Raw genomic sequence first — 140,090 nt, forward strand, 5'->3', positions numbered from 1 at the left:
CCGTGGTAAACCAACTGGGAATCCCCACAACTCCTCTCTCTGCTCCAATCAGGGCCTCGTCACCGGATGGAAACCCATTAGCCTCCATCACACACCAGACAGTACCCGTCAAACTACAGGTTTCTGGTAACCATCATGAAGTCGTATCATTCTTTGTGTTTCCCTCTCCTCAATCACCTGTCGTTCTTGGTTATGACTGGTTAGCCACACACAACCCCCACATTGACTGGAAAACTAGTCAGGTACCAGCCTGGAGCCCACATTGTTTGTCCCATTGCCTCCTGTCTGCTAACCTCTCCACCCAGGGTCCGGTTTCCAGTTACCCGATTCCTTCCAACCTGTTCCTGATTCCGACCGAGTACCATGATCTAAAAGCCGTGTTTTGCAAGGACCGAGCCGCCTTTCTACCACCCCATCGTCCATATGACTGCAGCATAGATCTACTCCAGGGAGCCACCCTACCTTCCAGCAGGTTATACAATTTATCTACTCCTGAATGTGAGAGCATGGCCACCTACATCTCATTAGAAGCAGGTATAATCCGTCCATCCACCTCTCCACTGGATGCTGGATTTTTCTTTGTTTTCAAGAAAGACGGCTCCCTGCACCCCTGCATTGATTATAGAGGATTAAATCAAATAACGGTCAAAAATAAGTACCCTCTGCCTCTGCTGTCATCTAAATTTGATCCAGTTAAAAATGCTACCATCTTCACCAAGTTGGACCTCCGAAATACCTACCACCTTGTTAGGATCCGGGAAGGCGACGAGTGGAAGATGGCCTTCAAGACCCCCCTGGGCCACTACGAATATCTCGTCATGCCCTTTGGCCTCACCAGCGCCCCCGCCATGTTCCAGTCATTGGTAAACTCCATACTCAACGATTACATAAATAAGTTTGTTCCCATTTACCTCGATGACATCTTAATATTCTCCAGTACCCTCTCTGAACACCACCATCACGTCCGTGCAGTTCTACAGCATCTTCTGGAAAACCGCCTCTTCGTAGAGGCAGAGAAATGCGAATTCCACGCTTCATCTGTGAAGTTCCTTGGATTCGTCTTGGAGAGCGGGCAGTTGAAGACAGATCCCGATAAAGTAGACGCAGTCCGTGACTGGCCTACCCCAACTACTCGCAAGCAGTTACAATGGTTCCTAGATTTTGCCAACTTTTATAGACGTTTCATTCATAATTACAGTCAGGTGGCTTCTCCTCTCACACAGTTAACCTCCACAAAGAGACCTTTTGTTTGGACCAACGCCGCCGACCAGGCATTTTCGGAATTAAAATCCAGTTTTTCCCAGGCCCCAGTCCTGTCTCGCCCCAAGCACTCCCTCCAATTTACTGCCGAAGTAGATGCCTCGGATTCCGGGGTAGGTGCTGTGCTTTCCCAAATGTCCTCCTCTGATAACCTGCCCCCCCCCCCCCCCCCCCCCCCCCCCGCCTTCTTCTCCAGGAAACTCTCACCTGCCGAAAAGAACTACGACGTGGGAGCCCGGGAGTTGCTGACAGTTCAATTAGCTCTGGAGGAATGGCACCATTGGCTGGAGGGAGCTGAGCACCCCATCATAATCTGGACTGATCAAAAGAATCTCGCCTACCTAAAGGAGGCCAAGAGACTCAACTCCAGGCAGTCCCATTGGTCTTTATTCTTCACTCGCTTCAACTTCATCATCTCTTTCAGACCTGGAACCATAAATATCAGACCTGACACCCTGTCTCGCCAGCATGCATCCGACAAAGTCCAGGAACCAGCCACTATCCTCCCTCCATCCTGTCTGTTGGGGTCCATTACCTGGGACATCTTGCAAAAGGTTCTAGATGCACAACAGACGGACCCCGACCCAGGTAACGGTCCTCCCTGTAAGCCATATCTTCCTCAACAGGTCAGAGGGGCAGTCATACACTGGGCACATATGGCTAAGTTCTCCATCCATCCAGGAGTTGGTCGCACCCTCGCCCATGTTTAAGGACGTCAAGGAATACATAGGTACTTGTCAGGTCTGTGCTCGCAACAAAACCACAAATCAACCTCCGGCTGGACTCCTAAGAACCCTTTCCATTCCCTCTCACCCATGGTCCCACGTTGCACTTGATTTTGTCACTGACCTGCCTCCCTCAAAAAGTGTTCTCAGTTATCCTCACTGTCATCGACAGGTTCTCCAAGGCCTGCCATTTCATTCCCTTGAAGTCCCTTCTGTCCTCCGCTGTCACTGCTGACCTACTGTTGAAACACGTTTGCAGACTCTGTGGCATCCCCACTGAGGTACTGTCTGATCGAGGCCCCCAGTTCCTGTCTAAAGTGTGGAAGGAGTTTGCTACCTCAGTGGGGGCCAACGTCTCCCTAAGCTCTGGTTATCACCCTCAAACTAACAGCCAGTGTGAGCGGCTCAACCAGGAGTTGGAGGCCATGCTTTGTTGTGTGTGCTCCTCCAATCCTACCAGTTGGAGCACCCAACTTCCCTGGATTGAGTACACTCACAATTCCCATGTCTTATCTGCTACAGGTCAGTGCCTGTTAGAGTCATCTCTGGGTTATCAACCTCCGCTTTTCTTGTCAGATCTCCCTACCTCAGTCTCAGTCCCACAATTCATCCGCAGGGCCAAGAGGACTTGGATCTAGACCCGGGCAGCTCTACAACGCACTGCTGAGTGCAACCGATGGTTGGTTGACCGCCACTGCCACTCTGCCCTCCTTATACCTGAGGGCAACAGGTCTGGCGTTCCACCAGGGACATACAACTAAAGGATACCAGCAAGAAACTCACCCCTCGGTTCATTGGACCATACACTATCAGTGACGTCATCAGCCCCTGGTCTGTCCGACTTTCAATGCTCGCATCCCTGAAGGTCCACCCTGTATTTCATGTCTCCCTCATCAAGCCCATTTCGTCCAGTCCGCTGTGTCCTGCCCCTGCTGCTGCTCCTCCTTCTCCTCCTGTTCGTCTTGCCAATGGTAGCCTGGAATATCGAGTGCTGCGTCTACTGGATGCCAGGCCCCGCGGCCGGGGTCGCCAGTTTCTGGTGAACTGGGTAAGTTACGGCCTGGAACATCGTCAGTGGATCCCCGGGTCCTGGATTGATGACCCATCCCTCATCAGGGATTTTGATGCTGCATGTGCCGTTTCTGCCTCCTCCTCCACCTCCTCTTCTGCCTTGCCGCCGAGTGGTGGCCTTTCACGGTCTGTGCTGAGTTAACCTTTGTTTGGAGCTGAGTATTTCTGTCTGCAGGTGGGCGTGCCCCGGAGAGCAGCTGCTGCTAATCTCCTCATCTGCGTCAGGGGATTTAAGGAGTGGCGTGACAACTCACCATTGCCGGATGATTACTCAGTATTGGGTAGTATCTAACCTGTGCTCTGCCTGTTTCAGTCTGGTTTGTCTCTGGAGTTTCCTGCAACCCTGGTACTCACCTGCTTGTCCTCCGGCTCCCTCAGGTACCTCTCATCCACTAAACTACTCTACCTCTCATGGAAGAGACTCCCCGGATCAGCCCCGCCTGCCAGCCACGCCGCTCGCCCCGACCGCCTGCTCTCCAACGCCCACCTGTCAGTCCGGACACCTTTGGACTCCTGTGCTCAGCTCCCAGCCATCATCGTCATCTCAAGGACGCCTCACTCAGCCAGACCTGACTCACCCTCATCTCCAGCTCCAAGACCATCAGGAAACCGTAAGCCCCCCTCTCTGCGCATTATCCTCATTTATCTGCAAACTACTCATCCTTGTTTCTGCTGCAGAACTCTATTGGACCCTTCTGATTTCAGACCTTCAACCACACCTCAACAAGTCAAAATAAATCATTTTTTACTTACCCTTTGCCTCGAGTGGTGATTCTTCATGTCATGGGTCAAACAATTACAGCCCAACATGACACTAGCGACGTCAAGACCTCACCGACCCCCCAGCAAAACTCAGAGCTGGAGGAGATTTAGGTTGTCAACATTTCTCCAGCATCTGTCCTTGGCGCTGCGAGGTGATGGGACACCGGCTCAAAGGACCAAATAATGTCATGGATTTTATCAATATCTTTATCAATGACCCATTTCCTGTAGTCGAAAAGAAAAAGGAGACAGTGAACAGACAAGTCAAACAGTTATAGCTGTGGCACAATGCATGAGGCAAAATGCCCCGAACATCTGGTCACAGAGTTTATTTATACCAAGAGATAAGAAAGGAATGAAAGTGAGTGAGAGAGGGGGGGGGGTAGAGAGAGAGAGAGAGTGTGTGTGGGTAGTCAGAGGGGGAGGGGGAGAGAGAGAGAGAGAGAGAGAGAGAGAGAGAGTGTGTGTGTGTGGGAAGTCAAGAATGTGTGTGGGTGTGTGGCTAGTGTGGGTGTGTCTGATACGTGGGCATGCAAAGAAGCATAGAGCAATACATATTACTTTCAGTTGATTGAATCAATGGTCAAGAATTAATAAACATTAACATTTCCACAACAGTTATAAAGAATGCTGTTTTGCAAGCAAATTGGTTGTTTTCTAAGCTTGAACACTGAGAAGGATTGAATCTTTGTGAAATCATGAAACAAAGGAGAAATGACAAAACCACACAATGCTGTCTTCAAGTAAGAATACACTCCTGACAAAAAGAAAGAGGAAGGAATGAAGAACAAAAATACCCTTCTTTAATGTATGATTTTAATATTAATGTTTGAAATTTAAAGTTTTGGTTTATTCTTATGTAACTACAGAGCCAGCTGACCTTAAACAACACACACAAATCTATAACTCACGTGGGTTTTCAGATGTCAAGGTCAGTTTTGATGTGCTATGTTTTAGTTGGGAGTGTTTCAAATGATAAATGCTGAGTGCTGTTGTGCAAACTTTTCAATTATTGTCTTTTTGATGTGCAGCTGAACTTCTACCAACAAAACAAAAAGAAAAACAGACCCATAATGGTTGAGTTTTATCAATAAGTATTAACTGGGTTTCTATTTGTCACAAGAAGATCAAAAGGTATCGCGGAAGCAGATGGATTGAAGGGAAATTCCACTCATTTTAAAGACCAAGTTAACACGCTTATTCCACACATTTGCAATGGTCTCTATTATGAATGAATGACTTGCAAGTCAATCTCTGTGGAAAAAAAGCTCCGGTGCTCCAGCGTCAGGAACCAGAAGTGAGCCAGAGCAGAGGGGAGCAGGAGACAGCAAGATTTGGAGTCTTATTTCCTGATATTCAGGCAGCTTGCTTCTGATTGGCTAACAGCAACACTACTCTACCACTGACTCTGTTTGCTCTGCAATGCTGATGCGTGCTAACGCTAATGGTTAGAATACTACCCGAGATACACCCTGCTCTCTTCTGGACACCAAATGAACAGTCTTCTCTGTCACGAGCCAATATGGGTCCATGAATGCTAATTTTCAATGTGTGGTGCGATTAATTAGCTTTTCTAATCAGAGCTTTTCCTTGTCTATGCTGGACATGGGGGTAAAAGACCATTTTCACTTTTAAAGGTGCAGCATATAAGAATATAGTGATAATTTTACAGTGAGAAAATCCCTAAAGAGTCTTAATGTTTCAGTCATTTTGGAAGGACGGTCATACTGAAACATATTTCATATCCAGCTGGCTGCTGAGGATTGTCAGCTTTTCTCCTTTCAAAATAAAGGAAGAAGGGACGTAATTACTGTTGACCATCACTGAGTGTGAGGTTGCTGTGTCTCCTATGGGCTATTACTGCAGCGTCGACATTTGTAATTTGACATTGGCAAAAAGCTCCAGAGTTGTTTAAAGTAGTTGCAGTAACCAAATTTTACCACAGGATGTCATTTTTACTTAATTTCTTCATAATGCACCTCTAACCTGAATTCTAAATGAATGACTGATCTTACTTAAAACATAACAAGTAAAAAAAAAAATTTCAGTGAACTTGGTCTATCAGAAGTTTGCTGTGCCATCCCTCTCTGCACAGTAAAATAAAGAGGTCACTACTGGTCATGACAGGGTGCTGACTCAAGGAGCCCATGAGCAGACACATTGAGGGTTTTACTAAAAACGTAGCAACAAAAACTACAATCTAGGTTAAAACTAATCAGAAAATCCTCAAAATGTAAAACCAATACACTAAAGAGTTTCATCTTGGATAGTTTTCATCTACCGTAATCTGAACCCTGACTCAGCTGTTTGCTAATTTCTAATGTAAAATAATAAGTTGTATCTTTTTGGACCAATTTATGTCACAATGATTGCATTTCCTGTGAGTCTCATGGAAGCAGATTTTAACCTAACAATGGCATTTCTGTAAAGTTTCATTAATTCCTTTCAAGTCCTTGTAATCACTGCTCCACTTAGTCAAAAGCTCCTTACAAAATGAATGCTCAGTCACCCACATGCCAGGCATTCATGAAAGCCACACACACACACACACACACACACACACACACACACACACACACACACACACACACACACACACAAAGGATCAAATCGTCTTAGTATAACCAGAGCCACAGTGTGTTTGCCTTATTTTATCCTCAATGAGATCGACTGACGTCTCTCAGCCAATCAGGAGCTGCAGGAAGTCAGACCATTCTGGATCCACAAGGACATTCATTTTAATCCTAATATTTCAGCCAAAAACTTTATCAACAATCACTCTGAACAGTGCTGCACTATCTCTGATCAAAATACAGAAGCTGTTTAATTGGCCAAGATTGTTACACAAACATGGAATTTGGCTTTGGTTCCAAACGCTCACATCCCACAATTAGTTTGGGAAATAGGGAAAAATGTTTACAAGAAAAACACATAAAAATAAGAACATGTAATGTTTTCAAATGTTTGAGTTTAATTAGGTAAATATAGCACAAAAACAGCAGACTGAGATAGTGCAGGGTTCTTATTGTCCACAAAACTATAAGGAATTGTTTGTGTAACACCGACCTGATGGTAAAAGATTAAAAGGATTGTTTGCAGGGTGTGTGGGGTCTGCAGAGATGTTACCTGACCTGTGGATGGAGGGAAAGTTGACCCTGATGATCCTCTCTTCAGACCAGACTATTCTTTGCAACCTGGACAGATCCTGTTTAGTGGTGGAGCCAAATCATACATTGATGGATGCAGGCAGGGCAAATTGGTTAACATAGATGTAGGTCTTGAGGGAGGCTGTACTTCTGTAGCTAATGCAGGAAGTACAATCTCTGCATGTCTTCCTGACAGTGGGTATGTGTGAGGATCACCTCAGGTTAGGTGGAATGGGTGTTCATTGGAACTGAAGATTTTCCACGGCTGACACGGTGCTGTAGCCTGGCAAGCCATCCAGCTGTCTCTGCACACAACTGGACAACACTGGGACCAATCAGAGCAACGAACAATGTGAAATGAAAATCAGTCAACAAGGCAGTCTGCTAAATACCGTCGAAGAGAAAGAAGAAAAAGAAGCAAACACGTCCTTTTACGAAATAAGCTTTTATTTGTTATTATTGTGACGATTATGGCTTTCAGCTTATGAAAACCCCACAGTCAGAATATCAGACAATTTGAATATTGTAAAAAGGTTCAATGTTCTAGACTCAAAGTGTCACACTCTAATCAGCTAATGAATCCTAGACCCCTGCAAAGGGCTCCCGAGCCTTTGGATGGTCTCTCAGAATTATTGAAATAAATGAATGTTTGCACCACATTCTAATTTCTCTAGTCTCACCTGTATCTGCTAATGTCGCAAAGAAATACTCAAGTCTAAATTGTCCAAAGTCGATGCCAAAGCCATTTTAAACAAGTAGGAGCTTCACAGACTGGTCGGCTGAGATGCAATTGTTAGTGTAAAGTGAGAACACACACATTTTCTATCAAATATATAATTTAGTCAGCGTTGCACTCTTAGTTGTACTTATGTGATGCATTCATACTTTTCACACCAATCTGAGAGTAAATAAACTTTTGTTGTTGGTTAATTATGCATTTGAAATATGGCACAATCTTATAGGTGAAGAAAGACACCTCATGACTGCAGTCGCTCTCTGCAAGTGTGCTGACTCATTTGTGCTGAGTTTTTTTTTACATACATATTCATGTAGTTTTACTGTATTTCCTCCGTTTGCTGTGTTGTTCCAGTGTTTTCCACTGAACCAGCTAAAACAAAGCCATCCGCTTGTCTTTTAGTAGTAATATTATAAACTGAGAGATTATTGTAGGGCTTAGATATGTTTAGGAGGGTGGTCTTTTATTGTCTTTGTTTGACACATTTATTTGCCTGATGAATAAATAGATTTCCAGATTTGTTTCTTTGAAAATGCTTCTGCTGATTTTTCAAGATGAGTCAGACTTTTAACAAGTAGTTCCCAAACATGATCACTATCATTTTCTGTGATTGGAGCAACTGCAGCTAAACTTTAGACGCTATTATGACTGAGATATCCAACCGAGACTCATGCTGGGCTCCTGAAATAACCCTGGAAGTGTAGAGAACAGCTAAATGCTCTCTCTGCTGCTGAATGATTCCATTCAAAGCTTGCAAATAACATTTCTGACCATTTCTCAAAAACTGTGACATGTGAATCACAACCCACTCATGTTTTTGTGAATGCATCACTGTTCTGAGAGAGCAGGACGTTCTCTGCAGGGTCAGTGTCGAATGGGGCGCTTGCATGCTTTAATATGAAAGAATTGTTGTGTACATTGACAAAGTACAGTTAATGTTAGCTTAGTTATATAATTTAGAAATGTGGTTACATTTGAAAACAGGCAAACATCACTCCATCAGCATCAAGTGTTCACTTTTGTCTTTGAATTGTAACATTTTAAAAGAGAATCTACCAAATCTGCAATGACACTTTGAAGGAGCTGTTTCTACTACACTGTTTTCACAGGAACTGTTTTCACCAAGTTTACGAGCTCTCCATGTGGTTGCATCACCTTTAACAGGATTCCCAGCAGCACAGCAGCTTTCTGGTCTATGCAGCTGCTGTTTTATTACTTGCTTGAGGGAAAAATTCCTCCTTTAATGTGTTTCTATATTCACGGCAATCCTGCTGACTTTGTGACTGCCCTCTAATTTGCCCCTTTTCTTGTGCCGTGTTGCTTTGGATGGCTTAGTTGTTATCCTTACAAAATTTCCTACAAAGACCAGAGTGTGACGTGTGGAGAGGCTGAACTTGAAGGATTTCAGCTGTGGGTATTGCGTTATGTTTCAGCAGTAGATGAGAGTTAAATGATGATGAGAAAAGTAGAGAGTTGTTTCCTTTTTCTTTCTGAAATCCCAGCAGGATGAAGGTCTGCCTCTGGATGACCTGTGTTTGATTGGTGAACGCTGATATCTGTGTGCTGCTGGTTTGGAAGCATGTGCACCGCTGTCAGCATGGCACATTAACACCATAAACGTGGGAAAAACTGTAGATATGAATCCTCAAGGTCTTAAACAAACTCTTCTAAAAGCATTTATTCAAATCTTTATAATAAAATTGATCATTTAGATGTTTTCAATGGTGATCGTGTATCACAAAAATCTAAAAACAAAAGTATCTTGACATCAGTTTAGTGAATTACGTAAACAGATTTAGATTTATGCCATATTTTATTGTATAAAAAAGCTGCATAAAGTAGTGGCAAACATCTGTTTGTGGATTTTGGTTTAATTCTGAAAACAACATATATTATTTGTGGTATAAATTAGAGATCAACCTATGTGATGCTGATGTCTGCTGATATGTAGAGGTCATGATCAGCTGATGGCCGATTAGTGCTGTGGATTGATTGGGCAGAATTTCAGGGCTGACATCTAGACATTTTCCACCTTGTCTGCATGTTAACAGTGGATTTGCAATGTTTCTCGACCTGAATCAGTTTTTGAAAACCAAATTTAAAGAACCCGTCACTCCCTCCCTCATACACACAAACAAACATACACAAACACACCACCACCACTAGTCTTAATCCTCCCACACTTCCTGTCTGAAAAATACGCCAAAAGGAGGGATTATGGCCTTGTCAGTTGACAGTAATGTTGTAGAATATTTATTAAGCAGATGTTTTTCAGAAACGTAAATATGCTGCAGCACAGGCTGCCTGCGGATGTGCCTGACTTTAAATTGGCTCTGCTAAAACGATGTATCGACCAATGCTGGTTTATTAAAAAATGGTAAATACTGGCCTGATTTGTAAATCATTAGTACAAATGTCTTGTTTCATTTTTAAAAGAATCAGTTCAACCTTCCATTTGATCCTTATAGATGGTGGTGTCCTTTTGGATGAATTTGTGAGCAGTTTGTAATTTCACTGTCTGTGCCAAAGTATTGCAGGCTGAAGAGATGACACTCAATTCATTCAGCAAATCCTTTGTGCTCTACCATGCAACACTAGAAGGGCAGAAATAATTATTTAGACAAATACAATGCTTAATTACATTTTAAATCTATTTAATTTTGATGGATAACTATTACAGAGAGCAAATTTTTTTAGAAATAGGAAGAATGTCTAAAAAGAATCAAATGTCCAAAATAAACATTTGTGTTTAAAATGAGTTTTAAATGATAAAGCACAAATGAGAGTGTAGCAAATGATAATACAAGTATAATGTGTGGATATCAGTCATCAGTGTGCATGCTCACTTATTCCACTTCAGCTGTTTCTGTCTTAGCAATCAGCATCTTTCACCATTGTGAATAGAAAGGTGCACAGACCTGACCAGGACTCGCTGCAGAACTCTTCTGCCAGCTTCCTGTTATCAGGCTGACAGGATTTGACAGCTTGGTCGTGTTTAGCTGAAGCGGTTTTTTTCCATCTGTGAAACACGGAGTCTGAAATGAGCCTCTCTGGCAGCTCCTCTGCACATGCCCGCCCTCAGCAGTCCATGCTTGTCCTGACAGAGGTTCTTGTGTTTTTTCAGAGCTTTGGAAATCTGGACCCAGTAGTCGACTTCACTGGATGCATACTGGGGACAGAGAGATGGTCTGGCAGCATACTCGCAGCTGATGCTAATGTCTCCTTTTCTGCAGGTCACATTAAGGGTGATGAGGGTTTCCCCTGCTGCAATCCAGCTACACTCTGACGCGTCTTTAGTGACCCATTTGCCCATCATTTGAGACACAGAGACAGATTTGGTTTGACGGCCAACCTTCTGCCCTGATCGCTCCTTGTGTTGTCCTCTGTTACCACGTCCTCTTCGTCCGTGGCTCTTCTGACAGCCTCCTAATATCATCTGATGGGAAATACAAGCGAGGACCAGGAGGACAGTGAAGTTGGTGAGGAGAGCCATGAAATCCAATAATAACACCCTGCAAAGAGGATACACTCTGTTTAAGAGATTCTGCCTCTATTTCTTTTCAATTCCTTTTACAGACACTCATTAGACCTTAATTTATGCAGAAAGCAACACTGTTTTAATTTAGATTTAAAACTTTATATACATATATTTAAAAATATAGCAAGATACATAAAACCACTGGCAAAATAAATCTTACTGATTTGATTTAACAACGCCTATCATGAAAAATCAAGCGACCAGTTAAAACAAATCTCCAACATTATAATCTAATTATAATCATTATAATGCTTGACGTCACACAGGAACAAAGCATCAGATGTACTCATGATGCACAGTGAAAATAAAAGCCACCAAGCAACTCTCCTAGTTTTGAGTCGTGCACAGAATAAATAAAAAGCTAAATTTATTACAGCTCAAGCCGCTGTAGCTTAGCTTACCTGAAGTTTTCAGAGAAACGTCACTTTTCTGTTCTGACACGAGAACAATTTTTCCTCTCCCTGCAACTCCCAAGAGACGGCAGCATAATCAGCCCTCCCCTTCACACACACACACACACACACACACACACACACACACACACACACACACACACACACACACACACACACACACACACACACACACACACACACACACACACACACACACACACACACACACACACACACACACACACACACACAGCCTGTGGGGGAATTTAGATCCAGTAAACTTGTGGCAAGTTAAAAAACAACAACGTTTTTAAGATGTGTGGCTTTAAAATAAAATTTTCATTCAATGACAACAAAATCACAATTTGTTAGCAAAGCTGGCTGATTCAAAAAAATAACCTCTTTCAAAGTTGAGCAAACAACAACAAAAGAAAAGCTACCAATTAAAACTTCCCACCATTTTAAAGTAAACAAATATATATATATATATATATATATATATATATATATATATATATATATATATGTGTGTGTGTGTGTGTGTGTGTGTGTGTGTGTGTGTGTGTGTGTGTGTGTGTGTGTACATATTAGACCAGTGGTTCCCAATTAGGGAAAACATAGAAGTTAATGCAAAAGACACGCCCTCTAGTGGCTGGCTGCAGTACAAGCTGACTTGCCCCAACCATGGGACACCATCTTGACAGCTTTTTAAAATAAACCTTCTGTTGATTTACAGATGTTATCTTGCTGCTTGATGTGCAAATATTGATTTATCTAATGTGTTTAGCATTATTTAATTATTGGTGATGCTTAAAAACCCCTGATTGTGTGCATGTCGGTAGGGGGCACTTTTCAGCTCCACATCTCATCCACATTATGGAAATGCTTTAAGACTTTACATTAAGGACAATCATGAAACTATCTTCACTTATGAATTTTTGGTGTATTCTATTGTGCCAGGTCATTTTTGGCCTGTTTCAGAGGATGCTGCAGAAAATAATAGTTTTTAGCAAAGTTAAAAAAAGAAAAAGAAAATAGATTAAAAAACATGTTTATTTTTCACATTTAAAAAAATCACAGTCACTTAAACGTTCTAAAAATATTTTTTATAGACTAAAATAAAATCTGATCTCTTTTAACAATGCATTAGTTCAAGATAATGGTGCAAAAGAATAGTATAATAAAAGATAAACATAAATTAAAGTTGTGCCATTTCAGACACATTTTTAATGCAAACATCTTCCAGGCTTGTTTGGGTGTGATGCAGTGGGGGGAAAAAAATGAACTTTTAGGCACCCCACTGCAGTTCTGGTTGTTTTCCTGAAGAGGACGCTGCAGGTCAGTCTGCAGATCTGGAGTTCCTTTCCAGCGGGTCCTTTAATCAGAATTATAATCTGTGAATCAAACAGCAATAAGCAGGCCTTTTTAACCAGAAGAGAAAACATTTTCACAAAACTTTCCTTAAAAATCTTAACTCTTACATGATGCTGTCATTTCATTCTAAAACAGCAATGATCCCTTCTTCAGCTCACCTGTCTGGCTAATTCCGAAACAAACCAATCACAAAGGAGCAGATGCTGTTCAGGGACCTCCAGCAGTGCTGCCGAGCCATTCTTTTGGGAGTGCTCTCAGGTGGAGGTGTTGTTGTTTGTGGACTGGTCTTCACTCTCTCAGTTGCTCGATTTGCTTTCATTGCTTTTCTCACAAACCCAGACCTAAACGCAGGTGGAGTTTGAACTCTTGCAGACTGCTTTGAGCTTCTTGGTCCATTCCTAGAGGCCACTGGCTGTGACCCATAGGAGATGGCAGTTAAGACCATCTGAGAGTCATCACTTGCCTTCCTGCACATGTGAGGTTTGAACCGTTGTGCCCCTTGGCAAGCATTCTGCAGCTTTCTCAGGGTCCACATCATCTGGACAAAGTAGTGCAATGGGTTTTTATTGTAAGCGCTGCAGGTGTGAGGTCTCCCGGCATAATCGCACCAGTAGGGACGCCTTGTCCCCTGGCACGACACCCTCAGGTTTGTGTCCTCTCCTTGGCCGGTAATTATCATAGTGCACTTGTCCATAGCCTTGGTCTTGAACTTGATAGGATTATCCCAGATGCTTTGCCTTCTGCCACCTTCATCCTGAGCTTCAGCTGGCCAGAGAAGGCAGGCGAGCAGCAGAGTGGAGGCTTGGATCCACATGGTGTCAGATGAATGAAGAGAGGGACTGCCAGAGAGCAGGGTTCCTCTGCTATTTATTGGCTGAGCAGAAAGAGGGTGAATCCAGAAAACACAGCCAGAAAAAAAAATCAGTGGCATGGGTGGAGAATGAGAGCATCTTCTTGTTACTGCAGACACTGATGATTATCATGTGACATGTTACTACATTTAACTTCCTTAAGAACATGGATATTTTAAACATACTTCAAAGAGGAATTTTGTTGCCCCAGCTTGTCTATTCTCATTTAAGCTCCTGAGACCCCGTGCCCCCATTGGCGTTTTTCACTAAAAATTTGTTTTTCTGTCAATACGGTGTGAAAAAATTGATTTGGGTGACAGTGGCACAGGAGTTAAGTGCTCGCCCCATAATCGGAAGGTTGCAGGTACGAGCCCTGCTCAGTCTGTCACTGTCGTTGTGTCCTTGGGCAAGACACTTAACCCACGTTGCCTGCTGGTGGTGGTCAGAGGGACCGGTGGCGCCAGTGCTCGGCAGCCTCGCCTCTGTTAGTGCGCCCCAGGGCAGCTGTGGCTACATCGTAGCTCATCCCCACAGTGGGTGAATGTGTGTGTGAATGGGTGAATGACTGACTGTGTGGTAAAACGCCTTAGGGGGTTCCAGGACTCTAGAAGGCGCTATATCAAATACAGGCCATTTACCATACTGGCATACTGGGATAATGATTATTTTGTCAGGCTTTACATTCGAGAAAATAACAGAGATGGTAGATTCACTAGGACCATGTGAGATTTTAGTTTTCCATTTTTAATAAATCTGCATACTTTTTGTAGCGGAGATCCACATTTTATATTGTCAGATTAACTTTGTTTGGATTTACACGAAGGAGAACATAACTATTTTCACAAAGTTTTTCCTCTCACATTTAGCAGAAGAAAACAAAAAGGGGAATTTGAAACTGGCCCGCATTAACCTTCACAGATTGGAGGCTCACGCTGGTGAGGAGACACCATTAGTTCTAGTAACACCTGGGCTCCCAAGGCCTGTTCTGACAGGATGGACATTACGGGACCCTTAAGGATTCCAGTTGAATGATTGGAGGATTATTTAGGAGGATTGGAATGAACAAACTGATTTCAGTGGTGAAGGGTTAAATGAGTGAGTGAACCCACTACCAAGGATGAACTCTGCTAACTTTAAAAATCAGCTGCTCTAAATAAGCATGAAGGTCAGAGAGGAGCTCTAGGATGGACATGGATAAAGGAACTGTAATGTAGAGGTAAAGTAGGGCAGGGCCAACGTTAACAGCTGTCATACGGTCCATCTGAAATGTTTGACTTTCATTTAGCTTGTTATGTGACAGGTTAGAGCACAGTCTCATGTTAGAGATTTGTCATGAAAACATTGAGATACCTCACATACTGATGGCATCCAAAAAAAAAATATATATATATATATTTCAAAATAAAGAATAATTTTAATCACAGTTGAAACGTACAATCCTAGAAAAACCTCATCCAATCAATGTGCACTTCCTGTTCGCACTGATTGGATAGAGATCCTTCCATCAAGCTGTGTGTGTTTGAGTGTGTGTGTGTGTGTGTGTGTGTGTGTGTGTGTGTGTGCGCACGCACGCACACATGAGCGAATTGTGAACTGGCATTGTGATTTAGCACTACTTAGATGTAGCCATCCTCACGCTGACAAAAATGTAACTTTTACTTTTTGTACATTTTGTTTACAATACTTTTTACTTTTACTTGAGTAAAAATTTAGGCAAGTACTTTCACTTGTATTTGAGTAAAAAATTATCAAAGTATTGGTACTCGTACTTAAGTAGGACATTTTAGTACTCTTTCCACCTCTGGAAGAAAGGTCTGTGAATCATTTTCATCTGGCTGAACTTTACTGCTAAGCCCGATCAGTGAATTCAGAATGAAACTGTTATGGTGTGTGTAGTTTTCGATCCAAATTCCCGTTTAGCTCTCAAGATTTACCATCTTTTTCTGCCTCAACAAATCCTTACACACACACACACACACACACACACACACACACACACACACACACACACACACACACACACACACACACACACACACACACACACACACACACACACACACACACACACACACACACACACACACACACACCAACTCTCATTTGCATCCACACACACACATGAACACACCCCCTCCTGCACCCACACACACACACACACACACACACACACACACACACACACACACACACACACACACACACACACACACACACACACACACACACACACACACACACACACACACACACACACACATTTCACCTAAACCCACATGAACTTTTCACTTTGTCCCCCATTAGAAATAATTCCTAATAGTTACTATAATCCTGGTGTCACCGAATTTCCACTTTTATTACTGATCAGTTATTTCCTATCATTGCCATAAAGCTTTGGGTTAACAATCTTCTTAATTCCATGCATGAAACTATAAGCTGTGTTTGGTCCTTTTGTCAGTGTATTAACTGATGTTGTAATAAATTCACAAAACGTAAATAACGCCTGATCATTGCCTATTCTCGGGAATAATCGGTGCATTCTGTCAAGAATTCATCCTTTGGATTAATTTGTGGTGTTAACTCTGAGACTGATTACATTGTGAAGATATAGATATTAAATCCAATGGTCCATGTTCCGAAAACTGGTGGTGCCCCGATTAATTAATAAAAGATTATAAACCAGCTAAATCTACGCCACATTTGAAATATAGATATAAATCTATATTTGTCCCTACATATTCTAGAATTCTGTTTTTCTGTCAATACAGGGTGAAAAAATTAATTTAATTAATTTTAGCAAATTGCTGCCGTTTAACAAAAAGTGAAAAATTGACGAGTGTCTGAATACCTTACACTATATAACACCAGAGACAGAGGACTCCAAAGCACTTTACACATTCACACGCTGGTGATGATGAGCTACTGTAGCCACAGCTATAAATTTCACATTTGTGTGAAGGTTGTGCAAATCTTCTTATCCTAATTGAATTAAAAATTGTCCTAAATAAGTTTCAATTTGTTTGCAGTTTACTCAAAAATATTATTCACAATATAGTTGCACCTGTTTTGCACCAGGAGGAATATTAAATCCTTTTTGTCTTCAGTCAGTCACCACTTCTTTTAAAGTTTGCCAACACTTTCCTTTGTTGTTTGGAATTCGAGACGGGCTCCAGACACCCTCAGTTATCCTGCAACTATTTAGAAAGGAAACCATTAAAATACATTTGAAACACATTTAATTTAAGAATAATACGTATAAGAATACCTTTATTTGTCCCTCAGTGGGGAAACTGCATTACTGCAACGGCTCAGGTACAGCAGGATAGCAGCACAAGATATCATGCAAGAGTGTATAGCAATTGTAAATGAAGATAATTATTGCACATAATAAGCACATGACTCGAAAGAGGATATTTTCAATTCAATTCAATTCAAGTTTATTTATATAGCGCCAAATCACGACAAGAGTCGTCTCAAGGCACTTCACATAATAAACATTCCAATTCACAGTTCATTAAGCCAATCAGAAATAATGTTTCCTATATAAGGAACCCAGCAAATTGCATCAAGTCACTGACTAGTGTCAGTGACTTTACAGTAATCCTCATACTAAGCAAGCATAAAGCGACAGTGGAGAGGAAAACTCCCTTTTAACAGGAAGAAACCTCCAGAGGATCCTGGCTCAGTATAAGCAGCCATCCTCCACGACTCACTGGGGATCGAGAAGACAGAGCACACACACACACACACACACACACACACACACACACACACACACACACACACACACACACACACACACACACACACACACACACACACACACACACACACACACACACACACACACACACAAAGACAAGTAATGTGTCTATAGTTATATTGTGATGTCTTAGGTATTTGTAGTGTAATGTTACAGATGAGCAGTAGCTCAGGTGGTAGAGCGGGTTGCCTCATGATCAGAGGGTCATGGGTTCGATTCCAGCTCCCGCCAGGGGTATCCTGCTGTTGTGTCCTTGGGCAAGACACTTCACCCAACTTGCCTGTGTTAGCGGTGGTCAGAGGGGCCGACGGTGCCAAATGGCAGCCTCGCCTCTGTCAGACCTCCCCAGGGCGGCTGTGGCTACAAGTAGCTTACCATCACTAGCAGTGTGTGAATGTGAGAGTGTGTGAAAGCATCTTTGGGTGTCTAGAAAAGCGCTAGATAAGTTCAATGCATTATTATTATTCTCTTAGCAGTGGCTATTATAGAATCTAACAGCAGCAGGGAGGAAAGACCTGCGGTATCTCTCCTTCAGCGAGGGATCAGTCTGTTGCTGAAGCTGCTCTCCAGAGCAGACAGACAGCAGCAGACAGGGCATCCTGCAGGGTGCCCGCTCTGGCCCTTCCTGTACAGGGCATCCGTGTTGTGAGACCAGTCCAGTGTGTTGTTCAGGTGAACACCCAGGTATTTGTAGAAGTCCACTCTCTCAATGTCCGTTCCCTGGATGTTCACCGGTGAAGGAACAGCAGGCCGGCATATGAGAAGATCCACCACCATCTCCTTTGTTTTCTCTGTGTTGATCAGGAGGTGTTTTTGCTGGCACCAGTCAATGAAGTCCTGCATCAGTCCTTTGCACTCCACATCATCATCCTCGGTGATCAGTCCGACAATCGCAGAGCCTTCTTCTTCTGCATGACACAGCTGTCCGTGTTGTGTCTGAAGTCAGCGGAGTAGAGGGTGAAGAGAATATTTCCAGCGATATAAGAGCAACACACATGAAGGAACAGTTTCATGTGTTTAAGACATATTGGAAGCGTTCTTAACGCTTTATTTAGGGAGACTTGTTTTTTTAGGATTTTTCATCTAATTTGGAATATTTTAATTATTATAAAATGTATTTAATTCTTCAAATACTAACTGGTGCCCATCAGTCTTTGAGTTCAGGCAATTGTAAAACGACACTAAGCAACAACCCAGAACATCAGAGGTTCATGCATTTCTTACTTTGAAATAAGTAGCTCACAGTGCAAATTCAGATGGTGTCTGATGACTTCACTAATTAAGCAGCTAATTATAAATAGGCCCATTATTATGGAACATTTAAAAATCTCAGAGCTGTTTATAAACACATTTCAGCTAACCACACCAGATTTCTGTGGAAACACACTGAAAATCAAGACTTTTCTCTGAAAAACAGTTTGTTTTTGACCACTTTTGCATCCATCTGAGTGTATTTAAAAGCAGCAATGAGTTTGTAATGTGGTTTGTTGAGAAGATGTTTATTCACATACTGTTTGCTGCTGGAGGAAAACCTCTGAGCAAAGCTTATGGAAAAAGATAATCACCTCTTATTAAAATAGCTGACCAGTAATCCAGCCCACAGGGCGGTGGCAAGCGGTGCTGCATAATAATGTGCATTGTGTTAAAATACCAAAGAAACAATATAAAACAGTTCTAGGAACACAAGAGGTTCAATTTAACATCACATTTAGATTAGTTTAACATTTGCTTCCTTCTTTGTTGTTGATCTGAATTATGCAACTTTTCAAGTTTTGTTTAAAAAACTCTGGAGTTAGAAAATAAATGACAAAAAACGAGTTGAATTACAGACTTTATTCACAATTTATACACTTCATTCCATTGCCATATAAAAATGGTCCTGCTTACTGGCTCCAGAAGTGACTGACTTTGCATCGCATTTCAAACCCACCTTTCCATGCAGAGTTTGGGTATATAATAACAAAATTATGCACTTGCCTGTCATTTTTCTTTACTAGTAAACAGTTCATCAGACTCTAAAGCGTAAGGAGACCATGATAGTCAGAGTGGGCACACAGAATGTTCATCAAGGATGAGGAATTAAGATTCAGATCAAATGAAACAATAAAAACAGACGTTTGAAGATGGCGGAAGTCCTTTTGAGTCTTCATCAAACATGAGGTCTGCTTTATTATATTTTATCAGTCAAGAGCTTCGTAATCAAACTCCTCTGTTACTGTAGCTGTACAATTGGGCTCATAAGTAGTTAGTTAAAGTTAGTTAGCAACATCAATCTAAACCTGTTCAATGAATATGTCAGCCACTAAATTGTTAACTTTTCATTAGCCTCATTAAGGCATAATTAGTCAAATATGGTCCATAAATGTAAAAAAAAAAGAAAAAGAAAAGGTGCTAATAATTGTTGCTAACCAGCTGCAGCAGCTTGTTAATGAACTATTTTATTAGAGTGGTATTTAGCTTTATGGGTTTCGCTTTACTCAACCTCAGCTTGTTTTTACAGTAAAATATATTCAGATTAAAATAAAAAAATAGAAATAACATAGAGAATTTCTATATTTTGGACAGATTTTATGCAAAGTTGTTGATGCTAATGGTAGTTGATGAAACTGCCTATAAAATCCCTATATTTGAAAATTGCTTTTAATTTATAATTTCTTGCATACGTTATTGTAGTTACTGTGAACTAGAGTTAGGGTGTGTTCTGTTATTGTGCAACATGATGACATCACAAAACACAACTGGTGTTCGGATAGATGAGGCTTTTTTCATAATGTGCATGAATCGTATATTTGTAAACAATGGCACAATCTGACTGATAGTTCTTACTTATTATAATAAAGGATTGTCTATTTTTTTTAATTTTATCACTGCTGGAGATACCTGCACAGGTAGGAGGCTGTATGTCTGTAATGGCTAGCTTATTGTATTAGAGGTTTCAGCATAATTCTCTCTCGGCTTCCATATAAAGAAAAAACAGAATAATCAATAACAATGTGTGTGTGTGTGTGTGTGTGTGTGTGTGTGTGTGTGTTTTAAAAAACAAAAATGCATGCAACCGACAGACTGATGAAACTTAACTAGAGTATTTAGGTTACAGTTCTTATGAAAGCAAGAAACATCAAATTCCACATTGAGAAGCTAAACCTTATTTACCTTCACCAAAGTGTTTCATGTTGACGATGATCCAGATATCAAGACCAGGAACACAAAGAAAGAGCTATGAAGCTAGAATCTTAACTCAGTAATACATCATTTTGTTTTGCGACAGAAAGAAAATAAAATATAGGACAACAACACGTGTCTCGTTACATTAAACAGCGTAATTGAGTTTCTGTATAAAATACATTTCAAAGGCAGTCTGTCAGTATGTCTCAACCATTGTGAACAAACTTTCTTGTAAACATTTAAAAAAAGTCATGAAAAACATCCTTACAGAACCTCGTCACCTGAGCACAAAATCCAGGTTTTCTCCTTTTAAAAGTCATTTGAAACAAGACGAAAGATCTGGTGACATTGCCACGCTTTCTACTTTAGAGCTAAAAGTGTTACTTCCATCTTAAGTGCTGGGTTCCTGTAGTTTGCTGTGACCTTCGGGTGAGCTTTCAGCTTGTTTTCTTCAGTAAAAAATGCACATTAATATGAAGAAACGTAACAGTCCATCTTTTTTTTGTTTTCAGCTTTTCAATTTTGTACAAACAAATGTAAACAACAGACACACATGAAACATGTAGCTTGAGAGTGGCTCAGATTCCCGCTGATGGAGGAGAAGGTTCCTGCCGGGGCTAAAGGTCAGTCTGATCGAGAAGGTTCATCATAGGAAACATCTGTAGGCCCTTGAGATGCTGTCAGGTTTCCTGGAGAACTCTCTGGTGGGAAATGTTTTCAAAATGATGACCTAAGAACAAATAGTTGTACACTCTCGGGTTATGGACATTAATGCAACGTTTGATTGTAATTGTATAAAGAAAAGCTTCAATAATAAAAAAAAAAAGAAACACTTTTTTAACCTTAACCAGTTCTGACAAAACAAAAATAGGATATATTTGGATATATTATACATTGTCAAATTCAGACCTCTTGTTGTACATAAATAAGAAACAAAGACACACTCAGTACATAAACAAACTCCTAAAGCTGCAAAATCCTAGAGGCCCATGAAGTCCAACTGCAGAAAGTAACCAATAATGTTTACAACAATTTTCTTGGCAGAAAAATGAAAAACCTGCTCCAAGGACAAGGTCGTCAGGAAACATTTATGGTAGATTAAATTAAACCTTTCAAATTAAAAGGCTTATATTAGACATCTCCATGTTTCCCCTTTATACAGTATATAAAATAAAAATAAAAACTGCAGAAACCTGAGGGGAGAGGTATAGCTCATCCAAATTTGAAAAGTAATTACATTTAAAGGGTGTTTGTGGGACACTATCACATAACGTAGGAAACTCTGAACATTTTAGGCAATTTCCATGAAAATCCATCCAACCTAATTCACCGTTTTCATTGTTTGTAAACCTCTGCAGCAACATAAAATTCTAAATGTTATTCTATTATTTTAAAAGGATCATCAGTCATCAGCTGACTGTCAATGTCCACAAATACAAGCCTGGTGGAGTTCTGCTGTGTTGTGAAGTAGCTAATGCTACCCAAGATCTGCTCTACTCTCTCCCGGACCCTAAATCAACAGCATCCTTACGTGGTTGCAAAACCAGATGGCTGAATCCATGAATGCGAACGTTCCTTGTGACGTAGGTTTGTGTGGCATTTTCTGACCCAAGCTTTTTCCTGTCTATTTTCTTTCAGCGGCTAAAGACTATTTCCATGTTTAGCTTGCATGTCAAACTCAAGAGTGACCAATCGCATTTTAAACTGAAAAAGTATTATATTTTTCAAAGTGAACAAAAATCCCCCCAGTCATGAGATTTCATAATACACACACATACATAAAACATTTAATTGTGGCTCTTTTTTTTAAGATAAATGAGCTTTTCACCTTACATAGATCTAAATTAGTGGCTCAACACATGTTTAAAATCAGTGTAACTGTTGGTGTTGATGTAGTAAACTAATTTAGTTCAATTGTTGAACTAACAACAGATTAAACACATTCAACACAAAAATATACAAAAACACAAGTGTGAACTCACCATGGAGTGCTTTAGTTCCAGTTGTCAAGGGCACTGAGAAGAAAGGAGGAGAAAAGGGAATTCAGATTACTTTTAAACACTGGTACAATATCTGAGCTCACAGTGCTATTTTCTTTAAATGGTCTGTAAGGTTAATGCAGCTCTGACTGGGATGTTGAGTAAGAACCAGAAAAGATTTGTAATGTAATAATGAAGCTCAGATGAGAATTTTCAAACTCTGGGATTTTTTTTGTTTGCTTGTTTTATTATTAAGGCCTAAACACACATTAATAATGAATGTGCTTTGTGATTAATAAAATGTGGTATAGAACAAATCTACTTAAAATCATAATACTTCACAACACAAAGCCACACTGTTGCCATAGAAGACCCTATAACATCTGAAAATGTAACATTAGTGGTATATTTAAAAGAAATAATAAAAAAAATCTGAGTGAAGATTTTTAGGATTTAAGTACATGAGAGAAAATTAATTGACTTATATAGCCCTTGATGTGGCTTTTGTACCACTGGTGACATTTCTCAGTCACCAGGTTATCTCAAACCTGCCATGCTTCTCATCAGTTTCAACAGAACAGTGCAAATTCAGATCACGTTACTGCAGGTGTGAATTGCTGTCAAACTGTCTGTGGATCCAATTCAGGACTGTGCTGTAGATGTTGGACAGTTAAAATCTGAGATCTCTGCTTAATGTTGTTTTTCCTCTCTCTCTTTTAAAGGGAGACTAGGCAGTTTTGGCACACCCTAGTGTCTGTTTAGTAGAACAGAAAACAACACTGCCCACTGTGCATTTGTGTTTTAACGCCTTAATCCAACAGCTGAAATGTCTCCCCAGCCTTCCTCAGTGTATACAGGAGTGACTCGTCACTAAATTAAACAGATGAACTGTGTTCATGATCTAAAACATGCTGGAAGCAGACTGCAGGCATGTCAGCACAATTCTTTTTCAAAGTCCAACATACTGGACTGGCACTCTGAAGTTGCAAGTGTATTCTGGCCACAGAGGGCGGTGGGGGTCTGAGTGACATTTCATTAACCCTGGAAAGGCTCATTTTAGCACATACTGGCTCAAGAAAAACATTTTAAAATTTAATAATTTGCAAGAGAATCATTTTAATGAGCAGTAAGTAAGCAGACTGCAGACGGTTGATGTGAAGAGCTGGCTCTTTAGTACAGGGCACTTCTGTTGTTGTAATCGATTCAGAACTTTGGCTTCTGCCCTTTTCTGTATGTGTTCATCAAAATCTTTAGATGAAAAGTGAAAAAATAGATTAAAAATGTCTTTTTTTTATTTATACACAGGTATACAAAATATAATTGATCTAAGAGTGTTAAATGTTAAGTAAGTGTAAAAAATAACATAGAATTTCTTTTGAGTGGAAGATTGATGGATTTTTTCAGTTCTTGGAGATATAAAAGTAAAAAAAGTAAAAGTATCACCACAAGTAGAAGTATTACGTTGAATGTGTTTCAGAGAGCTGTGACCTTCAGACTAGGAACCACAGTGAAAAGTTCCAGAAGTGACTGATGTACCTGAAGCACGTTAACTACTTTATCATTGATACATTCTCATATACTGTGACATATCACCCTAATAAAATGTCTAAAACTGGTGTTCTTTCTGATTCTCTTAGTGGTTATTTTATTATTCATTGTATCTAGAAAATGATTACCTGACGTCTTCCCCCTAAGATCACTTCCTTAAGTTGGCTAACTGGAGAAGAATGAAACTCATTCCCTATATTGATAATGCTTGCAAGTTTATTTTTTTTATTCTGAGTTCAGTGGTATTTTGGACAAGCATTTTTCATGGATTAGTATAAAAGTTGAGGGTTATCATTTACCCTGGATTGATGGAAGCTGGCCAGACTTACTAAAGATGTTGATGACTGGGCTGAATACAGAAGACTGAGAAATCAATTTATCGTTAAAACAAGAGATGCAAAATCTGATAGGGGATGTTTGATTAATGATTTTAAGAACAAAACCAGTTGTGGAACAAAATGAATCAATTTCATGGTAAGTCTGACAGTAAAACAAGCTATTTTAGAATTAATGGGGTCTCACCAATGATCTTGACGAGAATGTGGAGGGCTTCAGTCTGCACTTTGCCAAAGCCCAGCAACCTGATTCAGATTGTCACTGGTCTGGATCTGGTGTTTTACCACATATCTCCTCAAGCAAGTTTTCTTTCTCACAAATTCAACCTTTCAATGCAGCAAAATTAATGTGGTCACTTTCATCCTCCAGTGCCCTTGGTCCGGATGGGATTGCAGATAAATTTATGAAGGTTGCATTTCAAGAACTCTCCCTCCCATTAGCTTTGCCCTTCAATCTTCCAAAAAGCACTTGTTCAGTCCCTGTCACATGGAAATGCACCAAGATTTTCCTCTATATAAGGGTGGAGATGCTTCTGAACTTAATAATTACAGATCCACTGCATTAATAACTTCAGTTATTAAAGTCTTTGAAAATTATAACTACACTACCAAGACACTCTCTCAGTTTGAGTCTGGGTTTAGAAAAAAACTTCTCTACTACAACTGCCCTAATCAAATTTGCCAATGACATATTTCTGGGCTTTGATCAGAGCTTATTGTCTGGTGCCATTTTTTTGGGATTTTAATAAAACATTCGATTCAATCAATCATTATTTGCTTTTGGATAAGCTTAATGAAGTCGGGCTGTCTAGAACCGCTTTATTCTGGTTCAAATTATTCCTCCATTACTGTAGTAGGTGTCTGGCCTGAGTCTTATCGTTCCTCATAAGTCATAGTCAAACGATTACTAATAAGGTTAATTATTAACTAAAAACTCTTGAAGGTATGTGCGTTTAGCTACGTATTTTGGCTTGGATGTGTTTTTGTTTTCTTTGCATATTTTAAGTGGCACAGGAGTTAATTTCTCGCCCCGTAGTCGGAAGGTTGCAGGCTCAGTCTGTCGCTGTCATTGTGTCCTTGGGCAAGCCACTTAGTCCACCTTGCCTAATGGTGGTGGTCAGAGGGACCGGTGGCGCCGGTGTACGGCAAACTCGCCTCTGTCAAGGCGCCCCAGGGCACCACCAGGGTGTGAATGGGTGAATGACTGATTGTGTGGTAAAGCACCTTGGGGGGTTCCATGACTCTAGAAGGCGCTATATCAAATACAGGCCATTTACTAACAAGACAGAATTCTGCATCTCAGTCTCCAAAAACACAGAACATGTCAAACAAACAACAGCTACTAAAATTAACTCGTGTTGTTGTAATTACAACACAAGGAAATGTTAACATGCACATGAAACACAACCAGGACTCGTCACACATTCACAGGGAACTATGGTTTAATGCTAAATTCTCACCATGATGGTTTTTCAGCAAGCAGAAAAGCATTAACACAAGCTGTAAATGTGTGTTAGAGAATTAGAAACCAAGCTTGAAAATCAGGTTAAACACAGAGTATAAAGGTGGGACTGTGGTGCCAGGAGCTGTAAGAAGGAGAGGTGGCGGTTAGACTGTCTGATACCTTTCAGGAGCCAGAACCAGGCCCGGTTCTATCACCAGTCGATGTGCCTCGGAGGAGCCGAGGCCCGCGGGAACCTGTTCATTGTATCATACGTGGGGACGCTACCAGCACAGGAGTAAAAATACACAAAGTCACAGCATTACCAGATAATTCAACAGCTTCTTCAACATGGCGTGAAACTGTTGCATCGCTTGTTTTTTAGGGGAGGTCTGAGCAGTTCACAACACAGACAGCAAAACAGCTTCATCAGCATTCTCAGTGGGTTTAACCACCTCAAGGATGAAGAAATTACCTGAACATTTAGGATTTTATACAAAAACCTACTTTTTTACTACTACTATTTTAATCAGCATCTTGGAGTTAAACCTGTTTTACTTTAAAGACCAAGTTCTCTTTTTTAATGCATGTGCAGTGGTTTCTATCATAAAATAATGCTAAGTGAGTGGATCTTTTTGGGAAAAAGCTCCGGTGCTCCTGTTTCAGGGACTAAAAGTGAGTCCGAGCAGAAAGAAGCAGAAGACAGCAGGATTTGGAGTCTTATTTTCTCAAATTGTGACTTCTTGCCTCGGATTGGATAACAGCAACATGACTCACTCCACCACTGACTCTGTTTACTCTGCAACGTATAACATAACCCTGTGTCAAGATGGGCCAGCCCATGAATGTTAAGTGACATTGTGATGTCTGGCATAAACGATCTGAGTGTTCGCCTGTATATTTTCTACCAGAAGATGAAGCAGGAAATAGGGGTATAGAAGACTATTTTCTCATTCAGCCTGGATCAAACAAGTAAAGCATGGTTTCTTGGTAAACTTGGCCTTTAAAGAGGAATTTAGTATGTGATGTAGCAGTGTTGCTCTCTGTGTCTGTTCCAGCAGGTCAGCGGTTCAAACTCATCCCCGTCCAACTTAGAATCATAAAACATGCAGTTAGATGTTGGGTTGAAAAGAAAGAAAGCCCCCCAAAAATATCAAAGCCTTTTTTAGCATCAGACTAATGCTCGACATGCTTGCCTCTCTCTGAACACAACGATCAGGTGTACATTCATCGGACTTTGGCTGAGGCTAAATGAGAAGAAAAGAGGAAAAACTGTTCATCGCAGATTAACGTTGCAGAGCATCACACAGCATGCAGGTAGTTAGTGACATGATAGAGTCCCCCAAAACCACACAGCACGACATTACAGGGACAAGAAATGGTAGCAGAAAGATGTAAAAGTCAGTTTTATGTGAGATTACTTTTGCTTTATTCATTTCATTTACACCACAGAGCATCATGTGGAATACCTGATCAGATGACAAGTGAAGTTACCTAAAACTTTAACTTCATTATTTGTTTAAGCAAACTAATTTTAAGTCTAAAATGAATTCAATTTTAATAATTTAAATGGAATTTTAACACTTTAAATCTTGAAATAAAAGATAATCTTGATTAAAAACTCGCCATGATTTATTTTATAGCAAGCTAACAGTAGTACACAAATAATTATATTATCATTTTATTTTTATTTTTTTAAGAGTTACCTGAAAATGTATTTTCCCTTTTTCATAAAAACCTTGTTTTTTTTATTTGTTTTCATTCTTGAAGCTGACTGAGGCTAATTCCTTCTTGCTTTGCCCTGTTGAGGCTAAAAACAAAGAATGCTGCCATCTTTCCTTTGCTTCCATGTGTTTAATCCTTCATTATTCTGAAAGCACTGAATTAAGCTCAATTCCAAATAGCTTTAATGAAATAATAAAACACTTGTCAGTTTGAATGTTTATTATTTTGACCTCCAAACATGCATGTGGGAATGTGTGTGTGAAATGAATCATCTCCCCCTGCAGGCATGCACGTTCATTAACTTAATAATAAAACTGATTCCCAGCCATGCCTCCACCACCACCACATGCAGTTGGTAAGATAATTATAAAATGTACCTTGTCATCATAGGATTAGGAATACCTTGCGAGCATTCACTATGATAACCATTATTACCAGTTTCCATACTGAAAACAAAGTGTCGTACACAAAAAGGTGAAAATGACATGCAGAACTTTTAAAAATGTCTTTTTTTGTGAGTAGTTAAACTTTTGAAGAATGCTAGAGGATAAGTTTGCTCTGAGTATAAACTGTAGCATTTTATTCACATCATCACTTCTTAAAAACGGGTGGACTTGTAAGGTAATGATTGCAAAAGCCCTTCATATAAGGTAAGGGACACTTAAATTTAGCACACGACAACAAGCCACACCATCCACCCACTAGAGCAATTTGAAGCTTCAAAACGTAAAACAGCACCAGTTTAGAGTTTAGTAAACAGTTCTCTATGTACATGAAACAAAAAAGACAAAAGAGTAAGAGAGGTTAAATAAAGATGGAGGTGGGGAAGATGTCTTACTTTTTCATGGGAATTGTCTCAATGCTATAAGGATACACAAAAACAGCAACATAAAGACTTTAATTCAGGACTCAGGGGAGGAAATGCATCATAAAGTCACCAGTAATCCAGCACAGATTACAGGGAAAGGGATGCAACCAAAATCTGCAAATTTACAGAAAAACTGAGACCCAAAGACTGAAAAAAAGCACATGGAGAAGCAGGAATCCATAAATGTGTGACTGCTTGTAAAGTGCTAAGTGCCAGACAGTAAGAGAATGAAAAAAAAAAAAGATATGGAAATGGAAATAGTAGAAATGGTTATCACAAAGTAAAATGCCAAGTCCCAGAAACAGAGGAGCTACAGGGAGGAGAAACCAGAACAGCTTGAGAGGTAATCACATAGGTTATATAACTAAAAACTAATTGTCTTATGAAATTTGGATGGGAACTAAAATCACTAAATTGACAAAAAATAATTAAATTTAAAAAGCAGCAAAATGATGTCCTGCAATCATTAACAAATTTAGATTTTACTGAGAAATTTAAAGTGTTAAACATTTTTATAAATTTAAATATAAAATACGCAATATGAGCAACAACTCACTCGTCGTAAACGTCCTCCGTGTCCATCCTGCGGTAGTATTTGGCTAGTTTGACTGCTAGGATTATGCTCGGGAGCAGAAACAGAGTACTGCAGCCCAGGCCCATCCAGAAAGTGTTCTGAAGGGGGAAAAAACAAACGATTCAATATATTTAATTACCAATTTACACATATGTTAAAAATTGTTAATCATCAAGATGTGCTGATGTCACTGGCTACCCACAATGCACAGCAAGAATAGCATACAAGTTCATAAGGTTGTAATAAACATAGCTTGAGGCACGTGCTGAAAGGTAGATTTTAGTAGTATTTATTTCAGTTTTAAAACAAAATAATCCTGTTTATATTGCATATATATCACATTTGCTATAAAATCTGTTTGAATCATGCTATGAGCTTGAAGGCTGGGAAACTTTAAATTAGCCCTTTGACCATTTAATCACAACTTCTTTATTGTTGTATTTGCACCTCAAACAATATGGTGTTGTCATAGTAACAGCCATATAACCCATAAAGGTAGTTTAGCTCTGATGTAACCCACCAGATAGAGGTCATGATGCTGTGGCTTACTGGTGGTCTACAGTCAACCCAAAAAGTCTGTTTATGTGGGATTAGTTTCCTCGTGTCCCCAATAGTCATACCATAGAGTCCACCAAGAAGCCGCAGGTCATGATCTCCGCCGTGTCCAAGATGTTGCTGAAGGGCTTGCAGGGAGCCACCTCCAAGGCCAGCTTCAAAAGACACAAGCAGGAAACGTCATCCCACGACAAATCAAACATATTGAGTCAATAACAACTCACAAACATTGCAAAAGACTCGCAGTGCTTTTAAACAGCAATAAAAACATGGCTATGTGAAAGAGGTTTTATAGACATTTTCACGTTTTGGGTAAAAACATTTTGTTTTCTTCTCTGTTTGGAATTCCTTGGACTTCCTACAGCTAAAACCGCTGTGCCTCAAAACAAATTCCTCTGATTTAAGGAGGCTGTAGCTGTTAGATTCGTCTTCCCTAAATTTACTCCATGAGTCCCGTGGAAAGTTTTTGTTTTCCAACTTCATGACTAAATGTCTAGCCTTTGGTTCTCCGTGACAGCGGCCAAAATACAAACATCCCATAACTGCAGCGTGTGTGGGAAACAGCTTAAAACACTTACAGATGTTTTGACCCATTCTATATATTGATGGAAGTATCCAATGATGGTTGCTGTGTATTTTCTTGTCTCCTGAAGAAATCAAAGGCATATGACAACAATGTATAAAATAATAAAAAATACAATTAAAATAATAATCATGTAGTTACCCGATGGATTAAAAATGTTGCATTTTGAGAAATGAGGTATTGAGCAGCTTCAATGGCATCAAGAACAGCTATGACTTTGTTCTGCAGAAAATGAAGAAATAATTTTGATGAAGTTATGATTAAATAAGGTCTGGACTGAAGATTCAGAGGCTGGATGACTTACCGGAAGATCGGAGGCCGTTCTCTCCAGAAACCTCATGCTCTGGTTCAATGCGGTCTTCAGAAGTTGTAAAAAATATTTTAGTGTCATTTTCATTTACATAGGCAGGTAAAAAAAATCGAAAGTAGCACAAAAACACTCACAAACGTACATTCGACTGCATGCTGAAGACATTTGTACCAAAAGTAAATACCCACAATGCAAGGAAAGAAACATCTGAAATTCCATAAAACAGAATCACACACGCACACACTCTAGGAAAGAAATAAGCGGTTTATGCTTTGTTTTGACAGAGATGATGAGTATTTCTTTTCTTTAAGCGGATATTTATGTTTACTCTTTTGGCACAAAAACTTCTGATAAAAACACCAATGAGTGTATGATAACAATTTACAACAGCATACAACCTAAAGACCATGTTCACTCATTTTTGTCAACACATCTGCAGTGGTGTCTAGTAAATAAATGTGGGGGATCATCTCTCTGGCACTCCTGTTCCAGGAACTAGAAGTAAGCCAGAGAAGAAGTGAGAAGAAGATGGCAGGATCTGAAGTATTTCCCCTATTTCATACCGGGGGCATTAGTGGCGCGGAACGGCAGTGGAACGGTTTACTTGTGAGCATCAATACGGTCCAGTACACACTAGGAGAGTCTTGGCCGTGGAACGTCTTCCTCGCTCGACTCACGAGATCACAAAATCCCTCGAGACTTCAAAGTTGATGGTTCGTTTATGTCATCCGCCATTAAACCAAAAAGAAGGAAATCACGTTCAATATCGATGCTTGATGTCATATATGATGTTGTTCCTCTCCACTGCCAGGGTTAAAGCTAAGAAAAACACACCATTGTACTTTTGGAACAATGTATGGCGTAAATGAGCCGTTGGGTCACCCATATTGAAGTAATCTACATAGATATGAAATAGCGCTGCTGTAATAATCTTTTATTTAGAAAATTACCGGTGGTTTTACATTGAAACCGTACGTGATTTCCTGTCTAGTCCTATGTTAACTGCGGAACTTGACGTGTTCCGGAAGGGACACATAGCTAAAATAGAATGATAAATAATAAATGACCCGCATTTGTATAGCGCCTCTCAGAGTAAGGACTCCTAAGTGCTTTACACTACAGTGTATCATTCATCCATTCACACAGTCATTCATACACTGGTGGTGATGAGCTACAACGTAGTCACAGCAGCCCTGGGGCGCACTGACAAAGGCGAGGCTGCCGAGCACAGGCGCCACCGGTCCCTCCGACCACCACCAGCAGGCAAGGTGGGTTAAGTGTCTTGCCCAAGGACACAACAGCAGAATTCTCTGTCGGAGCCGGGATCGAACCTGCAACCTTCCGATTCCTGGACAACCCGCTCAACCTATTGAGCTACTGCTGCCCGAACTTCTCTTCAGCAGCGCAGCGTGGCTTGCTCATTCTGGGATGTGCCTGAAAACTTCTACGTTGTGGCTGGTTTGAAACATCCCCATAGACTATAATAGATTCTATTAGAACCGGTGATGTTCTGCTGACGTTCCGTGCCTCTGATGCTTCCAGTGTGAAATAAGGGTTATTTCCTGATATTCGGATATCTCACTTCTGATTGGCTAACTCAACGCAACTGTACAGACGCTGTTTGCTCTGCAATGTTGATGTATTATCTCCACAAGTAGTTCTGCTGTTTTGTGGAGTTGCTAATGCTAATGGTTAGCTTCTACTAGACTAGACATGCTCTGTTCTCTCCTGGACACTAAATCAACAACAGCTTTCCTCATTACATTTCACAAGTCAAGATGCTAATTTGACATTATGACGTGCTAATGTCACAGGCTTTTCTAATCCGAGCATTTCTCTGTCTACTTTTTATCGGTGGCTAAGGCAAGAAATACGAGTAGAGGGCTTTTTTCACATTCAGCCCTCATGTTAAAGTCAGAGAGGCCGATAATACTTAAAAAATAACAAATACAAAATTATAACTCAGTGAACTTGGTCTTTAAATAATGGAATCATTTACTGATAAAACAGCTTTCCATCTGAAAGCCACAGTTTTTCTTTAATATCTACATAATAAAGACATTAAATGCTTAGGAGGAACACATCTTCGCTTACCCTTGCTCTAACATATTTCTTGAAGATGAATGAGGAAAAACAAAACAACAACACATTGTAAAACTTATATGTTAGAGGACAACACTTGCAGCTGTACAAGCTGGGTGATTGACTCGTGAATATTTTAATTTAAAAGCCAAAGCATTTCATCACTCACATCTAACCTAAGTTTGATATTCCCTGTGGTTTTGGGACCTGCTTTGGATTAAAGGAAACATTGGTCTCTGAGGAAATGTCCACCCAACAGTTGGTGACTAACTGTATCTTTCATTGCAGACTCATTAATGTGGTTTTTGTCTTATGGGCCTTTTCACTCAAAGGACATTCTGGCTGACAAGTGATCAATAAAACCAAAATAATGAGCTGGAAGTCTCTAAAAGGTTGAAATTAACTGAGCATGTTCTCTATAATGGTTGTTTATCATTTAATGCACAAACTTTATAGAAATAAAGATCTTTAGGGCACAGGAAAAAGCTTTTTATGGCAGCATAACATTGTAAATAAGATCCAAACCCTGTAGGACATACCTCAATAAAACTCTATAATGATTATTTACACTTTATTAGGTATTTTCTTCTCATTTTTAAACCACAATCAAATTTTTATTTATTTAATTAGAAAACAAATTTACAATAATAATGCACTTTTAAAAGATTATATATAGTTTATTATTTATAAAGTGTTGAGACTTACCATTTGTCTGCAGACAAAACACTATTGCTGTTAATATTTATTGGAAGGAATCTGCTTATTGTTTAATATAATCATTACAGTTTATTTAGTTGCAGTATTCCTAATTATTTATTTTCTAAAGTAAAAACATACTTAGATTTCTTGAAAGTTTTAGAGCCTTTCAATTTCTATTTTTGTTTCATATTCTTTTAAAATTTTTAAATGCAATATTATTTAATTTATCTCTGGTGTTTGCTCATTAACACAAGGGTATTTGCTGAATTTGAACGTTTCTTAAGGTCATCAATGTTGATTAGATTTACAGTTATTATTGCTTTAGTTTGATTTTCTCAGTGGTTGCAGATTTATTAGTTTAGTCTAGTTTTATTTGCCGTAAAGCCCTTTGTGTTACTCTCAGCTGCATGAAAAGAGCTCAGCAAATAAAGAATTTGTCATTTGATGCCACCACAGGGGAGGCAATTGGTTTGTGTTTCTTCTAATATTTATTGTGTTGCAAAATTCTAGGAGTAAACAAACTCCCTGTGCAATTATTTTGATATGATTGTTACTTCTTTTTGCATTTACAGAAAAGGGAACAAGACCATCTTAAGTGAATTAAGTAAGCAAAAAAAAAAAAAGAAGCTATTAGTCAGTCTTTGTTTCTGTGCAGTTCTGGGTGGATGACTTCAAATCTGGCTGACCCTAAAACCAATTTAAGCTGAAATCAATTTCTCTCTGGGATTAATAAAGTATTTTTTAATTGAATTTGATTTGAACTGAAATGTGAGACACACAGTGGTCTTACCATGGCCTGCTCCATCGGGACGATTTGTTGTCTGTGGATCTGCTGCAGAGTGCCGACATGGGCTTTCAGAGATGCCTGCAGAGCTCCCCTGGGCTGTAAAGCACAAACAAACAAGCAATTGTTGCCTGTCCCAAAAAATCTGGGAGAAACTAGAAACCACTCATCCGTGAGACGGCTGATATCCACAGAGATTTTTACTTCACTGTCTCATAACACAACGGCCTGTTATCGTTCTCCTGTTTATCCACCAGTGGCAACAGGAAAAGAGACACATGCTTTCACCTCAGGTGAAACTTGAAAAAGGAGAACAAGGTGCAAATGTCCATTTATGTCAATTCATCTTAGACAAAGAGACCGTCTAAAGGCTCGGGAACCCGTTGCAGGTGTTGGGTTCAATAGCTGATCAGAGTGTGACACTATGAGTCTAGAATATTGAACCTTTTCACAATATTCCAATTGTCTGAGATTGTGAATGTGGGGTTTTCAGAAGCTGTAAACCATAATCATCATAATTATAACAAATAAAGGCTGAAATATCTGTATTTGCATGTAGTGATTCTGTTTCACATTCACCTTTTAAGATGAATTACTGATAAAAAAGGAACTTTTACATGATATTCAAATGTATTTAGTTTCACCTGTAATCCGTTCTAAATGGCAGGCGTTTGTAAAAAATCACATTCAGGACTCTAATTCTTGTTTTTAGTCTGCCCTTTCCAGGCAATCCACAGGAGAGCATAACTGAGGATATACCACAAGGCCACCATCGCTATCAGTGTTGCGCAAGTTCCTTCAAAACTGTAATGCATTATTTATTACTTGTTACCCTCATTTTAAAGTAATTAATTACATTACAATATTACTGATTTTAAAAGGTAAGGCATTACACTACTTTTGCATTACTTTAAGTTACTTTCACCAAAACAACTTCAATATGAATCTGGTAATGTGACGCTCAGTGAGCTCACGACATATGTGTGGAAAGTGATGTGGTGTCTGAGCTAGGATTGCTGTTAAAAACAGTCAGATATAATAACAGTGCTTTAAAATGATTGTTTACTAAATAAAAGCAACAACAATCTGTACTCTCAGCACGCTGCCATCTTATATTAACTGAGCAGGGAGTGAGGTGGTGGGGGCTCCAAGCCTATATTTGCCTTGGTCCCCAATTGCCTTGATACGGCCCTGGATGTGGGACTGACTTCTGGGGTGATCTGATTCTATCACATGTATAAATATTAAAATGCTGATATATTATTGCTTTTCACTGGTAAAAATGTGTATTGGGGATAAATCTACCTACTTTTTTCTTTTCAAGCACTTTGTTTTGTTTTCTTGATTTTATTTGAATAACTTTCTGCCCTTTCTCTCTCTAACCTTCCTGCATGCTGCATCTTTTCTCCGTCTTCCAGAAAAACTGTTTCCTAGATTTCCTACTTTCTAACTAAACAGCCAAAGGGATCTACCGAACACAAAAAATAAAAAATAAAAAAGCTTCGCGCTGCGCTCCTGCAGTAATCAGTTGAAATCACCGGCGCACAGATTATGAACTCAGCTGAAAAGTACATGAAGTACCAGAGAATATGGGCGGATATAAACAATCGCAAACGAATTACGTTGTTTTGTGTTTGTGAATATAACAGCGGCCACGCGCAGGCCACAGCTGGAGTATTTGAGCCATTACCGCTGCGTCCTCTCTGCTCATAGAATGCCCGCAAAGCTGAGTCCATAAATGACGTAATATATGCAGATACTGGATCTTTTTTCAGGCTTCCCGCAGTTTGAATTTTTAGGAAACCCGCATCTTGATTCTGGGTTTAAAAATGCGTTGTAATTACCGCGTTACTGACACTTGTACCGAGTAAATATTACCATATTCTTTCCCTGTAATGCCTTACATTACCACATTACAGCAAAAAGCAATGCATTACAGTAGTTAATTACTTTTGTACCGCGTTACTCCCAACACTGATCGCTAGCAACATGTGTTTTAATTGAATTTCAAAAGGTAAATTAAGCTTTGAGAACATGAACATAAGTAATTAAATTAGTGAATGAGCGTTAACTAGCTACAGCAGCTAAATATGAGTTCTTACCATGAGGTCTGTCTGAGACTCCAGCTCTTTGGCAAATGAGAGCACATCAACTGCAGTAACTCCTTTATTCACCTAAAGACAGGAAGAGATCAACGAACAGGATCATGATGTTGTGTTTGAGTAGTAGATGAAACAATCACCCAGCCTGAGTTTTATTAGGTAAACGTGACATTTTAAATTTGCCTCCTAAAAGTAAAAACATCTCAGTCATGAATCAAACAATAATAGAAAATTGTTTTTCTATTGCATGACTGCGCTTGTTGAGCCTGGACGTAAAAATCCCACATCCTGACGGGAGTGGGTGTTTTGTATACTAAGGCCGACTAGAACTTTTTCTCCAGGCTTTCAGGCCTAAAACCTAAGTGGACCTGACAGTTTAGGCAGGAGAAGACAGTGAATGCCAAGTCCCAGGTCCCTTTGCCTTGGCAGGATCTGTTTTGGATAACTGAGCTTCAGTGGTCCTCAGCAGAACCCAGCGTCATTTCACAGCACACATCCATATAAACCAGACGGCCTGCCTCATGCTAAATGACGGCAGAGGAGGTGAAAAAGAGCTTTACATGTGTAGGCCATGTTTAGTGTTGTTTTTATTCCTTTATTTACCCTTAGTGTTGACTAAACTGTTCTATGGCTGTTTTTACTTCTGTGAACATGCCAACACAATGCTGTCGTGTTTTGCATCACCTCTTCCAGGTAGTCAGCGTAGTTGATCTCTGACAGGCCGGCTTCAGAGAAATCGCGGAGGTTCTGCTTCCCCTCGGCCTCTAACAGGATTATCCCTCTCAGGTCAATCTTGACATTGTCCAGTTGACCCACCACATCCTTAGTGAACTGTAAACCCAACCAGACACGTCAGCAGCTTTAATCTCTCTACGTGAACGCTAGAGCCATCCCTGGCCTCATAATTCCAAGTTTTTATTACTTGTGGTTTACGGCAACAAAAACTGGGAATTATTGAAGGCAGTTCCACAAAACAAAGACACAGAGGGTGTGGAAAAAGGACAAAACAAATGTTAACACTTGGATCTCACATTTGTGGTTTGGATGTTTCTTTCTTGATGTTTGTTTTCCCAGTTTTCTTTTTGAACTTATATTTTTATTTTCTTATTGATGTGTTTCCAAACACAACAATGTCTTGATACAAAGAAACCATTACAAATAAAAAATACAGTTTTACAGCCTATTTTGGAGGCCGTTGAACTAAATCGGGATTTGATTTTCCTTATTGCACTGCTAAGTGGTCTAACAGTAAAAGCAAGTTAGACAGTCTTCTTTTATTTCTGAAAGCAGGAAGCATACTGAAGTACTTTTTGGCAGAACATATTTTATGAAAGAAAATGGCAAAGAAAACAAAATAGAATCTAGTCATGAAACCAAAAGAAAAAAATCTAGATAAAAGAGAAAAAAACATGTAGACAATAAACTCAGATTTCTGTATGATTAAATGTTTTTGTTTTTACATAAAAACTGATGCATAATGATTTACCTTTAGAGTAAAGCAGCATCTTTTTCAAAGTTCAAATATTTATTGATAACTTTTAGGAAAATGTTAAAAACAGTAAATTAGCAATTTGATGGATTATAAATGTACATGTTTTTTTAATTTGGTAGATGAAAAAAAAGATGGAGGAACATTTTTCATAAATGTTTAACACAGACTATTATTATTATTATTATTATTATTATTACAAATTAGTGAGCATCACCTCACTCCTGCCACATGAACCTTAAGGGATAAACCATCAATCCTGCTGAATGGTAAACTTTCCTCACAGGGCCACACCCAGTAGGACAGTGGTGGTGGTGGTGGTGGTGGTGGGGGGGGTAAAATGAGAAATGTTTCATCTGGTTCGTTTCTCCCCCAGATTTGTAACTAGTAGCTTCTACAAGACATAATTATAAAAGCCCTAGGTTTCAGGAAGTTCTTATAAGATTTTCTACCAGTAATGAAGACAAATGATCAAGTTCCAGCTACATGTATGGCATGGGACCAATCAGCTGCTGGAACTTGGAGCTAAGATTGAATTGCCAGTTGGCAGGAAAGCACAGACCGTCTTGGGCAGGTGGCTAGCCCGAGGTGAGAAAGAAACAGAACAAAGGTTATTAATGTTTCAGGTGTGCTGGAGTAACGGCTAAGGCATGCTAATCTGATGAGCTGCTTGGATGGGCAGCAGGGGGAATATTAAAGTAAGCTGAGGAAGAAGTGAAACCAAATAGTAAACAATAGTAAGAACTTCCAGCAGAAGTTTTGCAATATCAGTTTGTGGTGTTGAACCATGGAACAGATTAGAGCCTGATTTAAAATGTCTGAATATTTTTCTGTTCAAATCTCTTCTTTAAAAAAAATATGCATTATGCTGTTAAGTGCAGGGTAGTATGTAGCGTGTTAGATTATGTTACACATTTGTTAAATGATCAATAAGCTGTGATATTCCATATAAATATGAATAATCAATCTGATTGGTCTTTGGATATGTAATATTACCTTAGGTTCTTTGACTATTCAGGGAACACACACTTCATATTAATTCAGACAGAGTCAAGGATGTAGTTTATAAAAAGGAATTTAATTCCATTTTTCTAAACTAATGATTGTACATGACAAAGTATGAATGAAATGATGGAATGTAAGCTAGATGTTTAGCAGCAAAACCTGATTAAGTATCTGAGAGATCCTGTGATTTCTGGGTTGTAAAATCAGTTTGACTGTATGGTTTAACAAGCTATAGATTATTCAAGAAATTGTTGAAAGTTAAATGTCCTTCTCTATTTTTGGATCCGTTTTCTTCCCTTGTTATTGCTGAAGCTGCTTCGTGACAAGTACATTTCCCAAAAAAGGATCAATAAAGTTTTAATTCAAATATGTATTTTCACATGGTGGGCACATGTAAACTTTTAAAAATTAGTTTTTCTTTTTAAATAAAACACATGTGAGGATGTTGTTGATGCTTTCATTTTTGTACATGTTTAGGATCTGACATCATCATAATCATTGTAAAGTTGTGCTCTGCTGCTGTCTGTATGTTTTACTTGAGCAGAAAGGTCACATCCTATAAAACCATGTCACCGGATGACATCTGTCCTTTTTTCATCTTTTTCCCACACACGTTACAAGTTGGTGTTGTGATGTTTAAAATTCCAGTTTATATGTATTTTAAAAAAACATGAGCGATGACAGTCACGAAGAAACTAATTTCTACTTCTGTCGTGTGTCAAGGACACTAACCACTGTTGTGTTCAGGAAAGATGAGATGTTGAAGACTTTGTCCAGACGCATGGCAGAGTAGATGCCTCTGTTCTGTTTGCAGGTACTAAAATAAAACAATACACACGGAGAGAGAGAGAGAGAGAGAGAGAGAGAGAGAGAGAGAGAGAGAGAGAGAGAGAGAGAGAGAGAGAGAGAGAGAGAGAGAGGGGGGGGGGGAGGGAGGGGGGAGAGAGAGAGAGAGAGAGAGAGAGGGGGGGGGGAGGGAGGGGGGAGAGAGAGAGAGAGAGAGAGAGAGAGAGAGAGGGAGGGAGGGGGAGAGAGAGAGAGAGAGAGAGAGAGAGAGAGAGAGAGAGAGAGAGAGAGAGAGAGAGAGATTCTGTCATAATGAAATTTTTTGCTGCCACCATGTGAGACTGACTGGAACTACATGGCTGACACCTTCCCAGATAAGAAACAATACACGCCCCCCCAAGAGCCAGAGATCTTGTCTAATACATTAAAAATAAAACATGCTGTGATAACATTTAGGCAGACATCAAACAGCCCCGCCGTGCCAGCCATGCTCCTTATTAACGAGTAAAGACTTGCTCTATTTGTAAATATGAGTTTGAGTTTGCCATCCCAACATACTGATGAACGCTCATCGTGGAGAGTGATGATGAAAGCTTGTGCAATCACAAAGAAAGAGACTGAAGAAAAGCAGCTCTGATAGAGCAGAAACGATAATTAGCTACGCCGGTTAACGGCAAACTGCTCATTTGCGTCTCCATCCGTGGAAATGAGATCTTCAGTGGGACGCTTGATGAGAGGAGCAATGACTGTGTCAAAAGGCCTGTAACAACATCACTAGAAACTCTGTTAGAAACTCTGCTGTGCCGATTTTTGGTTGTTTTTATACACTTGAATAAGTCATATCAACTTGTGTTGCTTACACACACACACACACACACACACACACACACACACACACACACACACACACACACACACACACACACACACACACACTGAGAAATTATAGAGGAGATTTGGGTTGCACATGTGAACAGCATAGACCATGAATTCGGAGTATTTGGTACCTGTATAAGCTTTCTGCAGTCAGCTCCAGGTGGGAGTCATTGTACAAGTAGCCAGGGATGAAATTCCTCCACTCAGGTTGGATCAAATAAGGGGTGTCCACAACCTGATGTACAAAGAGATGTTGGGATCAGAAACTTTAACGATTTTCTTTTTTTTCGGAGTCTGAAATGTATTATTGTTTCATTTTTTTTACAAAACAAAAACAAAGCAAAACTTCCTTCATTGTATATACTTGTTAAGATTAACATAAGTAGATTGCTTACTAAAATTCTCCATCACTGGCCTTTCCTTTTTCACACAACAAGCAGAGTAACTAAAACTTATGCCCATTTCAGCTTCTATTTTTATTCTCTACTCAAGAAAACAACAACTAAATTTTTATATAGTCTACAAATACAAATGAAGAAAATAGAAAACAAATGTATTATTGAATTCTATAGTTTTAGAAACTGGCATGTTTGGGGCTATATTTGACTTTAATGATGATTGCGGGACCACAGCAACAACCAGATCAGACACAATGAGCATTACTAAGAGAAACAACCACTCTTGTCTGTTTTCCATTAAAGAAAAAACAAACTGTAATGCAGCGGTGCAGGTTTACAAACCGAATTAATGTCTAAAGCACAAACAACAGGGGTGACCAAAGTGCTTCATGAATTAGATTAACAAACAGAAAACAGTGTCCATCCACAGCCGGATGCAGAACGTTCCACCGGTGGAGTGCCACCAGTGGACCCCGAGCCACACTTTTTACATACCTGCTCTCACATTTTCAGTTAGGGATTTTTGAATCCTTGACCTTCACTCTTTGTTGCAAGTGTTCCTTTTAAATTGACTCGCCTTAAAGAGCTCTTTGGTCTGAAATGGTTCACAGATGAGTTTCTCCATGTTTCCTCCGGCCAAGAACAAGACTGTCACCACTCCCATGAGCACCCAGGAGAAAATTAAGCTGAATCCAACGCCGCTGGAGAGAACAGACAGATGTTACAGGTAATGCTGAGATTGACCAGAACTTTTTTTGTTTTGTTTTCAAAATTGATTTAGCTTTATTATAGTTTCTTATACTCTGCAAGACTTTTAACATTCATTCAGGTGTTTTTTTAAGTATTGTAACCTGACTGGTAACAGGACAATAAACCGGAACACGAAACAACAGCTGGATTGTTTATTTGCCAAGTGGACTTACGCCATGAGCAGTGTTCCTCCTGTGTTGGAGATGCATCCTCGTGTTGTAGGTGAGGCGTGCTTGTCGTATCCCAGAGTGCCACACAGTAGACCGAGGTAGTTGAACGCCAAGACCAGGACCACCATGCAGCAAAGGGTGATGCAGCCAATCCATCTGCAAACATCCATCAAATGTCAGAAATCTTGTTCAGAGTGGCCTACCACAATGTAACCAGGAAATGAGCTCCAGCTGCAGATGACAGCTGTTTTTTAAAACTTTGCAATAAAAAAAAACTTTTCTGGAGTTTGTAAAACAAAAATAAATAAGCAATGCAGAATATTTTGGTGGGAAAAAAGATAAAGTATTATTTTTACCTATAGTGAAGCATTTTCAAAGATTAAAGTTAAAACCAAGTGAGCTTAATATGGTCTGATATCCACCCAAGTTAAAAAGTTATCAAAACATTTAAAATGCATCTAAATGTATAATCTAAAACAGACAAATATAGTTATTGTCTCATTTTTATCTGTGCTGTTCGTGAAGGAAGTGGTCCTCTTAGCTTAATCTATTATCTTCAGCTCTTGCTCTGGAGGTTTGCAGTGGTGTGTGACTCTATTTGATTAGCGATAGCTCTAAATCTGAGGTCATTGCTCTTAGAAAAGAGCAGATTGCCAACGTTTGGCCAGGAGAGAAGCCCTTCCTTAAGTGGGAGAGTCTACGTATTTTAGGATTATGTTCAAGAGTGATGGAAGAAGAGAGTGGGAAATCAACAAAGCAGATTGGAGTGGTGTTCAGCTGCTAGACTGATCTGTTGTGGTCAAGCTGTAGCTAAGCCAGAAAGCAAAGCTCTTGATTTACCTATGGTTATGAGCACACTCTGCAGGAAGGAGCCTCCCAGGTTAACCAGGAATGTGCTCAAGGGCTTAAATCTCTATGGAAATGTTTGGTCCAGGAAAGCCTTGGGATCCCATCGAGTTCCCTGGGCTCCTGCCCTAGCATCCCAAACCCGGATAAGTGGAGAAAAATGGGGTATGTGGAAGAGTCACAGTTTTTATAAAACATCATTTACAGTAAAACTGTTTAAATGAGATTTTATTTTACATAACTGATCTTATGTATCCTGATGATGCACAGTTAAAAATGCTTTATAAGTGGTGAAGATTAGCCTGGCAAGCCGTCCTATATATGTAAATATATGACTGGCTACAACACATAGACAGAGCTCGGTTGTAGGAACGGAATCTTTCAAGCTGTCTCTGCACACAATTGGTCAGAGCTAGGACCAATCAGAGGAAAGGACAACATTTTGAATTCATATCAACAGTCAAATACATCATTTCTAGAAATAAATGACCTAAGTACCTCTAACTGCATGTTGCAAACAATTGCCTAAGTCTAAATTATCCAAAGTTGGTGCCAAAGCCGTTTCAAACGAGTGCCATTCCTGAGCCGCCACCATCTTTGTTTTCTTGCTCTGTCGCAGCTCTGCTGTCATGGCAAAAAAAAAAAATTGCTCCGCCTTGCTAAGTGGGTCAAGCGTCGTTCTACAAACATATAGTCCTGTGATTGGCCCGGCCTACACTTAGCCAAGCTAATGGTAGTCCTGCTGAGGCTACAATGGAGTGTTGGATAGCTAAAACTTTTGCCATGGCTTGTCTAGATTTCTAGGCTATTAAAGGTATTTTTAAAGTCAAACACTGTATGCAAACTCATGCATATTAATTTTAGAAGGTTGGTTTACCTGTAAAAGTCCATTTTATCAATTTCAGGATAGTAATCTTCAATCTTGGCATGTGCATGGCTGATGAAGATAGTAAAGTTGGACAAACATGTCTGCACAGGAAATCCTTTGGAAAAGCTGCTGATGTTGTTGCCAATTCCGTCCATCAAGTTCTGGACATCTGAAACCAACACCAGTTATTGTAATTAGTTGTAATCTATGAATGAAGCTGAATGAAGCTGCGGGAACCATTCATGTATCTGTCAACGGTGATCCAAATTTATTCACATTTATATTTAAACATGTGGTTTCCTAATGACAAGAATAGAAATAGATAGCAAAGTATGTTTTAAATTGAATAATTTAGCAGGAGATTTGTTTCTAAAGTCTTCCTCTTCATCCTCAGACTTGCAAGACAAAAGAAGAAATGCTAAAGAATAAAAATATCCCTCAGTTTAACCAATAAATGCAGAAAATATTCAATCTGTGTTTACTGTTAGGAAAAATAAATATTAAATCAATCACTTACTGTTGACGACACTTCTGGTCTGTTCAATCACCACATGTGGTGTGTCGTTAAGTGAGGAAAACCCCTGTGAAATGAAGAGTTTTTTAGATTTAGCTGAGATTTTAAAATGCTTTAAATATGGCAAAGTACCATGTGAATATGTGTGTGTGTATGTGTGTGTGTGTGTGTGTGTGTGTGTGTGTGTGTGTGTGTGTGTGTGTGTGTGTGTGTGTGTGTGTGTGTGTGTGTGAGTGTGTGAGTGAAGCAAAAGTTTACTTTATTTTGCCTTTTGTGCTGTCCTTGTACAATAAACTCAAGCTAAGCTAAACTAACACATTGTTAAAATGACAATGATAAAAACAGAATGTGAATTTTCAATTGTAAATGAAGAGATTTACATTAAAATCTTACCTTATAGACGATTGCACCGAGATTTGTTTTCTGTAAATTGTTCATCTTTTCCATTTGGGGGTTCACATTTGGTAGCTAAACACACATAGTAAAGTAAGATCACCTTTAATGAAGAGCTGAAGTGAAAAGGTCAAAGTGGCAAAGAGTCAAGAAAAAAAAAGTTAATAAAGTTTTTAAAATAAACAACAAAATTTACAATTTGGACAGTTTTAAAAATCTTTTTACAGCCTTCTTATGTTGAAATGTTCAGAACCATTTTTAATTCATGTTTACATTTGACAGTACTTTCACTAATGGGGACATATTATGCGAAACTCACCTTTTGTATCCTGTTGTGAGGCCATGTGTGTTTCTACTGCCTCTATACACACTCCAAATGTGAAAACAACACACCTATCTATTTTCTGTCAGTGTTTTATTAGGAATGATGTGCCTAAAACAAGTTCCCATTTGGGATGTCACAAGCTGGGAAATTAGTGTAAAACCATCTCTGATGTGTGAGAGGGCTGCCGCTGCAGGAGCCCCTTCTGGATATAGGAGCTTCTTGGCTAATATCAGCTTTTGGGGGGCGGGTTGGTGTTGTAAACTCCAGCTTACAGTAGAATATAAGAAACTGAAAGTTTGAATTTAGAGCAGTTTTTAACTTTAGAGATGTTTAGCTTTCTTTCAGGCTGAACATGTTAAATCATGACCTCAGATGAAAAGAATGTCTGTGATTAAAGGGGACGTATAATGCAAAATTCAGTTTTGAATCACTGCTATGTGGGTGTACTTCCTCTAAACTTAAAAAAATGCAACCATCAATTTTCTGTATTTGGTTTTAGAAATTAAGGCCTAAAACAAGCCGTTTCAAAACAACTCCCATTTGTGACATCACCAAGAGGGCTTTACTGAAAATAGACTAGAATCACCTCTCACGTGTTAGAGAGAGCTGCTGCTAAAAGAACAGCGGCTCTACTCCGAGCCCCTCTCTGGTATAGGAGCTTCTCAGCTTATAGCAGCCTAAGTGGGGCATGGGTGGATGTGGCCAGATCTGGCTTGTTGTCTTAAAGTGACAGAGCCCTGAAACAGCTCATTCTGGAAGGTTCTGAAACTGTCAAAATAAAACTGATTGCTTTAGGTGCCATAAATGTGTTTGGTATCAACCATAAAATTATTATAACTTAAGAAAAAAAACTTAAGAAAGAAAAGAAACATTTAATAAATATTATTTAAGCAAATTGTCAGTACTTAATTCTGTCTTTTTATTTTGTTCGAACATAAACATAGCTACTAAATGCAACACACCACATGGTAGGACAGTAATAATGAAATCCCACCATCTCCAACTCAACCTCTCTAAAACTGAACTACTTGTCATCCCAGCAAAACCATCCATATAGCACAATATCTCAATCCAAAATGACTTCCTATCTCTGGCTCCTTCAAAGGCAGTTCGAAATCTGGGTGTTGTTATTGATGAACACCTGACCTTTAAAGATCATGTTACCTCTGTTGTTTGTTCATGCCGCTTTGCGCTGTATAACATACGAAAGATCAGACCATACCTAACACAAAATGCCACCCAGCTCCTGGTGCAATCTACTGTCATCTCCTGTCTCGATTACTGCAATGCCCTTCTAACTGGTCTTCCAGGCTGTACTGTGAGACCTCTTCAAATGGTCCAGAACGCAGCGGCTCGTCTGGTCTTCAATCAGCCAAAAAGAGCACATGTCACCCCTCTGTTCATTGAGCTCCACTGGCTACCGCTAGCAGCACGCATCAAATTCAAATTGCTAACACTAGCATACAAAGTCTGAGATGGTACGGCTCCCATCTACCTGAATCCTCTTGCAAAGGCGTACGTCTCGGCCCGGCCGCTCCGGTCATCACAGGATCGTCAGCTAGCAGTGCCTACACCACGCTCAGGACAATCCAGACTCTTCTCATGCATCGTTCCACAAATGTGGAATGACCTACCAAGCACTACCAGAAGAGGGGCTTCCTTTTCAATTTTCAAGAAACTCCTGAAGACCCTGCTCTTCAGAGAGCATCTTCTAAACTAGCACCCTCCCTGCACCTGTCCCCCCTCTCTACTGTCCACTCCTTGTTCCCTCCTCTCCTTGACTGATGTCAAGTTGTTTGTTGTTGTTAGCCTCAAGGGCAACATGCCGATTATCACTTGTAAGTTGCTTTGGACAAAAGCGTCTGCTAAATACATAAACATAAACATAAACATAATAGAGAGAGTGATTGTCTTGCTTTGTACCCGGGTGAAATTTGCACTAATCTGTAGTTGTGAGAGTGACAGGCGTATGTTGTTGCACAGCTGGGCCGTAGTAGCGTCTGATTCCTCATCGTGACAGCCTGGGTCATTGAGGGTTCGGTTGATCCTGTTGCGGACTTGGCTCAGGTTGAAGTTTAGTTTCCCTGCTCCTTCCTGCAAGACCACCAGAGACACACTGACATTCTCCAGGGCCTCCTTGGTTTCTCGCATGGCTGAAATCAAACAGAATACAGATGAGAGAGGGGGTGGATTTGGCTGCTGATGTGGGAAAATCATGATGGCTACATTTAATAAGAAGTAAAGTCTTTGGTTTTAAATGTTCTCTTTTTTGTGGTCAAAGGGCATCTTTTCTATTAGGTCAAGTTTGTACATCTTACTATTAGATGATCTGTAAAAATGAGGTTGCAGAGAAATGGTCAGTCTTGATTAACAAAATGAAAATGAATTCAGTAGAAAAGAGGCAATTGATAAATTTTCTTTCCTCCCTGAAATCTTGATTTTTAGCATTAAGAAATTTGTATGAAATGCATTTATTTCGGATACAAGCATCATTTGGCTCATTAGAAACCCAAAAGTCTTGAACATTCACAAACTTCACAAATCATATATAAACATTAACTACATGTTTTATGCAGGTTGTGGTTTGTTCAAGATACAATAGGGAGCCTAAGTCACTTCCGCATCACGGGTCCCCGGAAGAATGAAAAAATGAATGCAAGTCAACGGGGCTAAAAACGCTATTTTCTAATCCGCTTTGCCTTACGCCCTGGATCACACATATGTTGTACTGCAATTTAAATTAAAAGTAATGATGGGTGTTTTGACCACGACAGTCACGTACTTTAAGATTTATTAGCTTGGAGCTATAGCTGCTACTTACCAAATGACCAGATTTATGGTGGTTCTTTCCTCCTGTGGGAAGTTTGCTGAACTTACAGCCTTTTCCCTCAGTTTTCTCCGTGTCTGGTTTGATGACGTCACCTTCGTTAAGTGCATTTGCAGTCCTGGACTTATTTTCATGCAAAACCTAAAATAACATTTCCCCCGTTCGAAAATAAGTGCGTTCTTGGTATCAGAATGTGTCTTTAAAGTTCTCGAACATCGTATGTGAAATCCATGGCCCAAAACAAGCGGATTAGAAAATAGTGTTTTTAGCCCCATTGACTTGCATTCATTTTTTCATTCTTCTGGGGACCCGTGGTGAGGAAGTGACTTAAGCTCCCTATAAGCATCAATGCTTGTTTATTTGAAAGTTTTTACTGGACATTTAATATTTGAAATCAGTTAAAATACAAACACGTTTTAATGATGTTTTCACGTGGGGGTGGGGGGTGGTGGGGGTGGGGGTGGGGGTGAACAATGGCTGACAATCAGATGCAGGTGATGTCAGTTCGGGAGAGATCAGCAGATAAGTTAAAACTGCAGGAGACAAAATCTTAACGCAAAACATTATTTCTGTTCATATTAAACAGAAATAAAAATATTAATTTGGTGACACTTTACAATAAGGATCCCTTTATTAACATTACTTAGTGCATTATTAAGCATTAATAAACAAATGATCCCCTGATTTTGTTAACCATTAATTGTCCTTAAAGTTACGACATGGGGCTGGGGGAGGGGGTGTCTGCTTAGTTATGTATTATATAATATGGCTAAGCAGTTGTTAAAGGTGTGGTTTACTCATTTATTCAATACATTTGCAGTGTTCTCATTAATCAATGCCTTATGAATCAATAAATAAAAGCTATGATGCTCCTGTTATGAGATGCAGAAGAATTGCTGGGGCAGAGGTGGGTTGAAAACTGCTGGCGTACTTATTATTGATATGCACACACCTCGCTTCTGATTGGCTAACCGGACGCGTTCATCCATGTTACAATGTCACTATCACCAAGACAATCTCCGCTTTCTCTCCTCGCTACAAAAAATAGAATAAAAATGAAAATAAAAGCCCTCCTGTGGGCGGGTGCAAGCCAAGATGGCCGAGGCCCTGAATGCAAATTCACAGCAGATTTATGAAGGTTTGTGTGTGTCTTAAAGCTATTTCTTAAGTTTTCTACTGATGTTTTAATGTTTTGATCATCATTGTTGTTTTACAGTTTTCTAACTCATCTTTGAATGTTATATTTCTGTAGTTTTTACATAGCTGTTTGATTGTGTTTTTGTTGTTTTTCCATTATTTTCAGCACCTTGGGCCCCTTTGACTGGGGGTAGGAAGGGGCTTTATAAATAAACTTGAACTTGCTTTTCAATTCCAAGCATTTCACTGTCTATTTTTCATCAGAAGCTAAGTCAAAATAGGTGTAGGAGACTACCGGTATTTTCACATTCAGCCTGCATGAAAAACACTTTTTCAGTGAACCACAACTTAATCATTTTATTTAGTAGTTTATTAATGCTTAATAATGCACTAAGTAACGTTAATAAAGGGACCCTTATTGTAAAGTGTTAACAATAATTTTGCTTGCAAATCTAAATCTGGGCAGGTTGACGTTTTCGAGGAGGAAAACAAAAGGAGCACACACCAGGAGCATCAAAATTCACAAAATCAGGGATCCAAACAATTTAAATCACTTATACCTTTGATGGCTCTCTGAATTTTCACTTGGTAAAAAAGAAAAATGTAAACATTTAAGGATACTAGAGTGTAATGTTACAGGAATATATTAGAAAAGTGAGTCAACATGCTGTTAACAATTGTAAAAGGTGACTTGATCTTCATTTTTAAAACACGCATGTTCAATTCACGTAACTGCGAACTGTGAAGGTAGAGTAAATGTACCTCCAGCCATGTTCAGCACTTGGTCCAAGGCAGGGTGAACCTCCTTATCCAGGTGCTGTTGTATCCTCCCACCCAATAAGGGACCTATGTCTGAAAGGAAACACAGATCAGGATAAATAATATTCTGCTGTTATTGATAATTAAGGTTCCTCTCCTCACAGGTTTTCCACTGTTGAACCATATAATGTCTGACTTCTTGTAATAATTGCTTACTGTGACAAACAAAACATTTTCCCAGTAACAGTTACAAGTTCTACCGCTTGTTAACTTCAGGAAAGAGCTGCATACAGGAGAAAACTTTAATTCTCAGGAGGACCTTTACAGCTGTAGTGTTCCAGACCCAGTTATGTCTCTCATACGTTACCAAAACAAGTCGTGGAGCGGAAAAAAAGGAATCAACACACAACCGAGTTTAAGAGCTCAGTGAATCATTTATGCCCACTTAATTCACCCTTTCAGGCAAAGAGAAGGTTTACTTACTATCTAGGTCGTAGATGACTTTGTTCTTGGCTGTGGCGTACTGGGATATTAGGTAATCAATTTGCTGCAAACAGGAAAACAGAGCAGAGGAGTTTTAGGAATGAAAAGCAAACACAAACTAGTTCATAAGCCTCATCACAGACTCCAACTTCTAAATAACACATGCATTCTACATTATTAGTCACATATGAAAATTATTAACACGAGTAACATCAAATGGATTTAAAGCTGTTTGTGGTTCTGTTCTGAGGACTGATAAAACTCACCAAACTGAAACATCGAGCTTTAAAAATGCCATTAAGTATTTTGAGAGGTTTCTGTATGCTCTTGCGTTGCTCAAAAGTAAGACGTGTCTTTTCTCTGGTTGAAATTATTTCATAAATATAGTTTCTTTGAAGTGTTATTACTTTTTAATTCAAAAATAGTCATTTTCTTTGTTTAAAAAACTATTTGCCTAATTTTTTGCTGTTTAATACTTGTTCAACCAATAGTTGCCTATATTTACTAAAATATTTGGTTTACATTTATCATAATAACACAAACTGAACTGAGGAGTTTAAAGCTATTGTTTAAGCAGACAATCTAGTTTCAATTCCTATATTTTCTGTTCGGGTCCCACCGTTGGTGTGTCGTTAGCAAAGGTGTGCAGGTCCCTCATGTTGCTGTTGACCAACCGTCGGATGTTTTTCACCTGCGAGCTCAGGTTCTGGTTGGCAGCATATGCACACAGCACTCCAATCCTGTAAACAGTTGATAAACACAAAAATAATCACGGGACTGTCCCAGAACACGACTCTGCAGGCTGGATGAAGCAGAGCAGGAGTGGTGGCGGGTCCTGAGCAGCAGGGGTCAGTCTTCACCTTCATTATTACCTTTATGGTCAAATCACCTATAGAGTCAGCTTTATTTCATTGAAAGCCAGCTTTGCTGAAAGTTATATATGTAATATGAACCACAACATAAATGATTATTATTTAATACATTATTCTGTAACACCCTTACATGCATACAGTCTCTGCCTTACATGCATAAAAACATTAGCCAAATGTGTGGTCGAGTAAAAGAAATTAGCCCTCACCAAGCAATTGTTTTTATTTGCCAGTCAAGACATAAACTTAAAGAGGCAATTTCTCAACTTTGGCAATTAAAGCATATTTTCATTCAAATATTTTTGCACATCTACATAATCATGAGGTTTCCAGATTGTAAACAAATGAAATTAAACATTAAAACACAGAACGGCACAAGAAATAACAAAGTGTTTCTTTTATACTTCAAACAGACCTGAGTAGCACAATACAAGGCTTAATTAGCTTCAGCAGCATCAAGGGAGCGACAGCCCATAATGATAGGCTGTTTCCATGACTCACTCTGATCCCAGCTGAGTTTTGTGCTCAGCACCTCACAGCTACCCCCGGCGCTCGGCGTCTGTTTGAATGTTCTTGTGAGAGTTGGGGTGATTAACTTCAGAGGAAAAGGTCATAAACTCAGTTGTACGGTGGATTCTGAAAAAGCTGAAATTCCTGAAGCAGCCTTGTACGTTAGTCTCTTTCACAGGAACGCCTGAGCAGAATGTGCAGCTTTATGAATGATGTAAGATGACTTGCAGAGAGAAATAACAAAAGGACTGACTCAGATGCAACCGAGCTCAATAGAGATGAATCAAGTTGTTGTGACTCACCGAATAAAAAGCCATCGTTGTGCATTTGTTATTAGTACAAATACAGGGACAGCCCGTATGTTAAATGCTGGAGTGTGTAGTTTACTGTACAGTCACCACTGTTGCCTTCCATAATTCATTTCATTTAATCAGATATTAAGCTGATCTTTCCATGTTATGAATTATGTTTCTTAAAGTCTGATTTTAAAATTCTTCCTGTTTAGTTGAACGTGCTGCTTCTCTGTAAAACACAACAGGCTAGGCTCTTAACTGATCTCTGATTGTGTTTGTCAATCCAAATAATGACAATTACACATTAGCCTGGAGTCTCCTGACTAAAGTCCATACTTTAAGCGTGCATTTCTTAAATATACGTTCTGTCTGATTTCCCAAAACCAAAAACTAATTACATTTGCTCTCCCCCCTTGGTATGACCTCTGGTGGATATTACGTCTTGGCAGCTGAGAGTCCCTTTGATTGAAATTCATAGCTTGTTTAAGGGGGTGTTTAGAATCCTACAAATGGATTGATGAGTTTAACTTAATTACTTGAAATTTGTGCAGAAATTAAGTTTTCAGTTGTACTTCACTGACTAACAGCAAACACAGAAATGTTAAGTTTAGATATTAAAATTGTGTCTTCATCTGGCATTGTTTCTAATGGTGTTGCTCATCAGTGGGCATATTTAGAATAAACAGTCAAGCCATAAGTCTTATTTTACTTTAATGAAAATGCTAAATATGTAAAATGACAGCTTTGGTTTGTAGGAGCATCATGTACTCTCCTAACAATGCAACTTCTTAATGTTTTCCACGAAACAGAGCTGCACAACATCTGTAAATGGTGATGAGATTTTCAGTAACTGGGTCATCATATCATTCACAACTATACAAATTTCAATACAGTATGTGATGTTATTATATCCTATCCATCCATCCATCCATCCATCCATCCATCCATCCATCCATCCATTCATCCATCCATCCATCCATCCATCCATCCATCCATCCATCCATCCATCCATCCATCCATCCATCCATCCATCCATCCATCCATTTTCATCTGCTTATCCGGAGTCGGGTCGTGGAGGCAGTAGCCTAAGTCGAGAGGCCCAGACTTCCCTCTCCCCAGCCACTTGGGCCAGCTCCTCTGGGGAAATCCCAAGGCGTTCCCTGGCCAGGTGAGAGACATAGTCCCTCCAATGTGTCATGGGTCTACCTTTATGCCTCCTCCAGGTTGGACGTGCCTGGAAAACCTCACCAGGGAGGCGTCCAGGAGGCATCCTATTCATTTATTGAAATATAACTGATTTGTTTAATGTTTTAATACAAATAAAACAAACTCACCATGCATTTACATTCCTTAGTTTATTGTAACGACCAACAATTTATACAGGAAAACCAAGAAGAAACTGCCCAAACTCTTGCATCCCACTGTATATAAATCTGCTACATTGAATTCAAAGATACTTTATTAATCCCAGAGGGAAATTAGAGTTTCAGTACACACAATTCTGAGATCAGACATACATACATAGGCATGGACACATGACAAGAATTGGTGACTGTGGTCATTCGCAACCCGAGTTGCGCTACCTTAATAGAGATCAGAGGGTTTACATGAGGATTGGGTCATGTGGAGGAAAAAAAGGCACTTCAGAGTTACCCTCCACCGGGAGGGCAGCTTTGCTATGCAAAAAACACCTCAGACAAAAATGCAACATACTTCAGACATCACACAACATAAGTGTCCACTAGGTGGGGAGGTAGGGTAGAGGACTCTCCAAACATCAGTGAATGCAGCCACGATAAGCAGCACTCGTCACCTCCATTTGGACAGGGGTGTGAGGTTGTTGGGTTTAGAGAGCACAGTGACTCCTGGAACGATTCAACAGCCTTCACCGGTCGCAGTCCCACCCAGGCTGGGATAGGGAGACAGAGTTGCCATGGCGACGGCAGCATTCCACATTTCTTCTGAGGGGGAGTAATCGCTTCAGCCTCACAGGCTCAAGGCACCAGACTCAGATAAGAACTTGTTTTGGGGCCAGACAGAGATAGTTTCCTCTCTGCCTTAAAGTTCCGTGGGTCCTCAACCCCTCTAAATCCAATAATGGCATAATTAATCAATCCCAATCCGTGCTGACCTGTCAACTTGCTTCTTGATCAAATCCAACTTCTGTGCCAGAGCCTGAATCTCAGCCAAAGTTCCAAGCTTACGACTCATCTCGACAATTATATGAGTCTGTGCGTTCACAGCGCGGTGTAATCCATCCCAGAGCTCCGGGATTGAGCCAATATTCCTTGACAGCTCATTAATTTTCCGGTAAGCCAGATCACCACTCAGGCCAAAAAGCAGGAACCTTGACACCAACACCATGAATATCCAGACGTCTTCAGAATCCTCTACAGAAAGGTGGGAGAGGCAGATCAGGTTCCACTGTTTCCAGGAGTCACTGATATGCCCAAGTGGCTCTGTCCCAGAGGGGCAACCAGGAGCCCCTTCTCCCGTTCTCATTGTTGAAAAAAATCTTGTCAATCATGTTGAGAGACCAACTGACCAGGTCCATTTTTAATAATTTTCAGCTTCCAGAAAAAAAATGCAGAAGCACCGTACACCCAAAGGCAGACAAAGAACCTTGGGATAAGATAGGGAGGAGAGGAGGAAAAACGCGTCTGTACTTTCCAAGAGCCGGAAGAAGACTGTGAACACTGACACACTTGCTGTTGATTTGTTGGTTTGGTTTCATTTTCATTTTCTCCTTGACTGGCTTTCTTTCTTTCTTTTTCCCCCACCTCTCTCTTTTTCTTTGTCTCTTGCTCACTGTTTCTGTTGGTTGGTGTCCTAAAAGTTCACTGGAATCTGGTGCAGAAGAAACATTGCACTTTGAAACCAACTGTGCAGTTAAAGGCCAGAAATACTCACAATATCTGGTTTGGCTTATATTTATTGAAATGAAGGAATAAAAGTACAAATATAAATTCTAGACAAAACGTGTATTTATGTTCAAATGTCAAATGACTGAACAAAATGTCATTGTAAAAAGATAAAGGCAGGCCTTTACTGACTAGCAGATAAAAATGTGAATTTTACTGAGGAAACAGTTTGACTTGCAGTTAGTTTTATTGGTCTGCTGATTCTGGAACCGAGAGATTTAAGGTTTCTCTAGTCTGCAATGAAAATGTGTCTGAGTGTTTTCAGTTTCACAGTTAAGCTACAATCGTGTGAAATATGAGGCTACAAAAGACTGAATATTCATTAAACAATTCAAACTTAAAACAATTGCAAGCTTTATTTTTTACTTTTACTCGATGTCGCTTTTGAGATCGAAGGCGGTTAGTTTCTATTTTCACCACTGGAAAACTTTGTTGTTCTGTGCTGGTGCTTGCACATCTGCTGCACCCAGACCAGCTGAGTTCATCACGAGTTGAAGCTTTTACTGCTTTGCTACTTTTTGCTCACTCCTGAGAAACACTTTAGATTTCAGTGATGACACTTCTAGGTGCCTTTCCATGTTCCTGTGGAATGAAATTCTAAACAAAATGTTGGTAATCATTTTTAAAGATAAAGTTTATTAATTGTTTTAATAATTTGCAGTGGTCTCTTGTTGTAAGACATCCTCAAGGGAAAACAAGCTCAGATGTGCCTGTTTGAGGATGAAGAAATCAGCCAAAAATTTCAGTAGAATGTTTCAGTAGAATGAGCTCTACAAAAATCTGACTGTAAGCAATCATAACATCTATAATTGCTTCCAGTCAGGTTTTCATAGAGCTCATTGTACTGAAACAGCTCTTCTTAATGTCTCTAATGACCTTCTGAGTCACAGTGATGCAGGGGACTGTTCTGTTCTGGTCCTGCTGGACCTGACTGCAGCCTTTGACACTGTTGACCATCACCTGCTACTGGAGAGGCTGAGAGACTGGGTAGGCCCATCAGGATCTGCTCTCGAGTGGTTCTCCTCTTATCTCTCTGAGCGCTCCTTTTCTGTGGCCGTCTCCAAGTTTAGGTCCTCCACCACCTCCCTTACCCATGGTGTCCCACAAGGTTCTGTGCTGGGGCCTCTGCTCTTCCTCCTCTATCTGCTTTCTCTTCAGCACATCCTGAGCTCCTTCAAAGGAATGTCCTACCATCTTTATGCAGATGACATCCCACTGTACATCTCCTTTAAGCCCCATGAGATGTCTAAGCTGCAGCTGTTACACACATACTTAGCCTCTATCAAAACCTGGATGGCTGGGAGCTTTCTAAAGCTGAATGAAGATAAGACTGAGATCCTCATCTGTGCCCCAGACAAGCTGGTTCCCAAAGTCAGAGACTCTCTTGGTCAGCTAGCTTCTCACACCAAACCTTCCGTCAGGAATCTTGGCGTGACCTTTGACCCACCCCTCACCCTGGATTCTCATGTTAGTTCTCTTGTTCGCTCTTCCTTCTTCCATCTCAGGAACGTTGCTAAGCTGAGTCCCATTCTGTCCCACTCTGAACTTGAGACAGTTATCTACACCTTCATCTCCTCACGCTTAGACTACTGTAACTCTCTTTTCACGTGTCTGAGCAGAACCTCCCTGAACCGTCTACAGGTGGTTCAGAATGCCTGTGCTCGGCTTCTGACCAAGTTCTCCAAATACACCCACATCACCCCGCTTCTCCTCCAGCTTCACTGGCTGCCAGTCAACATCAGGGTTCATTTCAAGAACCTGGTTCTGGTCTACAGGGCCTTACATGGACAAGCACCATCTTACATTGGTGATCTTCTTAGTCCCTACAGCCCCAGCAGGTCCCTGAGGTCCAGTGATCAAAGCCTACTGGTCGTGCAGCGCACCAGGCTAAAGACCAAAGGTGACAGATCATTTGCTGCTGTGGCCCCCAGACTCTGGAACTCTCTCCCCCCGAGCCTGAGATCAGTGGACTCAGTGGTCTCTTTTAAAAAGCAGCTGAAGACTCACTTGTTCAAGCTGGCTTTTGTATGACCTTCTTCACCACTCTCTTTATTCTGCTCTCCCCACCAATTCCACCTTCCTCAGGATCCACTGATTTCCCTCTTTCCTATTCACTCTCTCTCTCTTTTTTTACATTTTTTATCACAATTTTCTATTTTTTTGCTCATTTTAAATATAATTTTAACCATTTTCTAAATTATTTTTTATATTTTTTCATTTTTTGTTTTTGTGAAGCGCCTCGTGATTTTTATCTTGAGAGGTGCTATAGAAATGATACTTTCTTCTTCTTCTTTTTCTTTTCTTGTTCTTCTTGTTCTTTTTCTTTTCTTGTTCTTCTTGTTCTTGTTCTTGTTCTTGTTCTTCTTCTTCTTCTTCTTCTTCAGAAGAGAAAGTAGCTTCACACAGCAGGATTTGGAGTCTTATTTCCTGATATTTGGACATCTCTCCTCTGATTGGCTAACAACAACTAGAATCTACCACTGAATCTGTTTACTTTGCAAAGTAAATGTTTTATCTCCACAAATAACAGAATCCTGGAAGAGTTCTGCCCTGTGGTGAAGTTGCTAATGCTAACAGTTAGCTTCTACTAGCGAAGGTGTTCTCTGATGCTTTCTGGACGCTAAACCAACAACAGCCTTCCCCGTTGTAAGTCGTGATAAGATGAGTGAGTCCATGAATGTTAAGTGACGGTGTGACGCAGATCTTTCAGGCTTTTCTAATCCTAGAGTTTCGCCATCTATTTTCTATCAGAAGCTAATGCAGGAGATGGGTGTAGGAGACTATTGTCACGTTCAGCCTCATTTTAAAAGATAAATAAAAAATGGTTTCTCTGTGAACTTGCTCTTTAATTAGTGGAATTGTGAGTCTGATCAGTAGGATAAGAATATGTGTAGCTTCTTTGCTCTCAGTAATGTAGAATAGCAACATGCGAACACCATTAAAGGGTAGAAAGACAAAAAAGTGTAAGCTTGAATTTCTAAAATTTTGTATTTTTCATAATATGATTTTTGCTTTGCTTTTGTTCTCTTGCAGACCTTGGATCATTTATCATAACGCTCCTCAATGTTTCATTCCAACGAGAGCACTCTGGCAGATTCCTACTGCAGCTACACGGCCTCGTCACATAACCACATTAATAAGGAACATGCCTCTACCCCAAAAGGAGAGAATGTGTTTGCCCGGTCAGTCTGATTTACCATTGAAATAACCGTTTCACTGGAATGTTTTTGAAGCTATTTAGACACCATGACATTTAAATTTTTCTAAATAAACTAATTTGTTTTCTAAATCAGGCTGCTGAGTCGTGCTGCAGCATTTTTCCTAACTGACCCGCTATATTTCTTTGGCAGCTGACTGGATGACTGTTTGACTTCCTTCTCATATTGTGCCTCTGCCTGACCAGAGGGGATAATTCCAACACAGTGGGAGGAGGATTTACCTCTAACAACACTGGAAAAGGGCTTTAATTCATGTTTGAGCCAAAGCCAAATGACACATGAAACTTTTTCCTGGAGCTGGAAGCCTCACAACAGCAGATGAAGAAGAGCATCTCTCTCTCTACTGTAGAATGTAGGCCATTACTGGGGGCTGGGAAGTGAGCGTTACATGGTCTGGTGGTTCCATAGCTTTTTACAAACTCCCAACAATGGCTGTATTCAGCGTGACTGCAGTCGCGATGCTGGGATAGTCGCCCTTCAGCCCTTTCCTTGTTTCACACTGTTACAACCTAGAATCTATTATCTGGCCTCTGTTCTTTTCTCTAAGCACCAGATTACAGCACAACTGTTCTTTTTCTGCAAAAAACAATAACTATGCTGCCAACCCAAACAACATACATCTAAAACTATCCTGTTGTGTCATGAACACTCCCTCAGATGAAGTAAATGAGCATACATCATCTCAAAAGGTCAATGTTGCCACCAATTTATTCCTTTTAGTCTTGCTTTAAAAAACACTCATTGTTCCATCCTGTGCTTTACAAACAGGTGCATTGAGTTTAGATGCAGTAGTACTGAAATACAGTAACAAAAATATTCAGTGTTTGTTATTGTCCCCTTGAGCAACCTTTGCTATGTTGCTTTTATCCATTGTTTGAGCTTTCTCCATGGAGCTTTGCAAGTCGCTTTCTGAACTCGACATCCCGCATCAGCTTTGTGTTCTATTAAAATCTAACCAGACAATGGATACTTCAGCTCTGTTGCTTTTCCTCCTCATAAGTTCTCTGTGAAGGTTTTTGCTTATTAAGCTGCAGATGTTTGTTGGAAGATAGCAGACCCATAATTCCTCTGTAAACAGTTCAATCAGTTTCAGCCTGATGACTCTAGGTCATGTCAGTCTTTATTGAGACGCCTATCCTTCCTCCTTTTTTCAATATATTTTAACACCTGTTAAAATCAGTAAATCACATCAAGATGGATTAACATTTCTGGGTTGGGAATGAGCTACTGCCCCTGGGTGGAGGACCTCAGTGAGCTTAGGGCCTTGTTCTCAAATGATGGTAGAAAAGGAGATTCATAAGTGGATTGGGCAGCTTCTACTGTGATGCGCTCGCCACACTGATCTGTTGTGAATAGAGAGCTGAGCTAAAAGGTAAAGCTGTCAGTTTACCAACTGATTTGCTCTTTGACCAGCATTTATCTATTGTTGTTAGTAATGACTGAAAAAATGAGACTGTGGCTGGACTCACCCTCAAAGATAGGGTGAAGAACACAGCTTCCTGGGGGAAGCTAAGAGTAGAGTTACTGCCTCTTCTCATCTAAAGTAGCTACTTGAGGTGGTTTGCACATCTGGTAAAGATGTGTTCTGGAACATCTTGAAGTCTCTAAAAATGAGTTTAAGAAGGTAACTGGAGAGAGGGAAATTTGGGGGGGGGGGGGGGGGGGGGGGGGTCCTTGTTGAAGCTGTTTCCCCCACAACCAAGTTCTAATTAAAAGGCAGATTATGGCTGGATAGGCAGAGGCATAAAAACACTAAACGTTGTTTGGCAGCATTGAGTAACGATGTGGTAGGCCACTTGAATGATTCGTTCCCAGGTGGCGGGATGTAGATTCTTGTGATTGTATTTGAATAAATGTTGGGTATCATTTGCCAGCTCTTGGTTTGGAGCTCAGTTAGAGGTGAGTAAACCATGCAGGTTAACCATCCTCTCTGTTGTCCTCGACTCTTCCACAATAAAAACTTTAGAATTCATAACCAACCTACTGGTAATAGAAATGGGAAAAGTGATAGAATACTGTAGGCAGCTGGTTACATCTAAAATATTCTGACACCAATATAATCTAAGACTTTAGAAACCTATTTATTCCATTAGACCATGTTCCAAAACCATACACAGCTGTGATCAAAGGCATTCAAAGTGAAAGAGAGTTTTTATTAACTTTTTAAGGCGATTTAACATCTGAGGTAAACTTGAGCCAATCTGTTCATATGTTTAAAAAATCCCAACTTGGGCTGATACACTGTCCTCCTCATTATTGTTCTGAGTAATATCATATTTATTTTACTGTATGTTTGCTCTGTGGTTTCACACTTGTATTTCCCAAAAGGCTTCATGCAAAGTTTCATTTTACTTTTTCATTCTGTTACAGTTTCCAAGTTGGCAACATTTTGAGTTCAAGTAAAAGAGACTTCCAACATAACCCGATGCTTACAGAGGGAGTGATATCTTAGAGGCTATTGTGCCTCCTTTTGTGTGTGTGTGCGTGCATGCATGTGTGTGTGTGTGTGTGTGTGCGTGCGTGCATGTGTGTGTGTGTGTGTTTTTGTGTGTGTGTGTGTGTGTGTGTGTGTGTGTGTGTGTGTGTGTGTGTGTTTAGTAGACTATTTTGGGTGTTTCTTAAAGTTTCCTACATTTGTGACTTTAGTCTGCTTGTAAACAAAAATTAAGTTTTCTCAGGTGTTGAATTCCATCACCACTGTTTTCAGACAGAAACACGGCTTGTGTTGTAAACATAAAGATAGGAAGTAAAAACTTAAAAATGAAAAAGTAAAGGAACATACCTCAATTCAAGCTTACGTTGGCAGTAATTGTACTGATAACGATTTTTAAAATTAAAAACTCGAAAACTGCTTTTGAAATTCAAAAGTCTGACCACAAACTAGAGTGTTCTGTCCCCTTTACCAGATTCACAACTTACAATAATTAAAACAGAATTTTATTTGACAATTTTAATTAGAAAATGAGATTAGTTTTAGTTCCCAATTAAGAATCTGTTTTTTGAATGTACATTTCAAGCTGTATTTCAAACATTCTGTTTTCTGTATCTGCTTCCTCCTGTTCAGGGTTGAGTCAATGATGCTTATCGAGATCAGGGTGAGAGGGGGAGTTACACCTGGACAGGTTGCATGTGCATCACAGGAACACATAGAGATAAACAACCATTCACGGTTACACTTGTGCCAGTTTTGAAGTCGCTGAATAACCTAAAAAGCATCTTTGGGGGAAACCAGAGAAAACCCAAACATGCATGAGGAAAACACAGAAATCTCCCTTTCAGAAATCAAACCCAGCCTTCCTGCTGTGAGTTGAGGACACCATGGTTTTTAGCAATGTCCTGGTCAGTTCCTACTGCTACTTGAAATTATGAGGGAGAATGTGTAGATCAGTGGTTCCCAAACTTATTTAGCCGCGCACCCCCTTCTATGTCCCGACCATGTCGACGCACCCCCTAGCCCCCACATCAGGGCATGGATATATATATATATATATATATATATATATATATATATATATATATATATATATATATATATATATATATATATATATACATATATATATATATATATATATATATATATATATATATATATATATCAGACGTCAAGCTAAACAGACAGGGTTAAAAAATATGATTGACCTTTCCCCCATCACTTTCATTTTTTAAATAGTAGTTAATAAACATTCGATACCATTACAATTTCCTTTGATTTAATTTTAAATAAATATTTAGAGTGCCCAGGTAGCACATAAGCAATGCAATTTAACGGTTTTCTTAAAGTAGGAATGTTTAACCTGTGCGGCCAGAGCGCTCTCCTTCCTTCTGCTCTGCGTAAACCTGAGCTGGTCACCTACTTGTGCGTAATCAAATGTATATAGGGGAAAAGTTGGAAAAGCCATGAGGTTCACTTTTGCCTCAGACCGACTTATTGCTGTTTTATGGTGCGGCTGAATCTGCGATCCGCTGCCACGCGGACTGGAATAACAAATGCTGCAGAAACATGAGTTGTGGTCAGGTTCATGAGGAGTCACATGGCTGAAGCGGACTCGATTTTAATACGTCATCCCAAAATAGAAGCTACTATCTTAATTTGACCTGGAATGAAAAATACTGTTATAAAACCTCTTAAAAGTTTTTATCAGAGAGGAGGCAGCGCTCATTTCTGCTTTCAGTCTGACGGCGAGCTGGAGTTTGCGCAGCGTGCCCGCTCATTGAATCTGGGTGTGTGTGTGCGCGCGCGCGCTCGTGCAGCACAGCTCCATGAGCCGCTCCAGTCACCGCGTCTCGTTATTGGCGCTATTTAAACCAATGTTGTAAAATGACTTCTGCCCAGCCCAGATGTGCTCACTTGTGCACCCATGAGCCGTGGTTCCGCTGGAACGCGTCTGACCTCTGACAGACGCACTCTGAACTTCAGATCTTCAGCACGCTGTTAGTAGCCTGAATGGGAATAATTTCTTGATTTATTTAGTTACATCCACAATGTTCTGTGTGTGAGGTTTACAATAATGATGGCTCACTTGACCGCAGTGTTTACAATGTCAGAACACCTGCATGAGACATATACCAAGTAATGTTTCCATGGTTACATTGTGATTTCTTAGTAACGGTGTTAATTACAATCTGCCAGAGTGACTCACCACCTTCAGATTCCTCCAACACCGTTAAAAATGATCAAATACGGAACATATCGGCGTGCGCAGGCCAGAGTGCTGAAGCTCGGCGCATTGTTATTATGAAGCTAGGGCACATGTGGAGGACACACACACACGCGCAAAAATATACTTGTTTTCAATTACATTTATTGTGCCTACTTATTTTTTCTTTGGCCCACCCACAAATGAGTTTCTGGCTACGCTAATGGTGACATATGACAGACTTCTCTGAGCTCCGCAGCCATTACACTTTTCACCTCGCGCACCCCCTAGCGGTAGCTCGCACACCCCTGGGGGTGCGCGCACCACACTTTGGGAATTCCTGGTGTAGATTATGTGCCAGGTCATTCCCAGATCTGCTTCAAGTCTCTACATCAGGGCTATTTAATTGTGGGCCAGTATCCAGCAAGTTGTAGTTTTAACTTTGCTTCAACACACCTGATTTCAATTAGTAGGTGATTAACAGGCTTATGCAGAGCCTAGAGCAAGGTGTTGAAACATAATCAAGATTTAGATTTGATAGTAATTGTACATGGGTGTTTGTTTGAATGTGTTGGTTATAAAGTCTCTGCACCACAGACTTCATCTGTAAATGTGTTGCATGAATTAAAGGGGCCAAATCATTCAATGTTAAACTTTAAGAGCAAATGTAGGCACATTTGATTAAATATTACCTTTGGCACTATTGAGATGTAATTTACCTTAAATATAAGGTTATTTTCATCAGTCTGATTTTATACACGGAACTGAAACAACTTGTTTTAGCAAAGCTCTGCCCACACCCGCTCAGACAAAACACGCCTACAACAGCATTTCAGGAAAGGCTACTGTTGTATTAGGCTTAGTCCAGTGGTTTAGGTGCCTCCCTTTTGTCTTGCTTTACTATGAGCGGACACAGGTTAGATTCTCAATGGTGTTGGCAGTAATTTATTTAGCCAGCTGCAGCAGATTCCATTTATTTATAATTTAGTTTCATAGATTATTTTCTGCAGAATATTTAGTGTCTCTAAAGCCTGGGGCACACCGGAGAGATGTGCTGGGGAAGTTTAATAGTCACACAGGACGCGCCATGCCGCTGAGCGCTTCTTGCAAAGGCAAGTGATAGTCACAACCTCACTTGGGACTTGAATCAAATCAAATCAAGTTTATTTATATAGCGCCAAATCACGACAAGAGTCATCTCAAGGCACTTCACACAGTAAACATTCCAATTCAGTTCAGTTCATTAAGCCGATCAAAAAAAGTTCCCTATATAAGGAACCCAGCAAATTGCATCAAGTCACTGACTAGTGTCAGTGACTTTACAGCAATCCTCATACTGAGCAAGCATTTAGCGACAGTGGAGAGGAAAACTCCCTTTTAACAGGAAGAAACCTCCAGAAGATCCTGGCTCAGTATAAGCAGCCATCCTCCACGACTCACTGGGGATCGAGAAGACAGAGCACACACACACACACACACACACACACACACACACACACACACACACACACACACACACACACACACACACACACACACACACACACACACACACACACACACACACACACACACACACACACACACACACACACACACACGCACGCACACACACAAACACACATCCACACACACACACACACACACACACACACGCACACACACAACATATATACCAAGTAATGTTTCCATGGTTACATTGTGATTTCTTAGTAAATATTCTATTTGGTGAGAGATAAACTTTATTGTATTTTTCCTAGTGAATCTATAATTAAACTGGTAAATTAGTAGTAGCACATTCAATGTCAAAGAAAGCAAATGTTATTATCAGGAGACAGAGAATGTTTAAGTGGTTAGCAACAGTGTTCAAGCTGATGGCCGATGGCCCCCGCCATGAAGCTTGAGAACAGGAAGCGGAAACTCACTCTTGTTTTTACGTGATCAGACTTGCCGTCGTGTTTTGAGAGACTCTAATTCATTTAAATGGGTAAGTAGGCTATTTATTGAATATTTTTAGGTTAAATGAACGTTATCAATACTGAGGTTGGGTATGTGTCGTAAAGCCGTTCCGCGTCGTAATGTCTGTTGTAAAGTGCACCACTCAACGCGGTGGCACTTGAATTAGAACTGGCGCCTATCTGGTGTAGCCACTCAGTAACTATAATGGCTTCTATTTAAAATGACGGCGTGGCACGGGAATGACGCGGTGCGGAGCATCTGTGTCCGTTGTGCCCCAGGCTTTAGGATCTTCCAATTTGGTCATTTCTAAGCAGCATTTTAGTTGATTTACTCTACTCACCTCACATGGACTAACACAGGCTAAATAAGCAAAGAAAGCAGTTTACCAATAAAGGATTGAAAACATCATACTGGCAAGTTTAGCTAAAAAAGAAGAAAACAATTACAGGCTTGAGTAAGAGGCAAACCTGCACCAAACTACATGCCAGCCTGGCACTCTAACCACTGGACCACTGAGTCTGTTACAAAACAATAGTTGCCTAAGACACATATCCTGAGCTGGCCATTACACACCATGCCAGCAAATCAGCGTAATCCTGCCACCACGGTGTGTCTTATGAACTGGCCGTGACAGCATGGTGTTGCAGGAGTTTTGAGGCATTCATGCCGCCACACTTGGTAGTAATATTGCGGCATCACATGACTTGTGAATGCATATTACGCCTCGCGCAACAGAGGGAGGTGCCAAGATGACGTGGGGAGTAACTGCTGAGATCTGGCCGGTAACTACATAGAAAATGAAAGTAAACACAGGCAGTACATTTTGTTTTTGTAAACAGAATCAGCTGAGATGATAAACTAGTGTGATGGACCTCCAGGAGCTTCTCTTTGCTAGAGCTAGAGGTCAGACCACCAGGGACTGCATGGAGACTGTGGAGGTCAGACGCCTTTACGGTAAGAGTGGCTTGTTCAAAAAAACGTAATGAGCCTAACCCTGACCAATAAAAAGCAAGATATTTCCAAGATAAACGGAAGTCCACGGCAGCGCAGAGACCACCCCCAAACCCCCTTTATACCGCTATCATTTAATCTTTTGTAAAAAGGACACAATTGCACCACATTACCACCACGGTCTGACCACTTATAAATGATTTAAAGCTCAACTGCCGGCTTGGGGTTGTGGCAAATTGGCATCATTGTTTTCTAAATGAGGCTTTTGTAGAAAGGACACATGGCTTTTACAGCAGTGTTTTGTCCCCAATGCAGGAGTAATTTGTCAGAATATCAACAGAATATCCAGGGGTCAGAACCGAGACCAGACCAGATTCAGGGGGAGGAGAAATACCTGGTGACACAAGTGGACTACTTTTTCCTGGATGCAGGAAAAATCTTTAGTTGGACCAAATTGAAGCTGAGGCAGGAAAATGCATGTATGCAGCCAAAAAAGGGTTTGGGAGTATTTCTCATGAGGAAATGGCAATATACCACAGTAAAAGCTCCAAAAAGTGGAGTTTCCATCAGAAGTCCCTTTTAAAGTAGAAACAAATGTAAAGTAAATGAGTGACAGGTGTTTCATAAAGATCACCAACCAGGTTGGAGTCGGGGACACCGGATACATGATCATGGATCAGACTGAAGATGCTACCTTATATGTAAGGCCAAACTCTAACAAATAGCACTGTCTTCCTTAGAGTTTAAGAGCAGGCTGCTAAATACTCTTTTCTCAGTATCTGTGTTATCTTTAATTAGACCCCATGCGATTAGCATAATAACAGTGAATTACTGAGCCCATTATTTTAAGACCTTTTCGTGTTAACACTGTTGGACGCCCAGTGACTGAAATAGACAGCTGAAGTGCATTCTGGGAAACCACATGAGGCACGGGTCTTCCACTTGGCTGCAACAAAAGGAATAATCTTGGTTTATTATAAATCCACACATGGGTCATGAGGAGTCGGTGCTGATTAGGAGAGACTCAAATAGCTCCTGCTGTTCATGTTATAATTTAGTAGTGTGGCCTTATGATGGCTGGCAGATGAAACGCAACATGTCATATTACTATAATCTACATGCATGAGAGCTTAGACGTGATGCGCTGGAGCATCTGCACTTCGGCTGCTGAAAAGATGTTGAGCTCCAAAGCAGCCCGATGATACCTTCTCATTTTTAACAATAAAATAACAGCTTGCCTTCAAAAGATGAAGCTGCTGAATTCTAATATTCATATAGCAGGTAATTTAATGTTTTCATGTTTTTGTTTTTTTTTTTTGCTTTGTTTTTTTTTTTAGATATAGAGAATATCATCTAGTGAGACCCACATTGCCAGGCACAATGTTACGGTCATAGTTCAATCAAAAACAAAGTAAATGCAGATAATATGGGAGTAGAACTGACTTTTTACCATAGATTCACCATTCAACAATAAAGCAGGTAACATGTAATCAGGGATATTCATAAATACATGATTTTTACACGAGCCTATCATTTTCTCTTAATTGTGAGTAATGCTGATTTGTTTCACAGTGGTGTTCCTCTTTTGCTCTTACGTTCCTTTCGCTCCTCCCACCATACGGACAAATCTCTAATAGGATCCAATCAGGAAGAAGGGCTTAAATTAAGTAACTGGTAATTAATTCAAGTCTAGCAATGATTGTTTTGAATTCAGATGTTTTCTAGATAACCTGATTAAAAAGTACAACAACAGCTGTGTTTGACTATGGTGTATATGCTTTTATAAATATTTAGCCAAAGTGTTCTTGTCATTTTTTGCTCAAAGCCTGGACAGATTTTCAGTCTGTCGGTTGTAAAATGTGAAGACAAATAGAAGGAATGGAGCTTTGCACCAGCTGTACGTTTGGCAGCTCTTGTTGTTATTTGTGTAGCGCAGGAAAACAAAACAGGGCATTTATGTTCTGCATGACAACTGCTCATGTGAATCAAACCTAAATCCCTGCAGCGCTTCTAGATGGACATTACTCACTCCTGTATCCAGTCTGACAGCTCTGCAGACCTTGTCACCTTTGAAAAGTGAAGCAATGATGTAGTTACAGGTAGCATTTGCATATTTTTAAGATGGTTTTTATTGCACTGGTAAAAAAGAAAGCTACACGCAGCCCTCTAGCATCGCAACAAAGTGGCTGTTAACCCTAATCCAGCATGCTTCCAAGGAGATCAGCTCACTCCGAACACACCAAACATAGTCTGCTGTGTTTCTTCTTCTTCTGATGCTCAGTTTTAAAGAGGAAGTTCACTGAGAAACTGTTTTTACTTGTTATTTTTTAAATGTCATCAGTCACTCTGAGTGTAACATGCAGGCTGAAAATAGTCTTCAACCCCTATTTCCTGCATTCACCGCTGATGGAAAAAACACAGGAAAACACTTGGGTCCAAACAAACAAGGCAATTTCTACGTCACACTGAAAATGAACATTCATGGACTCACCAAGCTTAGCTGTTGTTGATTTAATGTCCAGAAGACAGCAGAGCACATCTCAGCTAGTAGGAGCTACATTTTAGCATTAGCATGTTCCACCACACAGCAAAACTCCTTCAGGCTTGTGTTATTTGTGAGGATAAAACATCAATATTGCAAAGTAAATGGAGTTAAGAGGTAGACTCATGTTACTGTTAGCCAATTAGAGGCGAGATGTGTGAATATCAGGAAGTAAGACTCCAAAACCTGCCCTGTTCTGCTCACCTCTCCTCTGGCTTAAGCCTACTTCCTGAAACAGTAGCGCCATAGCTTTTCTCTAAAGAGATTGACTCACAAGGCATTAATCTATGGAAAATACAGCAAATGCATAGAAAAAAAAGGAACTTGGTCTTTAACTTTGTTTATCATGTTTAAATGCAACAAGTTGCTGCCATGTGATTGGCCGGTTAGTTGTTTGTGTGAAATACATGGAATCTAAGAAAATGGATGCTAAGTGCATACAGTTTGTTTTTGTCCTGTTTATGCTGTTTTCTTTCTTGATATGAGTATTATTTAAAGACAACGATGACTCGTCTGCTCCTCCCTTGTGTAGCCATTATTATACTAGAGTGAATTTAATAATTTCAAATAAAAAATGTGATACCAGGTGATATTTACAAGTTGTTTGAAATATCTCATGAAGCCCACAAGCCTTTAAGGCAGATTCAATTTTAACAGTGTAACCTGGGCATCAGCATCTGTTGGACATGAGATCAAAACACAGACAGCCTCGGGAGAAGGCATTATTTTGGTAGTACTGATCTTTCATTTAGAACATTTTCTGTAAAGTGAGATCAAAACATCAGAAAATGATTCAACAGATAATCCATGATAAGTCGGACTCCAGCCCCCGGTCCCCAAAGAAGGGAAATCGGCAAACTCTTCAACAAAGACTACTTCAAACATAAAGTATAAAGTGGCTTTTTTACTTGCCTATTGGCTTATGATGTGACTATTCAGTCTTCTCACCCTTGCCTGGATGTCTTCCGCATCTTGATCTGCTTTTAACACTTTGTAGAAAAAATGTCATCCATCCGTTCCTATGTTCCTGGCTGTCAGCCTCCCTGTGGCAGTAAAAAGCAGCCGGTGCTGCTGTAATTGCTTCATTAGAGCCTGTGCTGCATCTCTGCCTGGTAGCTGGGGAGAGTTAATAAGAGCTGTGAAGATGCTCTCAGACTCTTGTGTCTAGGCTGCCAGGGTATTGCTGGGGAATGCCTTGCAATAAAAAGACAGAAAGTCAAAGAACATCAAATTGAGCACACACTTGGATCCCTTCAGTTGAGCTAAAGAAGCAAATCCAGCTTTCTCAAAGCATTTAAAGTCAAGCTGCATCACCAGCATCTGAGACAGAAACCAGAGGCAGGAAGATTGACTTTCTCGTCTTCTGTTTTGTGATAAATGATTTTCATTACTATGTGATTATAAACTACCCAGGACTGATTGTTTTGGTTCGTAGTGGTGACATTTCCAAGGCTTTCAGCTGTTTTACATGTTAAAGCTGAACCCAGTTTATTGATGTGTGCAACCCTGTGAGTTTATATTGACTTTAGAATAGAAATATGGGCAAAAAGTGGATAAAGCTAAGAGGGTCTGTCTAAAATTGTTTTCTGAAATGATACTGATCTATTTACTGTCAAACGTTTTCTACTGATTTGTCACTTATTCAGGAACAAGCAGAAAATGCAGTCTACATCGATCAGGAAGTGATTTAACATTTTGACAAAAGCATCTAACAAATAGACAATGAATGGAAACCAACAGTGAGAGAGCATCATGTGTTTTCATATATCTGCTTAACCTTTTTTTAAATATTGCACCCAACTGTATCTTTTATTTTTTTGAGGGTAAGTTGTGAGTGCAGATATTTAATATCAGCCTACTGCACCGATTTAGCTTAAAGATCAACTTTACTCATATTTGAAGCATTGGCAGCAGTCTCCAGTAGGAATGAATGCCTTGTAAGTCATTCTCAGGGAAGAGAAATCTCCACTGTGCCTGTTTGAGGACTTGGAAGTGAGCTGGATGGTGAAAGTAGCTTCGGATGACAGGATTTGGAGTCCCTGATATTTAGATATCTGTCTTTTGATTGGCTAGCAGCAAGGCCACTGTACCACTGACTCTGTTTGCTTTGCAAGGTTGATGTTTTATCTCCACAAATAACACAAGCCTGAAGGAGTTCTGCCATGCGGTGGAGTTGCTAATGCTAATGGTTAGCTGTTGATAGTCGAGACATTCCCTGTTGTTTCCTGGCTGCTAAAACAACAACAGCCTTCCCCGTCATGAGTCATAATGGGTGAGTCCATGAATGTTAAGTGACAGTGAGACGTGGATCTGTCAGGACTTTTTTATCCTTGAGTTTCACCGTCTATTTTCTATCAGAAGCTAATGCAGGAGATAGGTGTAGGAGACTATTTCATGTTCAGCCTGAATGAAAAACTCAGAGACTGATTAAAATAAGAAATTGTATTTTAAAGTTTTTTTCAGTGAAGTTGACCTTTAACACTTAATTTCCGATACCAAAATAAAAAATAACTAAATGATTTCATAAAGCTAACATCACATATCTCCTATCATATGTAATTAAACTTTAAACATCGGTGCAAATACTTGCTTCAATTTAAGTTAGCCCAGCTGTGACAAACAGGAATGTCCCAGTAGGAGGAGAGGTAGCTGGTAATCAATTTCCCTCTGGGATTAATAAAGTATTTTTGAATTGAATTGAATTGAGTCCTCATGACATGTGCAAGGTATGCAAAAGTGTCATTAAAAGATTAAAAACCATACAGATAATTTTCAGTATTACATCAACAAACACACCTTGAAGGTGTAACTCGTTTTTAAAGTCAGTGGCAACATGGAAGACAGATAAACAGCAGAGCAGCATCCTAGAAGTTGCATAAAAACCGCCAAGACACAAATAATCCCTTTGAGGCAAAACAGTTATAATAAAATTATAGCAAAAACAATTTTAAAATGTCTATGTCTGGCCAGCAGTATACAGAATTAATCCTATAAACTAATTTGAACACGTTTAAAACGGTATTAAAAAACTCCTAATTAGCACATCTAGGAGAATAAAGGGCAGAGAAGCGTAAAAGAACACAATGATGGCCGTTAGGGCTGCCAGGATCCAAACTGAAAACAGCTGCAGGTTGAGTTAAAGCCACTGATCAACTGTACCACAGAATTAGCTATGGACTATATTAATTTCACTTGGCCACATGCATTACAGTCTCATCAGAGGAAGTTATTCCCCTAGAGCTGAAAACGAGCATTTAAACTCTTAACCGCAGTTTCAGAAAGACAATAAAACCCAGGCTGGAGATGCTGCATGCATTAAGATGGACATAAAAATGTCAAGGAGGACATGGAGGTTAAAAGGAAACTGAATTACCCACATCATCTAATCATCAGATTTCAGGGGGGGGGATCTGCATTGACGTGATGAAGCTCTCTGGAAGAATTCCCTGCAGGTTATTGTGACCAACGCTCAGACTGAACACAAGTATGAAGGGTGCTGCCACACACATTTACAGAAGGACTTTACTATATATAGCAAACAGCATGGGGGATGGTAAACCCGGATGACTGTGTTTGACCAGAGGAGCAGTGTGCATGATTCTGTGTGCACGTGCATGGCTACAACGCTGTCAACAAATAGGGACGCAGGGTGCACACAATCTAATGAATGCATTCAGACGTACACTTGAAATACGCATCTTTAAAAGGTATTTGGGCGTTCTGCTCCTGAAGTGTCGTTCGTGCGTGTCACACTCACGTGATGACAAGTGAAGTGGAGAAGAGTAAAGTTCCCAGAAGGCCACGCCGGCAGTCTGCGTTCTTCCTCTGGCGTTGGTGCATCTCGCCACCACAGTTGTCACAGCAGCGACACATGCAGAAGAAGAGCCCCACGATCGGAACAAGAACAATGAACATCAGTCCCACCGCCGCACATACGAGGAAGCCTATCTCGTAGTAGATGGCCTGGAGTCAGCGGAGGAAGAATAAGAGGAGATGTGAGACAGAGAATGAAGCAGAGGTTGTATGAAAGTGTGAATGTGGCAAAGGAAGCAAAATCAAAGGAACAAAATAAACAGGGAACATTTCGAAGGACAAATTAATAAAGAAAAAAAACAACAGGGAAGGACACACATGAAGGCCGATGAAGAAATGAACAGCAAATCTATAAATACGCTACGGTTCCTCTTCTTTCATCAAAAGGGATTTATTTGCGCATAAACAATGAATGTGTTTCATTATACTCGCTGCAGGAATATCCTTTGGATTCCTCCTATTCTTAACACCATGAGCTATTTTAATAACAGATTCCTTAAATGCATTATTGCAAGAAACAAGATCATTGTTATTACACACAAACAGGGCATGCGATGAAAATGCATCTGAAGTTTAGGAAAATATGTTACAGGTTTTCCAGTTTAGGATAGAGGAAAGAGTACATTCCCAATGAAAATCCAGCTTTGATTGGATTTGACTACAAGGCCGGAAAACCCCTTTGATGATCAGCAGAGGCAGAGAATGGTTTAGGTGATTATTTAGGGTTCGACAAGTGACAAATGGGCCATTCCCATCTGTACCGGGTCGGCCCGGGCCGGGTAGCGTAGGTTGTTTACATATCTGGGTGGCCTGGTATTTTTCCAGGCCAACCAAGGCTCATTCTCAGCCCTCTTCTCGAGGGGGTCTGCTTCAGGCCGACCAGGGCCAACACACCCACTGCTGACAGCAAATTCACACCTTCCATTAGAGCAAGCCTCTGATTGGTGGGTAGAATCAGCCCACATGGGCTTAAGGCAAGGATGTGTGGAATCAACCGGGCCAGGCTGGGGCCGACTGGGGCTACCCGGCCCGGGCCGACCCGGTACTGATGGGAATGGCCCATAAGTTACAAGGATGAGTGCATCAGGTTAGAAAAACCTCTTTTATGCAGCAAAAAGAATCCCAAACATATCTTACAGAAAAGCAAGCAAAAGACTTGTTTTGTGTCTAATGACTACTCACAAGTAACACGTGTTTAACATTATTAACCGGTGTACTAATAACAAGGATTTATCTCGGCCACACCTTCTCTTTGAGTCACTGAGTAACAAAACCTTTGCTGTTCACTGGACTGAAACCTAAACAGACGTTTCCACTGGCAGTGAGAAGAAGATCCATTGCCTTTAATTCAGTATAAAGCTTTTTAATGAAACAAACATTAAATTTAGTTTTGGTAGGCATGTTTTTACATCAGGAGGCACCAACTTAGGCTGATGACACCTTGGGGCTGGAGCAGTTCTGACAGGTTTATTATACCTAAAGTACTGTCTTTAATTCTACCTCATCTCCTTAACGGCCCAGTTCACACAGTTGGACAATCATGACAATTTTTGACCAGCCCGGCTCCTTCCGACAAACTTGAAATGTTTGTTGTAAATGTCGTAATGGCTCTTTAGATATTCCTGTGTGTTATGGGCGCTCTGCTTTGCTCTGAAGAACATCACGGCTGCTCTGATCCTGAATCTAGGCTTTCAAACATACTGGATTCTCTTGGTCTGATTTTTGGGGACAATCGAGTGCTGTTACCTCCAGCCAATCAGAAAGCAAGTGACAGAAGCACAAAGCACACTCCTCCTCCATCATGTTTGTTTCCCAACTGTCTGGGGAATGTTTCCTTGTGAAATCGGTTCACGCGTAGTTTTGTTTTTTTTGTTTATTTGTTTACTTTGAAGTCACACTTTATTTTGTGAGATTTCCTGACTGGATAATGTCTGGGTGTGAGGGTTAGTGAGTGAAAGTGGGTTGTGTATAGCTGATGAGTCGCTGCACAATGTAGGACCAAAACTGGTACAGTAAGTGCTTTATTTTTTATCACCCTGTGTGTGTGTGTGTGTTCTCTTGTGCTTTGAAAATCTGCCAAAAAATTTAAAATCCTGCCCTGTGAACTGAGTTTAAGTTATCAACAAGGAAACTTACATTTCATCAGTCAACAACTCTCGGCTTGCTTGTATCAGAGGCACTAAAATGCAGAATCTACCTTTTGTCATTTATTACAGGTTTGCGTCTTCATCTACCTCATCTGACCTTCAATTAGAAAACAGTTTGGAAGTTAATAAAAATATTTCACTATTTTCTATTTTTATTCTTCAGATGTGTGCTTTCAGCTAACATGGATAGCTATACAGCCTTAGGGATGTTTGGGCGACTACAGTTGCTGCAAGTTGCTTAAAATAAAAAAGTCTAACCAAAAATAAAACTGGTGAACGAATCATGAAACATTTTCAGCGACTGCTTAAGCTGAGAGGCAAATATTGGCAAAAGAAAGGAATGCGTTAAAATCTAGATTAGTCATTTAAAAGCTCCAGTGTCAGAATGCTGTTGAGGACATGCAAATTTGTTTGCATTGTCATTATGCTTCTGGGCACAGTTTTTAATGGGTAAATCTTTGCAAAAATAAATAAATAAATAAATAAAAAAAAGGTCAAAAATGACATTTCTTGCCACCAAATCTCTTCTAGTGCCTGCAGCTTGCACTATTTTTGGATTATAGTTTAGTCTTGGCAAGTGCCTAAAAGAAAGCCGTGCCCTTCCAATGAGAGCAAACTGAATGATGGGGCGGCAGCATGTCTCAGTGATGAAGATGAGCAGTGCTGTAACTTTGATCAGATTTAATGCCAGGAGCAGCCACGAGCCATGCTGACATATCTTTAGGATTTGTGGCCGTGAGCCAATCTAGTATCAAAGCTAAATACTAAATTGGTTTTGAAGTATGAACCCAGCTGTCTTGAATTATTTAACTGAGAGAAACACAATATATTCTGTGATGCAGTTTAGATGTTCAGGCTCAGACTAAACACAATAATCTTACAGACACCAGCGAGCTGGAGTTAACTAAATTTACACACTGTTTGCTGCTGTTTTAGTATAAGGGTGTTTTCAGGCATGATTGATTTGTTTTTGAATTTATTGAAAACAAACAAGAAGTTTTTGAGCCTAACTAGAAGGAAAACTTCTCTTTTTTATTTTATTTTAGGGAGCTGAATACATGTGAAGATATTGGGGTACTGAGCAGAATATTTTAGGTAACGGCTACAGGAATCCAATAAAAATCTATGTCATTTATATAAATGACATTTTTGGATAGAAACTGGACTAAACACAGCTGAGAACAATGCACATTCAGTTGAAGCAATCGTTTTTCAGTTTGTACTATGTGGGGTTTTGTACTCTTACAACATACCAGGTAATTGTTACACTTCAAAGTGATAATATTCTTTCATTGTTCTGATCTGCTATACATGGCAAGCTAAAGATAGTAGCCATTACTATTTAATATGTAATTTATGAATGATCTAAAAGAAAAACAAAATCAAAGATTTATTTTTTTATTAATGATCTTAGAAAGCATGTCTCTTACTATGAATATAAACATGTTTTTGAGGCATTGAGGAACAGCAGGCAGCTTTTGCCTAATGGATTTAACTCATTCACTGCCAATGACAACTAAAGTGGTCATTTGCATTATTTTACTGTTTGAGCATCGGAACGAGCCCCCGCGCTGAGAACAAGCATCTCAGCCCTGAAGCCGATCTTCATCCGCATACGTCACACATCACATGATCAGGAAGCAGAACATCCATGTGTTAGGAGATCGTTTTGGGCCGTTCCTGTAAAAAAAAAGTGAGGCGTGAACCGGAAAAGCGTCTGCCAATCACAATTCGACAACGGATTATGAAAGAACGGATAATGCTCAAAACACGCGGATTCTTCCTGATGTAAGAGGTGAGTCTCCTCTTTGTTTTGGTTGTTTTGGCGTCGACATCATCCTAGCGCGCAACGTTCTGTGACTCTTAAAAAAACAATAAAAACTGTGAGAAACGCTGGCAGTGACAGCTGTTAGTGATCAGGAAACGGCTGGCAGTGAATGAGTTAAAAACAAAATTATAGTAATGGAAAGTGAAAGGGCTACATGACTATCCAATAAAGGGGACATATTATGCAAAACTCACTTTTGTGCTGCCATGTGAGTCTTTACTGCCTCTATAAACACTTCAAATGTTATTGAAAACCACCCATCCATTTTCTGTCAGTATTTTCTTTTAGGTAATAAGTGCCTAAAACAAGCCACTTCAGAAAGACTCTGTGATGTCACAAACGGGGAATTTAGCATGGAACCCTCTTTCATGTGTAAAACAGAGCTGCTGCTGAAGGGTCAGCAGCTTTACTCCAAGCCCCTTCTGGATATCAGATCTTCTCAGAATAAGGCAGCCTGAGGGAGGGAGGGCTGGGCGTGGCCAGCTTCAGCTTGTTTTCTTAAAGTGACAGAACCCTGAATCGACTCATTCTGGAAGGTACTGAAACGGTCAAGAATAAAAACAGTTCAAAATTCTTCATTTGAGGCGGATTTAGCGCAAATAAATTCATAAACATGTTTTGGATCTACAATAGAGCTATAACTTAAAGTGACACTGTGTATTTTTCCTGGCGACAGGGGGCAGTAGATACCTAAATTGTTGCAAGCGGGCAGTATTTTTGTGTTGGAGTAAGGCCTTACCAAAGAATACCCATTAGGGTCAAAAAGCTTTAGCTAAATATCAAGCACATCAGACTCCCTTTCATCAATGGCAACGAGTTATGATGTAAATGTGTAAAACAACAACATTTAAGAATGGCAAAAGTGTTGTAACTGTTTGTTACAAATCAGTAAATGCATTTTGTCCTCATGGCCTCCCGTAGAAGGAAACATGGCAGCTAATATGGCATCGCCCAGAAACTTAGACCCGCTCCCATGTATTTTAGACCCAGTTTTGATGGTTATATAGCCACAACTGGGCTTCATTTCATTTTCATTTTCAACAATATTTTGATGGATATTTCCAGAAATTAATGGTTCAAAACTACACATTGTTTCTGTAAGAAAAATTCATAATATGCTATCTATAAGTCCTAAATGTTCTTACATAATGTTCTTACACTTAGGTTTAGCAGCTTCATGCTGAACTTATTTAATGTTTGAAATAATAATGAATGAAAAGAGCGGGTTAGGCTGTATTTGTTCCATCCTGGTGACTAAAACAGAGGGATGTGGTCAGACAAGGGATAAATTGGACTAGAAGTCCAGTGTGCAGACTTTACCTGAAGGGTCAGCACTATGTTCTCTGGCTGAGGGAAGTCAGACGAGATGAAGAAGGCATGCAGAAGACACAGGCAATGCAGCATCAAAGAAAAGAGCAAAGCCACAATACACAACATGATGAAGTCGAAAAACAGAAAGACAACTAAAATAATTCAAAGCAGGCATGCTAATTCACACAAGTGCACTTTGTAGCAACGCACAGACAGTCAACTTCCTTAGTTAAACCTCATTCTGGAAAAATGTAAAGAGCAGGACAAAGATCTTCATTTGATCTAAAAACCGTCAGAAACAGTTGCTGGTGAAAGGGGCATGTTTTGGTGGATAAAAAGAAGCATGAGGATAAATTTATGTCATCAATCAAGAGCGTGGAAAGCCTGCCAGTAGGTGTACAGCCGGGCTGCCTTGTTGTCGTCGTTTGGCTCTCCTTCAAAGCTCTGTCCTCAAGGTGCCTCTTTGTGTGTCTACTTTCAAAAGTCTACTGCTTTTACAAATGGCCAGCTTTTCACTTTGAGCTTTGTCCTTGATTCCTCTGTTTGGTCATAAATCTCTTTCTTTTGGATGATCTGGGTTTAACGCCAGATTTGTGGCTCACAATAATACTTCCTGTAGGTGCGCTCATTTCAGAGCATCACTAACTGGCTTCAGTTGAGACAATCCCAGAATGAGTTTTGGAAAGAGCCTCATATAAAAAAGAGCTTTGAAACAAGAAGCCAGCTCTGACATCCAAGAGTAGTCTCGACTAGAAATATATCCTTATATTGAACCTCCTTCTTTAGAGATGTAGCAGCAAACAAAACAATCATGCACAAGTATGAAGGTACTTGCCTTTTGGTACTCCGTCTGAATGGCACCAAACTTGTCCTTCGCTAGTTTTACCATAAGATCTGCAGCAGCATGAAGAAAATAAACACAAAATAATGCTTTGTTAAAATAAAGTGGACTCTTTCTGTCATTAGAAACAGATTGAAAAAGGTTCAGCAGTTTGGAAATCCTTGGATTTCTGGGTTTCTGAAGACTGAAATTATTTCAGTATGTAATTACTACTTACTTTAGTTTTTGTGTTGATCAAATCAAATGAAAAGGTGCACAATTTACATATTTGTGAGATCTACAGGGATGGACCTGTCTGACATTAGCAAATAAAAAAATCATAACGGCACAACGATAATTAAATCACTGTTCATAAACTGGTCATATAGATTCTGATAGAAAAGAAGGAATATAGACCTTTGGAAAGAACCCTAACAATTATATCACCTCTCAGATTCTGTTGCTCTTCTCCTTCACATCTACACCTGGAGCCGTGTGGGCTGTGACTCATCGTGATGATGACAGAGACAGCAAGGCTTCTCAGAGGCAATGTTTCCAAAAATAAGATGCAAGAGACACAAGAGTTTCCCTTCATCTGCTCTGCTGAAGAAGGAACACAGCTCATGCTGTTGAAGAATGGATGAGATGCTATTTTAATTGATCACAGAACAGAAATCTGATCCCTGATCTGTAGCGATGAAACTGTGCTCAAGGCTAACCTTTCACCCCATTATTAAATACAAGGTTTTTAATGATTTTAATAAGAGGCTTCATCGTGCTGTAACACTTGTCAGGTGTGACCGCACGTGCTTTCCTTCAGAGCCGCTCGATTGTTGCTGTACTGTAACCCAACATCGGAGCCTGCAGTGTTCTTTCTTGATTAGATTTTCCCACCAGGATCAGGGAACACAGCTGTGCTTTGTGGGTCAGCTTCTGGTTGGATTTCTTTGGTGTTACGTGATCCATCCTTTTGCTAGGAAAGTACAGTGAGGGAGGGAAGTGATAGAGTTTCCAATCTGACCTTGGAGGTTTTTGACAACCTCAGTGAATGAGGCCAAAGATGTGCACTTGGACAGTTCGAGGCAGCTGTAGCTCATGAGGTGGAGAGGGTTGTCCAGTAATCAGAAGTTTGCAGGTTTGATCCTGGCTCTGAACAGAGAACTCTGCTGTTGTGTCCTTGGGCAAGACTCTTAACCCGCCTTGCCTGCTGATGGTGGTCGGAGGGACTGATGGCGTCTCTGTCAGTGCGCCCCAGGGCAGCTGTGACTACCATGAAGCTCATCATCACCAGTGTGTGAATGGATAAAGGATACACTGCAGTGTAAAGCCCTCTGGAGTTCTCCGAGTCTGAAAGGTGCTATGCAAGTGCAAGTCATTTATCATTCATCATAACTTTTTCTATTTTAATTCCAATTTTCCAAGTCTGCACTTGTATAGCGCCTTTCAGAGTCATTCATCCATTCACACACACATTCACAAACTGATGGTGATGGGCACGCTGACAGAGGAGAGGCTGCCCTACTAAGGCTCCTCAGGTCTCTCCAGCCACCAGCAGCAGGGTAGGAGTGTGAGGTGTCTTGCTCAAGGACACAACAGCAGAATTTTCCACAGGGATATTAATCCCCCAATTACTGCACAACCCATTCTACTGCTGCCACTAACAGCAGCTGATGCACCAAACCTCTGAAGCTGAATCCATTTTCAAATCCGAATTTGACCAACTGCTAAACCTTAATTCTTTTTGCGCTGCTCAGTGTTAAAATCAGATATCTAACTGAAGTTAAATCAATTAACTGGCAAAGTATTTCATATTCCAAGCTGGTAAATAAAATAAAATAAACATTGAAATTCATTTTTAGAGCGTTTATTATGCAGATGTGATTCAGGATATAGATTAACTTCTGCAGCAGCACCAGGCTGCCCTGGGATGTGCCTGACTTATAATCAGCTTTACTAAGGAGGTTTATCAGCCAATGACAATGTATTAAAAAAATGGCAAATATCGTCCTGATGTACTGGCCAACCAATGTTTGTGTTACTTAGTATTTATTGACAAACATTTATCAGGTCTATAAAATGTTAGGAGGAACAAAATGTTTTCTTCTTCGGACCACAATCAGCAGAACGGGGCTGAATGGAGCTTAATGGAAGATGTATGCGGTTTGATTCCAGGCACCACAGGTCCCGTGTCAAACTGTCTCTGGGGAAGAGACTGAACCTTTAATTTACCCCCCAGGTGCCAGAAAAATGGCAGCCCACCACTTCTCAGGGATGGATCAAAATAAGAAATTAAAAGAAAAGCGAAATCCTAACTTCACAGATGCTTTTTGATAACCAATATTCAAAAATAAGTTTGTGATTAGAGTTAGTTAAAATAATCTATCACAGTTAACTGTGACAATGAATCCTGCTTAAACTGCAAAAAACAAAGGAAATAATTACTCAACTGAGCTGACGGTCTACAAATAAATTCAGGATTACTACAGCAGACAAAACAATAACAAGTCTACACTCTTACTAGGCGGGGAATGTTATTTCGGTCAATCATTTATTCACTCTAATATCAATTGGAGTTTTTGTCATTTGAAAACCTGATTAGTTACATTGACAGTGTTTTTGTATTTTAAACCAAGTAATAAAACAATAACTTACAATCCATTTATTTGTTGGTTTCAGCACTAATGTTTCAGATAATATTACATGTTGTTTTATGGAAAAAAGTACTTTTAGTTCAGTTTGCAAAAGTTACATTTTATTGGAAGAACTGGGTTTGAAAAAGCTCAGAGGAAAGTAGACTCAGAGGCTGGCATATAAACTCAGCTCTCGCTGCATTTAACGCATCACTTTACAAACTTCTAGCTGGTGCATGTCCTAAGGAGCATGCCAATCAATGCAAATTAGTTTCACATCAACTAAACAGAAAGGTGACATGTTTTCCAGCCCAGGATGAGAGGAAAGAGATGGAGTTTGACTGACAGGATTTTAAAATAAAAAATAAAAAGACTTTATGTTGTAAACAAGTAAATAGCAGGTGTTGCTGAATCGGTGCCAAAAATCAAGAGGAAATCAAACTCTTCTGCTTTGTTTGAATACTGTAAAATACAACAAAACAGGTTTAAATTAAAGAGAAATAAAATGCAGTCCTACGATGAATCACAGAAGAACAGAGATGAATAGGGAAGAGGAACAAGCAGGACCAAAAAGATGAACAACAAAAGGATGGGTGGAGAAAAAGATAAAGTAAAAGAAGCCAGACGTGAAGGAAAGAGAATCCAGCCTTTATTTCTTGTGAGAGCTTTCTAATCCCCCGTATGAACAAAAAGCTTCCTCAATGCTTGTTTCCACCCACTTCTCTCTCCACCCTCTCTGCTTGGGCCTGTCCTTCAAAAGGCATAAGAGTGTTTGTCAGGATCCATTAGCTTTAAACCTCTCAGATAAACCTGCTCATCGTGGGGATGATGATCAAAGGCTTTGACCGTTTTTACCGCCTGTCAACCGCTCTCAAAAAATGCAAATGCAGTTTGTAAATGTGGCATAAATGTACAGGTGCTGGCCAGTAAATTAGAATATCATCAAAAGGTTGAAAATATTTCAGTAATTCCATTCAAAACATGAAACTTGTACATTATATTCATGCAATGCACACAGACCAATGTATTTCCGATGTTTATTACGTTTAATTTTGATATTTATAGGTGACAACCAATGAAAACATCAAATCTGGTATCTCAGAAAATTAGAATATTCTAAAGGCCAATGAAAAAATGTTTGTTTCTCTAATGTTGGCCAACTGAAAAGAATGAACATGAAAAGAATGTGCATGTATAGCACTCAATACTTAGTCGGGGCTCCTTTTGCCTCAATAACTGCAGTAATGCGGCGTGGCATGGACTCGATCAGTCTGTGGCACTGCTCAGGTGTTATGAGAGCCCAGGTTGCTCTGATAGTCGTCTTCAGCTCCTCTGCATTGTTGGGTCTAGCGTATTGCATCCTCCGCTTCACAATACCCCATAGATTTTCTATGGGGTTAAGGTCAGGCGAGTTTGCTGGCCAATCAAGGACAGGGATACCATGGTCCTTGAACCAGGTGCTGGTGGTTTTGGCACTGTGTGCAGGTGCCAAGTCCTGTTGAAAGGTGAAGTCTGCATCCCCATAAAGTTGGTCAGCAGCAGGAAGCATGAAGTGCTCTAAAACTTCCTGGTAGACGGCTGCATTGACCCTGGACCTCAGGAAACAGAGTGGGCCAACACCGGCAGATGACATGGCACCCCACACCATCACTGACGGTGGAAACTTTACACTGGACCTCATGCAACGTGGATTCTGTGCTTCTCCGCTCTTCCTCCAGACTCTGGGTCCTTGATTTCCAAAGGAAATGCAGAACTTGCTTTCATCAGAAAACATAACTTTGGACCACTCAGCATCAGTCCAGTCCTTTTTGTCCTTGGCCCAGGCGAGACGCTTCTTGCGCTGTTTCATGTTCAAGAGTGGCTTGACACACGGAATGCGACACCTGAATCCCATGTCTTTCATGAGTCTCCTCGTGGTGGTTCTTGAAGCGCTGACTCCAGCTGCAGTCCACTCTTTGTGGATCTCCCCCACATTTTTGAATGGGTTTGTCGTCACAATTCTCTGCAGGGTGCGGTTATCCCTAGAGCTTGTACACTTTTTTCTACCACATTTTTTCCGTCCCTTCGCCTGTCTGTTAATGTGCTTGGACACAGAGCTCTGCGAACAGCCAGCTTCTTTAGCAATCACCTTTTGTGTCTTGCCCTCCTTGTGCAAGGTGTCAATGATTGTCTTTTGGACAGCTGTTAAGTCAGAAGTCTTCCCCATGATTGTGGTGCCTTCAAAACAAGACTGAGGGACCTTTTAAAGGCCTTTGCAGGTGTTTTGAGTAAATCAGCTGATTAGAGTGGCAGCAGGTGTCTTCTATATTCAGCCTTTTCAGAATATTCTAATTTTTTGAGATACCAAATTTGGAGTTTTCATTGGTTGTCACTTATGAATATCAAATTTAAAGGTAATGAACATTGGAAATACATTGGTCTGTGTGCATTGCATGAATATAATGTACAAGTTTCACGTTTTGAATGGAATTACTGAAATATTTTCAACCTTTTGATGATATTCTAATTTACTGGCCAGCACCTGTATGGCATCTGAGCTCTAAACAACCCCAGGGTGACGGTGCTTCCCCAGCAGATTTAATGAAGCTTTGCAGGTAGTTGGAGATAAAGTAGAACCTGGAAAAATTAATTTTTCATCAGTTTCACTAGAAGGAGTCACCAGAGGAATCCTGCAGCTCTCTCCACTGGCTCCATACTGTTCCGGTTAAAAAGAAAAGTTGGACAGCCATCAACTGTGGGGCTTCTCAAGATTCAGAACACATTCCTGGACCCGAACTTTACTCTCACCAGGGTGGACCTGCTAATGATGCTGTTGAAGTAGGGTTTAACTTTGCAGCAGCATTTCGCCCGGTTCTGATCCTGGACTTTTAAATAAAACGTTCTTTGTTTTTTTAATATTTTCTTCTGATGTGGACAGCTAATGTCCAAATAAGTATGATTATATTGGTCAGTAAAAAGTTATAATGCTTGGCAAGATACAAGTAACCCACTTTGAAAATTGCCTTAGATGAATTTTGTTTTTCTGCATTCTGACAAACACACGCCCCCTTGCAGGTGGGTGACACTTATAAAAGATTTAACACCAGCTGGACAATTAAAATCAAACTAATGATGTCTTACACTCCAGAGTCATAATATTTTTTGATTTTCTGTTTACACCGGACTGCTGTTCAGGCAGGTTTAGCCACACAAAGACCCAAAAGGTCATTACAAAGACACAACAGAAAAATGGGTCTGTATCCAATTTTATTTTCAATGGTGGATTTAAAACTTTATGTCCCCAAATATGCACAGGGAAATCTTGATGTCTAAGTTAGCACATTTTTCAACACATTTGCAGTGATTTCTAGTAATAACGAATGCCTCGTTAGTTTATCTCTTTGGGAATGAAGCTCTGGTGCTCCTGTTTCAGGAAATAGAAGTGAGCTAGATCAGAGCTGAGCTTCAGACAGCAGGATATGGAGTCTTGCTTCCTGAAATGTAGACATCTTACCTCTGATTGGCTAACTCTATCACTGACTTTGTTCACTCTGCAACATCCATGTTTTATCTCCACAAATAACACAAGCCTGGAGGAGTTCTGTTGTGTCGTATGCTAATGCTAAAGGTTAGCTTCTTTTAACCAAGATGCTCTCTGCTGTTTCCTGGATGTTAAACAAACAACAGCCTTCCCCGTCGTGAGCCACGATGGGTGAGTCCATGAATGCTAACTCGACTAGTGATATGCAGTTTCTGGCTTTTCTAGTCCGACTGTTTCCTCGTCTATTTTCTATTAGCAGCTAATGCAGAAAATAGGGGTAGAAGACTATTTTCACATTCACCTGCATCGATCATATTTCAAAAAGATCAAGTAAAGATAATGGTTTGTCAGTGAACTTGATCTTTAAATTACACTGCCTATCTGCACCAAATCACAGAGAACCACAGCTCAGAACAAAGCCTCCACAAATTCAGTCTGACCAAATTTCCAGCAATTAACTTTGTATATTCTTGTCTTAAATGTAAAATAAATAGAATAATACCTTTTAAAGTATTCATTAGTTAATTTGTTATTAGTTCACTATTCATTAGTTAATTTGTTATTAGTTCACAAAACAGTGAATTATTCTTCAAAGGGAAAAACCAGTAGAGACTAAATAGCTCAATACCAACTCATGTGGGTTATATTCTGAATTGCAGCCTTCACTGGAATATGTTTTGCAAACTTTAGTGCAGTAATGTTTGAAAATAGTTTGTAACAAGACCTTTGTTTATTCATTACACTATATTTATTAATTGTAAATAAATTATTTAGAAAGCTGCCTGGACTGCAAATGTATGTAAATGAGATGCAGACGAGTTAATGACAGTTTTTTTCGATTGCTAAAACGCGTTTTTCAAAACCGTACGTTTCTTTCAAAACTGCACACACAAAACCCCAAACATAACACACAAATCCCTAAACTGTGGCTTCCCTTTGCAACAAAACCCTGCCACCACTCATCGTACCATGTTCCCAAAATGGAACACATGCTTTCATTTGGTAAACAGCCACATTTTCACATGACACACATTGCTTAAACACAAGTAGCCTTTGGGTGAACACTACCAAGCATGGAAAGAACACTGAAGAGCAAAACTGAAAACACAATTGTCTAAATGGAACACAATGAATTACACACTGAATGTATGACAGTGCCCACTTTTCTCTGAGACAAACATTAGACATCACACAGATTTTGAGACAAAACATTTTATTTTTACAGTTACCCCCCCCCCCCCCCCCCCACACACACACACCCACAAGCATAATCATGGGGCATCATGCCGCCGGTCTCTGTCTGGCCAGAGGGCCTCATCAACATCACCGGCGATGTCTGTGAAGGTTCTCAGTCATCCAGGTCATTGTAGTCTAAGGAGCTTGAAAGAAAAGCGTCTGGACTTCTTTAAGTTGCTTGAAGACGTTTCACCTCTCATCCGAGAGGCTTCTTCAGTTCTAAGGTCAAATGGTGGAGAGTCCCAGATTTAAACCCAGTGGGAGTTTCCCCCCGAAGAGGGAACAAAAGACCCCCTGATGATCTTCTACATAAACAATGATGTCCTCCTGGTCCAAACAGCGCTGGAAGTACCACTTGGAGTGCCTCATGAAGCCCTGACAGGCCTCAAAGGCCACATCTCTACAAGCCTCCTCCATGGCTTGAAGCAGTGGGACCTGGCTCTGTGGATTCCTTTCGTACACCTCCCACCTCCAGGCTGAGAAAAACTCCTCAGTGGGATTGAGGAAAGGGGAATAAGGTGGAAGGTATAAAATGGAAAACTGCGGGTGGAACCACTCATACACCCGGGTAGCCTTGTGATAACTTACTTTTATGCTACAGTCCCTGACTGCAAATTGCTCACCAGACCTGAAAGTTTAGAGATTTGAACATTTGTGTGTTGTTGATTGAAGCTTTGAGAATTCAAGTGAGAAGTGTGTGTTGTGTTTTGACAGTAAGGTAGTGTGAAATTGACATCAGAGTGTAAAGGAGGAAAATCAGAGTTCTAATATGATAAGGAAATCTTAAGTAGTGATAAATTGAGTCAAGCGATTGGGAACAGAAGTAGAGGTTGTAAAAATTGTGCCTCATTTTTGCTTTTTGAGTTTTAGCAATCAAAAAAAACTGTAACAAACGTATAATTGCAATAAGTTATTCTAATATTTATTAATAAAACAAATACAGTAACGCATATATATACATGCTCATTTTGTATCATTTATTACAAGAAATAAAAACTTTTTGAAATGTATTAATAATAAAATACACAGTTTTTGTTCTGTACAGCTACAGTAACAGGATGAGTGAATGCTTTTGGGTTTGTGTGTGTGTGTGTGTGTGTGTGTGTGTGTGTGTGTGTGTGTGTGTGTGTGTGTGTGTGTGTGTGTGTGTGTGTGTGTGTGTGTTTCACACACAGTGCCTTCTGTTACGGTCCATGTTTCCACCTGGACATCCTCTAGCTGATACTGGAGCAGAGCTGCTGATGTGACTGACCTTTGTGAAGCTGTTCTGAGCCTCAAACAGAATCAGCTTTTCAGGAATATCAAGTATCACTGAGTCAATGAAAACCCAATAACCCCGTTCCTGTAGGTGGTGAGAGACTTTTCTGTTCTCTGTCAGAAAATGCAGAAAAAGAAAAAAATAAGGGTTTCAATTGACCGTGAAGCTTCCTGCTGGAACTGAGCGATTGAAAATAAAATACTGTGGATCGGTCAGACAGTTTGGTTATTCAACTGTGGGTATTTTCCCTGGTGAAAGGGGTCAGTACATACCAAAATCATTGCAAGCAAGCAGTGTTTTTGTGTTCAAGTAAAACCTTAGCAACTGATGGCCATTAGAGTCAAAAATCCCTAGGTGTGCAATTTTTAAATGTGTTCTTATTATTCAATCTCCAGCACAATGACAAGCACAATCAGACTCCCTTTCATCAGTGGCAACGAGTGAAGAGGTGGATGTGTAAAACAACATTTATGAATGGAGAAAGTTTTGTAACTGTTACAAATCAGTAAGTATGTTATTTCCTTATGGGCTCCCGTAGATGCAAACATTGTGTCTAATATGATGTTGCCCAGAGACTTAAAACCGTTCCAATGTATTTTAGACCTGATTTTTATGGTTGTATCTTACAAAGCTTTCAATATTTTACAACTGGGCATCCTTTTACTCATTTTCAATGACATTTTGATGGATATTTCTAGAGATTAATGGTAAAAACTACACATTGTCTTTTTAAACAAACAATGAAACCATGTTGATACTGATGCTCTTGAAACCTGTTGATGCTCAAGTTGTGGGTTAGCATCCTGCATGTAAAACTCATACAGCAGCCAGTCATTTTTCTTTTTGCAATAATAATAGTTAAAGCCATCCAGCAGGTGCATTCCAGAAGCTGAAAGAAAAAAGGAAAAAAGAGCAGAGAAAACACACTCGCTGCTTGTCAGATGCTGTTAGTGCTGCTGACGTACAAATGGAAGCTTTTTATAACAAATATTTAAAGTTATTCTGCATAACAACATGAACTAAACCACTAAAATGCAGAAGCAGACTGTGTGAAAGTGGAAGAGACAGGAAGAACGACCGCTGAGGGCAAAAGGAGGAAAAAAACAAACACAAGGATAGAAGGGAGAAGAAAAACAAAGAGGAAGAGGCTGGAAAAAGGTGAATAGAAGTAAAAAAAAGATGGATATAATAAATATAGAAGTGAATGAATCTGAAAAGTGTAAAGAGCAAAGCTGTCTTTTTACCTCACAAGGATTTAATGTTAGTAGCACCGTCGGCAGGAAATGTGTGACCACACAAAAAACAGGCTGGGAAAAATCTAATGGAGTTGCTTGAGAAGCCACCAGCCGACTGAACAGAACGTTAAGCTGTCGTGTTCATGGGTGACAACACCGATTACTAACAGGCTTATTCAGAAAAATTACAAAAACATGAGTAAGCCTGGCCGTGAGACACTTTTATTCCCTGGAACTTCATTCGTCTCTGCTCAGCTTGTAAAGCAAACGGTGCAACAGAGGAATCAGGCAGCTGGCAAACTGTCATCGGCTATGTGGACACACACACACACACACACACAAACACACACACACACACACACACACACACACACACAGATTTGTGTCAAGAATTATATCCAGCATGAGTCGGTAGACCATGAAGCTTTTGATGGCCCTCGTCATTTTTACTGCATCAAGAAAAAGCACTACAATCAATACCATTATTACCAGAAGTGTAAATCAATAGTTTGATTATAAATTCGATATCTCGATACGTTGAATTGCAGTCTGATGTTTGTTGATGTCTCAAATTCAATCACATCACATTTTGTATTGATGGGATTTAAGATCTAGCGATCAAAACACTGTTATAAGTGATTGAACACAATAATTTCCAAGGGAGGAGACGATTTCTTTACCTCCCTTCTCACCGTGACCCTGCTACCTTCTTCAGTTAACACGTTTGGTAATGTGCAGGAACAGCTGGAAAATGGCACAACAGCAGAACTTCAAATTAAATCACTTTTCAAGTGTGTTGGAAACATAGTAATAAGTAGTAGTAATTCTGCAAATATTTAGTATTTTTGATCAACAACTATAATCAATGTATTGATGTAGATCAATATATTGTTACACTCCTGAATCGTACTACATATGTGTTGCAGGTCACCGACACTTGAAAGTGCATTATGTAAAAAATAAGTAAGAATGACACCCTGTGGTCAAATTTGGGTACTGCTGCCCTTTTTCCAAACACACGAGGTTGACGCTCCCCTCTTGTTCCATGAGTTTAATGTGCAGCGCCAGATGATTCTACATTAATAGCAAATATGAGTCATATTTGATCAGCAAATAAATACATTTCACTCGAATATTGAGTTTTTGGTAATTAAAAAAGTAGGTTGAGATATTTTTAGAGCAGAAAAATTGTTGAGCTAACAATGCTAATTCACCGTTAGCATTATTAGCTCAACATTAGCCTCTAGCCTTCTTTTTTGTTAGAGTAAAACAAAAATATGTCATGGCTTCTTAAAGGTACAATAAATAATTTCTGGGTTGCTCCCGTTTACTGGCTTAGGCCCTTCACAAAACCCGGCAGCATTTGGCCGGATGATGTCAAATTCAAAATGCCAGTGCAGACTCAGTAACTCCACGGATTCACAGACTGTAAACAAAAGCTACATCCCTGTTTAACAAAACTGACAACACCCGAGCCGGTTAAGACGGAAATCTGTTTCAATGTAATCTTCCTTCCAACTTTAGACTGTTTTGGGATTTTTTCACTGTAAAACTCTTACATATTGCTCCTTTAAGGTAATCGTCATGTGATAGTAAAAGTCAAAAGCATTATCAAATTTGGATTTCTCTGTAAGCAAGCACATCTGGACATTAACACCTGAAACCTCTATAATGGCTGCCTGGAGATGATGCATATAGCACAGAGTATACACCTTTACTCCATCTACAAAAGTAGAAGTTATCGGAGCAACTTCCAACTCACCTTAATCCTGATGGATTATGAAAATCTTGAATTACCCATAATCTCAAGGACAAAGGCAATACCTGCTGCACATACACTTTCTGCAGCATTTTACTCTTTTGCACTTTTTGTTAGCTTTCTTGTTTTGTTTAAATTGACAAATTGCAACTGATATATGAGGTGACGATTGTATTTCCGATATATTTAACCACTCGGCTTTGCTCTGGAGCTGTCTGGACCAAAGCCTCTGCTTTGTTTTCACAATCAAGGCTCTTCTCAAAGTGCAGCTGCAGGTATCAATAAAAGAAGGTGCTAAAAGCATGCTAGTGGCACTTCTTCATCATTTTACCTGTTGCTATGCAACTAGCCCTTCACTGTATTTTTAAATATTAGCTTTGGCATACCTGTGATTTTCTAGAAAGTTCAATATAAAGGCAATGGCCAGGCTGTGAAAAAGATGGACACTTTGGAGCCAGGCAGGATCACAGCTGTAAATACATAGAATTACAGAAAGAGTTAAAAGAGGTATGCCTTTCACTCATCAGTATTCACCACTCACCTTCTGTTTCTGCAAAAGAAACTGAATCAAGGTAATGAGACGAGGGATAAATATATCAACTGACATGGTAAATGCTAACAATTTATGGTTTACTAACAAATGGATGACTGATTTTAATGTAACTTTATGGAAAAGTATTTTGTTGGTTTGATCATTTTAGATTGTAAAATGTCACTGAAACTATCTAAAAAGTAAAATAATGAACATGGCTTTGTTGAGTTCAGTATTTCATGAGACCTGTTGGTTGCAGGAGAAAAAGTACTTTTTTAAACAGTAACAATGGCTGACCTCCTGAATATTACTGTATGTTTTTACATCAGTTTTTTTATTCTTTAGGGACCCAAGCATTCTCTATTCCTTCCCCTAATCCAAAAACTACACATCTATTCCCCGTTCACATCACTAGATGTAATTTGTTGCTGTTGCATGCATTTGCTCTCACAGCTGTATGTTGTTTATCAACGAAACAGAATGACATGCGGCTCTTTCCTTGTAAAAAAAACAATGACTCATGGGGGTTAGAGTTCAGTAACAGAACCACCTTTTCCTGTGTACACACTTCTCTGAACCAGACAGTGAAGCTTAATTAGTTTGCGTTTTGCTTTCCTAATGGTTGAATGTTGTTACCTGCAGTGTTAAAAATCCAACCAGTGGTCATCCGTATGAAAAGTGTGTGTGTGTGTGTGTGTGTGTGTGTGTGTGTGCGTGTGTGTGTGTGTGTGTGTGTGTGTGTGTGTGTGTGTGTGTGTGTGTGTGTGTGTGTGTTCACATGTTTGTATCTCAAGGGCTGTCTGTGTCACAGCTGACTTCCCATGAGTTTGGTAGAAAAGCTCCTCAGTACAGAATAAACACTGTAACCATAGAATCTGTGACCATGGAGGAACGATCTGGCGTGACTTTATTTAACCAAAGTACCGTGGAGGAGACACAAAACTGTTTCATTTAAAGCTGCCATCACTTATTTCAGTGGCTTTGTAACAATGTTCCCACCAACAGCATGTGGAGAATTAAGTTCATTTCACTGAGTGGGTGCCTCTTCCTGCGTCCAACATGTTAATAAAAACGGTTTTTGTTACACTTGAGAGCTTCCTTGAGAACAGCAAGGAAGCAGTTTTGTCCTCGTGTTTCAATCAAAAAAGAATATTGCTGTAGCTTAAGCTGTTCATCAGATTCTGATGTTAATGCCTTCATGGGTGACCTTTTCCATTTAGACAGTAAGTATGGGTGTGTGCGTGGACAGCTCTTCCATGTAAACAGCTGAGTCTCTTGGATACAGAAGCAGCTGGAGTCTCTCTTAAATCTGTATTCGTAGATGAAGCCAAGTGTGAGAAAACTAAAACGGAACATCATCCTCAATGTTACGGTTTAGTTTCTGTATATGTTGGGATAAATGCTGCAGAGTGAGTGTGTTAATAAACTTGACAGCCTTCGATGTGATGGTCACAGTGATGAGAACAAATGCATATGCGTGTGTGTGCGTGCATGCGAGCATGTGTATACACTTCAGTAATCACAAGAAGATAACATAAATCTAGAGGACATGGGAACAGAAGAGACACCCATAAAAATGTGTTTTATTGTACACTGACTTGAAGTGATCTTGTCTCCTTTTAAGCAACAGCAGTAAAAATCAACTGTTAGTGAGACCGACACTTAACATTTGGTTGTATGGAAGTTGCTTCGAAAAACAGAGAATGTCACGATTAATGTTTTATAAATAACACAACTTTAAAGAGTAATTAGGCCCAAAATGGGAATAACAATGTTTGTCAGATTAAATTTGAACTTTTGTTTTCAGCATCATTATGAAACATCATCTGGATAAAAGATGCTGAAGACGATGAAAATAAACAAACATCATTTTAAAATAGTAAGTGTTTTACGGGGTTTTTGGTGATACTGGTTTTTGCTCCCTTTAGCCCAGTTCACACAGGAGGATAATCATGCTGATTCTTCACCAGCCCTGCCCCTTCTGACTAACTTAAAGGCCACGCGTGTGAAATCTATTTAAATCACGATTAAAACATGTGATTCTTTACCACCATGCAGTTCAGAGAAAGTATAGCAGCCACGATGGCTCACTCATGAGCTCGCTAGAATAATCAGTTTCCAACCTCTCTAGCCTAATCCACACAAAGCATATAACTACTCGATCCAGTTAAAAAAGCATTTTTAATTATGACTGTTTTATCATCCTACCAGCCCTGAAGGAAGCAAACTAGTTCTGTTAGACCTTGGAGCTGTCACCGATTCCCACACGGAGGAGGAGTGACATCAGCTGGGAGGTCAGGCATTCCCCTGAAATATTCTGTCTGGAGGTCACACTTCAGGCTATCTTCACAACATTTGTGATTGGCTTTTACAGGAAAATAATGTAATGCAATAATGTCATGCTTCTGGTGTTTTTTTTTCTATATTTTATTTTTTTAATTCTTATTTAACCACGAAACCTTAGACCTCATAATGGACACTAAGTCCTGTGAATCTGTAAGTATTTACTCTTGATTGCCTAAGGGAAACAGAATATTCCAGGAGAACATAATTTCCCACAACACCTGTTTCACGTGGATCTGGGAGCAGTGTTGTAAACAAGCTGACTATCGCTACCAGCTAATGGATACGGAGTGATCAATGGCTGCTTGTTAGCCACGGCTAGCTAAGCAGTGTTGGCGAGCACTGAGATCAAGTAAACAGTGCTGACTTAGCAGCACGTTACTTCAGAAGCACGTCATGGCTGCTGATAGGAACCGCTGTGGTCAATAGAACCTTTTCCACCTGAGCCGTCAGCAGCCGTCAGCAGCGCGAGTCGGTCACGTCTCAGGAGCAGCATGTCGCGGCTCTTACGCGCCAGTTCTATTTTCTATGTGCGACGCCTCTGAAACGGGTCAAGTTCGACATTTTTGGGGAAGAAAAGAAAGGAAATCGGATGCGGAAATGGAGTGAAGCTTCCCGAGATTTTCAGAATAAAGAACGTACTGCCTTCCGGTTACTTTACTTTAAAAAAAGTTACTAAATGTGCGGCCCCGTGAGAAGTTATCACCTAGCTAGCGGTCTCCTTTGTTTTTCAGGTCCGTATTGGTGATTATAAAATGGACAGAACATAAAACACAAACATTTTGGAGCCATGTTGTAGTTTTCTCCTGCTTGTTGTGTTTACTGAGGAAGTCACTCGTGTGACTTCGTGCTCGGTCGGTGACAGCTGCTCCCCTGCTGCTTCACGTCTCGTGGGAAGGGCCAAGCAGCAGCTTACGCAAGCAAGACGTGCTGCTGCAGTAACGTGCTGCTGACGGCTCCCGTGGAAAGAAGGGGTTAGCCACCAACTAATTGTGGCTCACGGCTGGCATGAGATGCAGGGGAGATGGACATCACTAGCCGCTTGGTATCCATGGCTAACGAAGGAGGGTTGGTTAGAGCCGGGGGCACGCTGTGTATGTTGTGCATAAACTCTCAATGATTAGCAGCCAAAGGAAACCCATGTCTAAAGTTAACATTTGAGAAAAAGTCCTCGGAGAAGCACGCGTGGAGAAGTACATTGCCATTAGTAAAGTGTTTATGGAGATCAAATAAACAATGCTGATTTAGCCACTGGCAACGGACGAGCGCTGAAGCATGTTGGAAAGGGACGGCAGGCTGCGGGAAGAAAGGGGAATCGAGTAGAAGGACTTTGGAACAGACACATTAGGACCAGATCAGGAGCTCTGATACGAAGAAAAGTCAAATGAGCAGCTTGAGGTGAGTTAGGGAGTCAGGGACACCACTCGGAGGCTGGTGTCCAGCTAATTGACGGCAAAGGAGGCTGGTGTCCAGCTAATTGAGGGCAAGAATCTTAACATATGTAACTTCCTAGTGTTGGACATGATGACGACCTGACAAATTTGACGTGTCTTTTGATTTAATTGTTTATTAGTCAAACTAACAAAGTAAAGCAATGGTGTAGCTAGTCTCTTCTTTTTAGTTGAATTAGCAGACTCCATGATTCGGCCCTGCTGATCCCCGCTGTTTCTTTCAGGTTACAGTCATAGCGCAAATGTGTAGTGCTGAGCTTCTATGTCCCTAAACAGCTACTGTTTTTCAAGATGGTGGATGACCGTGGAGCGTCGACCACAGTTTATGTATTTAAAATGTAAAATTTCAAGCTGAGAGGAATATTTAGAATAGATGTTGGTGAGAAATGTTGATGAAAAAATGACTCGTTTGTCAATTGGAAACACAGGATTTGATCGTAAACAGGTAAAAATATTACACACTGGGGCTTTAAGGTTGCACACGAAATCCTAACAGCTCTAAAGATAATCTTATCAGATAATTCTACCATGTGTGATGTGAGTTCTCTGGTCTGCTCAGAAGGACACCAGGACCACTCCCATAATAAATCTGGGCTTTCAAACATGTTGGAATGTCTTGGTCTGATTTACATGGACAAAATAATGTGCTGCCTGTTTACAGTTACCTTTAGCAGCCAGAAAGCAAAGTGGCAGACGTGTGCAGCATGCTCCTCCTCTATCATGTTTGATAATGCAGAGGTCTCCTTTTATCTTGTGAGATTTCCCATCTGAGTGGTGAATGTCCATGTGTGAAATCAGTTTGTGTGTAGTATATGCTGAGTTGCAGCACACCACACACCATATTACTAAAACTGGTATGTCCATGATTTATTTTATCACTACGTGTTATCTCTCATTCTTTGAAAATTGGCAGATGATTTAAAAATCCTGCCATGTGAACCAGCCATGGCTGCTGAATTAATTTTACGTATAAGTGATGAACCAGAGCAAATGATCACAGCAGCTCTAAGAAAAAGACTAGCAAAAAAAAAGTATTACAGTCACAACACAAACCTTTCATACATGTTCATATGTTTTAAAACGTGTTAAAAGCTTCAGTTTGTTGCTATAAGTCTGTCAGGGGATAAATGTCAAAATTTTACAGGAATTATATTTGTTTAATCAAAGAATAATAAATTTGATAATTTATAAATGGTCTTATTTCATAGCCACTGCTTTCTTTTGGTCCATTTCATTCTTCTAGTTTTTTTAATTATTTAATTTAACTCCCGTGAAATATGAAATCTTTAGACTTTAATAAATAGTTTTGTGTGAGACTGTGATAGAGTCAAGACTGCTGAACAGCTGAGAGGATTGAGTCTGACCAAGTAAACAACACCCCAGATTAGCATACATTAATTAAGGCTGAAGATCTGCTGCAGCGGTGACATTAGTAGGCAGGAATGGTGACCTGCAGAGTGAGTCGGACCCATTAGAGGTGACCATCTCAGCACCTGCTGAAAGATAACATGAGAAAATGGGAGAAGTTTCAGAGGCAGAGCTCTGCTTTAACTCCTCGGCTGATGCTATTACACACACATTTGCACTGTTCATAACAAGTTGACATAATTATGCTGTGGGTGTATTCAGATTTTGTTCTATAACCATGAATTCAAGAATATATAGAGGGTTAGGGTTAGATATCCTAATACAGAGAAAATCGTGTGTGTGTGTGTGTGTGTGTGTGTGTTTGTGTGTGTGTGTGTGTGTGTGTGTGTGTGTGTGTGTGTGTGTGTGTGTGTGTGTGTGTGTGTGTGTGTGTGTGTGTGTGTGTGTGTGTGTGTGTGTATGCGTGTGTCTGCTCTGTCTTCTTGATCCCCAGTGAGTCATGGAGGATGGCTGCTTATACTGAGCCAGGATCCTCTGGAGGTTTCTTCCTGTTAAAAGGGAGATTTCCTCTCCACTGTCGCTAAATGCTTGCTTAGTATGAGGATTGCTGTATAGTCACTGACACTAGTCAGTGACTTGATGCAATTTGCTGGGTTCCTTATATAGGAAACATTATTTCTGATTGGCTTAATGAACTGACCTGGATTGGAATGTTTATTATGTGAAGTGCCTTGAGATGACTCTTGGCGCTATATAAATAAAACTGAATTGAACTGAATTAAAAAGAAACCTTTTCTGTGCTTTAAAAAAAGAACCAATAATGCAGTTAGATGAGCATCTAATTCCAATAAAGTTGGAACTTCATCTTACTAAATTCCTAAAGTATTGTAATGTACAGTAAACAGAAGGGGGAAAAGTGCTTTTGGTGGCAAATATCGTACTGTAAAATGTATAAAATTTTGCATAAATATCCAGTTTGTGACAAAACTCAGTTTATCAAGCAGCAACTTCCCCACAAAGGCAACACCAGTGAAAATGTACTTTCTCTTCCAAGTATGTCCCATTGATGAATCTGATATCAACGTTCCACTCATGATCAAAGCTACTTTCTATGACTGTTTTTATTCAACAGTTGATGAGTCTGAGATAAACTGAACTCAGCTCTGAGCTGTTGTCACACAGCCCCGCTCTTCTCTGAGTGAAGGCTACACCGACCTTATGAACGGGGTTGACAGTGAGACTGAAAGGAAAGCTGGACTTTTAAGAGTCAAGTCATCATGTCTGACATTGGCTGGTCAAACTCTCATCCCAACACATCTGCAGTTACAACTCGCCCTGTCCCCAGAGCTGATTTGTAGCGGGCTCTGCTGCTTCCACCAATGAAGCGGAACAAAATGACGTAGAATGCATGACTTGCCATCTATTTAGCCGGCCTGAGCTGCTTGCTTCATCTCACCCTCGCCTCTCCTGCTTGGCTTCCCCAGCCTGACCCAAATGTGACATTCCCAAAATGAAACAAGGTTTTGGCATCACCCTGGGAAGTGACAGTTCTTTCTCCAACACACTCCCTCTATTTATTTCTCCTTGAATCTTTAAACGGGCTGATGATTTCTTGCAGCAGTGATCTTTTGATGTTCTTTGATTTTTGATCTGTGCTTTCATTTAGCTGCAGTTCTGCACCTTTTCTGTCAAACAGCAGTGAGCTTAAGCTGATGGCGGCATTATCACATTACCTTGAAACTTCTCAAACGTATCTTAATGCCACAACCCTTATCTCACTTACACTTACGTCTGCTAACATGAAAGTCTTTAGAAAAGTTTTCCAAATCAAATCCATCACTTCCTTTTTTAATACTAATGCTGCTTTTCTCAAAATTTGCTCACTCTACAACATGGATGTAATTTTCACTTTAGAAGTGCAGGAGACATGGGGCATGGGGGGTGGGGTGGGTATCTTTACAGTATGTTCTAATGGGAAACAGGCTTCAACACAAACGGTTGTTTTCCGCTTGGTCCTAGAGCTCAACCAGTGTCAATTTAATATAAAGTAATATTATTTTTGGATGGTAGAAAGTGCAGGGGTCAAAACTTGACCTTTGAAAATGTGTGTGTGTGTGTGTGATAATTTGAGCCTAACTCTGACTGGCCATCGGAGGGAAACTGCTCCCATTCGCATCTTTTGACAAGCTGTCAAAAACCTGTTGCATGCTACAGCTGAAAGCAAACGGTTCCTTCAGAGCAAGGCTGAACCAACTTCAACTCCTTAAGAGTTATTCCTAAGACGCAAACCACTGTGGTGACCTGGAGACATCTCGAGCCCGGTCTGGTTGTACTGTGGTTTCTCCTACGGACTTCGGTACATTTGGGGTCAATCAGACTCCCTGACAGTCCGGATCTACAACGGGGGTCTCCGACAAAGGGTACGTAGGCTCACAAGATTGCATCTGATGTGGTTTTATAAACCATCAACTATAGATAGATAGATAGATAGATAGATAGATAGATAGATAGATAGATAGATAGATAGATAGATAGATAGATAGATAGATAGATAGATAGATAGATAGATAGATAGATAGATAGATAGATAGATAGATAGATAGATAGATAGATAGATAGATAGATAGATAGATAGATAGATAGATAGATAGATAATCTTTATTGACAGACTCTTAGGTCCAGATAAAATATATAGAAAACAACAGATCAATGAAACAAAATAAATAAATAGAAATAAAAAGTTAACAGCATAAAATTGAATAAAAATCTAAATGTAATTAAAAACTTTACTATAAACTGTTCCACACAAGGTTAACCACACAAACACTTCAACCAGTGTTTCCTTATACTGGACAAATAGCGACAACTGCTCACAGTAGAATCAGTGATTGCTAAAATTATACTGTTGGCAGAGCTATCCGGTCGGCCTGTAAAAGTGAATATGAGTTTTCTTAAAAGAGCTTTAAAAGTACAAATGCCTGCTGTTACAAACATCTGACTGGCACTGCCCCCTCTGGGTATTTTAAGTATGATCCTTAAGGCATCATTGTATGCAACGTGCAGCTTATTCATGCTGCTTTGGTTGTAGGATGACCACAGCTGGGCTGTGTAAAGCGGACTACAATATGCTTTAAATAAAGCCACCTTAACTGGAGGTGAACAAAAACCAAACTTACGAGCTATAGTGTTAGCTTGTGCATACAGCTTACAGCACTGTCTATGGATGTCAGCATCATCACGCATTTGATCAGTTATAAAGTGGCCAAGGTATTTCACCTTCTCACACACATTAAGATCACTATTAGACAGTTTGAACACAGGAAAGTTTAGCTTTCTATCCTGCTTGGTTCTACATATCAAGATAGCACTTTTAACAGCATTATACTGAATATCGTACTGCACACCATAATCAGAACAGATATTTAGGAGCTGCTGTAAACCAGCACTACTTGGACTAAAGACCACCAGATCATCAGCATACATCAGATGGTTGATCAAAGTTGTACCCATCAAACATCCTGTGTTACAGGCTCTCAGCTGCACAGACAGATCGTCAACATACAAATTAAATATAACAGGAGACAGAATTCCACCCTGCCTAACACCATTACTAACGCCAAATGGTGCAGAGATGCTGGCACCCCATTTAACCTGTATCTTCTGATGAGCATACCAGTAAGACAGGATTCTCACAATAAACCCAGGGACCCCCCGTAGCTTTAACTTAAAAAGTTTTTTGTGGTTTACACGATCAAAAGCCTTAGAGGCATCAATAAAACACATAAGGACAGAAGAATTTCTATTTCTATACCAGTTGACCATTTCTTTAAGTGCGTATATACACATGTCAGTACCATATTTTGGCTTAAAGCCAAACTGATTATCCAAGGAACTGAGGTACACAGTGACTCTATCAAATATGATTCTTTCTAAAACTTTAGATAAAACACTGGCTAATGCAATCGGCCTATAATTATCCATACTGGTCACCTTCCCAGATTTGTTCTTAATCACTGGAACAAGCAGAATTGCCATCATTGAGTCTGGTAGTATGCCATGAATCATAAACCCTGTAAAACAAAGAGCTAAAAGGGGAGCTAGTTTTTGGCTAGCATATTTCAAATGCTCTGCACTAATGTGATCCAGACCACAAGCCTTATTATCAACTAGTTTGTGAATAGCATCATGCACCTCATAGGTCGTTACACATATAGATTCATCATTAATTACAGAGCCATCCTCATACCGATCACTTTTTAAACAATTAAACAATGCATAATAATGATGTCTCCATAATGCTGCAATATTATCTTCCCCAGAAACACCTTCAACAGTACCTGGTAGAGATGATTTGCAATTATTAACTGTTTTCACATCTTCCCAAAAACCATTGACATCATTACTCATAAATTTCCTGGCCATTGAATCTGCCCTCATGATCTGCTCATTTTTTGATATAAAGCGAACAGCATACTTATATTTGGCATTTGCACGTTTTTTTCTGTTCAAATTCCATACCCTGCCTAGGTCTCCCAACCATATCCCAACATTTAAAAGCTACCCATGCTTCATCCTGATACATGGCAACATGTTCTTTCCAGCCAGGCCTGATATGAGGTTTCTGCTTATTCTTACCTTTGACATGAAATGGTCTACCACTTTCATACAAAGCATCCACTATATCATCATACATAGAGCATAGATCACTTTTGTGTTTGAGAATCTTACAGTTGACATCTTTACACAGGATAGCCTCTTTAGCCACAGAGATATTGTGTAGGTATTGATCTGTATTATTACCATAAGCCAATATGTCTTTGTCACTTAACGCTGCCCATTCAAATTTTATATTGTCAAACTATAGTTTATAGCAGACCAAATTCACTCCCACTCAGAACTCAGTTTCTCCAGATACAAAGGTTCTGATAACATCACATTCACATCATCACTCCTCACATTCCATCCACTTAGATTCATTCATCACATAAAGTGATCCTAGTTGTCATGTTTTTAATTGTTTTGAAAATAAATTTCTTACTTTTTATAAACTTGACTTTGTCTGAATTGATACAAAGTGTCTTACAATCCCTGAATAAACAAACAATTCTAAATCTTCTGGTTAAACATTCAAAGACCAATCTGACTGGATTTCCATATTTATATAGAAATTCACATCTTATTGGTCAAATGTAGTGTAGTATATTGAGCTTTAAAAGCACCCAAATTACATACATACCGTATGCTATCCCTACATAGTAAAACAAAATATTTCTGTAACATAAATTCCAGGGAAACATATTCTAAAACACGAAACTCAAAGGACAAAGCTGGAGTTATGGAAAATGTAAATTTGACAGTCAAGTTTCATCAAGTACTGTTCTCTTGTATTAAATCAGTTTATGTAGAAACAATTACTTTACAATTTCACCGTCTAGTTTTAAGCTTTGCTGGATCCATCAGGCCAGCATCCAGCACATAGATATTATAACAATATGAGTATTTCACTACACTGCATGATGAAAATTGTGACGAAACAAGGAGACCTGCAAGCTGTGGGTCAGTCATTCTCCATTGATGCTCTGTTGGTTACCGTGGCGACATGCTTCTGGCCATCAGCTCTCTTTATGCTTCAGGCCACTCAGACTGTGTGGCTTGAAGCATCTCTGTGCTAAAGTCCATCACTGTCAGCACAATGACATAACTGTAAGTGACAGCTCAAAGACACTGCAGTGGATTCATTTATATCAGTGTGTTCTGCAGATGCTACCACAGTGTGAACAATTGCTATTATCTATCTATACATTACACTGCGGGTTTGTGCTGCAAATAAAATTTTACCTAAGTTTGGACATTTAGAAAATTAGATAAGTCCAGTCTGACTTCATATCATCTTAATAATGTTTTTTTTTATCAGAAATCTAAAACTTATGTTCTTACATGTTTTATTTATTATACAAATTCTTTTAAAAAGCAGGGGAAATAATGGGTGGACTAATAACAGTTTATGTAGCGGATGTTTATGATTGACTGATAGGCTGCTAAAATATTTTAGGTTGTTCTCTAATCTGAATAATTGATGTTATAATGATTTGAAATAGCTTAAATTGTGACCTTCAACCTTACTTATTTATTTATTATTATTTATTTCAGCCATGTTGATGGAGCACTATGCACATGACTGCAGCTGTGACCTATGAACATGAAGCCATAACACTCTGGCACAGGTGTGCATGCTTTCTATCTGCCAACACATTTCTGCTTTTCTTGAAAAATATAGAAAAGTATTTCTAGAGGTCAGCTGGGAAAAATAAACATTAAGAGACTTTTTTCTATTTTTAAAACTATAAAGAAAGTATACTAAAGCATTGGTTGGCTCTGTGTCAAAAGCTTGATAACTCTCTTAATCCTAATTCGGTTTTTTTCTTCATTTTATCCTTAACAGTAGTAAAATACTGCTGCATAACAGAAAAAACAATATCTGCGTGATACGTGAAGTAATATAATTTGTAGGTAGAGGGTTTCCTGCAAGCTCGAGAGACGTTCTAATAAAATGGTCTAGACTTCAAGGTTAGGATTATTTTCCTATATTTAGAAAATTTGGCTAAAGCTCTACCATGTTTAACCCATTAAAGGTGTGGAACACTGAAAACAAATTTTTTAATGATTATTTCTTACAATAATCGGTCACTCTGACTTTTACTTGCAGGCTGAACATGAAAATCGTCTCCTACGCCTGTCTCCTGCATTAGCTTCTGACAGACAATAGACACTGAAACTCCAGGATTGGAAAATCCTGACAGATCTACGTCACACTGTCCCTTAACATTTATGGACTCACCCATCTTGACTCACGACGGGGAAGGCTGTTGTTGGTTTAGCATCCAGAAAAAAGCAGAGAACGTCTCGGCCAGTAGAAGCTAACTGTTGCCATTGGCAACTCCACCACACAGAACTCCTTCCTTGTGTTATTTGTGGCGATAAAACATCAAGGTTGCAGATCAAATGGAGTCAGTGGTAGAGTTGTGTTGCTGTTGTGGCTGAAATGGTAAATCGAGTTATTTGAATAATAGTGAATTTGATGCTTTGTTTAAACTGAGTGACGATCACGTTTCACAGGACAGCACGCTAGTGTGAAGATCGATGTCGAGGGAAAAGTAAGAAAAGGAGAACATGAGAGAAAAAGAGAGAGCTGAAGAATTGGGACTGTATAAGAACAATGCTGTCATCCTCTGTACAGATGTGTTTCTGATCACAGCAGCAGGCTTTTCTCTGCAGATGCAATCAATCTATGTAATGAGAGCAGCGAGCACATCTGCCATACGGCATACTTTGTAACAACAAGAAAGAACTTTTTACACACATAGATGAAATTCAGCCTTTACTGATGTTAGACATCACAAGCTGTTGGATTCCTGTGTCTCCAGGATGAAGTAGATTTGCTTAAACCATGTTTCTCCCACTGCTGGGTGGTCACATGCTTCATCTATGATTCAGTGTCAAACAAAATACATTTTCTAATGCAGTACTACATCCCTGTCAGATATTTCTATTACTAGTCTCAGACATCTTGTTGTCTCATTCCTGTTTAAGATCCTGGTGACTTTTGGCTTTCCTGTAAATAAATTAACAGATTTAAAAAATGGTAAAGCACGCAGCTCTTGCATACACACAATTGGAATAAGTTGGGAACAGCAGGCATAGCACACTTGTTTCTGATTATTTGATTAACTGAGTAACCTACTTGACTACTAAAGTCTTTAATATGTGCTGCATTTTACCTGAAACGCAGCATCAGTTCTTATAGGTTCATTTGTAAAAATCAAGAATTTTGTAGGATTATAGTCAGATATTAACTATACTCATTTTAATTATGCAGGTTTAAACACAGCTTGAACACAGTGGCCCGGTACTTTATACAAGGCTGTGATGTTTATGTTTATTTATTTAGCAGACGCTTCTATCCAAAGCGAGGAAACCCACGCATGCATGGGGTGAACACACAACTCCACGCAGAAAGACCACAGCCGAGTTTCGAACCTGCAACCTTCATGCTGCGAGGCAACAGTGCTAACAACTGTGCCACCATGAAGCATGATGTAAACAAAGATCAGTAATGGAGATGATTCAGACAGTCCAAACACCATAAGTCTGCTCCCTCGTGGAGGATCATCAAAGCCTCTGAAGTAAATCTCCACAGCTGTTTCTGCTGCTGATGAAATCTCTGAGGAAAATACTCACCTGGCAGGAGAAATGCTGAAAACTAAGGAATCACGACTCTCTCTGATCTGACACCACTCACTAAAACACCCGTCCTCTATTCACAGTAGCAACACCACGAAGAGGTCAGCGGCAGTCCAGCAGTCACACACTTGCTATTTGGCTCAAGGACACTTCAACAGAGCAGATGTTTACTGTCGAGGGGCTCGGGCTGCAACCTTCCAGTTGAAGGACACCCTCTTTATTCACTCCAACAGCACGTTGTTGTCTGACACCGCCTGCAGCATCAGCCGGTCATCCTTGTGTGCTTTGACCAACCTGTAGGCTCATGCAGTTTATTCTATGGTTTAGTAAAGACCAGATATATTTAGACCTGTCAAATTAAACCGTGGAGAGGAAACAGTCTCTTCCGATTTCAAGGTCAGAAATGCAACAAGAAATAAATAAAATCCTGACAACCTCATCTGCATATTACTGTCTTTAGGGTAAATAAAGCAGCCTTCAGAATGTAGGCCATAGACTTAGGAGGATGAAGTGCTGTGTCAGCATTGTTTGGAAACCTCTAAATGTTGTCCTGGACCGTGTCATACCCTGATGCTTTTATTTCAGCTGTGAGAAGCTAAAAGTTTGTGAACACTGTCTGACCCAGGACCAGCAAGCTGTTCAGCTTTAATGACAATCTTGACTTATGAAATGTCGTTGACTGACATTGTTAAACCTGGAGCCTCTGCTCTTCATCATCTGAAGACCTTGTCTTTTGGAAATAAGGACCAGACCAAGTGTGTATTTGTTTATCATGTTGGCATTGAAGAGTACTTCTGTGTCACCCTATCCAACGTAAAAAAAAAAAAAACACAAAAGGTTACAAAAAACCACCACGATGACAACAAAAACACATTTAAACACATCAAGATTCATGTACAGAAGACAATTTCTCTGAGAAAGTACAACAGAAGAGCAGACTCTTGGTTTATTCTTTATATTAAAGATCCACTCCAGTGAAAATCATGCTATTTTCTGTTTTTAGCATATTCTTGAGGCATTTTCCTTAGGCTACAGGACATATCTAAAGAATTTTAAGCACAAAACTGCATTTCTGAGTATTCATTCATTAAAATCGCTGTGAATCAGTAGCAGACAAAACAAATTCATTCTAAAACTTACTGGCTTTGTTACACAAACCCACGGGGTGGAGCAAAAAAACTCCACTTATAGAGAAGAAGATGGATATTCAACAGTTTTTAAATTTCAGATGGATAGCTCAACTAGTTAGGCATCTGACTTATATGCAGGGGACCTGGGTTTGAATCCAGGCTGGGCCATATGAGGCTCTGATATCATTTATAGTTTTTTATAGTAAAACAGTATTAGTGTGTGTACTGTATTATCGTACAGTAATACAGTTATAAGACACCCACTGATGGTGGTTAAACGTCCAAATGAGACATGCCCAGATTACTAAAAACTGGGCGTCGGCTGGTGCATCACTTTTTATAGTCCTGATCCTACCACCGCCAAACACAGTTCCACCATAATTGTTTCCAACTAATTTACATTTAAGCAAACATTACTTTCCCATTTATCTTATTTTATTAGACTTTAAAAGCATACATATATATTTATTTTTTTTATTTTATTTTTTAACAAAACAGCTAGAGTTGCTCCGGGTGAGAGGCGGAGGGCTGGGTTTGGCTTTTTGTTAGCCCCAAGACTCTGCCTGTGTGCTGGGGTTTACCCCGGGGGATGAGAGGGTAGCTTCCCTGCGCCTTTGGGTCAGGGAATGGGTCCTGACTGTTGTTTGTGCTTATGGGCCAAATATCAGTTCAGAGTACCCACCCTTTTTGGAGTCCCTGGGATGAGTGCCAGGCAGTGCTCCATCAGGGGACTCCATTGTCCTACTGGGGGACTTCAATGCTCATGTGGGCAATGACAGCATGACCTGGAGGGGTGTGATTGGGAGGAACGGCCCGCCTGATCTGAACTCGAGTGGTGTTTCGTTATTGGACTTCTGTGCAAGCCACAGTTTGGCCATAACGAACACCATGTTTGAACATAAGGATGCCCATCGGTACACTTGGTACCAGGGCAGCCTAGGTCGCAGGTCGATGATAGACTTTGTAGTCGTATCATCTGACCTGCAGCTGTATATTTTGGACACCCGAGTGAAAAGAGGAGCGGAGCTGTCAACTGATCACCACCTGGTGGTGAGTTGGATCAGATGGCAGGGGAAGATGTCGCATAGATCTGGCAGACCCAAACGCATAGTGATGGTCTGCTGGGAATACCTGGCAGAAGAACCTGTCAAGACGGTCTTCAGCTCCCACCTCCGGCAGAGCTTTGACCGTGTCCTGAGAGCAGTGGGGGACATTGACTCCAAGTGGGCCTTGTTCCACTCTGCGATTGTTGAGGCAGCTGTTGCTAGCTGTGGTTGCAAGGTGACTGGTGCCAGTCGTGGTGGCAACCCCTGTACCCGCTGGTGGACACCAGAGGTTCGGGGAGCCGTCAGGCTGAAGAAGGAGGCCTACAGGGTGTGGCTGGTCTGTAGGTCTCTGGAGGCAGCAGACAGGTACCGGATAGCCAAGTGGGGTGAAGCAGTGGCTGTTGCCGAGGCAAAATCTCGGGCATGGGAGGAGTTTGGTGAGGCCATGGAGAAAGGCTATCGATCGGCGCCAAAGAGGTTCTGGCAAACTGTCCGGTACCTCAGGAGAGGAAGGCAGCAACTCGCTCACACTGTTTACAGTGGGGATGGGGAGCTGCTGACGTCAACTGGGGTTATAGTCGGACGGTGGACGGAAAGCTTTGAGGAGCTCCTCAATCCCACCTATGTGCATTCCGAGGAGGAACCAGAGCCGACGGGGATGGGCTGTCCAATCTCAGGGGCAGAAGTTGCTGAGGTAGTCAAACAACTACACAGCGGCAGAGCCCCGGGGCCAGACGAGATTCATCCTGGGTATCTCAAAGCTATGGATGTTGTAAGGCTGTTGTGGTTGACACGTCTCTGCAACATTGCGTGGTCATCGGGGGCAGTTCCTGTGGAGTGGCAGACCGGGGTGTTGGTCCCCATCTTTAAGAAGGGTGACCTGAAGGTGTGTTCCAACTATAGAGGAATCACACTCCTCAGCCTCCCTGGAAAGGTCTCTCCAAGGTACTGGAGAGGAGGGTTCGATCGATAGTTGAATCTCAGATTGAGGAGTAGCAATGTGGTTTTCGTCCTGGCCGTGGAACTGTGGACCAGCTCTATACCCTTGCAAGGGTGATGGAGGGGGCATGGGAGTTTGCCCAACCAATCCACATGTGTTTTGTGGATTTGGAGAAGGCTTATGACCGTGTCCCCAGGGGTGCCCTGTGGGGGATGCTCCAGAAGTATGGGGTGGGTGGCTTTCTGCTAAGGGCCATTCAGTCCCTTTACCAGAGGAGCGTGAGTTTGGTCCGCATAGCCGGTAGTAAGTCGGACCTGTGCCCGGTGAGGGTTGAACTCTGTCAGGGCTGCCCTTTGTCACCGGTTCTGTTCATAACCTTTATGGACAGAATTTCTAGGCGCAGCCGTGGCGTGGGTTGTGTCGAGTTTGGTGGCAGGAGAATCTCGTCTCTGCTTTTTGTGGATGATGTGGTCCTCCTAGCTTCATCCAGCTCTAACCTTCAGCTCTTGCTGGGTAGGTTCGCGGCCGAGTGTGAAGCGGCTGGGATGAGGATCAGCACCTCCAAATTTGAGACCATGGTTCTCGACCGGGAAAGGGTGGCTTGCTAACTCCAGGTCAGGAGAGAGGTCCTACCTCAAGTGGAGGAGTTTAAGTAGGAGTTTAAAGTATCTTTAGGGTCTTGTCCACGAGTGAGTGTAGGAGGGATCGGGAGTTCGACAGGCGAATTGGTTCAGCATCTGCAGTGATGCGGACGCTGAGCCAATCTGTCATGGTGAAGAGGGAGCTGAGCCAGAAAGCCAGCTTCTCAATTTACCGGTCGATCTACGTCCCAATCCTCACCTATGGTCATGAGCTTTGGGTAATGACCGAAAGAACGAGATTGCAGATACAAGCGGCCGAAATGAGTATCCTCCGTAGGGTGGCTGGGCTCAGCCTTAGAGATAGGGTGAGGAGCTCGGACATTCGGGAGGGACATGTAGTAGAACCGCTGCTCCTCCGGATCGAAAGGAGTCAGTTGAGGTGGTTTGGGGATCTGGTCAGGAAGCCTCCTGGACACCTCCCTGGGGAGGTGTTTTGGGCATGTCCTGCTGGCAGGAGGCCCCCGGGTCAACCCAGGACACGTTGGAGAGGTTACATCTCCAATCTGGTCCGGGAACGCCTTTGGGTCCTGCCGGAGGAGCTGGTGGAGGTGGCCGGGGAGAGGACGGTCAGGAGCTCCCTAGTTGGGATGCTGCCCCCGCGACCCGGATCCGGATAAGCGGAGGAAGACGACGAGGACGATTATAAATATATTTTCTGGATGGGACGTATACATTTATGTTGAAACCAATGTAAAGCAGAGGTTACAACAGAGCACTACAGCACCCGGCACACCTCCTCCCCCTGAACACAACAGCAACATGTGTGGTTTGGGACTCGGTCCTGGGGAGAGGGTAAAGCCAGGCTCCATGTAAGTCAAGCCAGTCTTCTGCCAGTCACTGGAATTATTTGGTACTGTTTTTCAAGGTTTTAGTTTGCCTCGTTCTCTTCTTTAAATTGTTTTTTAAGTAAACCAAGTCGACAACGCGCAGGTTTCTGATTTCTACATCGAGCAACAGTGCTAAGGCACTAGCGGCAGAAGCCGGCTCGTCGGGTGCTGGTTCTCAACTCGCCACAACCCCCCCGTGTCCAGGGTACTAGAACAACCAGTTGCACAAGCACCACAGCCCCTCCAGCTGTCCCCGTCACTACCAACCCAGCCGTCGCTGTGGGTGACACAGCCTTGAACAGTGGCGTACCATCCCTACCCACTGCTCTTGTTTTCCCCAAGCGCCATTTTGGGAAGAACATGTGCTCATTTTGCCATGCCTGGTATCGTGGGAGACCATGGCTGGAATATTCAGTAAAGCTGGGTGCGTGCTTTTGTTTCCCATGTCGCAAATTTGGGGGGAACAATGATAGGGATTTGGCTTTCACAAAACAAGGATTTAATAATTGGAAAACAGCACTGGAAAAGGACAAGGGATTCACAAAGCATGCATCAAGTCAATGCCACATAAAAAATGAAAAAGCTGGTCTGAAATGTCCCAAAGAGTGGCCACAGGGTAATTTAATAAGCCCCACACAAATCGAAAAAAAACTGATTCTACGTAAAAACAATTGGAGAAGTAGTTCAGTTCCTAGCAGTAAATGAACTGCCACTTCATGGCAATGTGGAAAGCGGTGATGATTTCTCTGCAGGACTGTTCTTAAAAATGGTTGACTACACACTGGCCCCATGACTCCAAATTTTATGAAATAAACAAACACATCCCAGAAAATGCTAAATACACCTCTCAAAACATACAAAACAAAATTATTGAAACACTGGCAAAAATGGTATTAAAAACGATGAAAGGTAATTATGACAAAGCAGATTATGCTGGGTTTTGCATTAAAAGTGATGGAACTAGGGACGGATACAATGTGGAGAATCAGTCAGTCATGGGTAGAGTTGTCTGCAACGGCATTCCAAAGGAACACCTGATCGGTCTGCTTGACCTCAGTCAGGTAAATGCTGATTTTATTACCACCCAAATCTTGAGCATCTTTCTGACTCAGGCTATAGTGCAGCCGAAATTATCAGTCAGTGCTATGATGGAGCTTCTGTCATGAATAGGGTGAGGGGTGGGTTCAGGCCTTACTGCAGAAGAAGGTAGGGAAGGATATTCCCTACATCCACGGCTACAACCACCAGCTGCACTTGGCAGTGGTCCATGCAATGCAGGCAGAGCCATGTGCAAAAACCTTTTTTGATCTTTCAGGATCTCTACACTCATTTTTACACCGTCATTATGTTTCACAGAACTATGACGTTCCCTCCCTGAAACGACTGTTTGAGATCAGGTGGACAAGCCACCATGATGTGACCAAATGCCTTGTCAGAGGTTACAGAGGACAGAGCTGCTGCTGTTGATATCTGTACAGAGGCGTCAGGACTGCTGATGATGTTAAGGAGGCACAATTTCTTTGAAATAGGAAAATTCCTCCTAAAAGTTCTGGGTTCCTTGAAGTCTGCAGATTCTATGCTGCAGTCTCATTCTGTTGACCTGTGCTGTGCTTCAGAAGTAGTCAGTGCATCTCTGCAGGCTTTGAAGCAGATGAGAGATGAGGAAAGTGAGGCATTAACCAGCACACCTGCACCAGCTGCTGAAAGACAAAGATAAACAAGCTCACTGCTAACAGGTAGCGTTGTAATGTCCACTGTGAGCCACACAGAAGACTCCACAACTCCTAGCCAGGCTCTGAAGAGAGCTCTTCTCAACATTTTGGACATAGTCATTGTAGAGATGGAGACAAAATTTTCCAAAAGCAATCTTGATCTCATGAAAGCCGTTAACTGCCTTCAACCTCAGTCTCCCTCTCTTCTGGATCCTGACATGTTAAGTCCTTTGCAGAAAATGACAGGAAGTGACAGTGACAAACTTTCCAATGAGATTCTTGTCGCAAAAATAATGTTGGAGAAAGAATTCAAAAAGACTGATGATGATAACAGTGTAGTTTGTAGACCAAATATCTACATGGGTATAAGAATGCCTTTCCTCAGCTCCATCGCATGTACATATGTGACCTCCCTTGTGATTGGAATATCAGCAGCATAATGCAAGAGCTCTTTCTCCTCTTTGTCTCGTGTTTTTACCCCGTTCCGCCGTACTACGCTACATGAGAGAAAAAGAAATTTAGTCATTCTGGCTCACGAGAAGGCCATAACAACAGGCCTAGATATGGATGGATTTGTTAGGACTTTAGCACAGAAAAGCAGACGGCTGATGCTGCAATGACTGATAAAAGCCATAAAGAAATAAAAACAACAAAAATTCTAACAAAAAAAATTAATATATAAGTAAAATAAATTAAATAAAAAATGGAAGGATAGACGGATAAGAAGATAATATAGATTAAAGACATAAAAAAGATAAAAACCTTAAAAGATTCAAAGATAGATAGACAGATAATAGACAGACAGAGAGACAGACAGACAGACAGACAGATAGCTACAGCAACTTTTACTGTAAATAAATTTGTTAACTTTAAAAAACCTGAGCATGTGTCCTCTTTGTTACAATCCAGGCTGTCTAGTGGGCCTGGGGTAACAAGGAGGACACATGCGTAGGTGTTTAAGTTAACAAACACATTTATTTACCAAGGAAAAATAAACACAACTGGACTAATCGGCGGCAACTACAGTAGTAAAATAAAATCAACTCTACTTAGCCAATATACCTACAAATCAGGGAACCACCTGCACACACCAGAACATTAATGTTCAAATCAGGGAAACCCCTGCACATAAAAGACACAAGTTGGCTAAAAGAGATTAAAACAAGAACAAGCCGAGGAGCCAACAGGACAGAGCCCACATGGCCAGCCTGTTGCTCCCTGATGATGAGGTCTGGGTGGCTTTTATGCAGTGAGTCCTCACTCAACTGCTGATTGTCATTGCCACCAGCGCCGGAGGATGAGTGTTGTGAAGGGGAATTTATTGTCAGACTGTTTTTAAATTCTGGGGATGGGAGGAAATGTGGGTATGCAGGGCCTTTTTAATTTGTTAAGTACTTTGAGTTACATTCATTGTTCGATTAAGTGCAATATAAATAAAGTTTGATTTGATTTTGATTTGATTTTACCAATATTTGATGTACAAATACTGTTGACTGATATCCAGTACCTATTTAAGAAGTGTACCCCCTCACAAAAAAGAAAAACTAAAACATTTTAGTTTAATTACATCACATAGCGTCTATCATGCATGCTTATATTTTAAATATGGTCTGTACAAAACAACTACTTTAATTTAAAGGGACAAAGTGTAGTTTTTACCATTGACCTCTGGAAATATCCATCAAAATGTTGAAAAGGAATAAAATGATGTCCAGTTGTTGAAAAATATTGGTAGCTTTGTACCATATAACCATAAAAATTGGGTCCAAAGATGCTAAAGTGTAGCGTCTTTGGGGGACGCCATAATAGAAGTCATGTTTCCTTCTGGCCGACTCGAGGTCCTGTGCCTGTTGATGACATCACACTATGATTGGCTGAATGTATGACTTACTGAAGTTACGCTATCACACTCAAAAATATTTAGACAGTAAACACAAATTTATAAAAAAAACTACTAAATTATTTCCAAAAGTAAGTAAGTAGGTACATTTTATTTATTTGGCACTTATCACAGACAGACTCACAAAGTGTTTCACACAGACCAAAACAAAATAAAACCTTAAGTCATAAAATCATAATGATCTGAAAACAGAAATAGATTAACATCAGAAAAAATAAAGTCATAAAATTATAAAAATTCATAAACTGATGAAAAATTACTAAAAGATATGTGAAAGAACAGAATCAAAAAAAGAGATGTAATAGGGAGCCTAGGTCTCCTCCCTTTCCGGTTGGCTCATGGGTCCCCGGAAGAATGAGAAAAAAGAAAGCAAGTCAACGGGGCTAAAACAGTTATTTTCTAATCTGCATTGCCTTAGACCCAGGATCACGCGCATGTTGTACTGTAATTTAAATGAAATGTAATGATGGGTGTTTCGACCACGCCAGTCATGTACTTTGAGATTCATCAGCTTGTAAAAGTTCGTAATTAGCATGACTACAAATAAGACCATGGCACGTCGCATATATGACATCACCACCTAATTTCCTCTCCACTAGAGTTGCTGCTACTTACAAAATGGCCAGATTTATTGTGGTTCTTTCCTCCTCAAGGAAGGATTTGAAGTTTGCTGAACTTACAGCCATTTCCCCCTCTGTTTTTCTCTGCGTTTGATTTGATGATGTCACTTTCATGAAGTGTGTTTGTAGTCCTGGACTTATTTTCACGTAAAACCTAAAATAATGTTTCCCCTCTTCCTGCGCGTTCTTGGTATCAAACGTGTTTTTATAATTCATGGGCATCATAAGTGAAATCCATGGTATATAACAAGCAGAATTAGAAAATAGTGTTTTTAGCCCCGTTGACTTGCATTCATTTTTTCGTTCTTCTGGGACCCATGATCCAGAAATAGATGGGCGTGATTTAGGCTCCCCATATTTTTCTCCCAAGCGCTATTGCCGTATTATGATGACATCAGGCGCAGGACCCCAAGCAGATCCGATACCACAGTGCCAGAAAAACTAGAATTGGCATTGCATTCTCTCCATGGAATTAACTGAAGGACCATCAAAGTCACGCTGAGTTAGCATGCTTTCTGCTCTGCAGGTAACAACATTTACCGTAATGTTTTTTTTAAACTAGCGCCAGTCCGGTAGATATGGTGTAAAACTACCCTGAAATGTATACACTTCCCTCTAGAGCATGAAACTACACACTGACACTTTATAGAGTTCTTTTATTTCTATGTTTGTGCATCTTTTTCAGAATGCTAGAGGTTCTAAAAGTTTAATGATCGTTAAACAAAAGAGCTGCTGTAAAAAAGTACAACCTGCACACATCATCTCACCACAGATTTTTTTTGTTGAAAACACTCTGCTGCAGTAAAATCAAAGCTAACAAAGTGAATCAAAGCATCGTCTGCTGATGGCTGAAAGGTTTCCACGGCAACTGAAACTTTCTTTGAATTTGTGCCAGATACTCTCCGATCCTCTCTGCTCTGAATCCTATAAAAATCGGGGTTTGTCGAGGAGCAGGAATCCAGACATTAATGAGAAAACACTTTCCAACTGGGCTTTGCAACAAGATGATGACTGGCATGTCTCTGCACGCACTCACCATCAGCATGAAATGACACAGAAGGAGCTTAACTCTGTTCTCAAACGATAGCCGACTCTCAATAACTTTACAACACAGAAAACTGAATTAAAGAGGCTCAAACTTTCATTATGTCAAATAAAGTGCTTCTATTAAATATTGGGCTGGAAAAATGATTGAAAACCACAACTGAGTAGATGTTACTGAAGCACAGAAACTATATAGTAATGAGACTGGAAAATAACTAGAAGTAACTACTTATAAGACAGTGCAGTCTAGATGTGCACACATGTACTTACTCATTTTGCCGTCTGTGTGAACAAACTGTCAAACTTGAGCTGCAGCGATGAAACAAGTGACAGCTTGTCTGACAAAAACTCAAGTCGCTCACAGTTTCTGTCAAGATCTGGGGTAAAATGTAATAAAATAAAAGGTTCCTGATAAATAATGAAACACTGCAACTGAGCTACTTCCCCTGCCTTTGGGGAGACTCTTGTTGAGTCACATCAGTTTATAACATATTTTTCTAAATCAAAGCTGTTTTCCTACAATGACTTTGCTTCAGCAGCAGAGAAAGTGAGATTACACGTCTGAAAAAAGTCTGTGATCCCTTCTGTGTGTTGGCATGTAGCAGCTGTGTGTTGATGAGTGTGTGGGTGGGAGAGGGGGAGGAAGGGGGCATCAGGAGCTCCTGTGGACTAACACTCTGCAGCCAAAAGACCAACAGATAAATGTTGGTAAATATCATCATTCCTATTCTGCGTAGGAGTGTCCAAGTTGGAGATGTGTTGCTTCAATATTAGCACCTCCCACGAACACCTAGCGTGATGAAACTGTTGAATGAAGCTAACGTTGTGTTATTAAGAATGAGATCATGCTAACTACACATTGATCTAACAAGTTAATTGGGTGGAATTAAAAATTCAAAAACGATGAAAGAACCTGATGAACTATTTAGTAATTTCTCTACTTGACTCCTAATTCATTGGAAAGACATGTATGATGGCACGGTGACGCGTCTGTACCAGTGGCGTGTCCAGACCCATGTAAATGTGGCGGCCCAGGTGGGGCACTTCTTTAAGCATGGGTGGCACCTATGGTTATGGTATTTTTTTAACACCAAGCCTTTTGTGTACGATGTAAAGATAATTTAAATAGAATGCAGTGGCATCTGGGGTGGTCAGTCAGCAGAGGTGTGAACTCGAGTCACATGACTTGGACTCAAGTCAGACTTGAGTCATTATTTTAATGACTTCTGACTTGACTTGATCAAATAAAATATATAAAGACTTATGACTTGACTCGGACTTGAATGCCAATGACTTGTGACTTGAATCGACTTGCATCTGTTGACTTGATGATGACTTGAGCATATTTGATATTTTTGCACAAAAGTAGCACGACATGGAAAGAAAATCATGAATCGTTCTTCGTTCTGGGTTTGATCTTGTACTGTTAAATGCAGCAGCACTTTGTTTACAATCTGTTTCAGTTGCACTTCCTGCTTGTTTGAGCAAATAAATTAAACTTTAAGAAGCTTTATTTCTGGAATTTGTTTATTATCATTGTCATTAAATTGAAGTTGGACAAATGACATGAAATTTCAAAGTTAAGGACTTGGACTTGACTTGGACTTCCACATCATTGACTTTGGACTCAACTTGGACTTGATTGTCTTTGACTTGGACTTGACTCGAGACTTGACTGGAAAGACTTGTGACTTATTTGTGACTTGCAGAGCAGTGACTTGGTCATACCTCTGCCAATCAGATTCCAAGGGTGGCATGTGCTACCCCAGGTCACTCCCTGGACACACCCCTGGTCTGCATCTACTTAAACTTACATCACACAGAGGAGGGCACTTGGTCTGTGGAGATTAAACTCCCCATAGCTACATGGATAGAGTGAGTGTTAGTGTTTACAGTCCAGGGGCCTCATTTATCAACCGTACTTAAGCACAGATCTGTGTGTTTTGAGCGTAGGTATTAACATATGCATTGTGTGGGATTCATTATTTTGTACGTGTGCATGGAAATGTTCCTAAATATAAGAAAACCTCAGACCATGCGGATGAACAGCATCTAGTGGTAGAACCGCAACACCGAAGGTCTCAGTTGTCCATGCATGTTCCTCATCCACAAATAATTTTACCCAATAAACAATAATAGCAGTGGAAAAGCAGCTGTCACATAATTGGTAGTAGAACACCTGTGACTGAAGGAATCGTTCATTGTGGAAAGGCTGATGGTGAGTTATTTTGTAATCACAATTTAAACTCTTGCCTTTAATTTATGTTTGAATCATTTTTAATTCATCTATTAATACAATTTTCATTTAATTAAAATATTGTGCTTGTGAAGCCTTATGTTTTTGCTTGAGATGTGCTATGTAAAAAATTGTTTCTTCTTATTATTATTATTATTGGAGGATTTGGCAGAGAGTGATCTCTGTAGGAAACACGTCCTCCGTGAGTGCACTGATCTGATTCCTGAAGAAGATCTTTCCGGAGTTATGCTGTGATTTGGGATCCTTTGTGGAGTGACAAACAAACCGCACAAATCCAATTCCAATTCATATTTTATTTCACAACTACAAGAACCCCCCAGAACCTCCTCTGCTCCCCATCATACATGCGTTGTCACGGAAACCAGACTGAATGACAGCTCAGAAGAGGCTGCATTCTTGGACAACATTTCCAAATAAAACTAATTCCAAACAGAATGACTCCTTAAATGTAAAATGTAAACGACAACCCATTGACAATAAAGTTTTCTTTGTTTCAGGAAAAAACCCAGGGAATTCTCTCACGTGTTGAGGATGTAGCATGACCAAATATGGCTAATTGAGGGTGTTTCTGTATGTAAATGATGGTGAATGAACATGAGCACTGGGTACACACAGGTGGGATTTATCATCATACTGGAGGAACATGCAAACGGGAGTCTAACACGTTTCATAAATCAGGACTTTGACCCTTTGTACGAACATTAAAAATGTTGTTCATAGGAAGGAATATAGGACGGTTTCTGCTAACGTTTGATGAATGAAGGCCCAGGAACAGAGGATTCTGGATTCACCTGGATGGAGAGGAGAGGAGAGGAGAGGAGAGGAGTGGAGAGGAGAGGAGTGGATCGGTGTATAATTACGCAAACCAGCCCTATCCAGCCGTTTGCTATAGCTTAGCAGAACTAAAGAAAAGCTTTGACCGAGACAGTGCAATGCGTGTGAAGACAAAACCCACTTTGGGGATGTTTTTCATGAGGAGATAACAATATAACAGTGTCAAAAGCTCCAAAAACTGGATTTTAACCATCATTTATCAAAGAAAGCAGCACACTGGTCACTGCAAAAAATAGCTAGAAAAATCATGCAAGTACTTGGAAGCTGTTGGTTGGAGTTAATGAAGTTGCATTTAAATAAAACACGCAGCTAGTTCTTCTCGTTAAATCTCTGTGATTACAGTCTATTCAGTGTTTAAATATCAACAAGACAATGGGGATGGTGGCTGGTTAGGGTTAAAGTGGTCTTCATCAACATTTCTCTAGGCTTTTTGGGAGTTTCCCTGCTTTCTTTGGCTGTTTTTTAACATAATGTCCTTCTCTATAATGTCTATTTTGTGTTTAGATAGAGCAACATGGAGTAGTAATGGACAAAGTTAGAAGTGTTAGGAAGCTACTGTATATTTTTCATCAAATAGCTCATTAAGAATCAACGTGCGTGCTAAAGTTTGACTTTTATGCTATCCATACTTGGTCTTTGTAGATCAGGGGTGTCAAACTCAAACTCACAAGGGGCCGAAATGAAACTCTGGGACGGAGTCGAGGGCCAAACTTAATATTTTTGAAAAAGTGACGGCAAATTTGCACATTTTCTTTATCAACATATATGCAATTTTGTACCTTTAAATTTGGAAACAAACTTATTTCTGCATTAACACTGAATGTGGAATAACCAAATTACACACGAGCAAGTCCGTTTGAAATAAAAGGCATCAGTGGTATTCATTACTTGTGGTATATTCAGCATTTTTAAAATCTATTCAGGATTTATGTTTTCTTGTTTATTAATTTTTCTTATTTCTTATTCTCCTTTTTTTCTCCTGTAATAAGTGTCATCGCTGCTGTGACATCTAGCTTTCCCCACTGAGGAACAATAAAGGGATTTTCTATTCTATTCATCTATCTGCAGCCTTTCCACTTCCTGTTTACTGTAGGTTAAATCTTTTCTCACGGGCCAACAACAAAATAAAAATATCATTTTATCTTAAATGAAAATGCAACATCTCACCTGTTAACTTTCATGTTTTGGAGCAGAAAAAGAGCATAAAACCAACATATTTAAAGCTCAGTTTGCTCCACTGGTTTACTGTGATGCTCACCTGTTCCAGCCAGATACCTGAATCATGGGTTTATCTGAGCTGAGGAGGAGACTCCTGTTGTTTTGTTCATCTTCATCATAATAATGACAACATTAGATGACAACAGGTGCTCACATAGGTTTGTGCTGCTGAACATGTCTGAGCAGCTTGACCATGTTGTTGTGTGTCGGGGAGGAAACACAACCACAGAGCCATGCTGGTTTGAGCGTGTTGCTGTTCGCTGGAGTTATATCAGCTCTGTCTGGAAGTTAGTTGGAAAACTTCCTCTTTAAGTCGTGAACACATTACTGAGCAGCTAGAATCTCCGTTTCTGGGCTTCAACGTCAGAAAATAGCTGAGTGAACTCGGCGCTGAGTGAGAGGAGTGTTTAGTTTGTCCGAGACAGCGGAGCTGCAGACACCGGCAGCAGGAGCTGGAAAAACACAAAGGAGGGGGCTTCGTCGGCTCCGCGCTGACGCCGCAAAGCATCATGGGAGTTGAAGTCTTTGCGGTAAAATCGGCCAGCGGGCCAGTTTTAATATATTTTTTATATTTATCTCGCGGGCCACATAAAAATGCTCCGCGGGCCAGATGCGGCCCGCGGGCCTTGACTCTGACATATGTGTTGTAGATCAACAGGAACAAAATATGCCCGTTTAACAAGATCCTATCCAAAGTCGTGTGTTGATTTGACACAACACTGTTTCATCCCCAGAGCCTTTTTACGCTTCAATAGATCAGAGTCAAGTGTCTTAAAAACAGAAATAACCACAAAAACATTCATCTGAAAATGGTAAACAAAAATCCAGAGAAAATTATGAAAAATTTATATTAATGAAAAAACTAAATAGTCTATAAATAGAGTATGGTGAATATGGATCAAGGCAACTATATTAAGCTATGTGAAAGTTTTGTTCTTCCAAAGGTACAAAGATGTCAAGGTTGGTTGGTTCGAACCTCTCGCACAAGAAAAATATCAACAGAAATCAAACGATGAAAAACCAAAACTTCTGAGCAGGGCAATAAAACCACACAGCAGGCTGCAGCTTTTATGCAAGAGCCACCACTGATCAGAGTGTTGCTGCTAGGACACACAAGCAGTGATTCTGCAGGACGATTGGTGCACTACAGCACTTTACACAGCTGCCATCTATGTAGTCTTGTTATTGATTTATGTCTCACTACCTCTTTATGAGAGCTGTCTTTAAGCAAGTGCAAAGGCAATTTTGTGTTACACCTGTTCAATGACAATACAACAATCTTGAAGCTTTACACATCTTACGGACATCTCACATAAGCCACCAAAGTGAGCAGAGCACCTTCATCAGACTTTCAGCCCCATGCTCTAACACACCACACAGATGTGTTAAGGTCATGAGGAGCTGTGGATTTCCGGGTGATTTTCAGGAAACCAGCTTCACCACACAAGAATATTCTTGCCTCAAACTCTGATGAGCCTTGGAGGTCTGTGATGGAGCTTAGCACCCTGGCTGCAGAAGTGTTTATGATCAGCCTCCACATGTCCTGCATGCTTTAATGGCTGCAGTCATGAATGAATCAAACTCCATTCAGCTGAGGTCTGTCTGCTCCATGAGACCCCTGGAGAGCTAAACTACAAGGCCAACAGCATATGGCGCAGAGGCTTATGGGATTACTCAATTAGCAAGGTGGCTCTAGAGCTACTAATCTGCAAACTGTTCCAATGGAGTAAGAACACAGACTACATTAGAGGGGGCACACATCTTATCAGAACCCACTCCTCAATTAAACCCAAACCAGCACTAATCAGTCAGCTTTGAAAGTTGTTATTCTGACACAGTAGAGCGTTCCAGAGCAATAAGCCCCCACAATAATGAGCAGGCTTGCTTTGGACCACCTGATGCCATCTACAAGAAGCGCTTTCATAGTATTCATCCTGACAAGAAGTGCGCTGCAGGCATAAACACCGCCTTCCAGTGCGCGCACAAAGAGACGCGCGCTGCGTGGATGGACATGACGCACACATGACAAGACAAGTCAGCAAGTAGGCTAAAGTGTGCCAAGAAGGACTGACTCACCCAGGTTGATTCAGTCATTTATGCTAGAAAAATATATCTGATCTTTTATTTTTCATGATCTGGACAAAGATCAGCCTGAGAGCAATAAAACAGTTTCATAAATAATTCACAAAGACAGTAAAACTCTTGTAAAATGTTCCTTTCCTTCTGTTCCTGCCGCAGTGGTTTCATGCAGCCGTGTGTAGGTCTGGTCGAACGAACACCATGACTTACCATGTGGGAACGCGTTGGGTTGCACCGCGTGCAAAAACGCGTGCACCAAGTGGAACAGAATCCCGATGGGTCCCGGTTCGTAATGGGCCAATGTCTCGTAAACTCCCGCAGGCACATAGCCGAAATCCAACTTTCCCGGTGGTGGGAGTCTCCGGGGCTCCGTGTCTTCTTGTTGGAGTTCACCGGACGCTGAGATCACAGACAGCAGCAGCAGAGCCATACACGTCCACATCGCGATAAAACCCTAAACTGCGACTAGATGCTGAAAGACTGAGGTAAGTGACTGGACTCCTGTTTCTTATCTTCAGGGAGGAGAGAGATGGGGTGGTGAGGAGAGAGATGAAGTGTTTCGGTGGATGGACCACAGCTGTCTAAGTGCAGCTGCCCGAAGACCGAATCGATCTGAGCATCCTTCCCCTAATTAGTCTAAGCTCATTGACGGACGCAAACCGAATGATTTGCTCCGTCTCCAGTGCAATCAGTCCCACAGAGATGAGCGCGCCTGTCGCTTCCAGTCCAACATCAGTGCACACCGAGAGGCGCTGCGTCACGGAGCGGGCGGGGTGCGCACCGACGTCCCGCCTGGTGAGAGAAGCGCTCCTCCTGCCGGGGATGAAGTCAGGGCCATAAGTTAAACGGAAATGCACTAACCTCATCATTGACAGGTTTTTAATCCAATTTTTATACATTTGTTGTTAATCGTCATTCCACTGCTTTGTGGACGTTTATTCCATTTTTAAATGCATGACGTAACAGCCCAAGAGATGTATATTAAAATGTGGCAGTAAGTTAGAGACAGATCATAATTTGGATTAAAACAGCTTTAACTTTACTAGATGCTTTTTATCAAGAAACGTTAAATAAGTTAATGAACTTGAAATTTCAAATACGTCTGCTGTTACCTTTAATAATTTCAATTAATTCAAGTTGATAGCATTAATATGCAATGAAGCTTTTCAAAAAATATTTAGTAAGAGAAAACATCTCGTCATATATATATATATATATATATATATATATATATATATATATATAGGTCCTTCTCAAAAAATAGCACCTTGTGATAGTTAATTATTTCTGTAATGTACTGATAAACAGACTTTCATATATATTAGATTAATTACACGCAACTGAAGTAGTACAAGCCTCTTATTGTTTCTAATATTGATGATTTTGGCATACAGCTCATGAAAACCCAAAATTCCTATCTCAAAAAATGAGCATATCATGAAAAGGTTCTCTATTAACCTAATCATCTGAATCAACTAATTAACTCTAAACACCTGCAAAAGATTCCTGAGGCTTTTAAAAACTCCCACCCTGGTTCATTACTCAAAACCGCAATCATGGGTAAGACTGCCGACCTGACTGCTGTCCAGAAGGCCATCATTGACACCCTCAAGCAAGAAGGTAAGACACATAAAGAATAGGCTGTTCCCAGAGTGCTGTATCAAGGCACCTCAGTGGGAAGTCTGTGGGAAGGAAAAGGTGTGGCAGAAAACGCTGCACAACGAGAAGAGGTGACGGGACCCTGAGGACGATTGTGGAGAAGGACCGATTCCAGACCTTGGGGGACCTGCGGAAGCAGTGGACTGAGTCTGGAGTAGAAACATCCAGAGCCACCTTGTACAGGCCTGTGCAGGAAATGGGTTACTGTCACGATCTGCCCCAGCCTTCCTGACTGTGTTCTTCTCCTGCCCTGATTAGTTGTGTATTGGTTTCACCTGCCCTTGTTAACACGCCCAGGTGTTCCTGATTTTCTTTTTTTTTAAGTAAAAACGAATTTTAATTACAGAACGGGAACGGCAGGAACAAACACAACGGTGACTACAAACAACAATGATCTGACACAGGACATAGGAGACAGTAGGTATAAATACACTGGGGAAAATCAGGAACACCTGGGCATGTTAACAAGGGCAGGTGAAACCAATAAACAACTAATCAGGGCAGGAGAGGAACACAGTCAGGAAGGCAGGGGCAGATTGTGACAGCTACAGGTGCCGCACTCCCCAGGTCAAGCCACTTTTGAACCAGAAACAGCAGCAGAAGCGCCTGACCTGGGCTACAGAGAAGCAGCAATGGACTCAGTGGTCCAAAGTACTTTTTCGGATGAAAGCTAACTTTGCATGTCATTCAGAAATCAAGGTGCCAGTGTCTGGAGGAAGACTGGGCAGAGGGAAATGCCAAAATGCCTGAAGTCCACTGTCCACAGTCAGTGATGGTCTGGGGTAGCATGTCAGCTGCTGGTGTTGGTCCACTGTGTTTTATCAAGGGCAGGGTCAATGCAGCTAGCTATCAGGAGATTTTGGAGCACTTCATGCTTCCATCTGCTGAAAAGCTTTATGGAGATGAAGATTTCATTTTTCAGCTCGACCTGGCGCCTGCTCACAGTGCCAAAACCACTGGTAACCCAAACCACTGGTTTACTGACCATGGTATTACTGTGCTCAATTGGCCTGCCACCTCTCCTGACCTTAGAGAATCTGTGGGATATTGTGAAGAGAAAATTGAGAGATGCAAGACCCAACACTCTGGATGAGATTAAGGCCACTATCAAAGCATCCTGGGCCTCCATAACACCTCAGCAGTGCCACAGGCTGATTGCCTCCATGCCACGCCGCACTGAAGCAGTCATTTCTGCAAAAGGATTCCCGACCAAGTATTGAGTGCATAACTGAATATATTTATTTGAAGGTTGACTTTTTTTGTATTAAAAACAATTTTCTTTTATTGGTCGGATGGAAAATGCAAATTTTTTAATAGGAATTTTGGGTTTTCATGAGCTGTATGCCAAAATCATCAATATTAGAAACAATAAAAGGATTGAACTACTTCAGTTGTGTGTAATGAATCTAATATATATGAAAGTTTATCAGTACATTACAGAAAATAATGAACTTTATCAGAATATGCCAATTTTTTTTGAAGGACCTGTATGTGTGTGTGTGTGTGTGTGTGTGTAGTTTTTACCATTAATCTCTGGAAACATCCATCAGAATGTTTTTGAAAAATAACCAAATGATTCCCAGTTGTTCAAAAATATTGGCAGCTTTGTAACATATAGCCATAAAAATCGGGTCTAAAGTACATGGAGCAAATCTGACGGTGTTTCTCAATGCCAAGGAACCTTGCCTTGATGTCATAAGCCCAATCTCAATACTGCACTTGCACCCTTGTGCCCTTCAATTGCGCGTTCTCGGCCAGGGGTGTGACTGCGTAGGATGTCCTCCCAATTCTAGTGCGGAAGTTGACCACGCCCCCATTGCAGACCTCGGGCAAGGGTATTACCCACAAGTCATTGCTGCAGGGGAAAAGGCTCAAGTTCCTTTTCTGAAAATATGTATTTTTAATGAAATTAGTTAATTTTAGGACAATTAGTTGATGCTCTGAATGTTTTCGACAAAGCAGCAATGAAGTAAAATTTATTTCAAGTAATTGCTTTATTTGTTTGAAAGTTGTTCATAAAGGTTTTTGAAAAAAGTTTCACAGCGACCACCATCCTGGCATGCGTTGCAATCAATGACGCAATGCTCCCCGTCATAATGTTGCTCTTTAAATGCTGTGTTGTTTCCCATCTTTTCCACCCAGCTGACAGACAAGAGGACACCTTGTGGAGGGGCGATGTGATTGGTGGAGCTCTGCTCATCCCCGTACAATAACCTCATTGTCCCCGCTATGGAGCACACAGAGCCTGGTTCACGGAGACTCAGGCTGTTCCCGTTTGCGAGCACCTTTCTCTACACTGATTTTACCTGCAGAGGTGGAGGTGAAAAAACCAACAACCAAAAAACAAGTTTTAACATTTTCTGCAGCTGGATGACAGATTAAAACTTCCTCCACTGGAAGCAGCTTATGTTGTCATTTTCTTGGATTTCCTTTTATCTGTTTATATTAACCTTCTTAAGACTGTGTCAGATTTACCAACAAACCTTGACTGTCGTGCTGAACTTTGTCCAGATAACCTACTACTTCACCTGCCTTCCTGTCTCTATCCAACACTGGTCTCTGTGACAGGCCTGAAGCTAGTCTCAGCGGAGTAAGAAGCTTATCCCTCCAAGAATGTCTGCTGCAGATTTACTTCTCCTGACCTGCGCTCCCTAACAGACATGGTGCAGGTAAAAGGTGAGGTCACTGGTGATGTAGAACTTTGCCCACAAGCACAAATCATTCTTAAATTTAATTTTAGCTTCCCGTTTCAACAAAAGCCAGGTATTTTTAAATGCTGCTTCACACTTCCTAAATGAAACAAAAATATTCTACCACTTTTAGATTTCTGGAGTATATTTATATACTTGATACATTATTGTGAAAAAATCCTAAGCAGCTTTCTTATTTTTAAGAAGAAATCTGTGATGTTGAACAAAGCTTTTTCAGATTTTGAACATTTTTTTCCCAAGATCATAAACTATCTATAACATTTTATAAAAAATGACAACTTTACTCAAGAGGTCTTTTAAATAACTGACAACTTAGTAAAGACGGTGGCCTTGCAGACCAATGCAAAAACATATTTCCATTTCCTCAGCCAACTATATGAAAAAGCTAATGTCAAGAGTGTGAGCAGGAAATACTATTGAAGGAAAAATAACATTCCTCTAACAGTGAAGGATGTGTAGCTTGCGAACAAAGTGTTACGGCGCTCAGTTACTCTAAAACAAAACACTTTAGAAAAAAACAATTTATTTCAAAATGTTATTTGCAACAGTCATCAATATAGGAGCCAAATCAAACTGATGAACTAAAGGCAGTGTACCGTGTACCGGGCATGTGAACAGAGTTCTCTAGTTCTCTTCTTCCCAGCTGGACTCAGCTGTGGGTCAGATCTCTTCTATACTGGACACTTGGAGACCAAACTAAATACATCCAAGTTCTGATCAGTGGGGAAATCCAACAGAAGCATAAAAACAATATCCATCAAACGTCAAAAATCTCATGTCTTACTGGAATGGTTACACATCCTATAAGGAATCTCTCCAACACAGAAGTGTTAATCCCATCCTTTCTACCAAAGCAATATTAAATATATTTCTAGATTATGTTAACTACCTTTTCTTATTACCATCTTCATTTATAATAATTCAATAAAATGAGGACAGATGTGATTGTGCTCAGTTTTATGAGCGGGTAGGTCTTTAAAAATACAGCAATTTAAATGTTTAGATAAAACAAACAAACTTTGTAAAGAAAGGAGGAACCAAAGAATTAAGTTATTCATTTCAGCCAGAAAAACACAACTGATGCACGTTAAATTGCCTGACGTAGTTTTGAAATATAACAATAAAGTACAGGGAATAATTAACCTAGTTCTTTAAATCAGTTACCAACACCTGATGTCCAGTCTGCTGTATTTATGTATGCTTTTTTTATCACCACACTAAGAAAACTCATCCAAATATTGTTTTAAGGTCACAAAAATCATCAGTTTGCAAAGACGGCCTTTTGTTGAGGGGAATATTGCTTCCAGCGTTCTAAGATGTACACAAGAAATAATCGGCTTAGGGAAATATGACCATATTTAAATCCAATTTGGCCGTCAGTTCAAACATTCATACCAGAAGGCCTGAGTTCCTACATACCGGTCCCCAGACAAAGCAACACTAGTGTAATCTCAGCGCAAACATCTCTCAGTGGTACCCCGTTTGAGTAACTAAATGTATTTTAAGATAAAAATACCTTTATTCACATACTTTGTTTTATTAAAAAAGTACCAAAACCAGGAGAGAAATGAGGATGCAGTTTGGCCTTGATCATCTTTCTTTCTCCAGTGCTGGACATCTGGCTGTGTGAGCTGCTGACAGGATGTCTATCGTCTGACCTGCAGTCAGCAGAACCTTTCCTCAAAGATCAGTACACTGCTGATGGAGCAGAGCAGCCAGCAGATAAACTAACAGTTATGTAAACAAACCGCTTTTCTTAAGGTCATCAGTTAAAAGGAGTCATGTTTAGAACATCAAATGTTGCTCAAGCTTCAATTAATGATTGAACCTCAAAAAACTCAAGTTTTGAAATGTGTGCACACGTTTTAGTTTATCAGTTTACTTGAATACACACAATGTCATTTTAAAAGTAAAAAAATTTCAAAAATCAAAAAATGCGCATATCAAAACATTAAAAAATAAACAAAACCTTCCTTACCGTCACCGAGAGTTCTTTGCTTTTCTATTAAGAGACAATTCAAACATTTGTAACCGTTTTAAATATCTTTGCAATTAAAACAATTCTAGAATTTTATTTCATGTTAAAGCTTGAAGTTTGTTTTCTGGCTGCTGAAAACTTCTCTCCTACTGGTCCCACAGCTGCTCTTAGATGAAGTGCTTGTGCTGTCTCTCACACACACGCACACACACACACGCTTGGCAGCTCATCTTATCAACTCTGCTGCCACACTCACACTCTGTCTCCTTCTGTTTCTGCCACCTGAAGTGTTCTTTGTCAAACTTCTCAGCTTCAGGTGTCAACAACAGCAGAATCGTCTGACACTGTGAGTCTGTGTTCATATGAACTTACTGTATTGTCACAGACTTTAATAAATACTCAGCTTTCTGCTGGGAGGGCCCGGCCGGTGAGCCTTTACTCCGTCTTTCCTGAGTGGACACTTGTTACATCAGCCGCTGCTGCAGTTCAGTCGATTCGATTCCCACAGATTGTGAAGCGGTCGATCTCCAGCAGGTCGTTTTTGGGAGGCTTGTGCTTCAATTCTGAGGCTTCAATTGGCTCCCCTTCATTTGACAGAGAGGGTTCAGGTAGTTCAGTTTCAGGCTGAGGTCCTACAGTTAGTGAACTGCTAGCAGCAGGTGACGTGTCGGTGAGTGGGGGAGGAAGCAAATCAGTCCTGGGGGCTGGCTGGGTGGTCACAGAGCGGGAGGGAGAAGGAGAAGGTAAATTGCAGGTTGCAGAGGGAATCTGGTCCACCTTGGAGTTACCTGAATAGCAAAACATTTAGAGGAGGAAAAGTCAGTTTCCTCTGCATTCATTAGCCAAAATTGTGAAAGGAAGAAAGCTGTGTGTGTGCGCGCGCGCGCGCGTCTGCTCGTGCGTGTGTCTCACCTCAGCTCACCTTCCTCTCCTTATCTGTGTCCGAGTCGCAGGGGCAGCCTCCCTACTGTGTGTTTTAGCAAACTGGTTTTTAAAGAATCTCTCAAATAACTGGTGCCTCATTTACAACTGATTACCTTTTGGTAAGATGCAATGCAAGATGAGCACCACAGCTTAGAAAGCACAAAAATAGCTCAAACCTGATGGAGTTAAATCCACTTTGTGTTTTCTAAGATGTTGAGGCTATCTTGCATTGAACCAGAATTTGGTGTTGTGCAGGCTGAGTCAGCATAATTAGCAACATCTTTACAATGAGTGTATTTCAAGATTCAAACACAAATTATGAGAATAAAGTTGTTTTGAGAGTAATATGGGGAAACCAACCGTAAACCAGCAATGATGCCCTTAAGCTCACATACCTGTAAATACACTGCCTGACCTCCCCCCAAAAAAGTCGCCACCTGGATTTAACTAAGTAAATAGGTAGGAGCCTCCTATTGGAAAATTACCGCATGGACAATTTTCTTTCAGCTAGCAACAAGTTATTTAAGCCCAACTTGTGCAATGAGTTGCTTCTCATTTCTTAAACAACCACGTGGAAAGACACATCTGGTGGTCGTGGAAAACATGTTAGTCTGTTTGAGAAGAGTCAGATCATTTGCATGCATCAAGCAGAGAAAACATCTAAGGAGACTGTAGAATAAATAAAATTGGGTTAAGAACTGTCAAATGTATTATTAAAAACTGGTCTGATGAGTCCAGTTGGACCCTGTTCCAGAGTGATGGTGCATCAGGGTAAGAAGAGAGGCAGATGAAGTGATGCACCCATCATGCCTAGTACCTACTGTACAAGCCTGTAGGGGCAGTGTCATGATCTGGGGTTGCTGCAGGTGGTCAGGTCTAGGTTCAGTAACAGGATGTGCTCCAAGAATGAGGTCAGCTGACTACCTGAATATACTGAATAACCAGTGTGTTCCATCTTCCCTGATGACACGGGCATATTCCAAAATGACAATGTATTCATCAGGCTCAAATAGTGAAAGAGTGGTTCAGAGAGCATGAGACATCATTTTCACACATGGATTGGTCACCACAGAGTCCAGACCTTAACCCCATTGATAATCTTTGGGATGTGCTGGAGTAGGCTTTGTGCAGCGGTCAGACTACCATCATCAATGCAAGATCTTGGTGAAACATTAATGCAACACTGGATGGAAATAAATCTGGTGACATTGTAGAAGCTAATTGAAATAATGTGTGTCGTAATTACAGCTAAAGGCGGTCCAATGAAATATTAGTTGGACATTTTTGGTGCATTTTTTTTTTTATTTTTTGGCTGGACAGTGTACATTGTTTTTTAAATACTAAAGTTTAGGTTGCTGAGTGGATGCATCTACAGCAGATCAATTTATGATGTCAATCAGATTCAAGATTGCCACCAAGACTTTAAAACCCATAGTTTAAGACCAAAATATGTTTTAGCTATTGAGAATAAATACGCTGTGATGTGTGTGGATCTGCAGCCTGAAGGTGCAGAAGTACAGCTCTGTATAATCACTAGAAGCAGTAAACACAGAAAGCCTATAGACTTTGTACAGGATTCTTGTTTCCAGGCAACCAAAGGAGACTCTAGGAAGTCGATGCATTAGTCTTGTTTGTAGTTTGCAAAAACAACCAAATGTAGCAAATATAAATTCCCTTTTCTACAGATTAGATGCAGGATACAATATCCATCTGTATCCTTAGCTCAACCTCAGATGCAAAATTTAAGGTCCATTGTCAGATTTAGCAGCAAAAGTCAAAACTAGATCCATTAATGCAACAGTACCTCCAAAGTCAAGAGTAAAAATGGGACAAATATAAAAAAAAAAATGGTAATCTAGAGTTTAGACCAGTATTTCTCAATTAGTGAGAATTAGCCCCCTGGGGGGGTGCAGGTGGTTATTTGGGAGGGCGCAAGATGCAGGAGAATTCTTTTTTTTAGCATAATTTGTTCAAAATGGAATGCTAAACCACTCCCAGTCGCTAATTGGCAGCAGCGCTCTAACTAATCAATAAGCTGCCCTTTTAACCCAGCAGAAGAAGACCGACCACAAACATACACACACGGGTGCCCCAGTGTGCAGAGTGAGTGCGCTGATGGAGAAGTACAGATGGAGAAGTTCATGATGGTGAAAAGAAAATCGGCGGAGACGCAAGAGGCAAGAGTGAAAGTAACCGGCAAAAAAAGACCAGAAAATATGACGAAGCCAACATAGCGCATGGATTTACCGTGAACACAGAACACACATTTCCACCTAAAACCTTTGGCAGCCGACAGTATGAAACCTAACAAGTTGAAGTGGCACCTGGAGACCTTACACCCCAGTTATATTAACAATCCTCTGGACTTTTTTAAAAGAAAAGTTGAAGAGTATCACCAACAGTCTGGTCCTTTTATGAACGCTGCATCAGTTAATAAAAAAGCCCAGTTAGCCTCATACAAAGTTGCTTACCTCATTGCAAAGGGAAAAAACCTCACACAATAGCAGATGAGCTAATACTCCCTGCAGAATTGGACATGGCCACGATCATGCTGGGTGAGAAAAGCGCTGAAACACTGAGGACTGATTTCAATTGGAGGGGCGGCGCTACTTTTTTCTTTCCATAAACGGGGGGCGCAACAGAAAATAATTGAGAACCACTGGTTTAGACTGATATGGAGAAAGGTGCATCTTCTCCAATAAGAGAGAGGCTGTGTTCATGAGAAACCAGTCTCTGGCTTGACTGAAAACAAGTGATTTAACTGGTCAGGCACTGAGACAGCTCAGTTTCACAGAGGGAACAATATTCAGAAAAGCATCAATTATAAACCATAAAACACATCTCGTTACAAGTAAATCGTGTCAAAAGAAAACACTTTGAGGGCTTTTTCAGTTAGAGAGGACAAGAAAATCAATCCCAGAACAAACAGAATAATTCAGCACAGAGAGAATCAAGCAAAGTAACTCTGTATACTTGGAGGACTGTCCACAGAGGCAGATGCTTTGCTTCAGGCTGTCTGGCTACAACACAACTCTTTTACGACTAGAGAGCTCAACAAACGCTTTACAGCTGAACTGCATTCAGGTAATGAAAATAATTAAAATATCAAATCAAACCGAAGCCATTCAAAGTGACAGAAATCCTGTTTAGCCTTAACCACTGAATGTTTAAACAGCAGAATTCTGAGGTTTATAAATGATTCAGCCTTTTAAGCTGAGAGCATCACAATAGCTGTCTCTGCTCCGTGTTTACATCAGAAAACTGACATCAGCTAAAGGTTAGTCAGGAAAATTTTTACATTGGAACAAGAGAACATGTGAGGCTAAACTAACACATCATTTAAAGCTGTACCTTGAACACTAGTATATATATATATATATTAATGTACACAGTGAGGAACATAAGTATTTGAACACCTTGCGATTTTTGCAAGTTCTCCCGCTTAGAAATCATGGAGGGGTCTGAAATTCACATTGTAGGTGCATTCCCACTGTGAGAGACAGAAAAAAAAAATCAGGAAATCACATCGTATGAATTGTAAATAATTTACTTGTTTTTCAGTGCTGCACATAAGTATTTGAACACCTGGCAATCAGCAAGAATTCTGGCTCTCAAAGACCTGTTACTCTGCCTTTAAGAAGTCTACCTCTACTCCACTTAGTACTCTTAATTAGTAGCACCTGTCTGAGCTCTTTAAAGACACCTATTCACCCCACAGTCAGTCAGACTCCAACTACTACCATGGGCAACACCAAGGAGCTGTCAAAAGAAACCAGAGACAAAATCGTGGACCTCCACAAGATTGGAAAGGGCTACTAGGAAATTGCCAAGCAGCCTAGTGAAAATAGATCAACTGTTGGAGCAATTGTCAGAAAATGGAAGAGGCTAAAGATGACTGTCAGTCTCCCTTGGACTGGGGCTCCATGCAAGATCATCTCGTGGGGCATCACTGATGATAAGAAAGGTGAGGAATCAGTCCAGAAGTACAAGGGAGGAGCTGGTCAATGACTTGAAGAGAGCTGGGACCACAGTTTCAAAGGTCACTGTTGGTAGAACACTATGCCGTCATGGTTTCAAATCACGTAATGCACGAAAGGTTCCCCTGCTCAAGTCATCACATGTCCAGGCCCGTCTGCAGTTTGCCAATGACCATCTGGATGATCCAGAGGAGGCATGGGAGAAAGTTATGTGGTCAGATGAGACCAAAGTATAAATTTTTGGTCTAAACTTCACTCGCCGTATTTAGAGGAAAAAGAAGGAGTTGCATCCAAAAAACACATTCCCTACTGTGAAGCATGGGGGTGGAAACATCATGCTTTGGGAGTGCTTTTCTGCGAAGGGGGCAGGACGACTGCACTGTATCAAGGAGAGGATGAATGGGGCCATGTATTGTGACATTTTGAGCAACAACCTCCTTCCCTCAGCCAGAGCATTTAAGATGGGTCGTGGCTGGGTCTTCCAACATGACAATGACCCGAAGCACACAGCCAAGATAACCAAGGAGTGGCTCCGTAAGAAGCATATCAAGGTTCTGGAGTGGCCTAGCCAGTCTCCAGACCTAAATCCAATCGAAAATCTTTGGAGGGAGCTGAAACTCCGTGTTGCTCAGCACCAGCCCCAGAGCCTGACAGATCTAGAGAAGATCTGTGCGGAGGAGTGGGCCTAAATCCCTGTTGCAGTATGTGCAGACGTGGTCAAGAGCTACAGGAAACATTTGATCTCTGTAATTGCAAACAAAGGCTTCTGTACCAAATATTAATACTGATTTTCTCAGAAGTTCAAATACTTATGTGCAGCAATGTAAAACAAATAAATTCTTTACAATTCATACAATGTCATTTCCTGATTTTTTTTTTCTGTCTCTCACAGTGGGAATGCACCTACAATGTCAATTTCAGACCCCTCCATGATTCCTAAGTGGGAGAACTTGCAAAATCGGAAGGTGTTCAAATACTTATGTTCCTCACTGTATATATGTGTGTGTGTGTGTGTGTGTGTGTGTGTGTGTGTGTGTGTGTGTGTGTGTGTGTATACAACTCAGCTAAAATATTCTTTTTCACCCTGATGTGTATTTTCTACCAGGACATTTTTACTTCTACTATACCTTAGCTAAGGTTCTAAGAAAGCTGAGCTGACACTAAGGGTTACATAAAATCCCTGCACACCACTTAACTTTCACCTTTGGGTGGAACATTTGAGGAACTGTGATTAACTCCTGCACCTATCACTATATTAGCCAGTTCTCTGAGGTGGAACGCTGTCAGTAAATCTGTGTGAACAGGAAAACGTGATTCGTACATCTCAGCTGGATGTGTGGTTAAAAATCTGACATCACAATTAAAAATAGTTTAAAAGTTAAAAATGAGGTAGGCCGAGTTAGTTCTTACTAGAAACAAGTAAAACTACAATGTCAAAAAACTATTTTGTTATGAATTGTATTGAACTGAAAATCGTTGTCAAATCATTAATGAATAATCAGCAGAGGGTTCAATTGTATTGTTAATGCATCGTATTGCTGGTAGAGTATGGCGACACAAATCGAATCGGCCTCAGTGGTAGGGACTTACATCTCTAGCACACAGCTAGTACAGTCTGATAGTGGGGTGGGGGGTGTTAACTGGTTGTTTTGTTTTTGTTAAACAAAAGAATGATGGTGTTTCACTAAACTGAGATAACAGTCTCTTATTTGTTTTGATGTGTTTTGCTATTTGTAACAAGTGATAAAGTAAATTGCAGCTTATATTTTAAAAATTAAAAATTATTCATTATTGGGTAACAATTTCAGTACAAAGGAATATTTTCAAATGTCTTGTTTAAGAGAAAATCGGTTACATAATTCTTATTTTCTAAATTACTGCCAGACAAATGAGCAAAGCAGAAGTAATACTGCAAATCTAGCTGTAGTCAGGTTTAACGGTGTTGTGGTTGCCTGTATCGTTAGCAAACATCTCATAAATCACAGGAAGGTTTTACTAAAATTTTACAAAACTCTTTCCTGGCTTGGCTTCTATAATCCACATAGAAAAATGGTCAATTTGACACATAGTGAGTCAGAAGTTGGTCATAGATGCATGTCATTCACAACACTAACAGACACTGGGTTCTTTTGTACAAGCAACTTGATGATCTTTGTTTTAAAGGTCTTGTTCACTGAGAAACATAATACTAGTTCAAGTTGAAATACGATCAGCCACTCTGAGTTGCACAAGTGTGAGAAACGTGAACATGTTCTTCAACTCCCTTTGCCTGCATTAAGCGCAGTAAAGAAATACGGGACAACAATCGTGTCAAAAAAGCCAGTCACTTCCATGTAACAGAGAAAATTACCGGACCCCAGTTTGGGAACCACTGCATGACCATCAATATTCATGTTTGGTTATTAATGTCACGTGGTGTGACTGTAATGCTTCTCTCGTCTCTGGAGATTTTGGGCACTGATAAAAAGTTTACCAGCATATGGTTTGAAGTGTCTCATGTTGAACAGTTCATGACTCTCTGTGCTCTGGACAATAACCTGCTATACAGACAGATGGTCGAACTCCATGCTCTGTGAATGCAGACCTTTTTTTTGTGCAAATGAACATAATTGTTCAGTGAATTCAGTGGAGCAGCAGGTGAAGCTTGAAGTACTCACCAAATCAGTTTAGTCAGAAAAGCGAACATGGGATTCAAGGCTGATGTTCAAAGCCCAGCAGGAAAAACACGTGGGAGGCAGACTGAGAATTTTTTTTACAAGTTTAACGCAGTTACTCTGAAAGTCTGTATTATGCACAAACATGATGGGTTAATGCACAAAGCTGCAGCCCTGAAACACTCATTAGTAGAAACTTTGATGTTTAACGTGCATTTCAGTGCTACACATGTTTCTCTGGGCACTAACGAACGGCTGTTATCTAACTAATGTTTGGAGGGATGGTGGGTATCAAACGATGCAGAATCAAGCTCAGATTCACCAATAATACCCAGTGCTTGGTATCTGCACATCATTTTCACTTGCTGCTATTTTCTCAAGTTCACAAAGCAAACCAAAGAAACGCGCCGATAAAATTCAGCAGCTGTGACCAAGAGGCATTCACATTTAGAGTCTGATGTTCTCAAAGTTCACAAACATAACTGATACAAAAGTTACAGATGATTTAAGTGGGTTCAAGAAAGATTATTACTGTAATATTGCCCCTTTACCTGGAGGTTTAGCACATCTGCTTGGGTCAGTTTTGCTGGGGCTCTTTGTAGAAGATGATGAAGAAGTTGAGGGCTTCTCAAATAGTTTGTCCTCCATGTTGGCTCTCTTGACATAAACACATGACTTCCCCAGCAGCACGATGCTATTTAACACTTTAAGTGTTACCAGTCTACAGCAGGAAAAGGTTGAAGTAAGGAGAAGAATATTTAAATGTTGAGCATTAAATAGAAAACATGAACTTTTCTGCATAAAGACATAAAAAAATGGTATTTAACCCTAAAATAAAACCTACTGTTGATTAAAATGTCTTGTCAAAGGTCTAAAATAGATGGCTCTATTTTGTGACTGATAGGAGTTGGAACGGTGAGCTAGAAATCATTCTGAGTTTTTCTAAAGCATTTAAAACTGTCTACAGTTACGGTGTATGCTTTAGTGCCATATATATCATTGGGATCACAAGAATTATAGCTTTCTAATGATGTGTAATATGTATATGTACAAGTGTTGCCAAAAAGATGCAGATTTGATGTGAAAGTCTGATCTGTGAGGCCAATTTGCATAAAGAATTACTAGGAAATAAATAATAAAGATTGGATCAGACTTTCACCAATGCTTGATTAATTTGCCCAACCTTAGTACCATTTGCTCCAAACGGACATGTCTTAAACCAGAAAACTCTTCCCTCCCTGTTTGTGGGCCTTCTGGCGACATCCAGACAGTGACACTGATGAGTTAGAGACAGACACTTTTAGGTCTGTGGACCACTGCTCGCTGCGACAGGACCTCTGGAAATCAGACTGTGTCAGCTGAATATTTGCCAAGGCACAGCAGAATGCTCAGACCAGAGCTATTTTTAAAATCAGAGAAAAGGCAGGGCCAGAGATTGCTCTAGAGGTGACACCACTGTTCTTCCCATTGAGTGGAATTCTTCAAAGGTACGAGCCCAGTGGGATCCAGCAAAACAGACCCAGCAACACCATTAGCAGTAAACATCGGGAGAGTGCACCAGCAGTGTTGATGCTAATGTAAGTGTGGGAATCTGTGTGTTTACAACAGCATCTGCACAAAGTAGTGCGCAATGATGAGGCTCAAAATGTAAGTCTGTCTCCTAAAGATGATTAAACCCACAATAATGGTTTTGTTCAGACCTAGGCAGAACAAGTGAAATATACTAAATGAATAGATACGACTATGAGTGAAAACCACTCAAAATCCACAAAAAACTTTCAGTAAATAAGAGGTTTTATTTTTAAATAAAATAAAAGACTTGTTACATATGTAAGATAAAAATGTTCTTTCCAGAACATTAGAGCTCATTAATGTATGGCTTAGAAGCTCACTCATCTTAGATGTGAGGCGTTATGTGCAACAAAAGCAGACTGAATAATTAGTGATGACAGGCTAAAGGCTTTCGTTTTCTTTAGTTCTTCGTTGTACACAGTGTGATGAGGGTTTGTTTTTACCTTTGCCGACATGTTTCGACATCACTGCCGTCTTCGTCAGGGTAACCACTGGATGTTGGTGGCGCCACTTCCTTTTATCCGCGAGGAGCAGAGGATGATATCGCCCTCTCCGCTGATCACAGAGTCCCATGAATGGTCCAGCGTGTAGACTCCTTCATCCCTGTTCATGGTCCTGGGTCCACACCTCCTTATTTCAACTGCTTCTTTGATCCATCTTTAAAACTTTAGTTGTTCTGTGGTTATGATCCGTGTGTTGTCCCAGTCCATTACATGATTTTCTCTTGTGCAGTGGTCTGTTATGGCAGATTTTTTTATCGTGCTTTCTGCTTCCTGTTTCGCTGCTCTTGTGTGTCTTCGACTTGTTTCCTTCTCACACTCCTTTCTATGTTCTATTGTTCGTGTGTTGAGTTGGCGTCCAGTTTCTCCTATGTATGTTTTACTATAGAGTTTGCATGGGATTTCGTATACGACTCCACATTTTTGCGCTGATGATATCTTGTCTTTTGGGTGTACCAGTCTTTTCCTAACTGTCAGTGACGTCGAAACATGTCGCAAAGGTAAAAAAAAAAAACCTCATCCCACCGTGTACAACAAAGAACTAAAGAAAATGAAAATCAGAAAACAACCACAGAATGACGAAACAGAGAAGGCTAAAGGCTTACCCAAGATAAAACAGGAACACACATGTATATGACAGTGCTCCCTGCACTTTCACTGAACTCATCACCACTCGAATAAGCTGCAAACAGCAAGGACACTTCTTATTTATGCCATAAAAAACATAAAGAAAATAAAATTACTATTAAAGTAACACTAGCAAACAAATACATCTAAGTATGATTCTCTGCTAGGCCTGGGCGATACATCGATTAAATGAATTAATTAGATTTTTTTTGTTGCGGGCGATTAAAAAAAGAGTAAATCAAATTTTTATGTAATAGTGCCTTTGTGGCCCCCCGGAACTTCTGTAGCATTAGTTTCACATAACCGCGACAACATCACAGCACGCACACGAAACAGCAACAGCAAGCTATTCCATGGCCACCGGTGAGAGTGGGAAGTTTGTTCCTAAGGAAGGAATTTTCATCCGTTGTTTGGAACTGGTTTGGGTTTGCTGCGACGGACGTAGAGCGAGGCACTTTTATTCCAAGAGGATAATCATTTATTCATTATTCATCTCAGAAATGAGGGTTACATTTGTCTTGCTTGTGATTAAATAAAAAAAATGTAATTGGCTTTAAGGTGCCTTCCATTTGTACTCATTGCTATTCTTCATAATTGACGGGGAGAGAGAATCGGGGAAAAAATCGTAAATTGAATAAAAAAGAATAAAACTGGAGATTTTATTTTTAGGCCATATCGCCCAGCCCTATTCTCTGCCTACATTTAGTTTCTGAATTACAACAGAAGATTTCTTACCAGAACAGCCAAAGGCAGAGGAATGAAGCCCATCCTCCGGGCCACCGAGTCGCTGTAGTCAGTGTAAGCCTTCACAACAACGGAAGCATAAGGGAACAACCGCAGACATGGTTAAATAGACTTTGTGCATTCTACTGACTGGTGAAGTAAATTTCAAGGTTTCCTTACATTTGTTTGTCGACTGCTGACAAGATCGAAGGCCAGACTGGCCCTGTATTCACTGTACACCTGCAAGACAGTGTTCAACATGCACTGTGTTGGAAATGTTCATGACGAGTAATAATGAGTGGAGGTTTCGGATCTTACATCTGCAGGGATGTCATTAAACTTTGTGATGAATGCATGTTTAATGACATCAACAACAACTTCGGAGGCGACGACCATGAAAACATCAGGTAACAACGCCCACAGGTGGTCTGAGTGGAGGACAAAAAAAAATGTGTTCCATGTTTTTACACGTATTCTGGGTTGACTTTGCACAAAATATGACACAACTTAGTTACTTTTGTTGGACTTTCTGCTCATCACACCTAAGGTACTGCTGTTTCTGCACCAGCCTATGTTGTCAACAGACTGCATAATCATGTGTTAAGTAATGTCATCATTTTAAAAGTAGAAGCTGATTGTTGGTGCCTACACAACCAAGTTAGCATTAAGTTATGAATTCTGTCTATCTGTCCTAAGTAAATGAACCCTGCACCTCTGCTGCACATCTGTGTAAAGATTTGAGCAGACATGCCAGCTCTGTCATCAGCTTAGTTTTTGTATTTGTCCAGCCTGAGCCGTCACACACTAACCACAGCTATCATCCCTAACTCTACTGTTGACTGAGGTTTCCTGGGAAAGGTCCCCAAGGTGCTACAGTGGGTCAGTAACACGAGACAAAAGAGCTGCTCAGCATAGGTCACTGAAATTTGCTTCAGCAAGCAGACCTCAGTGCTGGTGCTGAATTCAAGATTATTCTTTTTCCCTCCATATTATTATTATTATTATTATTAATAATATTATTAATATTGTTAATATTAATATTAATATTGGAGATGAACAATACATCAGCATCAATTTCGGTATCGGCCGATGTTAGTTATTTTTAACATATCGGTTTTGTCTGATTTAGTCTGAGAAGTAAAACTGGACCCATAATAACAACAGATATGTTTTCAATCTTGTTTCAGTTTATGAATCTGTTTCAGAGGTTGAGGGGGGTGATGATGTGTAATTGTTTAGTCATGTGACCATGATGGTAATCATCTCAGAAGCATAAATGTGTGTGGGGTGTGTGTGATAACATATTGCAAATTGCACTTTATAGAAATAAAGTGAAACATTAAAAAAAAATCAGCCTGCATAATTTATAGCCTATACAAAATTTGCTGATTTCAGAAGCGTAAATGTCAGCACCTGCACGTGTGTGGGCCATAGCAGTGATATCGGATATATCAGTATCGGCCCCAAAAATTTATATCGGTGCATCCTTAATTATTATAATTATTATTATTATTACGTAGGATTAAAGTGGTACAGCAGGAGATAACTGCAGTGTAAACAGATTACCTGGGTTCCATGAGAACTGCTCCATATTCCTGAGACAAACGATGAGCAGGAGAACATAGCTGGTGAATCGCTCTTTGATATCTGCAGGACATAAGAGACCTATGAGGCCTTTCACTCCTTGTTTTCGTTTGCTATGCATTAAAGAGTTTTTTTTACTCCTGTTTTGAAAGTTTTTTTATACACAAAAGGAATCACACCTGTCAACTCAGACTTGCTGAGGTGTGTCACTGAAACTCTCTTACAAGTTTTAAAATAAATGTAATTTCCTTTCATTAAAAGGCCGTAGCTGAAGGTATTAACATGCTATTCCTTCCATGGCTATAAACAGCTGCAGTTAATATACAACATGAACTGTTTCCAGCTGACTGAGACAAATAATTTTCTCGGCCCATCTGATTACAGAATAAGAGTTTGCTTTTTGAATGACTTGAGAATGTAATGACCTCAGTTCTTTGCACCATCTCTATTGTTCTATCAAGGGTAAACAAAAACATCAACAAAATGCCTCCAAATAAGTGAAGACAAGGACTTTTGCTTTCTTGCTGCAGTGTGGTGTCAAAGCTAGAGTTCATATTAAAGGAAATGTTTGTTTAAAACTTCTTTTTAAGAATCCAAAAAATAAAAAATAAAAAACAATACAAGTGTGATAGCTCTTTTAAATGGTGTTGAACTTCTTACCACTGTTGGACATTTGGAACAAGTTGTTCTTCTCAAATTTCTTGAACACACTGCCTTTGATCTCCACAAACTGTGACAGACATGCAGTCATCCGTTACAAAAATACTATAAGTGTGTGTGTGTGTGTGTGTGTGTGTGTGTGTGTGTGTGTGTGTGTGTGTGTGTGTGTACTGACATTGTTGGACATCATGATGGTAAGCAGAGACTTGTTATGCGAGTTGAAGGCGACATTTAGCGTCGAGGCTTGAACCATGATGAGGATAGAATGAATGACTGAAAAATAGTCAGGAAAACAACAGCTGCTGTTTGGAACCATTTCACCGCTCAACTCGGTTCGATTAAAACTTAATTTGGTTCAGCCTAAAACACATTTAAACCTGCAGCACATACATCTACATCATGTCACACCAACATTTCTCTCCCCTACTCCAGCCACACAAACTAAACTGAAGCCAGGATGGATGAACCTCATCAACACTGACTTTAAACTAGAATTCAACGAACAACTAAAATGAAAAGGCAATAATACGCAAGGATACAGACGTAAGACACAGCCATGACAAAGTGAGGGATGACTCCTATGCTGTCTCTTTTTCGTTCTTTGGGTTCGGTGGCCGTCCAGTACAGTGCGTCCAGAATGTCTTGACCAAAGGAAGAGATGAGGCGATCTGCAACCTTAGAGAAGACAGACAGGTTAGATCATGAGTCATGGCCTATAAACATGATTGGTTTTGTGTATAGATTCAGTCTTTACAATAAATACATTCTTATTCTAAGTTGTAACACAGGTGTGAACCTCACAGCTTCATTCAGTCATACCAACAACAGTAACATCCTAGTATCTAATGCTGGACTCCCATCTGGCTTATGAGTCTCTGAAA

The 140,090-nt window shown here is 40.3% G+C and overlaps 4 protein-coding genes across 20 annotated transcripts in view; all 4 read right to left on the bottom strand.

The window, feature by feature from the left end:
• Positions 1 to 10,337: 10,337 nt before the first annotated feature.
• fgfbp1b (fibroblast growth factor binding protein 1b) lies at positions 10,338 to 11,713 on the bottom strand. The gene is given in 3 exon segments (XM_054739331.2): positions 10,338 to 10,707; positions 10,709 to 11,212; positions 11,640 to 11,713. Coding segments are annotated over 2 exon segments (621 nt in total). The 5' UTR covers positions 11,194 to 11,212; positions 11,640 to 11,713; the 3' UTR covers positions 10,338 to 10,571.
• Positions 11,714 to 12,670: 957 nt separating this feature from the next.
• fgfbp2a (fibroblast growth factor binding protein 2a) lies at positions 12,671 to 13,902 on the bottom strand. Its single transcript, XM_054736954.2, has 2 exons — positions 13,166 to 13,902; positions 12,671 to 13,027 (listed from the first exon to the last, which is right to left on the bottom strand). Exon 1 carries the CDS (start codon positions 13,819 to 13,821, stop codon positions 13,174 to 13,176), a length of 648 nt encoding a protein of 215 aa, XP_054592929.1. The 5' UTR covers positions 13,822 to 13,902; the 3' UTR covers positions 12,671 to 13,027; positions 13,166 to 13,173.
• Positions 13,903 to 19,439: 5,537 nt separating this feature from the next.
• prom1a (prominin 1a) lies at positions 19,440 to 120,615 on the bottom strand. 14 transcript variants are annotated; one of them, XM_054739320.2, is made up of 29 exons: positions 119,851 to 120,615; positions 77,835 to 77,893; positions 71,658 to 71,863; positions 50,617 to 50,737; positions 49,998 to 50,061; positions 49,518 to 49,607; positions 46,715 to 46,944; positions 44,467 to 44,541; positions 44,077 to 44,140; positions 43,569 to 43,728; positions 41,849 to 42,001; positions 41,503 to 41,626; positions 40,659 to 40,762; positions 39,598 to 39,682; positions 37,056 to 37,202; positions 36,372 to 36,443; positions 34,276 to 34,368; positions 32,799 to 32,816; positions 30,699 to 30,752; positions 30,536 to 30,616; positions 30,390 to 30,458; positions 29,877 to 29,966; positions 29,239 to 29,354; positions 28,653 to 28,676; positions 28,192 to 28,260; positions 26,273 to 26,373; positions 26,109 to 26,148; positions 22,769 to 22,801; positions 19,440 to 21,516 (listed from the first exon to the last, which is right to left on the bottom strand). In XM_054739320.2, exons 1-26 carry the CDS (start codon positions 120,080 to 120,082, stop codon positions 26,304 to 26,306), a joined length of 2,670 nt encoding a protein of 889 aa, XP_054595295.1. In that variant the 5' UTR covers positions 120,083 to 120,615; the 3' UTR covers positions 19,440 to 21,516; positions 22,769 to 22,801; positions 26,109 to 26,148; positions 26,273 to 26,303. The 14 variants fall into 14 exon arrangements, with proteins under 14 accessions (XP_054595295.1, XP_015806662.1, XP_015806670.1 ...); XM_015951176.3 differs by lacking the exon at positions 26,109 to 26,148 and having other exon boundaries at positions 119,851 to 120,613; XM_054739319.2 differs by lacking the exon at positions 26,109 to 26,148 and having other exon boundaries at positions 21,409 to 21,487; positions 119,851 to 120,614.
• A 3,901-nt stretch (positions 120,616 to 124,516) lies between these two features.
• Positions 124,517 to 140,090, bottom strand: part of tapt1a (transmembrane anterior posterior transformation 1a) — a 25,218-nt gene continuing 9,644 nt past the window's right edge. For 2 of the 4 annotated variants that reach the window (XM_054739312.2, XM_054739314.1), the window contains 10 exons: positions 139,749 to 139,884; positions 139,385 to 139,482; positions 139,210 to 139,279; positions 138,532 to 138,612; positions 137,284 to 137,393; positions 137,146 to 137,205; positions 136,978 to 137,046; positions 136,221 to 136,318; positions 134,095 to 134,264; positions 124,517 to 126,776 (listed from right to left, as the gene is read on the bottom strand). In XM_054739312.2, the coding sequence (XP_054595287.1) occupies positions 126,475 to 126,776; positions 134,095 to 134,264; positions 136,221 to 136,318; positions 136,978 to 137,046; positions 137,146 to 137,205; positions 137,284 to 137,393; positions 138,532 to 138,612; positions 139,210 to 139,279; positions 139,385 to 139,482; positions 139,749 to 139,884 (1,194 nt within the window). In that variant the 3' untranslated portion in view covers positions 124,517 to 126,474. The remainder of the gene's footprint in view (positions 126,777 to 134,094; positions 134,265 to 136,220; positions 136,319 to 136,977; positions 137,047 to 137,145; positions 137,206 to 137,283; positions 137,394 to 138,531; positions 138,613 to 139,209; positions 139,280 to 139,384; positions 139,483 to 139,748; positions 139,885 to 140,090) is intronic. The other 2 variants (XM_054739313.1, XM_015951162.2) reach the window with 1 other exon arrangement.

The sequence above is a fragment of the Nothobranchius furzeri genome, chromosome 1 (genome assembly GCF_043380555.1).
Source record: "Nothobranchius furzeri strain GRZ-AD chromosome 1, NfurGRZ-RIMD1, whole genome shotgun sequence".
Lineage (NCBI taxonomy): Eukaryota > Metazoa > Chordata > Actinopteri > Cyprinodontiformes > Nothobranchiidae > Nothobranchius > Nothobranchius furzeri.

Coding starts and splice junctions, on each gene's coding strand:
- prom1a (XM_054739320.2), bottom strand. CDS start 120,082: ATGTGGACGTGTATGGCTCTGCTGCTGCTGTCTGTGATCTCAGCGTCC. Junction 71,864..77,834: donor TTCAGACGGAGTACCAAAAG/GCAAGTACCTTC, acceptor CGCTGACTCCAG/GCCATCTACTACGAGATAGG. Junction 43,729..44,076: donor GACCAGAAGTGTCGTCAACA/GTAAGTGATTGA, acceptor TGTTGGTTTCAG/ATGTCCAGAACTTGATGGAC.
- fgfbp2a (XM_054736954.2), bottom strand. CDS start 13,821: ATGTGGATCCAAGCCTCCACTCTGCTGCTCGCCTGCCTTCTCTGGCCA.